General features: G+C 38.0%; 2 protein-coding genes and 1 pseudogene across 5 annotated transcripts; all 3 read right to left on the bottom strand.

Moving 5' to 3' along the window:
* Positions 1 to 11861: 11861 nt before the first annotated feature.
* On the bottom strand, positions 11862 to 12439 carry LOC148843561 (putative invertase inhibitor pseudogene; annotated as a pseudogene).
* A 28021-nt stretch (positions 12440 to 40460) lies between these two features.
* On the bottom strand, positions 40461 to 45425 carry LOC148843560 (pyruvate dehydrogenase E1 component subunit beta-3, chloroplastic-like). 2 transcript variants are annotated; one of them, XM_088957825.1, is made up of 4 exons: positions 44820 to 45425; positions 44558 to 44661; positions 44408 to 44448; positions 40461 to 41606 (listed from the first exon to the last, which is right to left on the bottom strand). In XM_088957825.1, the coding sequence occupies exons 1-4, from the start codon at positions 44920 to 44922 to the stop codon at positions 40634 to 40636; spliced, it is 1221 nt and encodes a 406-aa protein (XP_088813951.1). In that variant the 5' UTR covers positions 44923 to 45425; the 3' UTR covers positions 40461 to 40633. The 2 variants fall into 2 exon arrangements, with proteins under 2 accessions (XP_088813951.1, XP_088813950.1); XM_088957824.1 differs by having other exon boundaries at positions 44558 to 44667; positions 44820 to 45254.
* A 2140-nt stretch (positions 45426 to 47565) lies between these two features.
* SDG4 (SET domain group 4) lies at positions 47566 to 119274 on the bottom strand. 3 transcript variants are annotated; one of them, XR_016103842.1, is made up of 12 exons: positions 118625 to 119274; positions 107328 to 107474; positions 105701 to 105865; positions 93463 to 93489; positions 93050 to 93167; positions 92798 to 92891; positions 74949 to 75042; positions 74665 to 74743; positions 69357 to 69528; positions 68528 to 68608; positions 60594 to 60789; positions 47566 to 47957 (listed from the first exon to the last, which is right to left on the bottom strand). XR_016103842.1 is itself a non-coding variant. In XM_088960010.1 (12 exons), exons 1-11 carry the CDS (start codon positions 119024 to 119026, stop codon positions 60762 to 60764), a joined length of 1407 nt encoding a protein of 468 aa, XP_088816136.1. In that variant the 5' UTR covers positions 119027 to 119274; the 3' UTR covers positions 47566 to 47957; positions 60716 to 60761. The 3 variants fall into 3 exon arrangements, 2 of the variants coding, with proteins under 2 accessions (XP_088816136.1, XP_088816135.1); XM_088960010.1 differs by having other exon boundaries at positions 60716 to 60789; XM_088960009.1 differs by lacking the exon at positions 60594 to 60789 and having other exon boundaries at positions 118625 to 119028; positions 119100 to 119229.
* Positions 119275 to 126790: the final 7516 nt, after the last annotated feature.

Genomic DNA, 126790 nt, shown 5'->3' with positions numbered 1-126790 from the left:
ATGAAGTTATGGTTAAAGATACTCGTCTAAAAAGTAAGACAATAAAGCACTACTTAGAAAAAAAGAAAATAATACATGGCGCATCTATGATGTGTATTTCCCACAACCCAAACTAAAGAAGTTGACTTAAGAATTTCAGGAAATGTTAGTTAGACATCATAAAGAGATGGCAAGCAAGGACTTAAGGCTCCATTTGGAAGGAGTACAAATACAAATATGTATAGTGTAAATACACATGTATATATTTGTATGTGTATTTATACTGTACATATTTGTATTTGTACTTCTTTCAAATGGAGCCTTAAGCTGTGTTTAGAAACGATGCAAATAAGTGTGAATGCAAATATGTAGAGTGTAAAACAGTTCATATAAATTGTAAAATTTGGTTAGTTTTGCATTGACAAAATTATTTTCTTACTAAATAGATATTTATTTGTAATGGATGCAAACATGAATTCTAATAAAGATTACACTTTTTTTTTTTATCAAAACCCCACTTGAATGCAAATTTACTTCTTTTTTATTGATGTACTTTTACATCTTATTATCAATGTAAATATGCATTGATCTGTCATTTGTCAATGCATAAATTTAATGTTGCCAAAAATAGGCAAAAGTGAACCAGAGTAATTTACCTTGAACCAGGATTTACACTCCATTTGCATCGTTTCCAAACACAGCCTTAGGGATAATTAACCCCGGCTTAAATGAAGATAACCGTTAGAAAGACCTCTTTCAGTTTCCAGGTGAGCAGCTAGTTATCAAAATTCAAGAACTAAGGCCCCATTTGGTTCACAAGAATAGGGGTCGGGAATCAGAATCGGAATGGGCTATTCCGATTCCAATTGTTTGGTTGGGTGGAATTAAAATTCCAATACCATTCCCCCATTTAAAAGGGAATGGCCTTTCCCTGCCCCTCCCTTGGGAATGAAATCTTATTCTTGTTGATTAAAATTTTCATTCTCATTCCTGTTTGAACCAAACAGACTATGTGAATAGACCATTCTGATTCCAATTCTGAAGGATTTTGATTCCAACTGTGAACCAAATGGATCCTAATTTTCTTTAGAAAAAAATTGTTTCATTTAAAGAACTGAGGAAAGATTAAAATAAATAAACAAAAGATTATACCTAAGGCTCTGTTTGGTTTACAGGAATAGGGGTTTGAAATCGAAATCATAATGGGCTATTCTAATTCCAACTGTTTGGTTGGGTGGAATCAGAAGCCCATTCCCATTCCAACAGGAATGGAGGAAGACTTTTAAGGGAATATTTGTGGGCCCCGATAATAGAAGGGAGAGTTACGAAGAAGACTTTTAAGGGAATTGGAGATAACATTGATAAAAAGTTATCTGGATGGAAAAAAAAATCACTGTCATGTAGAGCTACCTTTATTAAATCCTCTATAAGTATGATGCCCTAATGTATAATGCGGATGTTTAAGCTCCCAAAAACTATGGTGGAAAGTGTAGAAACAAACCAAAGAGAATTTGTATGGAATCAAAAGGAGAAAAAAACCTTAAACCTTGTGAAATAGAACACAGTCTGTAAACCAAAGAAGAAAGGTGGTTGGGGATTAAAAAAGCTCCATTGGGTAAATATAGTGAATTTAGCTAAATTGGGATGGAAAATTTTAACCTATCCTAATATTCTTTGGGTTCAGGTGATAAAGAGTAAATATTTGCGAAATGAGAACCTATGGGAAGCTAAGTCTAGGAAAAATATCTCATGGGTATGGAGGGAAATCTTAGATAGCAGAGAGATTCTAAAGAAAGTAGTTGGATGGATCGTCAGAAATGGTAAATCAATTCACTTTGGAAGGACATTTGGGTTGGAAATTCCCCCATTAGAAGTAATTTAAAGTTAAAACAATCTCATGGTATGTGAGTTTATAACCAATGAAAATAGGTGGAATGAGGAAAACAAAAGGTATCTCCGACAGTATGGGAAAGGATTAGGGCTAGTCCAATTCCATCGAGGGATGAAGAAGATAATATGATTTGGAAACCTGATAGTTAAGGCCAATAGTCTAATATTAAGTTGGCATATAATATGATGGAGGAAAATACAAGTAATGAGAACATAGAAACTAGGCTAAGAAATGTCTGGAAGCTACAATGCCCTCCAAAGATCCAATTCTTTATGTATTTGACTTTAAAAAATGAAGAATTCTTACTTAGGATAGGCTAATGAAATGGGGAATTCGTAATGACCTAATCTGTGCATTCTGTGGAGAGGATGAGAATATTAATCATCTGTTTATTCATTGTAATGATGCAAAACAAATATGGAATAATATAACTGATATAAGTTTTAAGCCCAACTCTGGGGAGACTCTTGTGGAATGGTGGGATAGAGTGGCAAGAAGTAAGAAATCGGGAAATACATGAACCACTCCAGAGATTGTGAGCATGCTTTGGAATTTATGGAAGAGAAGGAGCTCTAAAGTTTTTCAAAATAAGGTCATCCCAATTCATCTCCTTCTCGAAAAAATAAAATCGGAATTTCATATAGGATTGAATAATCAAACTGTTTTCATAAGCGGAAGCTTGGGCGACCTATGTATGAATGGCAACAGGGCGGGGCGGGGACGGGGAGCCTCTCCATCCCCGTTCCTGCAAAAATCTCCATTCCTGTCCCCGCTAATGGGGACAAGGTTATCCCCATTCCTATCCCCATGAATTTCCATTCCTCATGATTCTTTATAATGTCAATTATTTTATTTTTTATTTTATATTTTATTTAAAAAAATAAAAATAAAATAATTAAAAATTATAATAATATTAAAAAAGATCCAAACATATTCAACTATATTATTTTTAAAAATATCAATATATAGACGCATGTATAGATATATACACATAATCCCTGTCAATGGGGGCGAAAATTTTCCCATCCCCATCCCTGTGGAGAGAAAATTGTTCCCATTCCTGCCCCGTTTGGGGCGAATCCCCACATGGATCGGTGAAATGAGAAAAATTGTCATCCCTAGGCCTATGAGGCCCACAAGGTTGATGCCATGTTCCCTCAAGCAAAACTCTTAATCAAAGGAGATTCCAACATTGTCATCAACTGCCTTTTGAGAGGATTGGAACCCCCATGGAGCATTGCAAGAATCATCAAAGAATGCCAGGAGATTCAAAGAGGCCGCACATGTCATGCGGGAAGTGAACTTTGCAGTAAATCGCCTTTCAACTCAAATATTTTAGATTATAAGTAGACCTGGCAATCGGGTTGGGTGGGTCGATTTCGGGTTGGGTTAAGGTATTTTGGGTTCATTTCAGGTCGGGTTGAATTTCAGGTTGGGTTGTCAAATGCTAGACCCTAACCCTAAATGTTCAGGTTAGGGTTGACCCATGGGTCAATTCGGGTCATCCCAAAAATAATTGAAATTTAAAAAAAATAAAGAAAAATTACATGAAAAATGTCAAAATTAAAAGAATTGACCTTAAAATTCAAAATATAAAATAAAAACTTGAACATTTAACAATTTAAAGATTAAACAATAAAAAGTAAAGACTAAATAGAAAAAATTAAAGAATGAAAACTTCTAACAATGCATAAATAATCTCAATTAAACTTGACAATCAAGTCAGCGGGTTGACCCATGACCCAACCCAACCCAACCCAGATTTTTTTCGAATTAAGTTGAATTGGGTCATTTTCACATTCGAGTTGCTAAATATGAAACCCTAACCCTATTTTTTTTGGATTGGATTGGATCGGGTTCGCGGGTTGAGTCAGCTTTTTGCCAGGTATAATTATAAGCTCTCTTATGTTTTTTTTCGATGCTTGACCTTGCCCTACCAAGCGTCACAGAACATGAATTTGATTAAATGTCGAACACCCTTCCTTTTGGTTTATCTTTACTTATCATGGCCATTACAAGGAAATGATTTGCAATGATTATAATTAGTGATCATAACGGCAATGATCTCCGTTCTCTCTCATCAACGCAAACAGCCTTCAGGAGTGCCTATGGCTTTTACATAAATACCCATGCCAGTCTCGTACACGTGAGCAGTAGTAATGGCTGGTGGTAAGCTTCTCATCTCACTAGAAGATCAAGGCTCGTAACACAAGTACACAACCAAATACCCTAAACACTCAGGTGTGTTCTGAAACGCAATATCTGGTGATCAAACTACATTACCTAACACCACCAAAACCCCAATAAACAATATGCTGTTTAAAAACTGATATAGCGCGATCTAACTACTCCTTGCTAGAGGATGATTTGGTTTCCAGTCGGGCAGCGAGTTAGGTGAATCTGCAAGAAAGGATCAGAGAATTCGGGGTGGCTGACCTGACGAGGTCGCTCCAATGCTTAAGTTAGTAAACTGATGCGAGCTGAAAAGCTTTGAGAGCTTAGAGAGCTAGAGAGCTAGAGAGTAGAAAAATCACGCGTACCTTGTGTCATTGGGGTTGGTGCCTTTATATAGTTGAGCCATCGCGGGTTTTGCGGATTGATTCCGGGATCTTCGTCCTAATGGGATCCGTTTCCACTTTAGTTGGGGAGCAACGTTATCAACTAATAAAGATTTCCGAGATCATTACGTGATGGTCTTCCGGGCGGGGAGAAGATAAGGTCTGTCGTTATGCGGCGTGATCCCATAAGGTTCGAAGTTTGTTGGAAAGACTTCCGGGATCGTTACGTGATGGTCTAGATTGGTAGCCCCGAGCTGTTACTTCAGTCTTTTAGTTCTGAATTGGATTGAGTGTCGAGGTGCCTCAATGCTGAGGTGACTATACGTCGGGGTGATCCTGCACCGAGTTGACCCTATGCCGAGGTGAGCCTTGTGCCGAGGTGGCCCTTGTGCTAAGGTGACTATATACCCAAGCTCAACTGTTGCGAACTAATCTTGCCAAGCTGAGCTGTCATCTCTTGGTCAAGTCGTGTCTATGTGCCCCCTTTTTGCTAGGTCGGGCCAAATAACCCTTCATCAATTGCCCCTACTCCCCGAGCTAGGGGTCTCAACTCGGTGCGGAGAGTTCATGACAAATCCAGGTGGATTTGGCACGAGGTCTAGGCGGTTTGACGGGCAAATCATTGGTCGAACCAGTTTGGCCGCTTGGCTCAACTAGGAATAACCTAGGTCGCATCAAGTGTATGCACGGATGTCAAGCCGTTTTATAAACTCCGCGGATGTCAAAACACGCACTAAACCGATTTCAACCTCGGGGGTCATGCAACCAGTTTTCCTAGGAGCCATTGGATCATGACGATCTTGACCGTTGATTCCTAGACACACCGGCTATAATAGGGGGTAAGGGACTCATTTTCTTTGCCACAAGTCCGCTAATCTTCAATCTGAGGTCGCGCTCGAGTCCTTCAGTTCGATGTTGTTTCGAGATCGTCTTCCTTTCTCCGATCTTTCTTTTGGTGAGTCTTCCCTAGCTCTCCTTTTTGATTCTGGGTCTTTCCATTATGTCTAGCTTTAGTTTTGATAGCCTTTTAGATGGGAGCGGTGAATTAGTTGGAGCCAAGGTGGGTACCTTGGCTCAGGTAGTAGATCCCCGTTCTACTAAGGAGGATACTTCGGGTCAGGATGCGGTCCACAGTCCTCCCGAGGTGGACTCACCCCGGGGGAGCGAGAGGCCTCCGGTGACTTGGCTTCCACCTTGCATCGAGGTCAGCAACAAGATAACTTTGGCCCATCAACAATGACGGCGGATAGGCTCCTATCCCTAGTAGCCCGGTACAAACTTCCCAACGAACTCGTGTACAGTATCCCCTTAGGTAATTTCTCTTGGGAGCACGATTACGACGAAATCGTGATCTTCGAGGAACAGCTCGTAGCTGGTCTTCGTCTTCTACTTCACTCTTTAATAGTCAAAGCCATAAAGTTGTTCAAGATCACCGTAGACCAGTTGCAAACGAATTCCATTCATAACGTAGTAGAAACCATTTCCATTTTCCATGACTACAACCTTCCTCTCGACCTCGACATCTTTTCCTCCATTCTTTCAATCAAGAAGAACTCGTCCTGTGTTCTGCCCGAGCACAGGCGAACTTATTACTTGTCACCTCATCCTGGCTTCAAACTCTTGCACGAGCTTCTGAACAAGGTCCCGACCTAGAAGAGGTGTTACTTCGTGGTCCGCAACACTGAGGAGTGGCCTTTCCCAACCCATTGGAGGGCGGCCATCCAGGACCTCGGTGTCCAGTTGGACTTGAAGACAAGGGTGGCGCTCCGATCTTGGGTGGAGCTCAGCTTGAAGTTTGTAGACTTCGTGACTGAGGAGAAGCTTGTGTAGGCTAGTTTGAGTTATGGTAGGTCGCTGTTTATTGTATTTCCTTTGTTTTATTTCGGTATTGTTTCTGATAGTTCGTTCTTGTTGCAGCTATCATGGACATCCCCGCGACCAAACTCTTTGGGAGTATGAAGAAGGGGCAGAAGAAATGATCTTCAAAAAGAGCTCGCGTTAAGTCCTCACCGGCTACCGTCCCAGAGCCTGAGCTGCCATCAACCGCTGAGCAACCTCCAGTGATAGACCTGGTCGAGGAGGAATCAGACAAGCTCTCCCCGCCCTACGCACTTGAGGAGGCTATATCTTCGGAACCCGCCCTGGCAGTTGCCGCTTCTTCAGGTAGCGACGTTGCAGCTTGGAGCATTCTGACTCCGAAATATGGCCTCCTCAAGAGCAAAGGCGCAGTGTATACCGAGGAGGTTGCTAGCTGGGCTGAACTACTGGTTGCTCAACTCGGAGCCCGAGCGGCTACTCATTGCATGGTGGTAAGTTTTCAGGCTTGTCTTCTTTGATCTATCTTGTACTTTGCTTTTTATATGCTGACGCTTGTTTCTTTGGCAGGTGAATTCCGCCATCCATGCCTTGACTTATCAATCCGAGGTGAACTTGAAGCGGGCCCTCGCAGCCGAGGAGTCTTCCTGCAAGGCCCACACCGAGCTGAACTTAGCCCGCAATGATAATAACCAACTGAAGAAGGACGTGTGGGCTAAGAAAAAGTTGACAACGTTGCTAATGTCCAAGAAGAAGGAGTTCGCGGAGCGGGAGGCATCGCTGAAGAGGGAGGTGGAGAACTTCGAGGAGTACAAGACTTCGGCAGAGTACCAGAGGGTGATGGTCGAGGTGGGGACGACGAGCTACCACAAAGGCTTCAAGCTTAGTAGGTGGCTGACCCGACGTGAGTTCCCCTAGCTCGATCTTCGTGTCATAACTACCTCGAGGATCATAAAGGAAATGGCCGCCGAAGTTGCTAAAGATCCGAACTCCGAAGTAGAAAGCGACAACGACCTGTTCGATGACGATGAGATCTGTTCAATATTCAATTTTTAAAACACAAATATTGAATACAAAAGATTGCAAGAAAAAAACTAAAAATCATAGAATAATTAAAAACATATAGATTTAGTATTTATATTAATAATATTAAAAAATGTGTGATAAATAAGAATTATTTTACACATAGAAATATAAAACATGAAAACATATTATTGCCATAATCATCTAAAATTGCCATGTGCAAAGGATACGCACTTTTGCTAGTACTACAAAAAGGAAGTCCCATTACATTTAAAAACAAAATTACTTGCTAATTATCATCTTAACACTAAGGAGAAATAACTTTCCCATCTAGGAAAAAGTTGTCAACACTTGAATGAGACACAAATGCCCCTTTTAGTATTAGATTTTCATGACTAAAATGATCATTGCCTTATTTATATGGGAAATAAAAGAACATGAATAAATGCAAACGGAGCTATGATACGTTATGCTATGATATATATTGGCATATTTACGACTGAAAATCAATCAACGTGTATCATACGTTATGCTATGATATATATTGGTATTTGAAACTTGCCCACCACAACCAATAAAAGAAAATTTATAATAGCAAAAACAATTGTATCTCCAACTAAACTGTGATCATGATTACTAAGGTTCCATTTTTTTACATTGTAAATTTCATTTGTAGTAGTGTAAGTGCAAGGAAACGCAAGTGAGATTAGTGTAAATTCCGGGTCACTTTTTGCCTCGCATTAATTTGGGATAAGTCCTGGGCCATAGGGGCCATGGCTCCCCCGTCTCCCCCTTGGTCCCTGCTTTACCCCTGTTTTTAGTCTTTAGGCGTCCATGTTGTGAGTCCTGTTGGATGGCCTTATTTACTGCTAGTGTGTGTTTTATAGTAGCCGGTGTCTTTCAATTTTCAGTCGTATATTTATTGTTGTTTAGGCTCAATTTGGAAGGAGTACAAATATGAATATATACAGTATAAATACATACAAAATAAAGACAAAATGTAAGATTTTGTACTCTGCATATTTGTATTTTTACTTCTTTCAAACTGATTCTAAATGAATACCATTTCTACAAAAAACAAAACAAAATTGACCTGACCCTATATGATCAAGTTCTCGGCAGGTTTGTTCGGGTGTAGGGTTGGATTAGAATTTTGATGCTTCAACCCGAGTCAGGCTTACATTTTATTATCTTGTCCTTCCGGGCCATGATACACCCACATAGAATTATAGGTTCACCAAGAAAACTGTTTTAAGCCCCTCTTATTTGCTTGTAGGGCCCATTTAGTTAGCAGGAATAGGGGTCTGGACCCTGGAATGGGAGTCGGAATCTTTCTGATTTCAACTGTTTTATTGGAAAGAATTGGAATCCCACTCCCATTCTTGGTATAATGGCATTCCATCATTTGAGGGAATGGTCATTCTCTTCTCTTAGGAATGAAATTCCAATTCCGATTCTAGTTGATTCTAATTCTCATTCTGATTCCTATTTGAATTGAACATATTATGAGAACAGATGATTCCAATTCCGATTCTTTCCGCAAATGAATTGGACCTTTAGTATTCCACACACATAGACCATGATAGGTACAAATAAGAAATTTATCATTTTTATTTCATTTATTCACATCTAATTAGACTTTGTCCTCAATAGCCATTTGTTGCAAGTGTATTTTTTTTTGGCTAAGTGAGATAGAATTTGAAACACCTACATAATGTGGGAACTGGATACTCTACCCCATTCCCACCCCATTCCTAGTGATGGAGCATGTTTGGGGCAGGGCACCAACTCTCCATCGAGATTAGAGAATCCCCAAATGTTTTTTCACTCGAGCCGAAACAACACCTAAAAGTACATCTAATTTGAAAATATTTTTGAAATAGTAACATGGGAATTTGGGGATATTGTAGGAATTGGATTATATTAATTTTAGGGTGTTATGAAAATTTGACAATATTTTAGAAATAGAATTATGGAATACTAGGATTTTAGGAATTTGGAGAAAACATAAAGATGTTTTAAAATGCCGCCAAATTGTCATAATGGGGGGGCGGCGGGACGGGGAAGGGCCCCAGTTTTAGGGGGGAATCGCCACCCACACATGCATAGCACGTGTGCTTTATAATAGTATAGATAATGTGTAAAAGAAAAGAAAAAACGAAAAAAAGTTACAAAAAATGTAATTAGTAAAATGCGATTCGGTTCTGGTTGTTATCGTGTTTATACCTATTGGGTGGGTTTAGAGAATGAATTTTGTCGAGTCGAGTTAGGTCGGGTTTTGATAGATGGGCTAAACGGTCATACGGGTAAGGTAATTTCTTCTTACAGACCCAACTTCATCAGTTCAAGCACATCATTGATTCTTCACTCGGCCCACCAACCTGGCCACTTTTTTTAAGGTTTTAGTTGAATTGGCCCATGAGAAAACATTCTGAAAGGTTGCAAATAGATGTACAAAAACGATTAAAAGGAATGAATCAAATATACACTACATTTAATATTTCATCATTATTATCATACAATTTTTTTTTTGTTAAAATGCCAATAAGAAATGAACAAAAAAGACTCCAATAAATCCCTAATTAAGGCCTAAGCAAAAGGACCAGATTTCAGAGTAACATATCCATCCATGGCCTCTGTCCGTCTTGCCCAACACAGGCACAAAATAAGATGACGGAGAAGCAAACAAAGGATCGCAGCGGCAGCATACACAAAAACCATCAACAGCTCCGAGCGATTCTTCGGCTCATGAAAATAATCAGACACTCTGCTTAATGCTTCAGCATAGGATCCACCATTCTGCATCAACACTCCACCGTCATACTGTGGGAACCAGATGGTCTGAAAGCAGGATCAAAGAAGTCCTCCACGCCAGGAACGATCACATGCCCATCATTTTACAGGTTCCAGTGCGAGATCTTGACGCCGTTGATAGAACCGTGTCCGTTCACCGAAGCGACCACAAGTGGGTGCTCAGGAAGGAGGGTGTCGACCTTGAACCAGTGCAGCTGCAATGTCTCCAAAACCTCTCTGTCTAGCTTTGCCAGTGCAACGTGATATCTGAGGAGGGTCAAGGGAGGTCCTGCGTACTTGAAGCTGGGGGACATGAATGCTTTGTCAGAAGGGCAGAATATGGTGACTGTTTTGATATCTTTGTTGTTGAAGAATTCATGAGTTGGGATCAGGTTGCTAAGAGCTAGTTCAAGAGTCATGGACATGGTGAGGTAATTTGAATCAGAGAGAGCTTTCTTGATCTTCTCAACTGGTAATTCTAGGACATGATGAGCAGCAGTTGGAGTATCATCAGCCGTGGTTGGTATGACAAAGAAACAAGAAAGCAACAGAGGAAGGAAGAGGGAGGAGAACTGCAACATAGAAGCCATTAGGGAGAAACGAATGGAAATTGTAGCAAGTCGTCAGGAGAAACTGATGACTACGTAATGAAAGATCAAGAAGAAGACAGCCGAATGATGAAGGGAGGCAAATGGGTTTGGGAGGTATTTATAGAACATACATGGGTTACGTATAGACTAATCCTAGTTGCTTTTGTAAATAGGGATTTGGGTTGCGATTTACTCGTAACTTAACTGTGGGTTCAGTCTAAAACAAACTCTTATTTTAAGCAAATGGGGTTGAATGCATTCTCTTATTAATTTGGGCTGTCCAATAATGGTTCTAAATATGACTCGAGGTCGATCCACATGGTTGCGTTGGTTGGGTTGTTAAAGTAAGGGCTGTTTTGCAAGTTTTTTTGAGAAGATTTTCTTGTAATTCTGATAGTTAAAAGATGCATCGAGCTTTTGAAATATGATTTAGGCGGCCCGAAGACCATTTGGCAGATGAACATCTTGCATCTTTCTGCATCTTTTTGCGTGAGATTAAAATGTGAAAGACACGAAAAGCTTCATTTGAAGCTTTCTAAAATCAGCCCAAAATGAGCTTTTCACGTCTTTTTGGCATTGTCTTTTGGTGGCTAAACTTTTGCGTACCAAACAGAAATAGATCAAAATTTGGTCTTCCCATCTTGTAAACAACCCAAAGACGGCACAGAATGATGCACCAAACGGATCCTAAATTTCTGCAAGATCAATACAAGACCAGGCCCTACATTTTGAGGGTCCTACAAAAGAATGCAATGCCAGCAGTGATCCCTACCCTGAATAATCTGACCTGGTTTGGGTTGGTTTTTGTTGTTTGAACCGATCAAGACCTGCTTTGGGTTGTCTTAATAGCAGCTCCTAGAGTCAATAATTTACTAATCTAGGGATTTAAGCACACCATCATAACTTCCACCTACTTTCATTTACGGGTCCGACTACGATATGGGAAACGATATCATATGTAAAACCTGTACTAGTGCCACATATATACTAGTTATACGATATACTTAGTAACATATAATTATATTTTTTGTTACCCAATTCCTCTGTTACCCACTCCTGCGCTTGATCATCTTCTTCCAATCTCTGTCTCCTAGTCGAACATAAAAACAACATCCATGAATTCTATTTAGCACCTCCGTCAATAGAAGTAGATAGTTATAATTGAAGTATAGATATAAACTACTACTTGGACACAGATGCACACGACGTAGATCACTTGTCTATAAACACATGACTAAGGATTATTGAGATCACCTGTGAAGCAAATGGAAACACAAAAGGAAGAAAATTGTTGATGACTAGAGCAATCTCACACAACTGAATGAAATTGTCGCTCTCCTTCGTTAATGGAGTCATTACACCTTCTTCCTCAAACCCGGAGTTACATGTTGAAGCTGATTCCCTAACTGCAATTAATGTATACATTAGCATTGTTGTAATCCTCAGACTTGAAGTACCTAATCGAGTTTCGCAGTGTAGAGTTGGCATCATAGTATAGTTCTAAACAGTCATTTAAGCTTGCTATGGTGCATTGATCACCTTCATTCTCCAACAGATTCTTGATCTTTGCAACTATGCTGGTGATGTTTTCTTGGGCCTATTGTAGTGCAATGACTCCAAGTCCTTGAAGATCTGCAATATTGCTCTCAGGGACAGCCTGGAGAGAGGCTACACAGAAGTTGTAGCTCAAGTATGGGGACCGTTCTGCACATGTTCTGCATGTTTGATTGATGTTATGGCTGGAGAGGAGTCAGAAGGGAGAGGGAGAAGATAGAGAATAGAGGATTCATGGTGTTTTCTAATTTCTTTCAAGTATATGTTATTGCTCTTATAGAGAGGATAGGGGACGGCGCATGCAATGGTTATGGCTCCCTTGATGATTCTAACTGATACATAATTTGATTGACCCACTTGGGCCCTTCATCTAAACCATGGCATTGTTTCGTATGAATTTGGCTTGCTCAAATTCCTATTACCAGAGAGTTTTGCCTAACTCTCCAAACATTTTCACTTAGTTCAAAATATAAAACTATGAAGGCTGTGACAAGGCTACTTGAGGACAGCCAAGGTTTTCCTAACCCATTTAGGGGATTGACATATTTTTGTCGATTATCCTTCTTTCTTCTACTTGTTCTTTTTTCTGGGTGTAATTAAGATGGGTTACCAGTATGATCCAAGGAAAATATACGAACATAGGAAATGCATGATATTACCTTGATGGGGTTCGTTGCACCGATCAGAGTTGGAATTTGGAGAGAGAGAGAGAGGAGGGGCCGGAGAGAGAGCACACAGTTAATATATAGCATCTTAATGACCGAAAACCTTAAAGTCTTTCTGTTTTGAAAGAGATACTATTTTCCTTCTTTTCAAATTAGCAATTGGTTGTTTTTGGAACCGGTTACCTTAAATTCTTTCTGTTGTTGATTGGTTATAGTCTTCCCATATGATATTACATTTCCCACATCATATAATTCCCTTTCATTTACTCCATCTTATTGATTGATTTGTAAATTGAATTCAGTTTAGGTTTCACATATTTAAATCATTTCTTATTCCACGTTTGATTCCGTCTTCATAAACTTTAATTTAGAACAAAAGGCATATGTTAACAGACCCGTGAGGCTGTATCTGCTATGCACCTCTAATGATCCCCTTATACCCAAGATAATGGGACTGAACCCAGATTTCCTACTCACTTTTTCTATTCACTCTTTATCCGCCCCAAATTGCAGCCACACATCTCTATAATGAATTGAGAGTGTGGCCGCAATTCAGGGCGATTAGAGAGTGGATAGTAAAAGCGAGTAAGAAATCCTTGTTTGAATGGTAATGTGTATTTCCCACAACCCAAACTAAAGAAGTTGGCTTAACAATTTCAGTCAATGTTTGTTAAACATCATGAAGTGATGGCAAGCAAGGACTTAGGGATAATTAACCCCAGCTTAAATGAAGCCATGTATTCTGAGTTTAGGAATGCGGATAGCGGATATTAGCTTGATGACAGCTGTTAGAAAGTCCATCCAATCGGGGTATCAATGTACGTTTGTGGATTGGACCCTATCGAATCAAAATCAATTGAATGAGTTAGCACAGACTAAATTGAACCAATCAAGACTTTGGTCCAAAGTATTTATTGGATTGAATTGGACCTGATCTGTATGGATTTATATTGAATTGGGTCAGATTGAACCAGTATTGGCTACTGACAGAAGATAAAAGTGTCCAATGCATTCATTGGATTGAACCAGTATTTGGACCAGATTGAACCCAATGTATTCATTAGGTCATATTTAACCAGTATTTGAATTGGACCTAATCTAAATCAAAACTCAATTTGAACAAATAATACAGCCCAGACATTAAATTAGACCAATCCAGAATTGTCCATTATATTCATTGAATTGGATTGGACCTCGTCCATTGTAATGTAATAGACTCATATTGGATCATTAGACAGGCAGTGTTGCAGCGAAGGAGATTCAAAGCTGGTTATTGATTGTCTTGCTAAATGGCAAAAGGTTGCCTCTCCATAGAGATCGAGTATAATAAAAAATTGTCTGAAGATTGCTAGAGAAAGTTCCTTTTAAAATCATAAATGAAGAAAATATAAGCTACTTAGCTAATTGGAACCATCGAACGGAGTCCTAGTGCTACAAAAATATTCTTGCCATTCTTGACATGGCCCACCAACCTGGCCCACTTTCTAGGGTTTTGGTAGAATTGTTCTTACTTCTAAGTGAGTCCAGTGGCCAGAAACGTTTTGTAGTCGGCGGATCGGAACTCTGAGTGAGTACTCCTCACCCAATTTGAATGTGAACCGTTCTGGAATGGACCATGAGAGATCACGTATAAATATATTGCAAATAGAAGTACAAAAACGATTAAATTAACGAATCAAATATAACACAGAATTTACTATTCCAATGCAATTCTGGGTCAACAAGTCAGCATAAAAAAATAGAACAAGAAAGAATCCAAGAAAACCCAAGGGCCTACGCAACAGGATCAGATTCCAGATTCCAGAGGATAGATATATCGATCGACCGGCAGAATACGCAACAGGAACCATCAACCGGCCCGAAATAGTTTTCAGTTCATGAAAAACAAATCAAACACTCTGCTTAATGCTTCGGCATAGGATCTGTCATTCTTGATCGATACTCCGTCGTACTGTGGAAACCATATGGTCTGAAAGGCAGGGTCGAAGAAGTCCTCCACGCCATGAACGATCACATGCCCATCATTGTACAGGTTCCAGTGCGAGATCTTGACGCCGTTGATAGAACCGTGTCCGTTCATCGATGTGACCACAAGTGGATGCCCAGGAAGGAGGGTGTCGACCTTGGACCAGTGCAGCTGCGATGTCTCCAAAACCTCTCTGTCTAGCTTTGCCAGTGCAACGTGATATCTGAGGAGGGTCAAAGGAGGTCCTGCGTACTTGAAGCTGGGGGACATGAATGCTTTGTCAGAAGGGCAGAATATGGTGATTGTTTTGATATCTTTGTTGTTGAAGAATTCATGAGTTGGGATCAGGTTGCTGAGAGCTAGTTCAAGAGTCATGGACATGGTGAGGTAATTTGAATCTGAGAGAGCTTTCTTGATCTTCCCTACTGGTATTTCTAGGGCATAATGAGCAGCAGTTGGAGTATCATCAGCCGTGGTTGGTATGACAAGGAAACAAGAAAGCAACAGAGGAAGGAAGAGGGAGGAGAACTGCAACATGGAAGCCATTAGGGAGAAATGAATGGGAATTGAAGCAAGTCGTCAGGAGAAACTGATGACTATGTACTGAAAGAACAAGAAGAAGACAGCCGAATGATGAAGGGAAGCAAATGGGGTTGGGAGGTATTTATAGAACATGCATGAGTTACGTATAGATCAATCCTAGTTGCTTTTGGAAAGAATTTAGTTCTTCTCAAGATTGGATTAGAAGTTGTGATTTCGCCCAGTCACGGATTTGAGTTGCGATTTACTTGTAAGTTGAGTCGAAAACAAATTCTTGTTTTAAACATGATCAGTGGTCCAACTTCAAGAGGTAGATCTTAACCGTCCATACGTGAATTGTCGGCATTCTATTTGTTAATTTGGGCCGTCCAATAATTGTTTTGTATATAGATGGAAACCCACACGGTTAATAGTCTTACTAAGACGTTCCCTGAATGACTGAGACTCTAGACACATTGAATTAAAATAGAAAAAAAAAAAGAAAATTAAAATCCAGGTCATGATTAGGTTTGCATCTTTCCGTCTTCACGATCTTATCAGCTATATTCTAGTAGGATGAATATGGATATTGAATCTCCTTTATAGATTAAAATGAAATCAATTCCCTTTTTTCATATTACATAATACATTAATACTCATCGCAGGAAGCTAAGGCCTAAGGGGTCGGATACACAGCACGTGCACGTGATAATTAAGATAATTTGAAACAAAGGAAATTATATTCGAGGTTTAAGTTAATTAAATTAATTTAGTAATTAATATAGACATTATAATAATTTTATATAAAATGCAAAGAGTTTTTGTAGGGGTCAAATTATAGGAGAGGTTTAATTAAGTAATTTACCCATATTAATCTAAGTTAATTCTTTTAATTAACAATAACTTCTATTAAATATTATTTTCTTAATAACTTCTATTAATTTTAATGGTAATAATTTTTGTTCATAATTAATAGTAATTATTAAATATTATTAAGAATATTAGAATTGTAATCTAAAGTATGAATGACAACATGGTGGGACACCCTCTGTGTCCCCTCTCCATAGCTAAGATAAACTACCCCTACACCGTTATAGGTGATAGGGTAGGCTTGGGGGAAAGCAGTTGCTCCTTATCGGGGTCGGAGCACTATTCCCTATTTTGGAGTATTTTAGAAATAAAATTATGGGAGAAAGTTAGGAGTATTTTAGAAATTAATATTAAATGTAAGGGTGTTTTATCAATTTACCATTTGGTTTGGGATGGGTTCGAGGAATTATAAACAATTCTCATGCCCACTCGATTCTTAGTTCGGGGAATTGAACTCTCTTTAATTTTTGCTCGATGGCATGAATAACCTTTTATTAACGGCCGGATTCGGTGAAGACGAAGGTAGTTGGCGTGTTTCTCATGCTTCTCAAAGTGACAATATAGATTTCCTTGATTTTGGTGCTTCTGAAGAGTTGATGTAGATTTTTTTTACTCTAGGCCTTGCACTTGATTCACTGTGAAGGATGCTTCTCTAAGAAGATCCCTTTTGTAGTGGCTTGACCTTTTTTGGAGATCTTAAATCTAAGTATATTTTAGAAAATTAAGAAACTTTTCTCTTCTTTCTTCTCTATTGATCTTGAAGTAGTTACAATTTGTAAGAGTTTGTGGTTACTTGCAAGTCTTAAGTGCTGGTGTAGGAGAGTTTCTTGCAATGTGATTGTGAAAAATAACCTCTTCCTCTAGGCAAGGCTATTTGTAGTCCAAGATTAAGGCTGCCACCTCAGCCCACTTTGCCAATCCATCTCATGTAAGTGGGGCGTTAGGTTAGGATTAACTCTTAAGCATGCTCCATTATGCTAGAGGTAGTGGTTTGGCCAATGAGACCATCTTATTAGAATTTGACATTGACTAGATTGGACTTAATACACCTGGATCATTGGGCCACTAAGTCATATTTACGTAGACTTGGTACTTGGGCCCATAAAAGCCCATATTAACTTGGGAGGGTTAACATGTAAATTAATCCCATCAAATAAGAAAATTTACTGTCTACAAATGCCCCTCGAAGACGAGGTGATGGAACTCCTTATGGTGCCCATGTTCTCAACGATATCAATTTTTATGTCAAATGGCTGTTTGACTTGATCATTTGAAAGGACCTTTGCATTGGTCACGAGACTTGAGGAGACAATGCATGTTAGCCGACAGTAATAACTAGAAATTCTGAATTGTAGTGCATGCAAATTCCTTTACAACAACGGTCCACGTTTGCTACATTATGCCACAAGTAATTCTCTTCAAGCATAATTGTATTCTCTAGTAGGCGCCCTAGGTTAAGCATAACAGACGATTTGATGAATTGTATGCTGCGATGGTTAAGAATTTACCTGTTCCCTTTTTAGGTTTGGATAGCTTAGTCATTAAGTCCGTGTTGGTGTCTATCCTTCAAAGAGGGGACTTCGAAGAAGCCTAGACTACTAAGGGATACGAACACTGTCTCTATAAATTCTCCTTCACAATGATACATCTAATTTTGTCAATAATTATTGATTGACCAATAAGCAAACTGGTAAGGGAGTTCGAATCAGATAGGCACGTTATTTTAAACACGTTAAATAAGCATTTTCAATTTTTTTTTTTATATTTATCCCTTGAAATACCCTCAACCTATCCTTAAAAAAAGATCCTGGTACAAGGATGAATGGATGACTTAGAATTGGCTTCAGTCACTAATTATTCACAGTTGTTGCATTATTTCTTAAGCCAATACATTGATCTTTATCGGTTGCCTTGGCTTCATTGGATCCAAGTTTGATCCATTTATTGGTAGCCAAGGTTATTAATCAATTGTATGAAAACTTCAACCAACTGTCAAGGTCTCTCCTAGATGATTCCAAGTCTAAGAGATGGACCTAGGTACAAATACTCACATTTTCTTTTCATGTATGCCCTTGATCCCTTACATGTGTTGGACTTGGTCTTTTGATCTTTTCCCAAAAGTTTGGCTTCTAGCAATGCCTTTGAAGAAGACTTGTCCACACTGCCCTTTGGGTTGAACATGGAATTAGCCGATTGCTGACTATGAGTTAGGTTTGTTCTAGTTAATTTCAATGCCTTATTGGTCATGGTGCATAATACAAGATAGCTTGGAATGAAATCCATAAGAATATTTTCCCCACTGTCAATAGATTTTAATTTATGATTTCCTTATATAAAAATCACCAGAATTCTATATATGAATTCCAGTTAGCTCTTCAACTGGTTAAATGCCTTATAGATTTAGCGTTGGACCATTAGAGAGGCATCCTGCTACCATCGTTGCTTACATCCTTCCAACCTTTCTCGTAGAGTATTTTTCTTTAATTCCCCTTCATTGAATTTCCTTTGTCATGACTTAACTCATTGTATGTTCATAAAATTGCTAAACCATTGATGGGACCGTCTTGATTGACATGAGATTGAGTGTGATTACCTTCTTCTATCATATAATTACTCTAAAGCCTTTGTGATAATCGAGAGTAATTTGAAATTGACCACGACAGAGCATCAAATTCCTTTCTCCCTTTATTTACTTGCTGGCACTTTAAGCATTGATGTTCGTATTACTCCAATGCGACATTTTGTCTCCTCTTGTCAATATTGAATTTTATGGTTGACTTGATAGGTTAGAACTTTACCAATTGGCATACTTGTATGGCTTCTTCACTAGAGAGTCATAGTATGCGAATTTTCATCAACTGTAGGCCCTCATAGACCTTTAGTGGTCTGGGGTCCCTAGGTTCAAAGCTTCATAGACCTTTAGGTTCAAGGTTTTTTGGGTTTAGAGATTAATTTGCACAGAACTTCTTTACCAGAGAACATGATAAACCGAATTTCCTCCTTCACCAGAGAGTCACAACATGTAGAGTTTCATTAGTAGCAAGCCCTTGCAGACCTCTAATGGTCTAGGGTCCCTACATCCAAATCTTCTTAGGCTTTTGGGTCTAATGTCTCTTGGGTTTAGGGATTAGCTTGCATAGGATTTCTTCATTAGAGAGTGCCACATAAAGCTTGCTTCTTCAATTTAAGGTAAAATATTTTTTACAGTACTGACACTCTTATTTTGTTTATGTAACCGATGGCTTTCTCAGGTTCACCTGATCATAATGTCCCTTCATCATCTCCTACATCTTCTCTGCCAAGGAGTTTGCCTCAAGAAGGGTGGGTGATGGAGCACGAGGATCCCGCTTTAAAGGGATAATTCTTTCGTTTTCCTAGCATACTGGTAAAGAGCCATGGGTTGAGGAATGCTCATCACACTGAGCTCGAGCTTGTTGTTGATGAGCCCATGATAGGTCCATATGGTCAACGTGGAGTTGAGCTAGAACTGCTTCTGAGTATGACAAAGATAAATTGGTATCCTAAGACCCATGAAAAAGGGGATCCTATTACTACACCTAAGCAGTCGTGCTTAAGACATCCCTTCTACCATACCGTTACAAATATCTGTCAATTTCCCTATATTGTAGAGAAGATATAACAAGGGTCTGCGAAATGGGTTTCAACATGAACCCAAGAAGGGAGATTCGGTATTTGAGTGGATTTAAGGATTGGGGTCATGAAGTATACAATCATTTTTGAGACACAGGGAATGTGAATGAATTGAGTCAAGCAATTTACATAGCTACTCGTGTGTATAATTGGCCTGACAACATCTATAGAGCTCTCTATGAGGTTTGGTGCTTGACATGAACACCTTCGTGACTAGTCAAGGTGAGATTGAAATATTTCTTTGGGACATTCGACAAATCTCAGGCCTTTCCATTGGTGAAGAATATTAGGTGGAGTTGATCCCTAACCTAAAGGATCATTCCTCGCTTCCTTCTTTCCTTCATTCTTCTCACAAGGACCACTTAGTTGTGGATTCGTGTATTTGGTTATCTGAATCTCAAGTCATGAGCTCGAGTATCCAGTTCTTCAAAGGTAGTAGGCATGTTCCCTTTGAGTTAGTAAACTAACCCCCAGTGCATCCCTTGGACACACGTGTCTATGGAAGATGATTGACTAATTTATTCCTTGCATTGAAGAGCAATGTTTCTCCATCACTCAATGTAGTCAATGACAGACTTGTCCTCTTTGCCTAATAGTAGAGTTTTGGAAGTTCAACAGTTCGATGTGTATAGTAGAACCGAGTGAGGAGTCCTCTCTCAAGCTGGTCCCAACTATCAATGGAACATAGATAAATGTTGGTGTACCAATCAAACACTGTAGACTTAAGGGAGCGAACAAGCTGCTTAATCGTTTAGTCTTTGTTAGTTTTCACGTTGTTACAGGTCTTGATGAGATGGGCTTTGTGCTTCTTCGAATTGCCCTTCTCATCAAACTGTTAGAGCTTAGGAGGTTGGTAGTCGATTGACATGCAAATCTCATCAATGCAACAAGTGTATGGTTTGGCATACACTAGAGAGGTTTATGGGACACCTCCATATTGAGCCATTGTGGTTTCAACGATTATATATTGAAGTTGTTGCACTATTAGAGAAGCGATAGATACTTGGGTGGTGTCTTGCATCATGTTTTGCACGATGACACAATCATGCTCCTCTTGTTGTTGCATCCACTGCTCTTGGAGGTTTGGAGTCATTGGAGGAGTGAATCATGGAGGGTGAGAGGATTCTTAACTGGCTCTGCTTGGCGGTTTTGTATCTCCAATTTGTTCATTAGGAAGGCAATCTTGAGATCTTTCTCAACATTGGATCTCTTGAGGTTGTCGATGGCATCGACCATCTTCTGGAGTCTTTCTTCCATCGTTGTGGCTTCTGTCATCATCACTAGTACGATACCACTGGAAGTAGAGTAGGGGTTGTATGATGGAAAGGAGTAATACTCCATCCTTGATCCAATATTGGATTGGTTATCTAGGAGAAAGTGCCTATTTCTTTCAAATCAGAGTGTGAAGGGTTGAAGAGGCTTTGCTTCTATAGAGTAGTTGCCTTGGTGATTTTCCGTATTGGAAACTCCACTAGAGATGATAACTATGCTTTGTTGGATTTTTCCATGGCACGTGTGGCAGGGTGATTGTAGGAAGAAACAAAAGCATCAGAGACTTGTTGAAGGAAGTTGTAATCTCTTGGTAACCACTAAGTGATTGTTGTAGTTATCAACTCGAAATATGGAGGTAAATTTTGTGTATTTGATTAACACAAAATATGGAGACAAATTACAAAAATGAATTTGTAATAAAGAAAATACAAGAGAATTGAACTCTCTTTGATTTCTACTCGATAACATGAGCAACATCTGATTAGTGGACAAATTCAATGAAGACAAGGGCTACTAGCATGTTTCTCGTGCTTCTTAAAGTGTCAATGTAAATTTCCTTGATTTTTGTGCTTCTGAAGATTGATGTAGATTCTTCACTCTAGGATTCACATTTGATTGGTTGTGAATGATGCTTTTTTAATAATGGTCATTTTGTAGTGATTTGATCTTCTTTGAAGAGCTTGGATCCAAGTGTATTGTATAGAATTAAGAAGCTTATCATTTCTTTCTTCTCTCTTGAACTTGAAGTAGTTAGAGTTTGCAAGAGTTTGTGGTTATTTGCAATCCTCAAGTATTAGTGTGTGAGAGCTTCTTACAACATGATTATGGAAAAGTGCCTCTTTCTCCCTAAGCAAGGCTGTTTATAACCTAGGATTAGGGTTGCCACCTCAACCCACTTTACTAACCCATCCCATGTAATTGAGGTGTTAGGTTAGGGTTAATTCCTATGCATGCTTCATTATGTAGAAATTAGGGGTTTTGTCAATGGGACCACCCTATTAAAATAGGACAAGAGTCAAACTGGACTTAATACACTTGGGTCCTTGGTCAACTAAGTCATATTTATGTAGACTTAGGCCTTTGACCCATGAAAAGTGCAAAAAATGAAATGTCACATGGAAATGGTGAAGTTTTAGTAAATGTCTTGAAAAACAATATGTATTATCACCAAACCAGAATGTATTACTTTTTGTGACATTTAATAATAAACATCGTAAAAAACCTTTGCAGCTGAGAAGACTTCCACCCATATGTTTGTCACGGCCAAATAAAAATAAAGCTTATATCAGCGGTTTTTCAAATCAACTATATACATTCAATTTCAACAAAAATCTTATTTCCGCTCGCTAAATCAGATGTAACCATTCAAAACAAAAGATAATATCATTAACTGAAATTTAGTATTAGATAAGAGGTAATATATGTTTACAATTCTTCACATTTTAGTGCAAATAAAATTAAAAGATTACAAAAAAAAGAAGGAAAATAAAATCATCATCAAAATAATGCCTTTCCCTTACCCTTGAATTTACTCTTCCCCTTATTCCCCTTTCTAGTAGGCAATTGAGATGGCATTGGTCTAGGCTCTTGCATCTCTTACAAAAGACAAAGAAATACATTATTATTTTCACAATTGTTTACATTATATCAACTATTATTTGAATAATGAATCCACTATTTAATTATTAAACTTATTATTGTATGAACTATTGTTGGTTTGCTTCCAACAAAGTCTTGTTAATACTTTCGTCTAATCATTGAGACTTTATTTGGCATTATTTTTGTATTGGATGTTCTTACGCCCGTTTGGTTTGCAAGAATAGTTGTTGGAATCAAAGTTAAAATCAGAATCAGAATGGGCCATTCTGATTCCAACTGTTTGGTTGAGTGCAATCGGAATCCCATTACTATTCTTAGTGAAATGGCATTCCCTCCTAGAGCTGTAAGGTGGGTTGTAGGTGGCACAGCCGACACAACCTGCCATTGTAGAAGATGGACCATATAGGTCGTGTCGGGCTAGGGTTTTCAAGTCCATGGGCCAACATGACACAACACAACAAGGTGGGTCATGCTACATGGCCCGACCCATTTATTTCTCTCTCTCTCTCTCTCTCTCTATCTATCTATCTCTCTATCTATCTCTCTCTCTCTCTCTCTCTCTCTCTCTCTATATATATATATATATATATATATATTATTCTGATTGTAGTGTATTTTTTTAATTTCATTTTATTATATCATATATAAAAAATTGTATACAACAAAATTCATAGAGAATAAAATTTTAACATTTTTTATCTTTTGTTTATTTTGTTAATTTATTTAAAAATTTTCATTATTTTTTCAAATTATAAAAATTGTCTCTCATGGCCTGGCCTGGGCCCACCTCGGCTCGTGCCATGGGCCATGTTAGGCCTGACCTCTGATTTATCATTGAGGAGGCAAGTACGGCCTGACCCAACAGATTCCAATCCCATTCTAATTCCTGTCTGAACCAATTCCTATTACAATCGGAATCATTGATATTCCTTTGTATTTATAGAGTTTCATGAAAACCGCAGGGCCCAATTTATACCTCTATTACCTTCCCCTAATGAAATCTCATTTCTGCAAATTCCAATTCCCTTTCTAACTACTGTCTGAACCAATTCCTAGTCCAAGCGGAATCATGTAGACCCTTTATTTGGATACTTTTGTGTTTGTAGAGTTTCAAGTAATAGTGTGCTCTTATATTTCTTTGGTAGGTATAAACGTTTTACAACATAGGAGCTACATTTATATTTGCTTCTTCTACAACTTTTGCTTCTTGTAGGGTGCGTGAGCAAGTCCTCGGAGAATTAGGATTAAAGAAAGTTAAGGTAATTGTCAACTTTAAGTTGTCTCATGTAATCGAAATCCCATTAACATTCCTAGCTTAAGTATCAACTTTTTTATTATTGAAATGCACTAGGATGAAGAGAATGCAAAGGCTATCTTGTTCTTTGAAGATGTAGTTTGTCTTAATGATTCCATTGAAGACTAAGGCCAACCTTTAGGGAATGTTTTTTGGGGGCATATTTGCGGTGAACATATTTAATCTAGGTTTTGCAAAAGGTAAGTAGTCTTATTTGTAACTCATGGATCAACAAATAAAAAAAAAACCTTATTTATTTATTTTTTTCTTTTTCTTTCATTTTATATTTTTTGTTTTTTAATTCTTGGTTGTCAATGTGGAATTATAATAACGAAAATAATGAATTGATAGTTCTTGAAAGTTTGGTCAATATTGTTTGTATTTTTCAATATTCAGTAATATCTTTAATTTGCAATACATTTGGTTTGATTAATTTGACCCAATTATGCAAATTTGAAAACGAAAAGAACAAATAAGGAAATTTTCACTAAAATATGATTTTTATAATTAGAAAATAACAAAAAAATTATTAACAATTTTGTTAACAGACAAAAATATATATATAAAATAAGGAAAATTTTCTAAAAAATCAGAAAATAACAAAAAATAGAAACTTAATTTTTTAATTGACTGATAAAATAAAAATAAATTTCACTGAAAATAATATAATTTTTTTAACATATTAAAACTAACATTAAATATGAAACATCATAAAGTAACTGAAAAATAAAATTAAGTGAGAATTAAAAGTCACCAATGTACTTTAACATATTAATTAAAATAAATTAATTGTATAAACTTTATACAATTTTAAAATTTAAATTATCAATAAAAAATAGCATAATAAAAATCAATAAAAAATTGTTAATACTTAGCAAAAATTCATTTATTAGTTAAAATTGATTCAAATTAATAAAAACATAATTTGATTAAAATCAAGAAAATACTTTTTAAACTTGGTACCACTTGGTGCAATTGAAATTATCACAAGGCACGTGCCAAAGTTTCTTTTAAATTAGATGGGCCCCACTAATTGTACAATAAAAATTAGATGGGCTAAATTGGCATGCGGGTAAGGTAATTGATTCTTACTGGCCCAACTTCATTAGTTAAGCACACCTTTAATTCTTCACTGGCCCACCAACCGGGCCCACACTTTTTAAGGTTTTCCTTGAATTGGGCCAATCAGATAACACTCTGAAAGGTGAAAAAGAAAAAGCATGTTGCAAATTAGGGATGTCAATTGGATTTAATTTGATTCAATCCGGTCCAGTCTAATGTGATTCCATTACAAATGGACCTGGTCTAATCCATTTCAATAAGTATTTTGGATCATTTTGGACTGGTCTACAGACTGTTCAATCTATTCAAATTCCTGCTAATTTAGATTGGTTTCAATTCAAACCTGATCCATTGACAACTATGCTCTTATCTTCTACCAATGGACTAGATATTGGCTCAATCCAATATAAATTCATTATGGGCAGACCAGGTACAACCCAATATGTCATATTGGTCCATCCAACAAATTCAATATCTTATTGGTCCGTCCAATCCGTCCAACAAATTCAATATGTCTTATTGGTCCGTTCAATCCGTCCAAACGAATCAAATATACCATACAACATTTAATATTTCATCGTTATTATCATACAATCTTCTTGTCAAAATGCCAATAAGAAATGAACAAAAAAGACTCCAATAAAACCCTAATTAAGGCCTAAGCAAAAGGACCAGATTCCAGAGTAACGTATCTATCCATGGCCTCTCTCCGTCTTGCCCAACACAGGCACAAAATAAGATGACGGAGAAGCAAACAAAGGATCGCAGCGGCAGCATACACAAAAACCATCAGCAGCTCGGAGCGATTCTTCGGCTCATGAAAATAATCAAACACTCTGCTTAATGCTTCAGCATAGGATCCATCATTCTGCATCAACACACCACCGTCATACTGTGGGAACCAGATGGTCTGGAAAGCAGGATCAAAGAAGTCCTCCACGCCATGAACAATCACATGCCCATCATTGTACAGATTCCAGTGCGAGATCTTGACGTCGTTGACAGAAGCGTGTCCGTTCACCGAAGTGACCACAAGTGGATGCCCAGGAAGGAGGGTGTCGGCCTTAGACCAGTGCAGCTGCGATGTCTCCAAAACCTCCCTGTCCAGATTTGCGAGTGCAACGTGGTATCTGAGGAGGGTCAAGGGAGGTCCTGCGTACTTGAAGTTGGGGGACATGAATGCTTTGTCAGAAGGGCAGAATATGGTGAGAGTTTTGATATCTTTGTTGTTGAAGAATTCATGAGTTGGGATCAGGTTGCTGAGAGCTAGTTCAAGAGTCATGGACATGGTGAGGTAATTTGAATCAGAGAGAGCTTTCTTGATCTTCTCTACTGGTATTTCGAGGGCATGATGAGCAGCAGTTGGAGTATCATCAGCCGTGGTTGGTAAGACAAAGAAACAAGAAAGCAACAGAGGAAGGAAGAGGGAAGAGAACTGCAACATGGAAGCCATTAGAGAGAAAAAATGGAAAGTGAAGCAGGTCGTCAAGAGAAACTGATGACTACTGAAAGAACAAGAAGAAGACAGCCGAATGATGAAGGGAAGCAAATGGGGTTGGGGGGTATTTATAGAACATACATGGGTTACGTATAGACCAACAATCCTAGTTGCTTTTGGAAAGAGTTAATTTGAGTTAGTTGTGAGTTCGTGAAGACACGGATTTGGGTTGCGGTTTACTTGTAAGTTAAGTCGAAAACAAACTCTTGTTTTAAGCATGATAAGTAGTTCAACAGGTCGATCTTAATCGTCCATACGTGATTAGATGGCATTCTCATGTTAATTAATTTGGGCCGTCAAATGATTGCTCTATATATAGATCGAGGCCTACACGGTTAAGACATTCCCTGCATGACTGAGACACGTCAAAGATTGAATTAAAGACATTGAAATAAAATAAAAAGAAAAAAATAAATTCCAAGCCGATACGAGCACCAATGAGTTACAGTAACAGTCTTGCACGAGCAGAAAAGCCGATACAGATAGGGGATATGAGAGAGATGAATAAGAAAGATAGCTTTGGGAGGAGGAAGGAGAAACGCAGGCACAACAGAGCGCGAGCGGGAAACTTGTGCGAGTTTCCTAAATCTATATTAAATCTCTACCATTGGTTTTAATTGAAATCAGTGATGGAAAATAAATCATATATACGGTGGCGTTTAATGTTTTTGTATCTTATATATATATATATATATATATATAGATAATTAGATATATATAATTATCTAATTATATAAATATATAACAGTTATTATAAATATTGTTAATAATTAGATATCGAATTATTCGAATAGTTTTGATCATTTTTTATTTTATGTTTTCATTTTTTTGTCAGAACGGGCTGATCATTCGTATTGAACCGTTAGGACAGTTTTGACCGTTTTAATTTTTTTATTTTTTTGTCAGAATGGGCCGACCGTTCAGTTCAAACGGTCAGACTATTTGAAACCATGATGTTATGTCATTCAAGCGTGTGATTCATATGACCTGAAAATAGAACTATTTTGGCCACCGATTTTTGGGTCAATAGTTCAACCGTCTGGTTTAAACGGGCGGCCTATTTTGACAACAAAAATTAAAAAAATAAAAAACAACAAAAAACCATTAAACATGTCAACGAGTTGATGGTTCGACCACTCGAGTCAATGGGTTGTTGACCGATTCAATGGTTTTTGACCAGGGACCGGGATTGGGGTAGAACGGAACTGGTTGCCTAGACGGTTCCCAATTAAAAAAATAAAAAACAGAAAAGCCGTTCTGACAACAAAAATTACAAGAAAAAATTGAGTGTGTGAGGTCCATTAAGCAATATTATGTGTGTTATGTTATTTGAGCGTATGACTCAATTAAAAAAATAAAAAAAAAGGCAAAAAACTATTGAACGGATCAATGGGTCGATGATTCAACCACTCAAGTCAATAGATCATTGATCGATTCAACGGTTTTTAATAAAAAACCGAATCAACGGTTCCATCCCAGCCCCTGCGAAGCAGGGTCCTTCCGCCGTTCACTATTTATTAGAAATATGGCTTTCATGCGAGTTGATTAGTGGCGTCTAAGATATAATTTAGCGGCAGTTTAAAATCTGCCGGTTGCATTTTTAAGATACGTCACTAAAGATTTTTATAGGGGCATCTAAAAAATGCCACCATAAAAAACGCCAAAATAACCTGAATTAATTTGTTGTATTGAGGGACTAACGCCCATGGCTGTATTTGGAAGCGATATAAATCAAGATCCATATAAATATTTATGTTAGTTCGATTTTATTGGCATTTGGAAGGAGTATAAATCAAAATCGACATAAAATTCTACTTCGATTTAAATTTATTGGTGTTTGAATAGAGTGAATTTTATGTCATAAATCGATGTAAAACCTCGTCACATGTAAAGTCTTATATCGATTGTCGATGTAAAACTCGATCCTTTTTAAATTCACACTTTTCAGAATAACAGTCACTTTTTTAGGGTTCGGTGTAAAAACTCATTGATGTACTTTTACACCAATGATCATTCTTGGTGCAGCCCAACCCGTAATCCATCCGGCAAAACTGAACCAAGTACAAAATTTGTCGCGTCTGATTTAGAGTTGCATTGCAAACAAATAGAACCTAACTCTTATACATTGCCATCAAGTTCATACTTGCAAATACAGTCCAAGACCATGTGGGTAAGTAAGCCCAAGTTATATAAGCCAGTAAGAAATACTTGCATATAGGTTTTTAAGTAAATCATAGCTAGCATATAGAAAGCATGGATTTGATTACTCAGAGGAAATTATGTATTGATGAAAGAAGCAAGGATTGGTCTATTTGCAAGCATTAACGAGCTATTTATCTTTTTAACATACCACATCAAAGATCTTCTACTTGGATTATAGGGACAGATTAGATCTGTGTTGGATTGTCCTGGCGGTTATTTGTAGGAAGATCTCTACTACCGCCCAAAATTCCTTGGGGTGCATGGTGTTATAGCTAGTATGGTGACTGGTATTGATGTAAGACTTTATGTAACTTTCAAGGCAGTTGTTACTCTTAGGGTCAGAGATGAATTCTTTCTTGGTTTGACTCTCTAGGCATTGACTCAAGATGGTCGATCAATTGACCTTTGGTTGAGATGGCCATCGGCACCAGTGGATCGACCGTTAGGATGTTGATCGCCAACTAGTTGCCTCAAGTTGTGCATCTCATCGAGTAGGATGGTGATCTGTTCCATTAGTGACTAGAATTGCTCTTGGGTGATCTGAGTTTGAGGAGGCAATGAAGAGTTCTGCCTAGAAGGATAGTGGATCTTCGATTTAGAGTTTATACCTATCGATCATTCCCACAAACAACACCAATTGATGTTACTGAATTTGACAATGAGAGTAAATTAGGGACATTGGGAGTTGAGATTGGCCTAATATCCTTAATTAACAATACAAGAAAATGTCAGAAGCCCCAAATAATGGTATCAGGGAAAAATACTCTAACGGTCAAGTTAGCTGAGATAAGAGGCCAAGGTGGGAGCAAAAACAAGAGTGGCAGAGTGCGTAAGAGAGTACTTATCGTTTCTCATCCTTTTTATAGGTGACCTCAATTAAATGTGGTATTAAAGGGGTTTTATAACAGCTCCTTAAGTTGGCTTACAATGACTACATGGTCCAGCGTTACACTGACATTTAGTGATCCCAAGCATTCAACTAAGGTTGTAACGGTCACAAGGATATCACCATTAATATAGGGACCTATCATTTCTTGTCCTATTTATAGGCGAGCCTCTATTAAATGCAGTATTAAATATAAAAAAATATATATATTAAGGGTGATCACCGGTGGTCCAAGCCAGGCCCGGGATGAGCTTGGAACCAATGATAAGGCCTTTAAGGTAGGCCTGAATTTGGCCCAAGCCCGACATACGGTCCCGAGCTGGGTTTAAGAGTTTTTCGGGCCTAACAAGTAATGACTTTGGGCCCATGATATCAAAAAATAAAATTTAATTTTTTTAAAATTTTTTAAATTAAATAATACATAAATTGGACTTGACTAGGCTTTAGGCCTATGGCGCAAAAAATAAGGCATGAGCCTCATTTTATTGTTAGACTTGATTTGATTTGGGCTATCTATTCGTTTATAGATAAAGACAAGGCCTTCATTCCCATTCTTGTGCAATGTAGGATTTGGGACAACACTATATAATTAGTGCAACCATTGAGTCATTGACTATTTTCCTAAGTCCCAAATTGCTTAAGAAATGAGAATGAAGGCTTTGCATTCACCTATATTATCCCTTGCATAGGATAGGACAATTCTCAATCCTGAATTGACTCAAGTGTTGACATATGTATTGGTACGTTTCAACTCATAAATATTTATTTATATATATTGCGGGCCAGGCCGGGCCTAGGTTGGACTAGAAGTATTAGGCCTTGACACTATTATTGTGGTCTCAATTTGTTTGCTTCAGTGCATTTAGGGCCACTAAGAATCTTGTTTCTCCACTTAATCAACTTACCTGATGATACAATTTACCATCTAACGTTTAATACTTTAATTGTCCTTGAATATCTATATCTGGGGGAATGCAACAAAAACGGTAATATCAATATCCATATCACATCTAGGAACCTTAAGAACATACATATTTGTGAACATATATGGTGGTGTTCTGACTCTTCTATGAAAATTGATGCTCCAAATCTGATTATGTTAACATTTGAAAGTGCTTTGCCAAGGGGATAATATAATATTTAGGATGTATCATCTCTCTTGAGAGTAAGATTCGGTCTTGTAGAAGATCTATATCATAAGAAGTGCAACTTTACTGAATTTAAAGTAGGAAAGCTTCTTGGTGAACATCATGTTAAAAGAGCTCACAGTTAGGGGTGTCAATTGGACTGGATTTGGTCCAATCTAGTCCAGTCCAATGTGAATCCATTACAAATGGACCTGGTCCAATCCAGTCCAATGAATATTTTGGACTGGTCTAGAGAGTGTCCAATCTGTTCAAATTCCTGTTAATTAATTTAGATTGGTTTCAACTCAAACCTGGTCCATTGACACTTATGTTTTATTTTCTATCAATGGATCAGATATTGGTTCAATCCAATATAAATTCATTATATATGGACCAGGTCCAATCCAATATATCATATTGGTCCGTCCAATCCATCCAAATTCAATGTCTTATTGATCCGTCTAATCCATCCAAATAGACTTTGATTTGGACAGAATCCAATACAAAACCGGTCCATTGACATCCCTACTCACAGTGGTAGGTAAATGCCTTTAGGTATGGACATCTAGATCTCCTTTTGATTTGTAACTTATTTAATGCATGATGAATGGTTGTTTAAGTAGCCAAAAATTTGACATTTTTCCTAATTATTACTTATATTCACAAGGAATTTGGATGCATAAGTTATTTGGTTTTAAGCAGCACCCCCAAGTTGTTGAAGTGCATTATCCAAAATGAAGTCATTGCCTTAGCTCTACTTTAAATGATTCTCTTGTGAATCAAAATCCATGATGTTATGCAATCATGGCGGCAAGCCAAATTGAATTGTAGTCATTTTTGTTCTATGTCCTCTAAATAAAGAAACCAGTAGTGATCTAAAAGAAGAAAATAAAAGAGTTGCAATTTCTAACTCATAAAGTTTATTCTGTTGTCTTTTCAATATGTTTTTTTTTTCATAGGTTTTCTATATCAGAGAGGTACAGAGTTTGGATCATCTTTCTGCCCTGTTCACTTTTTAGTAAGTTACTTATCTGGGTAAATGCACTTACCAGGTTAAGTCTTTCCTGAGAAACACTTACTCAGGTAAGTGCATTTACCCATGTTCTTTTATTTCCCATATAAATAAGGTAATGATCATTTTAACCACAAAAATCTATTATTAAAAGGGTCATTTTTCTCTCATTCAAATGTTAATAACTTTTCCCCAAATGAGAAAGTTATTTACCCACTTAAGAGATGGGTATCATTTATTCGGGTAAGTGATGCCCAAGAAAATAAACTTTTCTTAATCCCCACATAAATATGAAAAAAAGACATGGAATTCTTGATCAATGAGAATCAAAATCCCATTGACCAACCTAATATCACATTTCTAGAGCTGAAGATATATACCGTTGAAAAATGAGACCTACAATTCCGTACTGGGTACCGGACGGATTCTGATATTATACCGAACCATGATTTCATGAAAGAGAGTACTGGAAGTGGAATTCACAGGAGCTTATTTTCTTTTCCCTTCAGAACATAAGACTATCAAGATAAATAACTGTTTAACATTTGCTAGGGGTCGCATAAAAGCACATAAATTTTGAAACCCTGGATCATAAAGTTGAACTTGTAAGGTTTTTGTTGAGAAGCTGCAAGGTTTTAGAGAGAATTATTATTAGCAAAGGTAATTGTAATGATGTGGATGAGCGCAGATTTGAGCTATTGTTAAAAAAAAGTAACCCGCAACCTTTCGCCAATAAATGGCACACTAAGAAAAGTCAAATAGTCAATTATATTTGTATCTTTGAAAGAGATGCCTCAGAATTGATGACTTATGAAACTTCTAATCATCTTTTGATCAGATACATTTCGAAGTAAAATGGTTAATCTCTCTAACATTTATCCCAAAGACACAAAAGCACCACCAACCGGTGTTGATGATATGGCTAAGGTTGTGTTTGGTAGTATGGCCACTTCTACTTGTAATGTCTTATATTAATGAATATAAATTTTTGAGAAATTGTCTTGTCACATCACATCAAAGAACCACCTTCACTAAAAAAAATATAGTCATTGTATTAGTTATTGACATTTATAGTATAAACACTAAATTTGACATTTCTTCAAGAAGTAACAATAGTATCCAATGTTGTATTGATAACTCAAAGCATTTGTGGTAGAAAAAAAAAATGTTCTCATAAAATTTGTATTGACCAACCTAAAGCGTTGCAAGAGAAAGTGACAATGGATTGTGGGTATCAATCATTTTGGTAAATTTGTTTGAGATCCACTTTAATAAGCATGGAAAACTATTCAGAGGAGTTGTACATATCTTCTTGAACAATCAAGTGTTTGCCAGGTCTCTGATCTTGAGAGGAATTACCATTGCTTTTACCTGCTTTGTGCAGCACCACCATAGGTACCCCCATGTCCTAAGTTGGTCTTATACCTGCTAATGATGCATAGTTCAACTAAATGATAATGTACCTAAAATATGCCAAATTAATGACCAGATAAAATTGATGGTCCCTCATAAGATGTAAAGAGGTTCAAGCTTGGGGACCCAAGGACATTCCACTATCTAAACCAAATAAACTGTTATGAGCAAATGTATGATGCAGGGAGTATTTGGAGACCAGAGATGACATGGATATTTTAAAGAAGAACAAGTACTATGTAGGAAAAGAAATAAAAAATAAAACGAATGATGTCATGATATATTTGAATTAATTATAAAATAAAAAGAAAATTTAAAGTTTCCTAAAAATAAAATCGACTTTTTTTCAAGTCAAATAGGTCAATACATGATGTCATAGTTATATAATTAATACTGAAAAATATATAAAAATAAAAATATTAAAAACAAAAAGTATGTAGTATATTTATCATAGTAAGCAAAAATAGAATATGATAAATAAGAAATATTTTTATTGACAATGAAAATAAAATGCAAAATTTAAATCCACCAACACGTTATGCTTTGATTATTTATCTTTTTTAATGGATTCTGAAGAAAATATAGAAATTATCATTATTATCTGAGATAATTACCGTGTACAACGCATGTACATGTTTATTACTTAAATTTTAAATTTTTAAGTAAAATACCCACTTTCCTCCGTCAACCTGGAGGACTCCATATAACGGATTCAGTATCATGCGAATATGGTTTCTCCCTTTTTCTTTTTTACTTTAAAAATTAAATTTGCCTGCCAAATCCAGGTTTCTTTTTTATGTATTATTTTTCTTGAAGTACATAAGTTCTCTTGACATCTGGCCATTTCCCTGCGTTTTCATTGAACAATTCTGGTCATCCACCCTATTTGAATTTGAGTCGGTTCTGGATTGGGCCATATCGCTTTTGGGGAACAACAAAGTAAAATTTATGTCAATCGCTGTGGCTATAAATATTGTACAAACTAAGGTTTTTAAAACTGAATCGGACAATGAACCGGTTAGGGTCTAGTACTCGGGTCAAATAATCCAATCTTTTGAATCGAATAGACAGTCTATTCTAATGAAAAAATAAAAATTAAAAAAATAATAAAAAATGGTCAAACCGTTGGATGGTTTAAATGGTTTGACTGCCTAGTTAACGGTTTATTGACCAAATCAACGATTTTTTGACAAAATAATGATTCTACGGTAAAATGAAACCTGTCACCGGTTCCCAATTTTTCCGGTCCAACCGTCCAGTCCGATCTAGTTTTAAAAACCATGATACAAACAATTAAAGGAATACAATTTAATTCATGAAAGTTTTATATATCAAAGTTGTACCATACAATTCTTGGAAAAATAATGAAAAAATAATAAATAGATTCCAACAGAACCCCACTGCACAAGGGAAATTAATAGATTCAATAGAAAAATATCCATATAAGTTCTCTATATGTATTGGGCAACACAGTCGCAGAAGAATTTCACAAACCATAAAACAAGTATCCCGGCAGCTGAAAGCACAATGGTCAACATAAGGTCTGAACCATAATTCTGCTCAAGCAAAAGATCAAACGCTTTACTCATAAAGGCCGTGGCATAGGATCTGTCATTCTCGACTGGTACTCCACCATCGTACTGTGGGAACCAGATAGTCTGGAAAGCAGGATCAAAGAAGTCCTCCACGCCATGAACGATCACATGCCCATCATTGTACAGACTCCAGTGCGAGATTTTGACGCCGTTGATAGAACCGTGTCCGTTCACCGATGTGACCACAAGTGGTTGCCCAGGAAGGAGGGTGTCGACCTTGGACCAGTGCAGCTGCGATGTCTCCAAAACCTCTCTGTCTAGCTTTGCCAGTGCAACGTGGTTGAGGAGGGTCAAGGGAGGTCCTGCGTACTTGAAGTTGGGGGACATGAATGCTTTGTCAGAAGGGCAGAATATGGTGAGAGTCTTGATATCTTTGTTGTTGAAGAATTCATAAGTTGGGATCAGGTTGCTGAGAGCTAGTTCAAGAGTCATGGACATGGTGAGGTAATTTGAATCAGAGAGAGCTTTCTTTATCTTCTCTACTGGTATTGCTTGGGCGTCATGAGCAGCAGTTGGAGTATCATCAGCCTTGGTTGGTAAGAGAAAGAAGCATGAAAGCAATAGAAGGAGCAATAAGGAGGAGAATTGAAACTTAGGAGCCATTGGATTAGAGACCAAACAATGGAAATTGAAGATAATCGTCAAGAGAAACTGATCACTACTGAACAACAAGAAGAAGAAAGCCCAATCAAAATCGAAGGAAAGCGAATAGGGTTGGGAGGTATTTATAGGACAAAGGTTGAGAATAGAGTAATCCTAGTTGTATTTGGAAAGAGTTTAAGTTCTTGTCAAAATTCGATTAGCAGTGGTGAGTTCATCCAGACACGGATTTGGGTTCCGATTTACTTGTAACTTCAGTCTAAAACAAACTTTTATTTCTGCAAGATGCTTCCCCACGTTTTGAGTGTCGAGATTTGTTCCTCACAAATGGGCGTCTCACAGGGCACATCAACATCTTGTGAATATTCACTAATAAGTACCGGAAATGTTTCCAAATGCATGATAGGATATGCGTGTAAAGCGCCAGTGAGAAGCAAGGTGTGAGGAACAGATCTGATCTCACGTTTTGAGGGTCGTGTAAAAGAATACCAAGCCAGCAATTGCTACGTGTTGCACTTCTAGAAGAACAGATCAATTAGAAATCGAAGCAGTACATCAATCATGTATGACTTGAAACATGTCAAGATTGAGCTGAAGACGCATTGAATTAAAATAATAATAAAAAAACAGGTCTATTTAATTTTCATATGAGCATTCTGATTAATTTCCTAATTGGGTTTGCATCAGATCTCATCAGTTACGTTCAAAACCGGATTCAGTCGGTGCAAGGTCCGTTCCAACAACAGAATTTGGATATTGAATATCATTGACAAATCAAACCGAAAATCATTAAAATATTGTATTAATATTAATATTTTTATATTACATTACACAGGGAGTTAAAGGGGTGGCGTACAGAGCAAAGTCTATTGACCCTACCATGTCAATTAGGAGCTCAGATCTCAAAGCAAAAACTCTATACACATGGAATCCAGCGGCACATGGATAATATTTCCTGTACGTTTATATATTAAGTTTATAGGGAGATGTTCTCAGTATGCGGCTTGACTCCCATTTTAGAGTATATGCAAGAGTTTTTGGTCGTAGGGAATCCCGTCAGCCCATGGAAGCCTGCAGTTTGGACATATCTCTTCTATATATACCTTAAATTCATAAGGAGATGGTTCCCAATGCATTGTTGGATGCTAGCGCAAACCTAAATGCGAAGGCATGTGGTTTTGATCCTATGCCTCCATACTGGGGTTGAGTGACTATGTTAGGGCTGCAACTTGAGTGCTCCTAATCTCAGTCCAACCGACCCAATTGGAGCTTTTACTAGGCCTCAGGCTGGGTCTGACCTAAATTTGGATTGCACTTGGATTGAGATCTCAAGTAGCTAATCCAAACCTAACTTGATCCATTCTTTTTATTGGTAAGATCAAAGGGGGGAAGGGGGGGGGGTATATACAATAAAACACAAAGGAGGTTTGAGATATAGAAAGGAGGAGCGGGAAAGAGAGCTTGATGCACCATCAAATCTGCAACTTGGTTTACTTCGTAGGGGTAGGAGACACCACATTCCAACAAGTTAGCCAGCCTTGAGCATTCTGAATATGATAGTCTTCAGCTTTCAAGGAATATCAATCTTCTTCTTGAGGCAAGAGATGACAATGAGAGAATCACCTTCAATACATACATGGTAGTTCTTATAATTAAGAGCAATGTTATGGGTTTCCCAAGCCTCTACAAGAAAGCAATCAAACAATCTCCATCGGTCCTCCCTCCTAGAAGAATCAAAATTTATTTTAATAATGCCATCTCTTGGGAATTTCCACATAATTGATTTCCATGTTTTTAGGGCCTTTGCATTGCTAATCTTTGTCAATAGAGGAGAAACTTTCTTATAGGAACTTAAAGTTCTATCAATAATAATTGGTGGGGAATAACTTTTATTATTAAAAGGTTTCTCATTTCTATTTTTCCAGATAGACCAAAGAATGAGATTGCATTTTTCATATCACAAGGGCTTCTCAAGGTTATTCACCTCACTTAGGTTTGCCCACCAATCTTGGATAGATAGACCTCTGAATTTAAGGACCAAAACTTGGTTGGCCATGGTACACTTTCTGAAAAGCTTATGGGTAGTTTTAAGTATTTTACCCTGAGATGTATAATATAGCACTCCACTAAGTAGAAGGTTTCTAGTTCTATTGACGTTTTCTCATACTGGACTATTAAACCATTTTGGATAATGGGTCATAAGTTGGAAAATCCAACCAAGTAATTTGATTACTCGATTCATTTCAAATGAAAAATAGTAAAGATTAACAAATAAAAATAATGGGGAAATTTATGATGCAAAAAAGATATGATACAGGAAGAACTTTGACCAATCATCCCCCTCCTCAAATTTACGTAAGAGTTTAAATTGGATCCCCACATCAATCCTACAGCACATTCCAACTATACATCATGAATATATTTCATACTTGTATGTTGTCATTTATGGGGAGATAGATATTCCCAGCAAAATATTCTATGGAGAGCCAATCCAAATTCACAAGATAACGGTTCATTTTGGTTACAAGTTTTCCCATATCATGTCTTCTCCTTCAAGACAAGGATGCATGACTTAGCAAGGTGCCAATTGGTTGGCTAGCAAGGTCTCAAGCCAATTGTAATGAAGACTTGGGATCAAATCCTGATGGCTTCTGGGTTGGGGGCCAAGGAAGTTTATGGGTTTGGGGAATGAGCTACCGTTGTATCATTGGAGTGAAAAAGAATGCATGACTCTTTATAAAGATAGAACAATCAAACCAACTATGGGTGCAAATGCATCGGATCATGATCCGATCCAATCCGGTCCGATACATATCATATGGATTTATTTATATAAATATATATAATACATTCATATATATATATATATATATATGTTATTTATTATTTATAAATATTTATTTATATTGTATTTTTGTAAATTTGTTATATTATTTATTTTTTTATAAAAAACATGTATATATATGATGAAAATAATTAAAAAGATACTTGTATTTTTTGTTTTTCTTTATTTAAACTATTGTATTTATTTTTCTTTTAATTATTTATTAAGTTTTAAAGAAAACAAATTGGATCAGATTAGATCCAAATATCCGATTTCTCAATCAAATTCGAATTCAGATCCTTGTTTATCAAATTCGATCAGATCTTCAAATCAGATCGGATCTACAATTAACAGTGTCGGATAGAATTCGAATATACACTAATTTGAATCCGATCTGATCCTTTTGCATCCCTAAAACCAACTTTATTGCTAAACACATTAGTTTTAGGGAAGGTTACCAGGAGCCACATTGTAATATTGGGGTAGTGAAACTTAATGGTTTCAAACTTTCATTGCTTGTAATAACAAGGTACCTTTCAAAAATCAATACTCAAGTTATCTAGAACATGTGATGTCAAGTGTACCTTGAAAGATTTAAAAATTCCAAAACTATTGTTTTCTTGTTTCATGAGTCCATTTTCCATCTCTTTCATCAAGTCTCTAAAACCCTAGTTCCTAACCCTTTCTTTCCCATTTTCTTAGGGTTGAACGAACAAAGTTTTAAAGCAACCCAAAAATTTGCACATTAACTAAGTTCTTTTTTGTTATTTTGCAATTTTATTCTCTCGTATTTAAACTGAAAATGGGTCTTTTGGTAAATTTACCACTCACCACAATAAATTGGACTTGAGTGTCGATTTCTAAAAGTCTAAGATATCTCATTGTTGCAAGTAAAAGTTAAGACCCTTAAAGACTGTGTTCGGTTTCCCTACTTTTTCCTTCCTTTCCCTACCTTATATAGGTTTCCCTACCTTTCCCTACATTTTTCCTTCAAACCAAACATAGCCTAAGTATCACTACCCCCAAAGTGCAAGGTACTCCTTATAATTTTCACTTTATGTAGATATAAGCACAAATGTTTGAATGTCATTGGATCGGATTAGGGTACATCAAGATTCCATCAAGTTTTAAAGTAACCGAAATCAAATTGGTTTTGATCAATACTAGGCATGGATTCAGACAAGCATACACCATTTAAATAGGTTAGGCAATTTTTGGCACATTGGTATATCAATATTAGGTATATCAAATCACCTAGAACATGTGATCAATACTAGGTATATCAATTTGGAGACCAAGAGATAACTTAATGTGACAATTTTTGGTACCTTGGTTCAATAATTCATAACAAGGGAGTGATTGAGGAGGATGCCACCCAAAGAATTAGAATAGGTTAGAAAAAATGGAGGGGTGCATCTGGACTTTTGTGTGATAGGAGAATAATAGTTAGATTAAAAGCAAAATCTATAAAAACAATTGTAAGACCAGCTATGTTGTATGGAGTATAGTGTTGGACAATCAAGAAACATGTTCAAAAAATGAGTGTGGCAAAAATGTGAATACTAAGATAAATGAATGAAAAAGCTAGAAAAGATAGGATCAAAATGGAGTCATCCATAAAAAAAAAAAAACTTAAGAATAGCTCGAATAGGTGATAAAATGAGAGAGAGTAGATTAAGAGGGTTTTGTCACATGCATGGAACACCGCCAACACAACAGCTCCAGTTAGAAGAAGTGGTTTGTGACAAGTGGAAGGGAATAGAAGAACTAGGACTAGACCAAAAGGACGTGGGTAGAAGTAATAAAAAATAATTTTAAATACTAATATTTCAAAAATGGATATGACTCTAAATAGAAGAGATTGGTGAAACAGGATTCATGTAGCCAACCCCATAAGGCTTGGATGATGATGATGATGATGATCAAGCAATTAGAACTATTCTGAGATTCGGCCCATCCAGAGGGAGTTCATTGTGGCATGTTTCGGTCAGATCAAGACTTAGAGGCATCCCTACGGATTCAGACCATAATATCATATACAATATTCCCTTCTGGATGATAGAAATAACTATAATATCAACTGTCAAGCATGTGTTTAATTTATCTTTTACACACGAAAGGCTGCAAAGCCATGGTTGTATCTTTTACCATGTAAAGTTGTACCGTTGATGAATTTATCTGATATAAAACAAGTGCAGCAAATTAAAATTGAAGTAAATGGCTTCAACCTAAAAAATAGTAATAGATGACAAACACAAAATCTTTGACAGAACGTCAAACTCACTGAAAACAATGCCATGAAAAAGTTGCAGAAATAGAAAATATCAGTTCAAACATACAAAATCTCCTAAGCCTAAACTTTGCTGCAGCTTAGACTACCGACAGAGTTGTTCAACAGCAGTCACAATCTGGGCAGGCTGAACCACAGTCCACTCCTCCAATGTTCCAGCATATGGGGTTGGTACATCTTGTGATGAGAGGCAAACAACTGGTGCATCCAAGTAATCATGGAAATTCTCGTTGATGGCAGCCGTAAGGCTGGCACCGATACCACCTGTTCGCATGCACTCTTCCACGATCAGTACACGGTGTGTCTTCTTCACTGAATTTCCAATCGTGTATAGATCAAACGGCTTCAATGATCTGATATCAATAACCTCAGGGTCATATCCCTTGTTCACCAGTGTCTTTGCAGCCTGCATCACATGGTACCTCATACGAGAATAAGTAAGCATAGTAACATGTTCACCAGGCCTCACCATCTCAGCTTCCTCCAGAGACAGAACATACTCTTCATCTGGTATTCTCTCCTTGAGATTGTAGAGGAGCACATGTTCAAACAATATCACTGGGTTCTCACTCCGGATAGCTGCCTTCATTAAGCCCTTGGCGTTGTAAGGGGTTGAGCAGGCAACCATCTGGATCCCAGGGATTGACTGGAAATATGACTCTAGTCGTTGAGAGTGCTCTGCCCCAAGCTGACGTCCAACACCTCCAGGCCCACGGATGACAATTGGGATTTTGAACTGACCACCTGAGGTGTAGTGAAGCATGCCACAGTTGTTGGAGATCTGGTTGAATGCCAGGAGAAGGAAGCCCATGTTCATGCCCTCAACAATTGGCCTGAGGCCTGTCATTGCAGCCCCAACAGCCATACCAGTGAATGAGTTCTCAGCAATGGGAGTGTCCAGCACCCTGAGATCCCCATACTTCTTGGCTAGGCCCTTGGTCACCTTATATGAGCCTCCATAGTGACCCACATCCTCCCCCATGACACAGACTCGAGGATCTCTGTCCATCTCTTCTTCCAGACCTTCTCGAAGGGCCTCAAATAGCAAAAGCTCATGCCTGGTGATACAAAAGTGAAATACCATCATGCACAGTTGCAACAGGTAATATCAGACAAGGATAAATAACAAATATAATGCAACATAATATAATTGGGATCATTCCATTAGCCTGGCATACAATATACCAGTGTCTCCTAGTTAAGTTTCTACTAAATCATTGAAGTAGCAACAAAAGTATGAGAAGGAATCATTTAATCACAACGAATACATGCTATGATTCATGTGTAAAAAATGTCCTATTCTTTTTGGTTCTTTCCCCACATACAACACTCACATCATTAGCTGGAGCACCAGGCGGGGAAGGTATATTTTCATAATCTCCTCGAACCTTAAACTTGCTTAATAATCTCTTTTCTTGCCAGAACCCATTGTGGAAAACAAGGTGGCTCATTCCACTCAACCACTTAATCTCCAAAGAGAGAGAGTGCTTCATGTTCCAATCATTAGGTTGATGAACGCACCCATTGGGGGATTACACTAACCATTTCTTTTTCCAACTTTGGATCCTCAATTTCTCAATAACTCGATTTGGACCATTATAGATGGAGTACATGACATGATGCAGATGAAATTTTTTAGATAGCAGATAAAACTATTTCTCTTAAAAATCTTCTTAGGTTTCTCTTATTTTCTTTCTGTTGGAAAAGAAAGGATTAATTTTTGAAAAGTGATGTTGACATCCTTAGACATCTATTTCAAGTTGTCACAAGCATTGATTTGACATCCTTCTGCCTGCAACAAACCTTCTGGGATACAACTTATCCAAACAATTCGAGAACTGAAGTTCAATGATGGCACCATCTCATGGGCTAGAACATAGTTAACTTTTAGATGGCTTGTATAAGAAAGATATTGATTCAAGCATAGAAAGCTGAAGCCTAGTTCTTTTAATGTTATAGTCATTCTTCAATGGGATTGCCTCTATCACGTAGTACATGGCTCAAACAATGTTACAAGAATCTCCAACAATCTTTCTGTTTTGAATTTGCAAATCCACAGCCAACTGGTCTACTGCTCTGGGACCACATACTTCTGCTACATCATTTGATGAGGTCTGAACGGGTAATACTATTGCTGTAACAAACCTTCTGCCTGGATCCAAACACACATAACCAGAACCTTCTTTCTTCTCTTGTATCATGGCTGCACCAAAGTAATCTTCCCAACCTGCAGTTTGAGCTTTGACTGTTCACTAATGATCTTTTTATAGTATTCTGAGAAATTTTATCTTAGAAGTGTTCTTCATAAAGAATGTTCCTCTCTTATGAATTCAAGCGAACCCTACATTTTTTTATCAGTCAAGCGAGTCCTACACTTTTGCTTGCAAGAGTATTTTATTAATAAGAGTATAACTTATAAACTAATGTATCATATGTTTAGCCACATAGTTGGTTCCACTGCCCAGACAATAGGTGCTTTACAACTTTCCAATGGACAACTATAGGCCCATAAGATGTGAAACCCTGCATATAAAAAATCACACACGCTCTCTTCTAAAACTTGTAATAGTCCATAGTACTAGGGTAAAATACTGATACAAGGTGGGCTATAGGATCAACATGGACTGCAGGATTGGACAGGTGACCAATCCAGTGGATGACTTGGACTAGTCACATCATCCATCAACACTAAAAAGGGCAGAATAGGAAAGGTCATATGCATATATAAATATATTCAAACTGGATTTTCTTTTCAAACTACTTTTTTTTTTCTGTTATGTCATCTAAAGGAAATCAATACACCAGAGACAAAATTAAGATACTGAGCATCAAACAGAAGACTCTCTTCATAGGATTAAACAGAAACAATTCCCAGGTTTCAGGTTCAGAAAACAAATATTCAAATTCCAAAATGAGTGACTGTGTTTACAGAATTCCTTGGAAAAAAATCTATCTTCAATTGAGTGTTTTGGGCACAACTGTAATCTGTACCATGTTTATAATTCTGGTGAGACTCTCTTCTGTTGTATAACGTTCCCCTATTATAATGAAATCCTGCTATTGATAAAAAAAAATCCTATGGTGCATTGATTATTTAAATTCCTAATAGTGTTATCAATGTAGTGAGGCAATGACTAGTCGATGAAGAAAAGATACGTTCTATCACAAATATTTAAAATAAGAGCATGAGTATAACTATGTGATTGACTAGGTTGACTAGTTGTTAATTAACTAGTCGGTCTAGTTAATGCATAGTTGTCATAGGTGACCACATTGACTTCTCAATGAACACAAAAGCTATGAATATAGAGAGGGGTGCAATGAAAGACTTGGACTCTACATCCGTTAAACCTTGTATTTTCAAACCCCAATTCATAATCAAAGGATTCTAAAGCAAAAAAAAAAAAAAAAAAAACTTGGACTGATCAACAGAACTATAGATTAGTAACAACCTTTGAAAAGACTGAGTAGCATTGGAGTTTCTGTAACAATATTATGAAGCTAAAACTAGTTGCATCAAAATATAACACAAAGAATAATTCCTTACTTATCAAGAAAAATAAAATAGAAAAGAAAAGGAACAAATCACAATCTCAATAACTCTCTAGTTCTTCACAGGTTAATAAATAAATTCCCTTTTGGACTGGAAAATGCAATGTCAAGTCCTTGTAATATAACGTGACCAACTCTCAACCTTGGCTAACAAACATATCACAGCCAATGCTTATCAATTTAAATAAAATAGACAAATCCCATACCCCCAGTTCATTTGTGGTAAGAAGAATACAGCGTCAAAAAGGAGAAATGAAAAATAAAAAACAATTTTCACAACAAGAAATAGTATAAAAGAATAGTTTACCCTCCAGTCTTAGATGCTGTAGAAGCCGCAGACTTTTCAGCCTTCGCGTAAACAAGAAACAGATTGAAACGTCATCAGTAACAAAGACCCATTTTTTTATAAAAATCCAAAAGAAATAGCTAGGACAATAGATTAGTCGAGATATTTAACTGCAACAGCATTAGCAACCAATCGGCCAGCACTGCGAACTCTGGCATTAGAAACAGGAACCACCTTTGCATCAGATCCGTCAACCAGAAAACCTCCCTTCCGCTCTGAAACTTAGAAAAATGAAATACCCAGATCCGGATTAAAGATGAATAGAAAAAGAAAAAAGGAATTTTCAGGAGATGTTCGAAACGCCCACTTCCATATGGAATGCGAAATCAATAAGTAATTGAGAAAAAAAAAAACAGAGAGAGTGGGATCAAACCTGGAAGAGATTTGAGGGAGGGGAGCTGAATTCCCTTAGGAACGAAATCAGAGGATGATGACAGAACTGAGGTCGCCACTATACCCTTCAAAATCGCTGCCATTTCTGTAACTAGGAAGAGAAGGGATGATTGGAGATCTTGTATACAACAAATGGAAGAAGGAGAAGACAGGAGGGAAGAGCCAACGGTGTTGCTGGCCACCGCTCTCGGCTCTCTTGGTTTTGGGTGACTCTCACTCTCTTACTTGGCTGCTGACCCAAATTAAATGGACTTCCTTCCAACTATCATCTTTGGTTCTATCGCCTCCGCTCCATTAGTCTCTTTCTATATTTTCTTGTTTGGCCTTCTCTCTCTCTCTTCGTGTTTGACCATCATTTTGCCGTTGGCCAGCTATACTTACCATGGAAAAAATTCGGATGTATAATGGCTGTCACAGGGCTCTCCCTGCCTCACACGTTCATCTAATAGTAAAAATTACACTGCACTCCACTTCAAAATTTTAAATTCCATTTTAAACCTAAAAATAATTCAAAATTTTAAATACTCCATCTATAACATTAATATTCGCCTGTGTATTGCCATCAATTTCGAACAGCACCAACCTCAACTGTACAATGAAACTAAGATTTCTTAGAGTGACTGAACAATAAAAATCCCTAGTCTATATATAAAGATGTCAGTGAATCAGGTTAGGTGGTCGATCCACAATGACTCGATTCTAATGGGTTAGGATCGGGTTGGGTTGAACTTAATTGGGTTTTTAGTCAAGTTCAGGTTGAAGCGAACACATGCTGAATCTGGCATTGACATTTACAATGCAACATTGAAACATACAAGTACACTCATTTTTTTCTGATTGAAGTTGCATTGATCGGTTTTTTTTTTATCATTTTGGTATTGCATTGATCGGGTTCAAGTTGGACCAAATCCGAAATTGGCATCCCTATAAATATGTAATAGTAACAGCGCCGCATAATAATATATAATGAAACCAGTTAAAAAATATTTATATTTTTTGCTTTTCTTTATATAAAATGTTAAGGGTTTTTAATAACTAATTAATATTTTTAGAATTTTAATCAGATTGAATCATATTTGGATATCTAACATTCTTAATAAATTTAGATTCAAATCATCATTTATAAGATGTGATTCGATCCATTTGCATCTACATATCAACTGCCGGTGGCTCAATTGATAGAATCTCTAACTCATTATAGCGGATAATCGGGATCAAAATCCCTGTGCTAGTAGGGTTGGGAATGCTGAAAGCATGACTGTATCCATGTCATGGAGAGAGCTCTTAGCTGAAGCTGTCTAACGTGGAACAGTCTTAACCAAATTTATTCACGCACATGAGCTGATGGGCTGACGACTTGACAGACACCACGTGATGATGTGTTTACAATTACAACATTTTTTTAACGAAATTACAAGTATAACTTGATTGGCTCAGTATCCTCCATCTCACATAGGCGGGCGTAGACGAATCTAAAGCTCAGTTAAGGAGTACAAATACAAAATATAACATCTTGTGTTCTACATATTTGTATTTGCACTCCTTCCGAATTATGCTTAACCTTGTATTTTGTAATCTTTTGTATGTATTTGTACTGTATATATTTATATTTGTATTCATAGATATCTAACATAAATCTCTACAATCCTACTCGTAATAAAGGGTCAATCATAATAACCCATTTGTAAAATCTTTACACAAGGCCAACATATTATAATGCTGTGGCGTATAATGATTGGACCAGCATCTACAGTTAATAAAGGATCCGATAAGTTTGATTAGTGTCATGATTCATAGAGAGTGAGACAGTTGGGACAGTTGGAAGGATTCAAATTAGGTTTGTGGACATAATAATAGAAGATTTCATTTTCTGAATTAATGGCCTTGGGACAAGACCCATCCTATTTGATCTTTATTTCGATAGAAACTATATAGCGGACGGTCCATAATGGGGCCTTTATCTTTTTCTATCTTTCCATCCAACCAAATATGATCCACAACTTTGGTGTCCTAATATCAATCATATGATCCTTTTGTCTTTCAAATGTTGGACCATCCCAATCATGTTACTGGTGTACCGGATCAACCCAAAGGTCTAAATTATCAAAGTAATCTCATAAGATTAATGAATTATTAATCCCAACCATCCAACTGATGTACCAAGATTTCAATTCATTTGGGTCATCCAAAAAAAATCAATCCAAGAGCCTATGCTATCAAAGTGATCCTTAAGATTAATGAATTAATTGTGGCCATCTGATTATCCGAGTATCTACGATTAATGCATGAAATTTCAGGAAAGAAACAGAAAGCTATGTAAATGATGTATAAAAGAACATCACATCCAGATGTAAAAGTCTACCCAAATGGGGTATAAAACTAATGTTTCCATATCTTATGTCCCTGCCGCTTCACTTTAGGCAGCTCTACTCTTGTCGGCAGATAGCCCCCGCCTACCATGACAGTTTTCACTTTGTTCCAAGTATCCCTTTCCATGACAATTTTCACCCTGCTCTAGGTAGTCCTCCCAAGTAGTTCTCTCCATGATTTATGATAAGATGTTGAGATGTGGTGGTAGGTTCTGATACCATTTGTTGCATAACTACTACACCAAATGGCTGTCAAGCCAAGCCATTTTAACCTTTTAGGACTGTAAGAGACCAGGCGCACTAGAAAGGAGGTTTTACCAAACATTCTTGAAAAGGAAAAAGATCTTGACAAAACAATTTTGTTGTGTAATGCACCATTTTTAACAGGAAAAAAATGTTCACAAAATTTTTAACAGGAAAATTTTGCATTTGAGGCAATATGAAAAGAAGAAAATCGACAATGACACACAACACTTTTTTATTGGAATTTGCTTGCATTGGCAAACAAGTTGATATAGAACATGAATAACCCAAAATAAACAAATCACATAAAAATTACAAATCACTGATGCATAATTGCCAAATACCTCATTGATGATCTTCTGCGCTTGGAGCCCCAACATAAATCAACTTTATAGATCTTTCTCTTTGTTTCAATGAAGCCTTCAATCTTTCTCTTGGTCCCAAGGAATCCTTGGCAATTTGGAGCACCACAATAGCATTCAACTTTGGGTCCAAAGTGCACAAATCTACAGAAAGAAAACCATGTCATTGTTTATTTTCACTTCCAATTTAAGAAGCTTGAAGCAAAGAAAATCTCATTATTTAGAAGCCCTATCAAACCAAATATATCGAACCAAAGGTGTATATCATTCTCAATAACAGGACTCTGGTCTTTTGAAGATCAAAAGATGAAAAAGGAAATAGTCAAATTAATCCTTGGAAGAGGTGTTCAAAACCACACATACTAGCAAGAGTTAACCCAATTCATCAAGGATTGAAATAGTGGTACCCTAAAAAACTTAAAATATTAAATGAGACGTCAAAAATCAACATTTGATCACTTTCCCTAGAAATCTGCATTCATAATCATTGTATGAAAGCTCTTACATATGAAAAATACTATTGATTTGAATGATCTTCAATATGCTATACATATTAAGACCTGTAGTAAGTCTTGTCCTGAATTAGTGTGAAAAGAGGAGAGAACAAGGAGTAGAGATCACCGGAAATAATGATACCTTTTTTTTGAAATATGAATTACTACTATACCCCAAATGTATCTTTCTATTGAGAGACTAACACTACTCCAATAGTCCCTCTCAAGTGAACACTAAACGGCTTGCCTAGAAATAATGTAATATTGCCGGCAAGATAACCAATTGATCTGCCATAGCTTTTTTCAAACAAAGCAGCTTGAAGATTCTGGCAATGGCAACTAACACTTACACCACGCCCATAGAAATCCAACCAGTTCAATTGCATTCATAGGGGCACTTTTGGCTCTTACCACAAGACAAATCTTTAACTGGTTAGATGGCCTGGACATTACCAACACAGTATTTATAGAGGCCTACATCTCTTACCCAAGACACAACCTATCATCAAATCCACCTCTCAACACATTTTCAACCATAGAACTACACTACCAACTTAATGGAGATTAATTCATAAATACGCCAATAAAAGAAACACTCTACCAAAAAATTCAAATTATCAAAGAAAGAGACCTAATAGATGTTTATCTCCTCATTGGTGTGCTCTCTGTAAGGCTGATGGTGAGTCCGGTTACCACTTATTAATTTCCTGTCAATTTGCAAAATGTATTTAGGAATGGTTCACTTTTTTTTTTTTTCTTTTGGATGCAGTTGGAATTCCCCCTGAATGTGCAAAGCCTATTTACTTCTTCCTCCTTCAGCTGGCTAACAAAAAGAGGAAAGGTTATGTGGAGATGTGTTAGGGCTGCTGTATGCTGGTCTATTTGGGAGGAAAGAAACTTAAGAACTTTTTCTGATAAGAAGAGAATTCTAGAAAGTGGCATAGAAGTGATCCACATAAGGGCAATACACTGGCTGAAATATTTGCAGATGTTCACAGACTTCTCAGTTGATGATCTGTTACAAAATTGGAAGGAAGTTGCTAAGTCAGTCCCATATAAGTTGACTTCAAGTCCATCATGGAATCCTCCCCCTTATGGCTTCATCAAACTGAATTTTTTTGGTAGCAGTTTGGGAAACCCAGGGCCATCTGGCATTGGGGAAGTGTTAAGGAATGAACAAGGGAATATAATAGCCTTGTTTTCTGGTCCAATAGGAGTTGAGACTCCCTTAGGACCAAGGTAATGGTGGTCATGGAAGGTGATTCTAAGATAGTAGTGGGTGGGTTAAAAGAAGACAAGATTGGAGTCTGGAACTACAACAATGAGAAGAGGAAGTTTAAGTGGTTGACTAAGGACGTTGATTTAATGTATTTGGGTAAAGAGAAGTGCCAACTCCTTCGCCAATGGATTATCTAGGCAACAGGTGCATAGGGATGCTACTTTCTGGGCTCATTTGTAACTGGTTTTTCTCTCCTTGATTGTTTATTCTGAAACGTCGGAGAGCTAAGATGTTTTATCTCCCCAAATCTGTATTCTAATCTCTTATTTTAATGAAATGCTTCCTGCTATTGATCAAATACCCCATAGAAACTGAAAGAGGGGTAGACATATAACCCAGTCTAATAACATAAACCTGAAGTGACCCAAGTTCTGAAATAGCAATCAGGGGTCATGTAACAAATCATGAGAGCAGCATGAGCACATATAAATGGCTGACAACTGGACAACTGACTGGCATAGCAACCTCCGAACTTGCACTGATGTGGCATAACTGCCTAACAGATAGAAGATCTGGAGGGAGGGAGGAAAGAGAGAGAGAGAAGCTAGATAAAAGGGACCTTGAAACCTTCCATCCTCTTCCACCAGCTGACTCAAGCCAATCCTCAGGCCTTTCACATCCACTGCCACCATAACCCCCTTTTACAAAGTACAAGAACAACTAAAAGTAAATTGCCTTAAGACAAAAACCTAGAGTCATTTAGGCATTTTATCAAACATGTATGAAGCGCATTGAGTCCTGAAGCGCATTTAAGATAATTCAATGAGTATCTGTAATGCAACATGCATCACCAAAAAGTGTGACCACAAATGAAGAACCACTTCTTGTCATTTAAGATTCAGAAATGAAGCTTCACCTTCCTCCTAAAACCAAATAGAAACTTGAGTACCACTTGAAACAAGAGTACAAGACCAAGCTTAAAACTATGTCTGATTACTATTAATCAAAAAATAAATTAAAAAAAAAAAAAAACTGTCTGATCACTACAAAAGAGTTCATCAATCCCAAACAACTTTATTGAATGACCCTTGATCACCTCTTCACCAAAAAGGCCTAAACAAATGAATCTTGACCTACAATCAAGATATAAGAGGATAACTCCCAACAGGCACCAAAATAGAATGGGAGAAAAAAGAGCTGCTCTTAATTCTTCATAAAATCCAATAAAACATTAATCACTAGATCTAGAAATACTTTAGAAGCCTAGAAAAAAAGTCCTAACACAAGCTACATTCGATTTAGACATAAAAGCACCAGTTTCAAGAAAAGATTCTAGAACTGCTTTCTAGACAACAAAAAAATGCCTCAAAATTCTCCAAAAAACCTTAAAAGCCAGGCAATTCAAAAATGACAGCCAACAGAATATACTATTTAAAGTCTGTTCTTACTATTTATGTTAATTCTAATAATAACTAATTATAGTAATTTCTTTAGATACTATAGCCATCATCATCTAATATCTTTCCAACGTTATGAGTTCAGCTACATGAATCTTGTTCCACCATTCCTTTTGTTCAGTCCCAAACCATTGTTAAAGCCTTTAAATTATATCCCACTACTTAACACATCCTTTTTGGCTTGTCCCTATCTCTTCTAGCCCCTTGTAACAGATCACTTCTTCTGATTGGTTCTCTTCTAGACCCTTAAATCACTTATAGGAACTGATTATTTCTTTTGGATTTACCAAACCTTCTTAGTTGACCTACCCATTTTCACGTACATGAGCCACTCCTAGGTTCCTTCTAATAAAGTCATGCCTGGTTGTATCCTTTCTCAACATTCTTAGTACTACCACACATTTTTTTTTATGTCTTCCTTGACTGCCCAACACTCTGGTCTATACAAATATTGCTGTCCTAAAAACTGTTTTATAAAATTTTCCTTTTAGCCTAAGAAATATTTTCCTATCACATAATACTCTAGATACACCCCCCCCCCCATTTTGCTATTTTCTAGTAAAAACATGACTTGGCATCTATAGTAAATCAGATTTGATAGAAAGAATCACAAGAGGATAAACAGGGATTAGGAAGAGGGAAATCAAACTAGTAGTACTCAAGAGAAATATCAAAATGCCAAAGAATAAACATGAATTGAATGAAAGATAACTAGACCAATAACTAAGAATTGTTGAAGAAGAAATATAGATGCTGGAGAGAACAGATCTGAAATTAACTAACAAATCTGAAGACATCATCATAAATATCTCCATCATTGCCAAAGTCTTCTTGGTGCTCTTAATACCTTCTTGTCATGAATATGAATATGCAAGGAGAGAGAAAAGATAACAATGAGAAGAGTAGAGAAACTCTTCAGAGATGTCACTTTCAGTTGGGCTACTGCCCAACTCAGGTGTTCTTTGAGGGAACACAAATATCTCATTCATTTCTCCCTTCCAAAAGGGTTCCACTATATATAGATTTTATCACAAATCATAACAGCCTCTAATACTCTGATGCAGATCTTAATGGTTTCAGCTGATGTGGAGACGCTTTCTCCTAGCATATACTCGATCATATGATGGCCATGCACTTGGGTTTGTCTGCTGTGGTTCGAATATGATAGATTTGTCTCCATCTGGTAAAATAACACCCTCCAAATGGGCTTTGTCCTCAAGGACAATGGATAAAGCTGTAGTAAGGGTTTATAGGGTTCCCATGTGGCTTCCTCCCTAGATAGCCCGGTCCAAGCTACAAGTGCTTCCTAGACTATCTTCCGCCCTATTTTCAACCAACGGAGATCAAGAATGCTCTATGGCTAGGTAACAACATGGTCATCCTCTGAAAATTCTAGTAAGCAAGACACAACTGCTGAATTGAGACCTACGTATGGTAGAATGGCTGGAGGATCTTTCCCATAAAGAGCCTTGAAAGGAGTCATACCCACGGCTGAGTGAAATGACTGGCGATGATAGGTCTCCAAACACCTATTGAGTACCTTGGTCTGCCCATTTGATTGGGGATGATAGCTAGTGGTATGGTGTAGCCCCATCCACTGCAACCTGAAGTACTTGTTCCAAAACTGTCTGAGGAAGGTAGGATCTTAGTCCAAAATAATAGCTGTAGTACCATGTAATTTAGCAACATCCTTGACATATGCCTCTGCGACTTGGGCCACACTATAAGGGTGTGATAGTGCCACAAAATGAACATATTTTTCATTAGTCGTTCCACCACAACCATAATGACTGATTTTCCAAGAGTAATGGGTAACCCCGAAATGAAATCCATGAATACTTAATCTCATACCAAAGCTGGAATTGGAATGGGCTGAAAAGTGCCTGAGCTTCATACTTCTGTTGTTGGCACACTTGACAAGAAGCAATGTACTCCCGGATTTTGTTCTTCGTTGCTGGCAAGTAGAAGTGAGAAGCCAAATGGTAGTATGCTAGGGATGTATCATGGAATAACCTCAACAATTCTGGAATAAACCAGGATGTCAAAGGTATTACCATTTTGCCTTTGGAGAATAGAATCATATCCTTCACTGAATAATTTGGGTGGGAAGTGGGATCCTGGAGACATTGCATGCAAATCTAGGATAATCCTGGGTCCTCTTGGGCCTCAAGCTGGTCGAGAAGAGGGAAACTAGGCTTCAAGACTCCTATATGGCTCATTTCATGCATGAGAAAGAGAGAGAGAGAGAGAATCTTCCACCTTGTTGCTTGCGCCTAGTTTATATGACATAAACAAAGCCCATCAACTTGGTTAACCATTTCTATTGTCCAGTAGTATGTATGCATTGTTCCAGAAAGTGCTTCAAGATTCATTGGTTGGTTCTAATGGTAAACCATCAGCCTAGTAGATAAGCCTCCACTTTTGGACCACTAGGACGATGGCCATTAATTCTTTTTCATAAATGGACTTGGTTTGAGATTGAGGTGATAGAGCATGCCAAAGAAGGCCAGTCGTTGACCCCCATGCATGAGGACTATGCCCACCCCGCAGCCTGATGCATCACATTCAAGAATAAAATCCTTTGAGAAATCTAACAGTTCCAAGGCTGGTGGAGTACACAAGACCTATTTCAAATCATCAAAGGCCTGTTGGGCCTGTAGGGTCCACTTGAAAAAGTCTTTGTGCAGCAATTTAGTGAGGGGAGCGACTAACAACCCATAGCCTTTTATTAATCTCCAGTAATAACATATAAGGCCCAAAAACCCCCGCATTCCCTTTTGAGTTTTGGGTAGTGGAAAATCAAGCATGCAGGTGATCTTAGCAAGATCGACCATTATCTTTGCATTTGTCATGTTATGGCCCAAGTAGCTTATTCATTTTTGTCCAAAAGTACATTTGGAAGCCTTGACTATATATGAGAATGCCAATCCAGACTATATATACTAAAATAAACCTTCTAAGATAGGGCATGAAGACATCATTCATCACTGCCTAAATTGTGGAGAGGGCATCCATCCAAGAATAAATCTCTGATCGGAATGGAAACCAATCCCTAATGGTGATGTGGTTGAATATGGGTTGTTGTTAGGTTGAATGTGTTTCTTTGCTAATGGCTCAGTTACAATCTTCTCTATCTCCTCTCACTGAAACTGGGGGTATCTATAGGGGTAGACATTAGCTAGGGGCAGACATTAGCTAGGTGGGCCCCAAAGGCTCTTGGCTTGAGGTGGTTCAAGATTGCTCCCTTGGAGATGGTAAGGTTACTCATGAAGTGTGAAGTCCATTGTCATATTATCCCAATCACAAACAACAGTTCCTAGTTGGCACAGCCATTGGACCACTAATACCACATCAGATCCAGAAAATTGAAAGGGATGGAGGTCTACTTTGTATGGACACCCTTGTATTTTTCGAAATCCTTACACAACCCTTCACAGGAGATATTGTGCCCATTAGCAACCCGGACTACAAAGGGTGAAGTATGATAGATTACAAGCCCATGTTACAGGGCAACAGTTAAGGTCACAAAATTAAGGGTACTTCCATTGTCAATTAACACCAAGAGAGTTTAACCCATTAACATTCCCTTAACCCACATAGTCAGATAGTATAGGGAATCTTTTGACAATTTAAGGCTTGAAGAGATCTCAGGTACCCCCATTTGCATCGAATCACTAGCATCTTCATTGTCAAGTTGGCCCTGGACCCAGGGCTGGCTATCTTTAGTATCTAAATCCACACTTTGTGATAGGAAGACTTGTTGGGCCTTGCATTTGTAAACAACCCAAACATGTCATCACAATCATAACAAAGGCCTTTCTCCCTTCAGGCCTACATCTTATCCCACTTTAGACATTTGAAGGGGAGGGTGGGTTAGCTTACCCCCTTGGCAATGGTTGGACGAGGGTTATCTTGTCTTGGGCCAAGGATATTAAGGATGGCTCCAGCTAGTCGAGTGAACTGCTTGGCCTAGTTCAACTTTTCTTCTCGTAGTTTTGCAAGGCCTGCCATATCCATTATAGTGGTTGGCCTCCAAGCTTGAACTTCTAACTTGATTTCTTCCTTCAAGCCCCCTAAGGAGCTCCCTACCAGAGCTTTCTCAAACCAACCTATAACCCTGGTCACAATCTTCTCAAACTTGATTTAATACTTGTAGAGAACACTGAAGTGGGCCCCACAGCTACAGTCCCACTGTGTTCGTAGGGTAGAAGATATTCTAGTCTGCCTAGGGTTAGCTATTGGTCATTTAGTTGTTTCAGTTGTTATTTATTTCAGTCTTTGTTTTACTCTATTTGTTATGTAAAGACTAAGGGCAGATATGTCCTTTCCATGTAATGAGCATAACCTATAAATAATAATTAAGGTGGCGGCAGCAAAACATGAAGCTTCTGCTCCTCCTTTCAACCCTTGTGTTCTACTGTTTCTTCTCCCTCTTTCTCTTCTCTCCTCTTTCTTTCTGCTTATCTTCGATCCTGAGATTCATTAGGGTTCAAGACTGATAACAGTCCTGAACTTCTAGTTGGTATCAGAGTCAAGTTCTCTCATGTGAGTCTAGTCCAGCCGACCACATGAGAACCATCTAAGGCTGGAAGACTGAGAAAGCAGAGTTCGTTGACTGGTTCTTGGAGATCTCCAGAGGATTAGCAGCTGTTTGAAGAAGTATCACAGTTGTAGCAAGTTGGTGATCAGGAAGAATCAGAGAAGGCTAGGGTTCGGGTAACCTTGGTAGGCAGCGAACTGCATTCTACTGTAAGTTTTTTACTTTCTGAGAGAAGTAACATCAGAAAATATAGGTTGGAGAAGGAAGTTGGCAGTTCAGCTCAGTTATTGCAGTCATCATCAGCTCCAGCTACATCGGCCTTTGCACACTCAGGTACTCGAACCTCAGCCTACCATGCTTCCGCTCCAGGTACTACTGAACCGTGTTGGGTAATAGATTCAGGTGCATCTGACCATATGACCAGCTCGTCCTCTCTGTTTACTACTTATCACTTATCTTCTGGTGGGGATAAAATATCTATAGCTGATGGCTCTCTTGTCCCTATTTCTGGCAAGGGTGACATTAAACTGTCAGATACTATATCCTTGTCCTCTGTCCTGCATGTTCCTAAACTGGATACTAACCTCCTTTCCGTCAGTAGCATTACCAAACATTTGAACTGCTCAGTAACTTTCTTTCCTGACCGATGTGTTTTTCAGGACATGGAGACGAAGAAGGTGATTGGGACTGGCTATGAGACGAATGAGATCTATCTGCTCGGGGAGAGTTCTCGTCGGGAAGAGTCAGTGGATAAGAAGTTACTTGTTTCTCAAGTTGTGAGTCCGGTTATGTTGTGGCATAACCGATTGGGTCATTTATCTTTTTGGTCCTTGAAGAGTCTGTTTCCTACTTTGTTTGAGTCTGTTGAGTCATCTCAGTTAAGTGTGAAAGTTGTGAGTTGGCTAAACATTGTAGAAACTCTTATTCATTGAGTAATAAAAGGAGTAATAGTTCTTTTGATATTGTGCATACTGATGTTTGGGGGCCATATCACATTCCTTCTATGGGGGGGTACAGGTATTTTTTGCTATTTGTTGATGACCACACCCGTTTTTCATGGGTTTATCTTATGCGATCACAAGATGAGGTGCCTGTCCTGACCCAAAACTTCCACCAAATGAACCTAACACAATTTGATGCCAGGATAAAAGTACTTAGATCTGATAATGCAAAGGAATACTTTGCTAAGCCATTGGCATCGTACCTCCTTAATCATGGGGTTATCCACCAGAGCACGTGTCCTCATAAAAACCTCAGCAGAATGGGGTTGCAGAGAGGAAGAATAGGCACATCTTGGAGGTGGCTAGAAGTATTATGTTTACCTCCAATGTCCCTATTCACTTCTGGGGTTTTTATTAATCGGCACATCCTTACGGCGGCATATCTTATTAATCGGATTCCTTCTCGGGTTCTTGATATGAAACCTCATTTTTCCCTTCTATACCCCAATGAAGAGTTGTTCACTATTCCCCTCAAGACATTTGGTTGTACCTGTTTTGTTCAGCTTCTTGGTCCCAATCACTCCAAGTTTCAACCCAAAGCCTCCAAATGCATATTTCTTGGTTATGCACAAACTCAAAAGGGTTATTGTTGTTATGATCCTGTCTCAGGGAAGAAGTATGTATCCATGGATGTCACTTTCTTTGAGGAGACACCCTACTATTCTCGGGTCTCTCCTCAGGGGGAGAGTAGTGAGCGTGGAGATTTGGGTTTTTTTCTTCAGGGGGAGGAGGAGTGCAGTGAGGACACGGTTAATACCTTTGGGGCTGTTCCCTTATTCCAGTTGATGATGAGGGCTGTAGTAGCGAGGGTGGTCAAAGGGATCGGGAGTTGAGAGTCTATCATAGGCGATGCAGGCAGATTGATCCTGGTCATCAGCAGTCCCAGCCAGCTACAATCTCTTCTGCGGCTCCAAGTCCAAATATTACAGTCCCAGGGCCCACAGAGACTCCTTCCATTGTTGCTACCTCACCCTCTGCAGATGACCTTGATCTTCCCATTGCCCTCCGTAAAGGAAAACGGCATTGCACCACATCTACAGCCCACTACATCTCCCAGTTTTTGTCCTATGATCGCCTATCTCCCTCCTATAGGTCCTATCTCACCTCTGTTGCTGATGTCCCTATTCCGAGAACAGTGCAAGAAGCCCTATCAGTCCCGGAGTGGAGAGGTGCAATGCAAGTTGAAATGGATGCCATGTTGAAAAATAATACCTGAGAGCTAGTTGACTTTCCCAAAGGAAAGAAACCAGTTGGATGCAGGTGGGTATTTACTGTGAAGCATAATGCGGATGGTTCCATTGAGAGGTACAAAGCTCGGCTAGTTGCAAAGGGATTCACTCAAACTTATGGTATAGATTACTTGGAGACATTTGCCCCGGTAGCCAAGATGACCACCATTCGGGTTCTATTATCTCTTGCAGCAAGCTACACTTGGCTTTGTACCAAATGGATGTTAAGAATGCTTTCCTAAACGGGGACTTGCAGGAAGAGGTCTACATGTTGTTGCCTCCTGGATTCTATGATACAGAGGCAGGTAAGAAAGTTTGTCGGCTCAACAAGGCTTTGTATGGTTTGAAGCAGTCACCTAGAGCTTGGTTCGACAGATTCAGACTAGCCCTTGGGAAGTTCGGTTATGTACAGACCCAGTCAGATCATACATTATTCATCAAGAGGGTGGAGTCGTCACTGACACTACTTGCAGTTTATGTTGATGATATTGTGGTCACAGGAAACGACAACCATAAGATTGAGTCCCTCAAACAGCTTCTTCGTCAAGAGTTTGAGGTGAAAGATCTGGGTACACTACGGTATTTTTTGGGTATTGAGGTTGCTAGATCTAAGCAAGGAATCTTTGTCTCTCAGAGGAAATATGTGTTAGATCTCTTGGCTGAAACTGAAAAGCTAAGTGTCAAACCTACAGATACACCTATTGAACAGAACCACAGGATTAATGCAGAGAGTGGGGAGATGCTTGAAGACAAAGTTATGTTCCAGCGGTTAGTGGGAAAGCTACTATATCTATGCCTTACCCGACCAGACATCAGCTATGCCGTTAGTGTTATCAGTCAGTACATGCATTCTCCTAGAACCACACACCTTCTAGCAGCAGAAAGAATACTAGCATATTTCAAGAGATGCCCGGGTAGAGGTATATTGTTCAAGAACAATGACCACATGAAAGTGGAAGTCTATACAGATGCCGATTGGGCTGGGAGTGTTGATGACAGATGGTCTACTTCTGGATATTGTGCTCTTGTGGGAGGTAATCTGGTTTCTTGGCGGAGTAAGAAACAAAGTGTTGTCTCTCGATCCAGTGCTGAAGCTGAGTATAGGTCAATGGCTAATGGAGTGGCTGAAATTCTTTGGCTAAGATCACTACTTGAGGAGTTGGGTGTTGAGTATGAGAAGCCCCTGATGTTGTATTGTGATAATCAAGCGGCTATTAATATAGCACACAACCCAGTGCAGCATCATAGGACTAAACATATTGAAGTTGATCGACACTTTGTACGAGAGAGGATCTCATCACAAGAAGTATGTCTCCCATACATCACATCCAATATGCAACTGGCAAATATCCTCACTAAAGTTGTATCACAGAAGAAGCTAGAGGCAGATCTATCCAAGTTGGGAATGATAAACATTTATTCCCAACTTGAGGGGGAGTGTCGAGAACACTGGAGTGGGCCCCACAGCTACGGTCCCACTGTGTTCGTAGTGTAGAAGATATTCTAGTCTGCCTAGGGTTAGCTATTGGTCATTTAGTTGTTTCAGTTGTTATTTATTTCAGTCTTTGTTTTACTCTATTTGTTATGTAAAGACTAAGGGCAGATATGTCCTTTCCATATAATGAGCATAACCTATAAATATTAATTAAGGTGGCGGCGGCTGAACATGAAGCTTCTGCTCCTCCTTTCAACCCTTGTGTTCTACTGTTTCTTCTCCCTCTTTCTCTTCTCTCCTCTTTCTTTCTGCTTATCTTCGATCCTGAGATTCATTAGGGTTCAAGACTGATAACAGTCCTGAACTTCTCATCCCTCAATACCTAGGATAAGGGATCCTCACCTAGAAAGTGGGGGAAGTCAAGCTTGGCAAACTGGATTGGAACTCCATTGGTGTGCCTAGATCCTCCATTGCTAGAAGCTCCATTTTCATTTCTCTAACTCCCAACTAATGTGGACTTTTCGATCTACGTCAAGATCACCAATAAAACTGCCATGATCATCTTCAAATCATCTTCGAACCTATGTAGGCCAACCTCCAGTTTATCAACTCTTCCCTCCATGGAAGAGGATCTGGTAGTCAGCATGATGCTCTGATACTAGTTGATGGGTTACTACCCCACTCCGGTGAACTTCTAGGGAAAACAACCTCCTACAAAGAGAGAAGAGGAAGAAAAAGGGAATTAGGGTGAATTAGGGTAAATATCTCATTCATTTCTCCCTTAGGTTCCACTATATATATATAGATGCTTTCTCCAAGCATACACTCGATCATATGATGGCCATGCACGTGGATTTGGCTGTTGTGGTTTGAACATGATAGCTTTGTCTCCATCTAGTAATTAAACCCCATCTGAATGGGCTTCGGCCTCAAGGTTGTGAGCTAAAATTCTAACACTCATTCTTTATATTTATATAAAATTACCCAAAATTACATAAAAGTACTTGAATATAATTTTTCTTCCTAAAAAAAACCCCATTCCTCATACACCTCAAGAATTAATACTACAACATGAATAAAATGCAAGGAGGAGGAGGTGAGACAAAGAGAGAGAGAGAGAGAGAGAGAGAGAGAGAGAGAGATTCACTAAATGAACTAAAAGATTCATAGAAAGGATATAATCACAATCATCACCATTAAATTTGTCCAACCTTTAAGAACTGGGAAAACATTTATATTTCGCCATTCCATTAATTAGTGCAATATGAATTATCCTGAATGCTAGCGAGTTAAACGTACCCTCAATGTCAATTCATTATGAAGAGGTAGAATGATTGAGAAGAGGACATATGCAAGGTTGTCAACCTCCATTGTATAATCAGAAATTACTTTGATAATCACATACCTCAAATTTTGGGTAACGAAAGGAAATTAAAGTGCCAATTACGTAGACACCGCAGTATATGAATTTCAACTGGAAAGTAAAAGATAGGAATGCAACTTGGACAAGCCTAGGTTGGCTTTTACCAAAATTTGAATGGGCCCAGCCCTCAGCTCAAAGCAGTGTAAAATGCTAACTTGGGCCAACTCGAGTTGCAACCCTAGTAAAACAAACAAAAAGCATTGGATAATCGATAAATGTTGATATTAAAAATTTGAACCAAAAAGGGGCTAAATGTTATAGAAAAAAAAAAGAGGGAAGAAAAAAAAGAAAAGAAAGTTCACAGAGCAATAATCTATACTACTTTAAAAAGTATGAATAGCCTAAAAATATTTCTGAAAATTTGTGATGACAAAATTTACCCCTCTATATTTAAATTTATTGATAAAAATGAGGGCAAATAGGGTAATTACTTATTGATATTAAAAGAGTTGGAATTTGAACAGAGTTATTTCTAAGATATTCAATGAATTCAATAATCTCTCATTAATTCCAACATTTAAGGAATTAATTTGCATTCACCTTCATTGAATCATATATTAAGGCTTCTTTGTTTCTTCTCACCATTAAATTCTATAATTAAATACATACATAATAAATTAATAATTTCAATAACATAAAAACTTATACTTTTAAAATCTACCTAGAAAAAATAGTGCTTTCATCTAAGTGGTGGTATGAAATTAAACCATTTGGGTGGAATGGGCTAATCCATGCTGTCAAAATTAAATAATAAAATGAAAAAAAATATAGAAACTAAAAAAATGGGAACGTTTTTAACATCACATATTTGACATATTAAATAATAATAAGTATGATAAACAATGTTTTAAAAACCGACCCGGAGGCCGAAACGCTTTTGCCTTCGGGTCACAGTTCACCATTTCGACTGTCAAGGTCAAACGAGTCAAAATGCATGTTTTATCAATAAATAGTATAATTATGTTTTACATATATCACAACTATGTTTTACATATATTACATATAATATATGTATTATGATACATTTTTTATGTTTTTTAATTCCATATTAAATTCTTTATTCATAAAAAATATTAAAAATTATAATTTAGGGCCAAAAGGGGGTTTTTCACAAAAATAGCAAGACAAGACGCATAATGCCCTTGGGACGTATAGATCTTGAACAATTACTCAAAAAATAAAAAAAAAGACAACTCCAATCAGACATCATAGTGCATAAGTTATGAATTCCAAAAGATTGCACATAATTAAGTGCGTAAACTACGACTTGGTAGTTGGTACTGGGTCGAACGGGTCAATGGTTGAACCACCCAATTTAAACGGTTTTTAACCAAAATGGGGAGTTTCAACAGAACCAAACCTAGAATCAAGGTCGAGTGACGGATTGAACAGTTCGATCGGCCAAGTCAACAACAAGTTGAAAACATTGATGATAAATAAGAAATGTTTTTATTAATGATGGAAATGAAATGTAAAATTTAAAACCAATTAGAAGTAAAACTATTTTCTTATTATCTCTCATTAAATCTCATATCTAAGGTATATTCTCTTATTAAATCCTATATTTAAGGTATATTTTTCTCATCATTAAATTGTACTAATTAAATCCACAACATTAATTTTAATAATATAAAAATAAATATTTTGAAAAATAATTTGAAAACAAAACCATTTTCTTACCTCTCGGTGGTGAGTAAGAAATTCAACCATTTGGGGTCAAATCCATTAATAAATAAATCCATAATTAAATAATAAAAATTTAAAATATATAATACAAAAAAATAAAAAGAATTGGGCATGTCATTAATATTGAATATTCATTATACTGAAAAAAATAAGTATGAAATGTAATAAGTATTTTTGTAAATGATGAAAATGGAATGCCAAAATTAAAATCAACCTAAAAGTGAAATGATGTCATAGTCAAATAATAAAATTTTTAAAAATAATACAAAGAATCACAAAAATAAATATTATACATAAGATATAAAGGAATATATTTATAACAAATAAAATATTGGACATATATATAATATTATACATTCATTATATTGAACAAAAATTAATATTTTACATAAGATATAATTTTATCAATAATGGAAGCGTAATACAAAATTTAATATCAACGTAGAAATCAAACTATTTTTCTTTTGGGGTCATGGGTTAGTGGTTTGGGTCAAATGGATTAATCGATGATATAATAATTAAAATAATAAATATTTAAAAATTAATAAAAAGTACAAGTAATCAAAAGAATATATAAAAAACTATACATTAATTATTTCAAACAAAAATTAAGTGTGATAAGTAAAAATTATGTATATAATGTAGAGGAAATATATAAATTAAAATTGATCTGAAAGCAAAGCTATTTTCTTATTTAAATGGTGGATCAATGATTCACCTTTTCAAAGAAATTCATGGCGTCATAATTGAAAAATAAGTATTTAAAAAAAGATAGAACACAAAAGATAAAAATATAGAGTTTTGTCAATATGACATTTTGGAACATTTCTAATGTTATATAATCATCATATTAAATAAAAATAATTTTTATTAATTTTTATTTAAGACATAAATGAAAAACAAAATTTAATAATAATTGTAGTAGTAATTATAGTAGTAGTAGCAATTATAATAATAATTGTTATTGTAATTTAAAATTTCTACAGGTGCACATTTAGTACAAGTATTTAAGTTTATTTTTAACCATATTGTTACTTTTATTAATTTTCAATTTCTATCCTAGATAAGCATCAAGGCTATGTTTGGTATTGTGGCCATTTATTTAATAAATGTTGTATACTTGATTTATCTTGAAAAAGAAGAAAGTGGTTGATAAACGTTTTTAGGTGTTGTTGCTAGGCGCCATTAAATGCCATTAGGCACTACATAAGCTGAATAGTAAATAAATTGTTGGGTGTTGGGAGAAACATTAATTTAATAAACAGTCTTACCAAATGGTTGGCTTTCGCACAAACTGACAAAACGTTTATTTAATAAACGGTCTTACCAAATAGCATTTTGGAATAAACACCTATGTGGCAATGAGCTGACACCATTTTTCAAATAAACAGCCACAGAAGAAAACTCCTCTTCTCTTTGTCGAAGGAGCTGACCCTGAGTCTAATGAATTACAGGATGTTGGCGGAGAGGGACAAGAATCGGCCATGAGGATGGATGTGGATATTACAGTGTCGAAAACACAGAGAAAGGATTGCCAAGTGGGTAAGTCGTCAGGAAGTGATTCTTTCACTATGTCTACTTCACAACTTTGTCCAAAAAGGGGAAAGGCCTTAAAACCATCTGTCGCCTATCAGCAACTCAATTCCATTGATTCTAGTCCTACCCCCATCCTACTAGGTATGGGTGTCAATTCTTTTTTAGGTACTAACTTTGTCTGCTATGCCTGAAACAGATATTCCAGCTTCCCATCCAGGAGGTTTTGATGCAAGAGAGAGGGTGATAGTGGAAGGAGGAGAGAGGGTGATGGAAGGAAGTAATAAGGGGGAGGCGAACAGAATTTGGGAGTTGATCTGTACAATGATGGAGGAACTAAAAAAAAAAAAGAAGGATTCTTAGAGAGATGTTGTAGCCAAAATAAGTGTGACTAGGGTAAAATTCTTCCTCAGACATTGGCTAGAAAGGATGGAGAAAAGAAAGATGATGATTGTTGTATTAGGAAGGGGGGGTGGGGAAGGAACAAAGAAGAAAAAAAGATCTGAAGTGGAAAGGCTAATCTCAGACATTGAGGGAGATTTAGAATTTAGTGGAAAGGCTAAAATGAGGAGATTATGGCCTTTCATGGGTTTTTTGCTATATTGTCTCAATGAAAATTATTAGCTGGAATGTAAGAGGGTTAGGGAGTGTAAGAAAGAAAAGGTGATCAAAGACCTACTCCGAAGGGAAAAACCCAATATTGTGTTGTTACAAGAATCCAAAATGATGGAATTAGATGGGAGATGGGTGAGGAGTTTTTGGAGGTCTAGAGGTTTAGGTTGGAGCTCGTCTCCTTCTTGGGGAGCCTCGGGGGGGATCGTAACACTGTGGAGGGAGGATGTGGTGGAAGTAGTGGAAGAAGTGATAGGCAGATTTTAATGTCATTAGATTCTCTAATGAACTATATGCAATCAAGGGGTTATGGGATGGCCCTTGGTGCCTGGGCGGGGATTTTAATGTCATTAGATTCTCTGAAGAAACCAATAATCCCCAACAGGTAATTACAACAAGTGAAGGAATGGTGGGATGAGGAGGAGAGGGGGGTAGGATGGAAGGGGATCAAGTTTCATAAGAAATTAAAAAGGTTGAGAGCCAAAATAAAAGAGTGGAATAGTGATCATTTTGGTAGAATTGAGGAGCAAAAATTGTGCCTAATCTCTTGAATAGAAAACTTGGATGTAAAGGAATCTCAAAATGGGTTAACCGAGGAGGATAGAGTGTTAAGGAGACAATTCAAAAAGGATTTGGAAGAGGTGTTACTGAGGGAAGAAATCAGTTGGAGACAAAAATCTAGACACAAGTGGATTAAAAAAGGCGATGGTAACACTAGATTTTTCCATAATTTGGCAAATGGGAGACGAAGAAAGAATCTTGTGACCAAGCTAGAGATAGGAGAGGAGATGCTTACCAAATAGGATGACATAGCCAGAAAATTTGTGGACCACTTCAAATCGATTTATAGAAGACCTTTGAGTGAGAGCAATCGTGGAAGGGGTGGAATGGCCAAGAGGTGATGACGGAGTGGCAAGGTGGCTAGAAAGGGATTTCGAGGAAGAAGAGATTAAGAAAGTTGTCTTTCTAATGGATAGATCCAAGGCTTTAGGTCCAGATGGCTTTACAATGGGTTTTTATCAAGACCGTTGGGAGGTGTTGAAAGAGGATTTAGTTGAAGTCTTTACGGAATTTGCAGACAACAACATTATAAGCCCTAGAATTAAGGCCACCTATTAGTCTGGTGACAAGCACCTATAAAATTCTGGCTAAAGTGCTCTCGTTGAGGATCAAAACAGTCCTCCCCTCTATCATTAGTGAAACCCAGGGGGCTTTCATTCAAGGGCAACAAATAACAGATCAGGTCTTAATTGCCAATGAGTGTGTGGAGGAAATGAAAAGGTCTAGGAAAAGAGGTTTCATTTGTAAATTGGATATTGGAAAGGCCTATGATTTGGTGGACTGGGTGTAGTTGGATTTTTTGGTGTATCAGTACTTGTCACTACTCTATTCTAGTAAATGGTATGGTGAGGGACTTTTTTCCAGCTTGCAAGGGTGTCAGGCAAGGGGATCCACTCTCACCCTTCCTTTTTACCTTGGTAGCTGATGTGATTAGTAGGATAATTACTAAGGCTGACAATGAAGATGCCATTAGGGGTTGGAGAATAGGGAGACACCAAGGACCCGTCACCCACCTTCAGTTTGCAGATGACCTAATGATCTTTTGTGAAGGAGGTTTTAGCAAAAATGTAGCAAACCTAAAGGAGCTAAACAAAGGATTTGAAAGTATTTCTAATTTGAGAATAAATTTGGAAAAGAGTTGCATGGCGAGTATAAATTTGGAGGTAGGGGAGGTCGAGGCTATTGCGGAGTGTCTCGAGTGTTCCACCTCTGCTTGGCCTATGTCATATTTAGGGCTTCCTTTAGGGGCAAATCCTAGGAAGAGTAGATTTTGGACCCCGGTGATAAAAAGGTTTGAGAAGAGATTAGCCTCATAGAAGAAGAATTATGTCTCTTTAGGAAGGAGAATTACCCTAATAAGAGCTACATTGGCTAACTTACCTACCTATTTTTTGTCTGTATTTAGGATACCAGTTAGGGAAGCTAGGAAACTGGAGAAGTTGATGAGAGATTTCTTATGGGAGTCGGGACAAGAAAAAAATGATTACTTGGTTAATTGGGAAAATGTGTGCATAAGTAAAGAAGAGGGGGGTTTGGGACTTGGGAGGGTAACTAGAAAAAAACAAGCTCTATTGGAGAAATGGTTGTGGAGATGGCCACTGGAAAGAGATAGATTGTGGCATGAGGTGGTGGGAAGCATTCATGGGAGGTTAGAGAATGGATGGGATGCTGGTGTATCAAGGCAAACTAACCTAGCAGCATCTTGGAAGGCCATTCACAACACCCTTCCTCAATTCCTCAATTTTATCCGGTATGAAGTTTGTTCTGGCAATACTATTCATTTTTGGGAGGATATTTGGGTAGGAGACACACCTTTAAAGGATCTGTTCCCTTCGCTATTTTTTGTTTCTTTGTACAAAAAAGAGGTGGCCTCAAAACTTGTATCACCTTTGGGAACATCCTTAGATCCTACTTGGAATTTTGGGTTTCATAGAGGACTTAGGGATGATGAAATTGAATCTCTTTCTGTCTTGCTTGGTTGTCTTAATCAAGTTTGTTTGGATCCTTCCAAGCCAGATAAGAGGGTATGGACTCCTAGACCCAATGGAACCTTCACATGTGCTTCTTTCTTCAAGTCCATCTCTCAACTTTCTACTCACCAACCCTTTCCGTCAAAAGAAATTTGGTATAGGCCAGTTCCCCAAAAAATTATGGCGTTTTGTTGGGAAGTATTCCATGGGAAAGTAAACACTCTAGATAACCTACAAAAGAGAAGACCTTTCCTCTATATTTCTCCTAATTGGCGTATCCTCTATAGAGCTCATGGTGAGGATTGTTACCACCAATGAATATCTTGTCCCTTTTCTGCAGACCTTTGGGCTTGGCTACTTTCATTGTTTGAGAGTAGTTGGAGTCTACCAGCAGGAGTTCACATCCTCTTCAACCATTCTACCTTTTATTGGCCTACAAAAATAGGGAGAATTATATGGAGATGTGCTCGTGTTGCCTTGATTTGGAATCTTTGGGAAGAAAGGAATATTAGAATTTTTCAAAAAAAGGAAAGGAGCTGTCAAGAATTGAAAGATTGTGTGTTAACTAGGGCAATACCTTGGCTTAAGACCTTGGAAATCTTTCATCAATTCCCCTTTAATGACCTTTGGAGAAATTGGTCAGCAGTAGCGAGGTGTTCATCCCTAAAGGACAAATCAATTACAAGCTGGTCTCCTCCATCCGAAGGCTCACTGAAGTTGAACTTTAATGGAAGTAGCATGGGTAATCTAGGATTATCCGGAATGGGGGTGCTTTGAGAAATGAGAAGGGAGAGATTTTGTTGCTCACTCAGGTCCCTTGGGAATTGGGGACTCCACCAGGGTAGAACTTTTAGCTGTTGTACAAGGGGTGCAATTTGCAAACCAGCTGGGGATACAACACCTCACAATCGAGGGGGATACCAAAGTGGTGGTGGGTTGGTTGAAAAATCATGAAGAGACTATGTGGCGTTACAAGAATGAAATGAAGAAATTTAGTTGGTTGACAAGGAATATGTTGGTCACTATACAGTGGGTGGGGAGATCAGCAAATACTTTGTCAGATGTGTTAGCTAAGCAAGGGGTAAATAGGGAAGAATTGTTTTGGGCTCAGTTGTGATTCTTGCTTTTCTTTCCTAGTTTACTTGTAAGATTCAAGGAGGGGCTGCAGCTCGCGCCTCTCCCTGGGATGTTGTATGAACTCACTCTAAATTTGCTTCTGAATTAATAAATTTATTATCATTCATCAAAAAAAAATAAACAGCCACAGAACCAAACACCATCCAAATCTAGCACCCACCCTCTTTCTTTGCCATTACCAACATTGATTTGTCAAACTTATAAAAATTGAAAGAACATAAAATAAGACATGTACATATAAGTAAATGGAATGAGAAAAATGAATTTATGAAAGTATAACCTGTAAATAAAAACTTCCATACTTCCTTACATCAGTGCAAGAAAACCAGCACTTGCTAAGTGGACTTTTAATACTAACAGGAACAAAATTTAAATTAAAATAGGAATTGTTCATCAAGAAAGAATAACCATGTATACCTGTAGTCATAAGTAAGTGGTTCACCAACATTTATAGATCGAGCTGCAAACACACCTACACGTGTCTCCCCATCAACTTGCCTATGTGAATGTGAAACAGACATCATAAGGATGGTCATGGTACATATATCACATGGACTTTAAGAAAGAAAGTACTCAAGGGCCATCTTCAATAAATTATATACATGCATGTATTTATACACATGCATACATGCATTATATGTATGTAATATATAAATGCATACATACTTGCATGTGTATGTATGTATGCATCGAAAGAAGGTAAAGTAATTCATTAAAACACCACTATAGGCATGTACATATAAGAGTCTTTTACAGTGAGAAACTATACATATATCGGCTAGGAATGTACACCAGTCACAAAAACACCATGTTCCATCATCTTCAATAAACTCGAAGCCATTTACTGGAAACAATTTCACTGGATTGGGTTGTTTAAATGCTACAGTTACTTCAGTATGATACAGCACAAAACTAGACATTAGGATCTTGACTTCTCAGTATGGAACTAAAACCGGGTTGCAGTAAAATACAAGATCAAATAGTTTTTTTTGTTTTTTCATTTATTTTTTATATTTGGGGGAAAGAGGGCCATAACATTTAGAAAGAAATGGGTTCCAGATAGGCAAGTTGGTTGATGGCATGCCTACATAGAAATCAGTTGTGAAGAGAATGGCTGGCCTTGGATACATTTATACACTCTCTCCCCTTAACTGTTACAGTTTGAGAGAAGCTAATTCTACATGATGTCACCAATTCTGCAATATGCCAAGAAAAAGTAGATCACAAAAAAATCAAATCTACTAACCATTTTTCTAGTTTACAATTGGGATCACAGCTGTGATTTAAGAAACGAGAAGCATTGCCCTTGAAAGTTGCATCAATTGTGAAGTCCTTCCGAATTTCACACATGTAAAAGTTCTGATCACCCCTAAATTTCATATCCCAGAGCCTTTGCTCACACAAAGCATCATTGATGACTGAATGAAAAAAAAAATTAAAAGGTGCAAGCATGAGAAGAACATGTAAAATGAATACAATTCTAAAGACAGTAAATTAAATAATAACCCATATTTGTTTTACATTACTACTTTAGCGGGGAGAGAGGGAGAGAGAGAGAGAGAGAGATTTTAAAAATGATGTATGTCAACAGAGAACTTCTAGATTCTGATTAAACATTTCAATTGAAAGAAATTCAAAAAAGCATCTATTGACAAAGGGAATATTCCAAACCCAAAAAAAGGAATTATGAAGGAAGTTCTTATGATGCAGGTAGTAATATTAGAAATAAGAGAAGAGGTGTGATGATATAGATATCATAGTCTTACTTGTTAGAGCAATAGCGAAGGAAAGGCTGAAATGAACAAATACTACATTATATAAATAACAAAAGAAAAATTCCTCATCTAATAATGTAGCTAAACGAACGTTAGAAATATACATCACATATCCAAGTCATGCTACCCAACTGATGGCGGCTCAGTTGGGTAGGATCTCTGACTCGTTGTAGCAGATAAATGGGAAGTGGGATCAAACACAGCTGCCACCAGGATTTGTGGGGTGAGGGTGGGGTGGGGTGGGGTGGGGGGGCACTGTTAGGGGGATAGGGGAAGGGCTACTCCCCATGGGGTAGCCCCATGAATCAAAAGTCAAGTCATACTTGGAACCACACTTGGTCAAGAACCACTGCAGAAAGGAATGCATCTTAGTCAAGCAGTAACTCAGAGACTCAAATTAGCTTTGACTCTTGATTGAGTCTTGCATGAGCAAAAGCCTCATTAAAAAACCAATTGCGTATTGTCCCAATGTGAAATTGTATGTCACCTCCAAATCATTCAACTCTTTCAGGTTTCAAATCAAACATCTCATGTAATCTCTGCCTCAGCCAAATTATTTCCCAGTAACATGCAAGGCCACAGCCAATGATATTGCTGGCAGACATCATCTTATAGGCAACCATCATCTCTTATATTATGGAGTGGAACTATCCTCCTTCGTGATGATTATAGGAAACCCAGAAGCAATTTTATTATCTATCATTGCCAGATAACTTAACATGCCCAGTATACCTGTAGTTTATTTTAACAATGCTTACACAAAATTATTTTTTGATAACCATGAATTTTATTAATTATGAGCAAGTGTGTACAAAATGTACATCCAGCCAATACAATAGGTGACCCCTACTACCCTTCCCTCATCATTTAATTTACATGTTAGCCTAAAACATTTCATTACTGCCCACTCCTTGTTTTAAGAAGAAAAAGGCTAGAGGTAAGAGCATGACAGCAACATACTGGATACAGTATTTGTATCTTGAGAATGTGTCCCAGATTTTGAGAATAAAGAGCTGTGTATCCTGGTCCTGTATAGTGGTCCACTGCTTTGGGCAATCAGGTTTGGGCCTTCAGGCCGGGCCCATTCAAATTTTGACAAAAATCCAACCTGAGCCCACCCAAATTGCACCCCTAGTCCTATATTTGGGTATCTTGCACCAATAGTATACCAGCATTTTGCTTCGTAAGTATGCCAATATCTTCATTAAAATATTATCCATACACAAGAATTTTTACCATGTATGGATTGCTTATTATAGAGCTATTTGGCCATATGCTTTATTTCTTATTTCTCTTTATATTTATGGGCCTCAGTATGTTGGTTGTTCAAGTGATGATTAGTGCATATCTTGCACCAATAGTATACCAGCATTTTTCTTCGCAAGTATGTCACTATCTTCATTAAAATATTATCCATACACAAGAATTTTTACCATGTATGGATTGCTTATTATAGAGCTATTTGGCCATATGCTTTATTTCTTATTTCTATTTATATTTATGGGCCTCAGTATGTTAGTTGTTTAAGTGATGATTAGTGCAGCTTACAATTAAGGACACTCTTGTAATTGTACATTGTTTCATCAGTAGAACTAATAAAATACAATTTAGGGGCTGGGGTACTGTTTGATTCTCTTCTCCCATACCCTATTTCTCTCTCTCAACTCTTCTCTAGTAACCTAAACCCTTTTCCTTCTCACTTCTGCTCATTATTTCTTGATTAAATAAACAAACCTTATTTTACTTCTTGGTATCAGAGCAGTGATCTATCACTTTCTTTCTCTTTCTTGAATGCGTACACTCTAGAACCAGCAGAGTATATAGAGGGTTAAGTTTCCGATCATCATTGAATGCTGTCACCTAATTGGTAGGAGGTTTTGGAGATCTCACAGTTTGTTTTTGCAGCCTAGAAGATTCCTGAAGATTTCCGCCCAAAACCTGGGCCAATTGGAATAGAATCTAATCCTACCTGAGGTAAGGGTTAAAAGAGGTATTTTGAGACTGGCACTTGGGGCTCTGTAGGAGCCTTTTTGTCTGTTTTAGGGGAACAGTAGCCTTTGGAAAGTGATCCAGGAAGGCTGATAGGAGCAGCTGCAATTTCTCTCTTCCTCCTGAAAGCCAAAGTGGGTGAAACCCTAACTTCAGGTGTGGTATTGACTAGAAATCAGTTGTTTGAACTCAAAGTCAAAAAGTGTGTCTTCCTTAGTTATGCCCCCACACAGAAGGATTATTGTTGCCATGATCTTGTTAGTGGTAGCCGTTTTGTATCTATAGATGCCACATTTACTAAGCCTATTCCTTTTTATCCAACTCCTTCAATGGAGGAGCAATCCTACTTATTTTCTCCTCTTCCAATTCTAGTTCCTTGTATTGACTCCCTTGACTCCCCTATTCCTGTTTCTTGTTCTTGTATCTAATGTGCCACCTACTCTTGTTCCTACTGCATCTCCTGCTCCTACTCCATCTTCAAATCCCAGGGTCACCTCTCCTACTCTTTCTCCATTCACCATCCAATGTACGTAGGTTCACAGAAGATATATACATGCACAGGTTGCTCCCCCTTCATCCTAAGAGCCTCCTATGCAACTAGTTACTGATTATGACATGATGGGTTCTAATCCTTCTACTCCACCTTCAGCCTCTTCCCCTAACTTGGACCTTTCCATTGCTTTACAAGAAGGTAAACATAAGTGTACTGCTCATTGCATTTCTAAGTATCTTTCTTATGGCCTTCTATCTCCTATTATTCCTTTTTAGCTTCTATTTCTTTTTAACCTATCCCACAAATTGTATCAGGGGCATTATCTAAAATAATACATGGCAAATAGTTAATTTGCCTGATGAAAAAGAACTTGTTGGTTGCAGGTGGATGTATACCAACAACTGTCATACTAATGGCACTATTAAAAACAAGGTTCAAAATTTCGATACGCTAATGGGTGTATACCTAAAGTGTTGTTTTTAAGGGTTTTTAAAAAGGGTCTCATTTTAAATGATAAATAACAATTCTATCATCCCCTTTGAAAACATGAAAGCAATGTTTTGAAATGCGGAGGTGTGACGCAAGGCGTTCCACTACCTAGAGGCATGAGGCATAGTTCAGAACGTAAGAGGTGTGTAAGCCACCCGAACACAAGGAGGCACAAGCCTACTTAACAGGAGGAGGGATAAGGAGGAAGGAGGGAGAAGAAGAAGGAGGATCTCATTTTTCTTTATTTTTAATAAAAATCTTTTATATTAAGAAGAAAGAAGAAGCATAGCACTAGTTAAAAGTATTAAAAATGAATTTAGGTTTTGTTGAGATTTGAGAAACGTATGTGTTGAGGATTTTCTATAGATTTATGAGTTAATTTTATTGATTATATGATTAGATAGGTAGTGGGGACCATAGCACACTTGTTGGGACCCTTTGGAGTCTTTTAGAGTGCCTTTTTTAAGTTCTTTATTGAGTTTTTGTGTTCAGCTTCCATATAAGGGCATACTTGTCATTGTACCTGTTTTTAACCTTAAGTATAAATAATAATGAGAGGGAGCGGCTCAAGAACACTTCCTTTCTTCATCTTTTTTTTTTTGATGAATGATCCTTCCTTTCTTCATCTTTTCTACAGGTCTTTCATTTCTGCATATTTCTACTTTGTGTATTTAATTCTTATGGGGCTTTTATTTATTCGGTTGGTTCGGTCTTTGTATTCTTTTTTTTTATTGAGTTCTTGGGCTATTTGTATTGGACCATCCTAGGCCCATCAGCCATCCCCTACTAAGGGAAATCTGATCATTACACCTTTAACTGTAATTAGGTTGACTATAACAAAGATTAGGGTTCTAAGTAGCCACAATTTGACTTCGTCTCAATCCTTATCTTCTCTCTTGTTACAATCCATAAGGATGACTATATGTATCTTGGGTAGTAGATGCAAACAAAGAATTCTATTATTCCCTACTTCCCAAGCACCCTAGCAAAAAGCCAAAGGGATGGACTTCAACAAAGTGCAACCTCAATAAGCAAAACCCGTAGGTGGCCAAAATACAATGGACCTCCTCCGGTGTAGCTGGAGATACCCACCACACGCTAAATAGCAAAGAAAAAGAATCATATTCCATAAGACACATTGAACTCGGGAGCACATGTACTATAATGTGCTCACAAACTAGACAAGTTATACACTATCTAGAAAGAAACCCCTTCTATGTATACAGTTGTTATTGGACAAATATGTCAAGAAAATCTGACTAAAGAAAAGCCCCTACCATGGGTTGAGATCATAACCCCCATAGACAAACCAAATCTTCAACATTCAAGAAGGATCTAAAAAAAAACTATAAGGTGCACAAATTATCCTAAACTACAAAACTATTGACCTGTTCTGTAAGAATGGATGAGACCTTAAAGAATTTTAAAAGGTCCAAGAAGTTAAAAATTGCTGATGTGCTAAGCAAAAAGAATGCCTTGTTTTAAAACTCATGCTTTCTTCTATACTAAAATATTTTTTTACTAAACCTTTGCAGACATAACCTTCCTTGACATAACAACCAATGATGAATAAGAACCTTCAAACAAACAAAAGGAGCATTCTCAGTCAAATAGACAAGTATTCAACTAAATAAATACAAATTCCAAGTGTGCACATGAATCCTTCACCACAAACTAAAGAGATATTAATGCAAATACTTGTGTTGGTGAGAACTCTCTGGTTGGATAAAACATAAACACTTTAACAAGAAAAGGTGTAATAAATAAAAGCCATTATAAGCTGAATGGGTGTGTGTAATCATAGCCACCTTCCCCAATGTATTCGATTACAAAATCCCCTTTCTTAATGAACTCAGCTGCTTCGACTCCCCATCCACAATATTGAGTCTGGAAAGGAAAACAAACTCTTAATTCAAAAAGAAAAGTTATCTATCAAAAAAACTTCAAAAAGAAAAGTTTTACAAATTTAACTAAGATCATGCTAACTTTGAAGTGTACTAATAATTAAGATTAAAGTAAGCTATTTTGTTTCTCTTACAATACAAATTAACATAAATGAAAATAAGAGTATTTGATTCTAGTGTAAGATTACCTTTACAATTTTAATCTTCTTCTCTTTGCGGAATGGTCTATTTGTGCATGCCTCTGAGCAATGACAAGACTTTGAGCAACTTATGCATTGAACCCTATTAGATCACATATTCATGTCATAATTCTAGAACAGTTATAAAGAAACACCTTGAATTCATTTATAGATTATTATCCAAAAGAGAAAATGAAGAGAAGAGAGAAGAGAGAAGGAAGAGGAGAAAAGAGAGATCTGTGAGCAAAACTCAGTGCTGGCGGCGCCAACTTTTTTGGTATTTACATTAGGGCAACCATAACATAATATAAAAGAGAGAAGTCGGTTGCAATATGGTTTTGGGAGATGAGTTGTTCGAACATCACTCCCTTCCCTAATCTTTTCATTAAAAATAATTTGCAAAGTTTTTGTATTTACAAGAAGGCCCTTAATTGGGTGATTAACTTAATTAAACATAAAACATAAAGAAACATAAAGGCCCATTAACAAAAAGGAATAGAAACACAAAGAAATAAGAGCAGCCTATGGGCCATTTGGCCGATTCTCTCTACACTCCCCAAGTTGAGCATAGATGTCAATCATGCCGAGCTTGCTAGTGTCATGTTGTAGTCTAACCTTGGCAATTCCCTTGGTAAGAATGTCAACTAACCGTTCTTCAGATGTAATGAATGGTAGACAAATTTCTCCACAAGCCACTCTTTCTCTGATAAAATGCCTGTCAACTTCAATATGCTTAGTCCTATCATGTTGCACCGAATTGTGGGCAATCTTGATGGCGGCTTGATTATCACAATATAGCATCAATGGCTTATCATACTCAACACGTGGTTCCTCCATCAGGGGTCGAAGCCAAAGTAACTCAGAAAATCCAAGAGCTGTAGATTTAGCAACAATAGATTGTTTCTTGCTTCTCCAAGAAACAATATTACATGCCACCATGCTACAGTATCCCGAAGTTGACCTCCTATCATCAATGTTTCATGCCCAATCAGCATCTGTGTAAGCCTCCAGTTTCATATGACCATGATTAGCAAAAAGAATGTCCTTCCAAGGAGTACTCTTCAAATAACATAAAATTCGTTCTGTTGCTATCATATGAGTGTCCCTAGGAGCATGCATGAACTACCTAATGCAGCTAACAGCATACGCAATGCCAGGCTGAGTCATACAAAGATGTAGAAGTTTCCCTAGTAACCTTTGAAACACTCCCTTCTCCTTCAACAGTTCTCCATCAGAGGCAGAAAGGTTGTGACTCATATCAATAGGAGTAGCCCCTAGTCTTGCACCCATTTTGCCTGTTTCAGTGAGAAAATCTAGCACATACTCGCTGAGAGATAAAGATTCCATCCTTAGACCGAGCCACTTCAATGCCAAGGAAATACCTCAACTCCCCCAGATCTTTGATCTCAAACTTTGTATGAAGGAAAGATTTAAGATCACCAATCCCTATCACATCAGTGCTAGTCACTACAATATCATCAACAGACTATGAGATATGCCATCAATGAACCTCTCCTCTTCAAAAAGAGGGTATGATCAAACAGAGTCTATACATAACCAAAGTTAACAAGAGCAGCCCTAAACCTTTCAAACCACGCCCTAGGCGACTATTTGAGTCCATAGAAAGACTTCTTCAACTTGCACACTTTTCCCTCCATGTTTGTGCCATACATCCCTAGTGAAGAGACATATAAGCTTCCTCATGTAATTCTCCATTCAAGAATGCATTTTTAACATCTAGTTGATAAAGAGACCAATCTGAATGAGCTGCCAAAGATAGCAGAACTCGCACACAACAGTATAAATAATGCTGACTAATTTGTGGTTGCATCGAATTCACTAACCATCCAATAACAGTATAATTCTCTTGCAACCATTTCTCATAAGATGGGTCATCTTCTGATGGTGCTTTCTTGCTCCAGGAGATACACCCCCACTTGCCTCTACTACAAACATGTATTTTTACTGATTCTGACCCATACTAGATAGTTAGTTCCATCGAGATTGATTGTGGTCACAACTAATAATGAGTCTACAGGTGCTCTTGGAACTTGTCCGAACTCCACGCCACACTTATTTTCAACACCAGGGACATCAATCTTCCTCAAACAACTCCAGAACAACTTCAAACAACTTCAAATGATAAACAAGGAAGACAGGAAAAAGCAGACACCAAGTACCAACCTCTATGAAGTCGTATCTACCAGCTAAATCTCACTCGGGATCCGAGAGAAATAGGAAAACAGCAGCCACTCCCTGTAGGCTTCACAGGACTGCACAAGACTTGGATCGGTCTTCAAGATAAAGAAAAAGAACCCCTTCAGTCACTGAGCGCCAAGGTGAAAGCTCCATGTGGGGCCCGCAATCAGAATTCTCTAGTTGATTAGAGTTTTGGGCAAAAATCTCCAAGGACTGCCAGAATAATGACCAAGACAACATCCTTTTCTCCAAAAAACCACTAACAACTAGGCTGAATACTTTCTCCAATCACTAATTCGATTCAACTCTCCATACACACTGTATATGGGAAAAAAAAGGAGAAAAAAGGAAGAAGAAAGGAGCCCGCTATGATACCAATAAGGAAAACAGTCCATAAGAATGAGAGGACTGATTTAAAAAGTGTGAAAAAGGTTAGATATCAGCAGCAAAGAGAGAAGCGAGAAGAAGAAGTCAGATGCAATAGGGTTTTGGAAGATGAGTTGTTCGAACATCACTCCCTTCCCTAATCTTTTCATTAAAAATAATTTACAAAATTTATGTATTTACAAGAAGGCCCTTAATTGGGCGATTAACTTAACTAAACATAAAACATAAAGAAACATAAAGGCCCATTAACAAAAGGAATAGAAGCATAAAGATATAAGAGCATCCTATGGGCCATTCAGCCCATTCTTTCTACAAGGGGGAATTACAATATTACCCCTATAATACTAAACAGAAATAAAATAAAAGAGAAACAACCTATAAACAGCCTTTTAACACTCCCCCTCAAGTTCGGACATAGATGTCAATCATGCCCAACTTGTCACATAGATCATTATACTGCAAGTGATGTAACCCTTTTGTGAAGATATCTGCAAGTTGATCTTCGGACCTAACATAGGGGGTGCACACTTCCCCTTTGACAACCTTTTCTCTGACAAAATGCTTGTCTACCTAAATGTTTATGGCTGCCTTGTTATCACAATATAAAGTGATAGGTCCATCAACTGTAAACCCCAAATCCCAACTCACTCAACAAATTTTTTAGCCACATTATTTCAACCACTCCATGAGACATTGCTCTATATTCAGCTTTAGCACTAGACCTAGCCACCAAATTTTGCTTTTTGCTTCTCCATGTGACTAGGTTTCCTCCCACAAAGGTACAATAGCCGCTGATAGGCTTTCTATTATCCAGTGATCCTACCCAATCTACATTAGTATACACTTTAACCTTCAAATGCCCATGTTTTTGGAACAATAAACTGCACTTGGGAATTTCTTAAGATATCTGAGAATTCTTTCAACTGCTTCAAGGTGGGTGGTCTTAGGGGCATGCATGAATTGACTAAGAACACCCATTGCATAAGCAATGCCTAGCCGAGTTATGGAGAGATATAGCAATCTTCCTACAAGCCTCTGAAATTGCTTCACATCTTTGATGAATTCACCTTCACAATCACTTAATTTGTGATTATGATCAATAGGAGAATCAACGGGTTTCACTCCCAATTTTCTTGTATCCTATAATAGATCTAAGACATACTTTCTCTGAGAAATGAAGATACCCTTTTGTGAGCACACAACTTCAATTCCAAGGAAGCATCTCAAAGGACCTAGATTTTTCACCTCAAAATGAGTAGCAATAAATCCGTTCAATTTTTGAATTTCATCTTTCCAATCACCAGTGATAACTATATCATCAATATACACTATTAGGGCTGCAATTTTCCCTTCCCCTCTTATCACAAACAATGTATGATCAGATTAACATTGCTTGTAGCCTTTTTGTTGTACAATTACCTGGAATATGTTGAACCAAGCTCTTGGTGATTGTTTCAGGCCATATAATGACTTCTTCAACCTACATACCTTTTGTTCATTACCTTAAACCCGAAAACCAGGGGATTGTACCATGTACACTTCTTCTTCAAGATCACCATTTAGAAATGCATTCTTGATATCCAGTTGGTGAAGGTCCCAATAGAAGTTAGCAGCTAAAGAGAAAAGAACCCTAATGGAGCTCATCTTAGCAACTGGTGCAAAAGTTTCTGCATAATCCACCCCATACACTTGAGTGAACCCTTTTACCACTAAGCGAGCTTTATACCGCTCCACTACGCCATCAGCCCTATGTTTTAATATAAATACCCATTTACATCCAACTAGCTCCTTCACCTTAGGAAGATCCACCAATTCCCATGTACAATTTTTATGTAATGCATTAATTTCTTCCTTCATTGCATCTGTCCATTCAGGAACCGAGAGAGCAATAGGAAGGTCAAGATCTCAACACCGGAGGTATCAATAGCAATAGGATTAGAAATATCAATGGGAACTAAGGTACTGGCTAGGTAGGATCCATCCCCGGAGAATTTGATGGCGTTGGTGGTACAACTTCTAAATGCTCCACAACTCTTGAACTTGGTTGGCATTTGTGACGGTGATAGAAAACACAGAAGGGAGGAGGATCGAGAAGAGAAGGGAGATGAATATGAGGCAGAAGAGGAAGATGAACATGTTTTTCCTCATGCGTACACTCCCCCTGAGGAGAAATAGGAAAAAAAGGTTCATTCCCAAAAAAGGAGACATCCATAGAAACATGATATTTTCGAGAGACAGGATCAAAGCACCGGTACCCCTTCTGAGTTGTAGGGTACCCCAAGAAGATGCAAGGAATAACACGAGGATCCAATTTCCCACGAGTGGTTGACAGGTTTTGGACAAAACAATGACTACCAAACACACGAAGAGGAATAGACAAAAGAGGAGCTTTAGGAAACAAAAGTTTATGTGGGGCTTTGTACTCTAGCCATCGAGAGGGCATGTGATTAATGAGATAAGCAGCACAAGGGATAACTCCAAGCCAAAAACGTTTGGGGACATTCATATGAATCAATAATCTCCGAGCCACTTCAAGAAGGTGGCAGTTCTTTCTTTCAGCTACACCATTTTGTTGTGGTGTTCGAACAGCTACGGCGGAGTGATCCGCGTGAAGCAAAAAACTCCGTGAGATCATTATGAAGGTATCTTTGGCATTATTGGATTGGAAGATTTGGATTTTTGGGTTGAAATTGGGTGAAGATCATTCTTTGGAAATCTTGGATAATTTTTAGTAATTCATCCCTAGTTTGCATGGAATACACCCATGTGTACCTAGAGTAGTCATCAATAAAGGTAATAAAATACTTGTAGCCACTTCCAGATGGTACAGTAACTGGGCCCAAAACATCATAGTGAACAATATGGAAAGGAAATTCAGATTTATTATTCTTTGAGGAAAAATGAGTTCTACAATGTTTACTCAACTAACAAGTTTGACATATCAACTCTAACACTGGCACTAACTTAAACAACTCTAGGAACACAATCCTTAAGGAATCAAAGGATAAATAACCAAGACAATTGTGCCATAAATAAGCTTAACTCTTACTAGACTAAATCTTAGACTCTATGACTGCAACACCAGCCTTATTCTCCAACAAGTAGATACCATCCACCATATGTCCTCTACCAATCATCTTCCCTAAGGCCAAATCCTGAATCACACAATAAGAAGGGAAGAAGGTTACTGAACAGTTTAATGAATTGGTGATACTACTAACAGAAAACAAATTAATAGGGAATTATGGAACATGTAAAACATTAGAAAGGGTAGGACCAAAAGGAAGAGAAATGGTTCCTTGACCAGTTTGACATATCAACTCACTGGCACTGACTTAAACAACTCTAGCAATACAATCCTTAAGGAATCAAAGGATAAATAACCAAGACAATTATGCCATAAATAAGCTTAACTCTTACTAGACTGAATCTTAGACTCTATGACTGCAACACCAGCCTTATTCTCCAACAAGTAGACACCATCCACCATGTCCTCTTCCAATCATCTTCCCTAAGGCCAAATCTTGAATCACACAATAAGAAGGGAATAGGTTAGTGAACAGTTTAATGAATTGGTGATACTACTAACAGAAAACAAATTAATAGGGAATTATGGAACATGCAAAACATTAGAAAGGGTAAGACCGAAAGGAAGAGAAATGGTTCCTTGACCAGCAATGGTAGAGAACGAATCATGTTGTACTGGGCAGAATTGTAACTAATTGCCAAAGATTGCAGTTTGTCCCTCTGCAATCTTTATCTATTGTAACTTAATTTCTCTATTTTTAATGAAAGTTTTTTGCTGATAAAAAAAAAGAATGAACCATCAGCCAATCTCACTTTGTCTCTTCCAGAGAAGATGATAGGTCTAAAAGTAAATAGATTTACCAGTCATATGTTTTGACACTCCAGAATCAATTATCCAAGGAGAGTCAGAGGAATGAGACGATACATGAAGAGTTATAGCAGAATTATCTGATGTAGACACATATGAAGTTGATGGAGGAGGAGCATCTATCTGACGAATTGCCCTACCATAAAGTTCTAAATGGTCACAGAAGGAATTAATGATATCCTCCCTAGGGTCAAAACCAGAGGTGTATGTCTGAGTTGTAGTAGTACTCAGTGGCTAGTTCTCTTGAGTAGCCATATTTTTTGTAATGAGCTACCTTGCTGCCCTAACTTCTTATTCAGATCTGAACCCTATTTCTTACTCAATTCCTGAGCCCATTTCAACTTCCCATGAGGGTCCTAACATGTGTCACAAGTGTGTTGAGACTTCTGGCAATGGGTGCAACATGATTTTTCTTTGTCATCCACCCTTTTTTGAGAGTCTCCCTTCTTAAAGGCATTTCCTCCACCTATAACAACACTTCCTTTCGTTGCCGACACAACTGAATCTCCCCTAGAATTATTCATCAGATTTCTTCTAGTTTCCTCTAACTATACTAGAGCATATACCTCTTGGACAGATGGGAGATCCTTGCTTCCAAGAATCTATACTCTAATGGATTCATACATAGGGTTCAAGCCAAAGAGGAAGGCAAAGACTCGCTACTATAAAACAAGAGACTTATACTCTTTGGAATCTTCATCATAATTCCAATCTACACTCTGAAAGTGATCCAACTCCTTCCAGATGAAAAACAAGTCTGAGTAGTACACATAGAGACTCCTCTCCCCCTGTTTACAAATAGAGGACTCTGCCTGTAACTGATAGATTTTTGCATAGTGGCGCAATTCAAAATAGGTTGACTCCTCTCCCCCTGTTTACAACATTACCATGTTGTTTTCCTCGCTCCATCCGTCATGTTCAGCACTCCCAGAATTAGGTTCTTTAAATCTTCCATTTATATATCCTATCTTTTCCCTTGCAGTAATGTATAACCTGATCCCCTTCGACCATTCTAAGAGGTATATGACAGCCATAGGGAAAGATAAATCCATACCCCTACTCAGTCCATTCTGCATTGAGGAAACACCAAATGTAGCAGAATCTTCACTATTCATGATAACTGGTTCAGATCATACTCAAAAGAGTTCCAAAAAAGAACTAGAAAAAAATACAGTCCAACCTGTTTCCCTTTCACACACTGTTATTTCTGGAAAAAAATGCACCAGGAAGCTAGATACAGCCACCTTTTAATTCAAACACAGTCCTTCAATAACCAAAAAAAAATGTTTTACTACTATTACGGCACCTAGAGGCCATCACCGACCTACAAACTAACCATCGTACTGCTGTCACAGCACACAGAGGTCATCTCCGACCTACAAACACACCACAAAGCTGCTGTCATACCACATACAGGTCACCTCCGACCTACAACTACCACAAGGATCACTTGATCCTACAAAAAAGGAAGGCACAGGTGCTGATCACCTCACATCAGTTGATCGATCCCCTTGTTTTGGTTCTGTCCTGATTCACAATCAGGAAAAAAGATAAAAAGAAGAGAGAAGCTTCTAAGGTCAATCCAAAGATCTAACTTGGTTCTTCAGAGAAAAAATTCAGCAGCAAGTGAAGGGAGAAGACAAAAGAGCGCTTTCACAATCTCCTTTCAGATCAAATGGGCCTGCTCTGATACCATATTATCCAGAGGAGAAAGTGAAGAGAAGAGAGAAGAGAGAAGGAAGAGGAGAAAAGAGAGATCTGTGAGCAAAACTCAATGCTGGCGACACCAGCTTTTTTGGTATTTATATTAGGGTGACCATAACATAATATAAAAATACTAAACAGAAATTAAACAAAAGACAAACAGCCTATAAACAGCCTTTTAACATAGATGTTAATATATTTCCTAATATTTCCATGACATATTTTCATTTCCATGGGTACTAACACAAAATATTATTGGAACCAACATATTCAGTATGTAGAATACAAGAGATGGTATTATAAATACCATAAGTTGGCAACAATATTGTAGACATGCATAGTAGCAGTCGAGCAGTATTATTGTCTGCCTAATGGTCATGATTTCCACTTTGATCTAGCTCAAACAAAAACAGAAAAACTATCTATTCCTTACAAACAGAAAACTAAATTCAAAAAATACACTTGGATGTCTGCCTTTAAACATCAGGTGTATTGCCAGCCATGAGTGGATCATCCCCAGAATTTTCCTTAGTACATCTTTTGAGTTCTGAGTTCCTTCAAATATTCAGTTATTTCTTTCACTCCACACTGCCCACTTAACAGCAGCGGGGATGATGCTCCATGCCACCTTTCCAACCTTACTAAGACCTCACAGTCATAGTCTATTAACCATAGTTTCATAGCTTTGCTTTATGATTTCGAAGAATATAATTTAAAACTGGGTACCTATGCTTCAATTATAACTTCGTAAAATATCATTCTATATTTTTGCATATTTTTACAATATGTCATTCATGATGTTTCCACCATATCTATAATTTTTACATTTCCGAGTGACATTTCCAACATGTTTCCTATATTTTTATGACTGATATTTCTACTAACACTGATGTTTCAAACCTTGGTGTCAGATTTGTTTTAAAAACTTAGATATGTATCATGGATTACATCTATATTACATAGACATAGGTAAAAGCATTGACATATGACATGGGTACAACACTCAGATACCTGTACATGCATAACTTATTGGTGTTGTACCTTGTAGAGAGACTAGGCCGAATGGACCCTAGTATCTTTTCTTGTAATATGTTATTTATTTATTTGTTACCAAATGGGCCTATCTTTATGGGCTTGTCATTTCTTTTTTGTAGGTTCTCTTTATGTTACTGCCTAGCTGGTTGCCCACTTAAAGGCATACTTGTAATTAACCTAATAATTGAAGTTTAACAAAAGGATTAGAGAAGGGAGGGAAGAGACATTTCAAACACTTCTTCTTCTTCCTCTTCTTCTCTCCTTCTTCTTCCTTTGTGATGCTGTTCTCTACTTTTCTTCTTCTTCACTAATTTTTACCAAGTTTATATCAGTTTTAGAGGACTGATTCACATCTTGGTATCAGAGCAGGTTTCTTTCTTCCTTTTTTTTCCTTTGTTTTCCTCTTTTCCTTTGATTAAGAGAGTGTATGGAGAGATAGGTTCTCTATAGTTCAGAGGACCTTTTACCTAGTTGGTAGAAGTTTGGAGAGTTGAAAAATCTGGCTGGGAACTACCAAGATGTGATGTTGTACTGTTTCTGCCCAAAATCCTAGCCGATTAGAGATTTTCGAAGTTGAGGTAAAAGTGAAGCTTTGGGTGTGGCGCTCTGTGCTTGGAAGGTGTTTTTTGACTTCTAAAAGAGGGCAGTTCAGTTTTGGAAGAGATTAGGAAGCTCTGGTAGGAGCGGCTACATCTTCTCTCTTTCTCCCCGACAACTGGGCGCAGTGAAACCCTAGTTTTCAAGCATCTGGGTACTGGGTTGACTTTAAGTAAGTTTATAAAAACCAAACTTCTGGTTTTTTGAGCTTCGTTTGATTAATGGAGCAATGTGGAAGTGAGTTCAAGCAGGTTCCGGTTTCCAGGCTTGGCTCGATAGATTCCATTTTGACTAGTGCATAGTTGTCAAGGCAACGCCTAGGCGACAAGGCACTCCTGGGAGCTCGCCTGGCAGTCGCCAAGTAGTTTTGTGCACTAGGTTATAAAATACTTTTATATTTTTAATTTTTGACATTATAAATATAAAATAGACATTATTAAACTAGAATATTCATTTTATGTGTTTATATACTAGTTTCTTTTTATCATTTTCTTATTTTGTTAGCGTTTAATCAACACAAACAACTGTTGTATTGAACCCATGGTTCAAAGTATCGATACACCTCTATGTATTGGCAAAGGTGTATCGGTACTTATAACGATACTCCCCCTATTTTTTTATTTCTTTGGTTTTCAATTTCATTTTTAAATATATATATTATTTAAAAAAATGGGTTCCCAGAAACACCTATAAACAAGTATCGGGACCCCAAAGATACAATACAATACACCCGATACAGGGCATATCGTATTGAAATTTTGATCCTTGATGAAACCTCAAAAATTTCAAAATCCGAACCAATAAGCAAGGGAAGAACTTAAAATTTTGTCTAATCAACACATTTTCTTCTTCCACCTTTTCTTTTCTTCTTTCCTATAACAAAAGTAGGGGTTCAGCCCCTATATTTTTTGAATTTTCTTTCCTTTGTTCTTTTTCTTCTCATAAAATGTTGATTTTCTAGACTTAAACATGAAATTTATACTTTTCTTATGAAAATTATAAATAAAGTGCATGTTTGATTCATGTTGTATGGTATGATTCTGTGTAAGACCCTAAAACTAGACACTTAATGAGACTCGTGTTAGTTTTAAATGTTCACAGCCATTGGATAAGTCTGGGGAGATTTATCCTGCCAAGGTTGATACTGGTGTGCCGCCAAGTGTTGGGATGGCCTGTCTCGGCCACCAGGGTAAGACCCAAGGCACATGCAGTGTGGGATTACTCGAATCCATGAACTGGACCAAATTTCCAGTATTGCCCTGGACCTTAGATATAAATGGGCAAAACTGGAAAGTTACACCTAACCCCTAGACTCGATTATGATACTTCACTGGGTGTTGGATTGGACTGTCTTTAATATGCCAATCAGTGAGAGATCCTTAGCGGGGGTCAAAACTTGGGCATGTTGGGGCAGTCTGAGAATTCATCTAAGTGGGTGATCGTAGTGACAGGATCAGCCCCTTTGTCGGACAAAGGTAATGATCGGGAATGCACTCTCTCTGATGGAAACCAAACTGCCGACAGTTGATTTCAATCGTTGGAGTTTTGTTTTTGCAAAATTTATATATATGATATATATTTAAGTATGGTTTCAAAAATGTTTGCAAATGGTTTTAATTCCTGGGATCCATGTGAGTGGAGAGTGCAGCACTGTTCCTTGCAGTCGAGGGAGAGATCCTCTCTTGTCGGGCAGTGCTTGATCATTATGGGCTGAGAGGTTAAGTGTAAGGCCATTTAAGATAATACCTGATGGGCTAATCTTGCACCTGCCCACAATCACTAGGTTTTTACAAGATGGCTTAGCCCAGGCACCACTTAATGTAAGTGTTGGGCCCATAGGGTCCATATGATGGGCTCAGGGGTTCACTAGGCTTCTCAGTGAATTCAGCTAGGCCTTGTAATAAAAGCTAGGCCGAACCCATGTGGCTGGTGTGTAGATCAATGCTTGGGTCCCACACCATACAAAGAAGCCCAGTTGGGCAGCAGATTGGAAACTAATTAAGCATTGATTATTTAATGGGCCAAAAGCCCATTTCGAACTGAGCCGATATGATCACCCACTTAAGGGGCAGATCTGAGATTAAGGTTAGCAAAAGGATTGGGCCTTTAACCTAATCCACTCTAGGAGACCAAATTCAAATCAGATTTGAATATGATAATCTCCTAATAAGATCAAGAGTTATCTAACCTAATCTGTAGATAGGATTAAGATCATCCCCTATCCAGATGCTGAATTGGATTGGGATAACTCCTAATTAGGAGATTTCTTAATCAAGAAGAAAAGAGGAGAAACCCTAAGAGGAAAACAATAGAATTCGAACCTAGGGTTTTGAGCAAGAAATCATCCTGCGAATTGAGATAGGATCTCATACACATTCCAGAGAGAAGAGAAGCATTCTTTGCCATCTTCATCTCAGGAATTCTCCTCCGACCGCCGCCATTCTTTGAAAAGATTCGATCTTTGAAGAAAAGAAATCAAGAAATCAATTCTTGATATCAAAGAACTGAAAAGGTTCGGTGCTTAGTGTTTCCAGAGGATTTTTGAAATTCGCCCACCCATTCCGCAACCTTTCTGACATCCATACGATGGATCCTACCATTCTTTCTCCTAGGATATATGTTTTTACTTAAAAAAAATCATCGCCTAGGCGACGAAGTGACAAGGCGCCCCCCTGTCGCCTAGCCTCGCCTTGGCACCTTGAAAACTATGGATTGGTGTGACTACAATTAAGCTAGATGGAACCAATTATCTTGCTTGGGCAGAGTCTATAAGGATTTATGTCTGTAGTAGAGAAAAATTACGATATCTCATAGGCAATACGGTAAAACCCGAAGAAACAGACCCAGAATTTAATAAATGGATGCAGGAGAACTATACAGTCATAGAATGGTTTGTCAACTCTATACAACCTCATATAAGTTAGCACTATCTCTAGATGTCCTCGGCCAAGGAGATTTGGGACAATGTCTGAAACCTATTCACAGAAGTTGAATGTGGTTAGAGCCTACAAGATGAAAAGTGATGTGAAGAACCTAAGACAAGGGGAGAAGAGTGTGGCAATCTACTATATGTTAGTAGCTTAACTAAATCCATGAACTGTAGCATAACCTTCTCTCCCACTCGTTGTGTTTTTCAGGACCTGCAATCTCAGATGATGATTGAGAGTGGCCACGAGGTGAATGGAATATACTTGTTGGACACACCTGATAGAGTTCTTGGACCACCTCATGGAGTTGCCTTGGAGTCAGTTTTGTTAGTCTGTTGACAAAGTCATGTTATGTCACTTTCGGTTTGGTCCTTTGTCTTTTTCTACTTTGAGTCATTTGTTTCCAGATATGTTTAAGGGAGTGTCTTTATCAAGTCTTCATTGTGAGTCGTGTGAACTGGCAAAGCATTGTAGACAATCTTATTCAGTAAGCAATAAAATATCTATTACTCCTTTTCATATTGTACACTATGATGTGTGGGGGCCATATAATTTGCCTACTATGGGGGTTATAGGTATTTTATCCTTTTTATTGATAATTATTCTCGTTACACTTGGATTTATCTCATGAAATCCTGGGATGAAGTACAACTATTGTGCAAAAATTTCATGAACTCATTCTTACCCAGTTTAACACCCGGATCAAAATATTCCATTCTGATAATGCTAAGGAGTATTTTGAGAAAACCCTTAGCCTATCATGAAACTTTTGGGGTTATTCATCAAAGTTCTTGTTCCTACACTCCACAACATAATGGAGTGGCAGAAAGGAAGAACAGGCATGTGGTTGAAGTGCCAGATCCCTCCTTTTTGCATCCCATCTTCCTATAAAATTTTGGAGAGATGTTGTCCTTAGTGCTACCTTTTTGATTAACCGTATGCCTTCCCAGGTTCTTGGCTTCAAAACCCCCTTTAGCCTTCTCTTTCTGAATGAGGATCTCTTCTCTCTTCCTCTCTGTATTTTTTGGTGCACTAGCTATGTGCATGTTTACAGCCATCAAAGCCACAAATTTGAACCTAAGGCTCATAAATGTGTTTTTTTGGGATATGCCCTCACGCACAAGGGATATTGTTGTTTTGATCCAGTTAGTGGCACTCGCATTGTATCTCGAGATGTCACATTTGCTGAGTCTACTCCTTTCTTTAGTATTCCTCCTGAGGGGGAGAAATCTAAGGAACCCTTTGCTATGTCTCCAACTGTTCCTCTTCTTGTTCCTTTTGAGTCATCTGATGAGGTGTCCACTTCTCCCACTGGACATACCTCTAGTATTCTTGCTCCTCTATCTCATCCTCCTTTATTTCCTCCTCATCCTGTTCTCCAAAGGTGGTACCATAAGCACAGATTCAAACATGGGCAAGTTGTTTCCACTCCTATAGAAGAGCCTCTTGCTCCTCCCATCATTACTGAGGCAACAAGTCAGCCTTCCTTTAACCCATCTACCTCTTTCCCAAACCTTGATCTTCCTATTGCTCTTCGCAAGGGCAAGCGGAAGTGTACAACCCATTGTATCTCCAAACACCTATCTTATAGCCTCCTATCTCCTACCTACTACTCTTTTCTTGCTTCTATTTCTTCCCATGTGATACTCAGGTCTATACCAGAAGCCCTATCTAAACCTGAATGGAGGAATGCTATGATGGTTGAACTGGATGCTTTGCATAAGAACCATACCTGGGATATTGTTGACTTGTCAGAAGGGAAGGAACCAGTGGATTGTAAATGGGTATTTGCCATTAAATATCATTTTGATGGCTCTATTGAGAGGTTTAAGGCCAGGCTAATTGCTAAAGGCTACACTCAGATGTATGGTATTGACTATCTTGAGACCTTTGCTCCTATGGCTAAGATGAACTCAGTCCAGGTTTTGTTGTCCCTAGTAGCTACTTTTGAATGGCCTCTACACCAGTTTGATGTTAAAAATGCCTTCTTGAATGGAGATCTACATGAAGAGGTCTATATATCTTTGCCTCTGAGAATGTATGGAAAGGAAATGCAAGGGAAGGTGTGTAAACTACAGAAATCCATTTAGTCTCAAACAGTCTCCTCGGGCTTGGTTTGAGAGATTCAAGGCTGCTCTTGTCTCATTTGGTTATACACAAACTCAATATGACCATACCTTGTTCTTGAAAAGAAGTGGCTCTTTGGTGACCTTTTTGATAGTTTATGTTGATGATATTGTGGTCACGAGAGGTCAGTAAACTCAAAAGGTTTCTTAACTCTAAATTTGAGATCAAGGATTTAGGAGATCTCCGATATTTTTTGGGCATTGAAGTTGCCAGATCTAAGGATGGCATCTTCATTTCTCAGCGCAAATATGTCCTTGACCTCCTTGTTGAGACTAGTAAACTTGGTGCTAAACCAGCCTCAGCTCCTACTGATCCCAATCATAAGCTTTCTACTATAGACGGTGAACTTTTATATGATAGGGAAGTGTTTCAGAGTGCTTGGGAAGTTGTTATATCTCCGCATGACTCGGCCGGACATTTCCTATGCAATGAGTGTTATTAGTCAATTTATGCATTCTCGTAGAGATACTCATTTAGTTGCTACAAAAAGAGTTTTGTGTTACTTGAAAGGTACTCCAGGGAAAGGCATTCTATTTGCCAAACATGGACACATGAAACTAGAAGCATACACTAATGCTGATTGGGCAGGTTGTATTGATGATAGGTGTCCACCTCGGGTTATTGTGCTTTGGTGGCAAGGAACATTGTTTCATGGAGGAGTAAGAAATAGTCTATAGTTGCCAGATCCTCTACTGAAGCAAAATACAGGGCAATGGCACATGGTGCGTCAGAATTATTGTGGCTACAATCACTTTTAGAAGAATTGGGGGTTGACTATGAGAAGCCAATGATGCTCTAATGTGACAACCATGCAGCTATCAACATGGTACATAATCTTGTTTGACGTGATAGAACTAAGCACATTGAGGTTGATAGACATTTTATACGGGAAAGAGTTTCCTCGGGAGAAGTTTGCTTGCCATTCATCGCCTCAGAAAAACAATTGACTGATATTTTGACCAAGGGAGTTCCAAGAGGGAAGCTGACACACTATATAAGCAAGTTGGGCATGATTGACATCTATGCTCAGCTTGAGGGGGAGTATAGTGAGACTAGGCCGAATGGGTCCTAGTATCTTTTCTTGTAATATGTCATTTATTTATTTGTTAGCTTATGGGCCTGTTATTTCTTTTTTGTAAGTTCTCTTTATGTTACTGCCAAGCTGGCCGCCCACTTAAGGGCATACTTGTAATTAACCTAATGCTTGAAGTTTAACAAAAGGATTAGAGAAGGGAGGGAAGAGACATTTCGAACTCTTCTTCTTCCTCTTATTTTCTCCTTCTTCTTCCTTTGTGTTGTTGTTCTCTACTTTTCTTCTTCTTTCTTCGCTAATTTTTACCAAGTTTATATCAGTTTTTGAGGACTGATTCACATCTTACCTGATGTAAGCATATTAGATGGGATATTCATTCTCACTTCTAGGACCTTAGGAAATTGAGAGTTGTACCCTAATTCCAATACTTGTGTCCATTTCAGTATCTCTATTTAAGCATCATAAGTCAAACTTTAGAAGACTGAAAATAGGATCTATGCATTCCACAAGAGCAATTTAATTTTTACCTTATGTTTAATAAACATTATGCTTTATATAAATAATGGAGTGATTGTTGAAAAAACTATCAAACATAGATAAAAATATAATATTTATAATAAATGTATTGAGTTATTAAGAATCCTAATTCATTAGCAAATTTTATACTAAGGAGTAGAGGTACTTTAGTCAGGTATGACAATTTGAAAAATTAAAGAATTTCATGAAGTGTCAAGTTGGTAACCAATGTATTTGACATGAGTAAAGGCCACATTTCCATTTCATAGATTACGAAAACAAAAGCATGCAACAACCTTCTCTAAGGTTCAAACAGTAAGAGGAAGGTGACAATCAGTTGTTTATCACAAATAGCATAAGAATAGAATATACAACTATGCAAATAAAGAATAATATAGAAAGAACATATTGGCCAAGAAAAACAACAAATAAGAAAGCAATTGAGAGCCCAATTAGACAGGCAGCATAGAGGAACAAAAAACAGATCAAAATCAGCAATGTAATTTGGACATAGATTGTTTTCATTTAAAATTCTTTTATCAAAAGCTACTAGTTAGATAGTGTCTTAACATGGAATGGCTGAAGAAGGATTTTAGGGTCACTTGGCAGCATAGGTATACTTTAAGACAGATTAAACAGCTGGCTAGAGAGTTAGATGCGACCTGAAGTTGAATTTTTTTTATAAATAAGTGAAAATGTTATTAAGGAAACATCAATAAACATGAGATAGTACATGCAACCCAAGGAAAGGTACAAGATGCACCCCCAAAGGTAATAGCAATGTTTCTGAATCTATTGGGGGCGAACCAATGAATGATGTAATTTAATTGTACAAGAATCCTAAGTTCTATCAACTTAACAGTTACCACTAAAAGAATCCTAAGTTCTATCAACTTCTTCATTACACAAATCATGGTCAAAATATGACTGCAATAATCACATTGGATCAAGTTGAAATGCATGCATTCACATTGTGCAAATACACAAATATTAAGTGTCTCGTTAGGTAATTTACCTTTTAGTGTTTGTGCTTTATAAATTCTTCCTTGTTATTTTAGGTTCTTAGTTTTTCCGATTGAAGGCATCAAAATTCATATATTAAAGCATTGCAAATCTTATAACCTTTTGCAGCAGGACTTATTCATATCTTGCAAGGATAAAAAGGATGCATGTACACACAACTCCATGCCATTAGTTTCTAAACTTACGGCATGCAGTGTTGCTGTTCACTATTAATAATCACCTAAACCATACTAAAAGGTTTCTCCCCAAATGTAACAACTTTTATTTCTTAATTTCAGATTATTTTCTCTATTTCTTTTAACATAACCTAACCCGATAGTTCAGGCTAGTTTCTCAAGACAGTACCTTAAACTGTGTCATCCCTACTACATCATGTTCAAGTAAGACTGATTAAAGAGAACAAACACAAAGGTACCTGCACACACAATCCTCAGAACACATAGTACTGCAATTTGTGCATCCCATATCAGCATCTGCATCATCACGCTTCTTCTTAATTAGGTAGACATCTTTTTACAGTCAAGGATAGTACCACGGTAGAACCATTCAGTCCAAAAGACAAGAAATGAAAACACACTTATTGAAGGAAAAAAGCCTCAGAAACAACAGAATTGAAAAGTTGTAATAGGCTCCAATATCTGTTTTGGTGATTGCACATATAGGATACTACGCCTGATGTGAACATATGGAGTTGGCTCCATTTTATTCTCCATTAAATCCTTCCAAATAGTATCAATTTTGAATTCCTCCTCGACATACGGTAGGGGTAAGCGAGAGAAAATTTCCTAAAGAGATTAAAGAATAACGTTAGCAAGTAGTAGAATGCTACAACTCAAAATAATATGTGCAGTGACTATAATAATTGGGATTGATTATGCTTTATAACATTCATTCCACATGCGCAAGAGTCATAATGTCTAACCATTTAACAGGAAAAAGGGAAAAAAGGTAAGTAAACCGGTAATATTTCTTTTATATATTTTTAATTAGTAGGAAGGACAAAAAACGTTCCAAATGTTCCATAGCATGAGGACCAATTGTATTAAACATTAATTCCAACAGAATCTTGAAAGCTCTGACCTCTATATCATTTGTTGGAACTGCATGCTGCTCATCCATCAAGATACATCAGCCCTGTCAGCCAGCCTAATCAATGAAAAATAAGAATAAAGTACCAAAGCCCTATGAAAAGCTAAATAGAAGCATTACAAGAAGAACATTTTATCAACCTTTGTAGAAACAGTTTAGCTTTCTTATACTTCCAAGTATTAAAGATTTTATGTCCTAACTTGTGCCTAGAAAATATTGTTTTTGGTATTAAACAGGTGACTGGGAAACATGAAAGTCTCCATATGCACATAAATTATGGATAAACACCGCCACAAGTCTACCCCAAGCAAATGATAAATATACCAAAACAGGATATGTAATATAACTCAAAAAAAATGAATTTGTAGAACATATTAATGTCAAAATATGTTATTAAGATTTGGGGTTTAAGTTTCTGGTGGAGCAATCAAAATCTTGATACCCCCATGATTTTGCAAGACCACATTTTAAAATCCAGATTTTAGAACTTAAAGTTTAACACAATCACATGAGATGGGAATGTCTGGGTGCCATAGCCACTCAAGTAACAAGACTAACCATAAGAATAAAGATAATTGCACCCCTGGTGACTTTAGACTTCTATTGGATTCACTGATATATACCATATAGGATTCCATTTGCTCCTCATTCTCAATGTGTTCATCGGAAATCAAGCACAACAGAACCAACCAAGCCCAAGATAGATGATGCTCCAGATAGCTCCTCACCAAGAACCTTGGCTACCTTTTTTTCTTTTTTATAGAAACTATAAAAATAAAATAATAATAATAATAATAATAATATCCAAGAAATGAGATTGAAAGGAGATCAGCCTGCATATAGTGTTTATGTATTCATTATGTTTTATTTTATTTCCTTTTTCTGTTTGGTGCGTCTTTTTATTGCAATAGGATGTAGATAAACTTTCTTGTTATTTGCCCACTAATAAGGGGCATTTATGTAATTTTACATATTTTTGCTCTATTCAATAAAATATGCTCTTTGGGGGTGGGGGCATTCAATTCAATACATCCCCCAACTTCTGTCTTCTTATTTGTTCAACACCATAAACCCTAGAAGGGTGACATGGACCACATGGTATCAAACCGGTGTGGGATCTTTTGTTCACGGGTTACTGTAGCATATTATAGCCAGGGGTCTTTTGTTATTTCCGTTTTCTATGAGGGTCATTTTGTAATTTTGATAGCTTATATTTTGTTTTCTTTTGTTGTTAGTTTGTGGCTTGGGCTGCAAGTTTCTTTCATGTGGCTTACTAGGCAAGCCAGTTAATTATTAGCCTATATAAAGAAAAGAGGCAGATCTGTAAAAGAACTTTTGGCTTATTTTCATTCAATATTATCAAATTGAAAGGCTTGTTACAGCCCTTTCAACCTGTCCCTTCTTCTGATCATCTTCACTCTCTAAATTGATCTCTCCCCCTACTCTCCATACATCAGTTTGGTATCAGAGCAAACTGATCTATTGACATGATTGCAAGAGGAAGAGCTAGTCGCGGAGGCAGACAGCAAAAGCACAGCAAGTTGAGATTTTAGAGATGCAACATATGATCAAACAGTTGTCACACCAAGTGCAAGCACTGCAAAGGCGGTGACATGCAGAGGCCCAAATGGAGGTACCGGAGGGCAACCATGAGACTGCTGGTGTACCGGAAGGTGACCAGGAGGAATATGAAGGGTCTGATTATGGAGAGGATATTAATCCTTTTCATAATCTTCAAGGGAGAGATGAACCAGATTGTGGAAGTTTAAAGGAAAGACTGGTGGAAGAGAGTTGAGGAAGTCCGCTTTCGTCAAAGAAAAGCAAAGATCAGATCGTGGAAGACATGAAGAGAAAGATGTGAAAACAATCCCTGCTTACAGATTTAAGGGATATGTACTACCAGTTCCATGACTTGAAACAAAGGGATTGTAGTGGAAAGGACTATTCTAATGAATTCAATAACTTGTTGGTGTGTATTGGTCTCCAAGAAACTAATGATCAACGTACTGCCCATTATTTATAAGGCCTGAATCTCTCGATTCAAGATGAGATTGGGGTGGTGTGGTTCACAAATCTGGATGATGCCAAACAGCATGCCCTTTGGGCTGAAGCTAGAGTCAGAAGGTTAGGGTCAATGAAGCTCCAGCTGTATGCACAGATGCAGATTCAAATCAGAGGTCTTATGGGGCTGCTAGGAACCAATGTTTTAAAACGCGGAGATGTGACGCAAGGCATTCCACTAGGCATGAGGCATAGTTCAGAGCCTAAGAGGTGTAAGCCTCCAAGCCTCCCAAACACAAGGAGTAAGCCTCCTATAAAGGGGGACGAGGAGGAAGGAGAATCTCATTTTTCTTTATTTTTAATAAAAATATTTTATATTAAGAAAAATAAAGATGCATAGCACTAGATAAACTTTCTGTTTGGTAGTTCTTTTACATGTGGGAAAGGGGACACACCTCTTATGCATGTCCACAGCAAAGAGTTAATCTTGTTGAAGGAGAAGATGAAGAACAACTTGTGGAGCCTGTGTATGATGACTATGAAGATGAAGAGGAAGGGGTGGATGCATTTCCTTCCCTAAGAGTGAAGAAGAGGAGGATTGGTGTCGTCAAAGCATATTCCGTACATGTGTCACTTATGGCAGAGGATGTGCAATCTGATCTTGGATGGAGGGAGCAGTGAAAATATCATCTCCAAGGATGCAGTAGAAAAACTAAAACTGTCTACAGAGAAATATTCACAACCTTACAAGGTTGCTTGGTTCCAAAAGGGTATAGAGTTTCCCAATTCCCATTACTTCACATTGCCCTGTAAGATTTACTTTTGGTGATAAATATGATGATGAAGCATGGTGTGATGTGGCTCCTATGGATGTTTGTCATATACTTTTGGGAATATGATCACAAAATGGTGCATCTTATGGATGCCAATACTTACACCTACCAGAAGGATGGGAAGATCACTTTGCATCCTATAAAGAGGAAGCTACAAATCCTCCAAGGACAGAAAGGTTGCAGATTACCTTTCAGCCCATAAATTTGAGGAACGCAAGAAGTCAGGTGAGTCAAATGCCGTGGCGGCGTGGCTGATGTTTTGAGTCGAAGATCTGTTCTGTTGTCAATTTTGAAGGCATAAATAGTTGGATTTGAAGAATTGAGGACACATACAGCAATGACCCTTTTTCAGCCACATTTGAAGGAATTGGAAGACCAACCAGCAGGAAGGATTCTTCATTTTTTATGGTTGAAGGTTATTTATTTAAAGGAAATCAACTATGCAATCCCAAAGGGTCACCACAGGAACAAATCATAAGAGAATTGCATGGAGGAGGGTTAGGAGGTCATTTCGGTATAGATAAGGCTATGGCTATGATGGCTGATCACTATTTCTGGCCTCATATGTACCGAGACGTGGACAGGTTAGTGAGGCATTGCACAGCTTGTCAATTGGTTAAGAGGCAATCACAAAATACAGGTCTGTACATGCCATTACCAGTGCCAGAATCACCATGGGTGCATCTAGGCACAGATGTTAGGATTACCAAAGATAGCAAGGGGGCATGACTCGTATTTTGTTGTGGTTGATCAATTTTCAAAGATGGCACACTTTATCCCATGTTCTAAGACAACCATGGCAACTCATGTAGCTGATTTGTTCTTCAAAGAAGTTGTGTGATTGCATGGGGTGCCGACATCTATAGTTTCCGACCATAATGTGAAGTTTGTTGGTCATTTTGGAGATCACTTTGGAGGCATTAGGGAACCCAATTGAAATATTCCAGCACATGCCATCCCCAAACTGATGGGCAAACAGAGGTAGTTAACAGAAGTTTGGGTAATATGCAAAGGAGTATTTTGGGAGAACATGTGAAGATATGGGATCAGCTCTTCCACCAAACCGAGTTTGCTTTATAATAACTCAGCTAATCACACCATTAAGATGACACTGTTTGAGGCTGCCTATGGATTTAAACCACAACATGTTTTGGATCGTGTTCAATTACCACAGGGGCTTGGGTGAGTGAAGATGGTGAGGCTTTTGCTGAACACATAAAGAAGATTCACATGCAGGTATGTGAATCCTATAGCATAGCAATGAGCTCTATAAAGAAGCTGCTGACTCTCATAAGTGCTTAAAGGACTTCCAAGAGGGGAATATGGTATTGGTGTATCTAAGAAAAGAAAGATTTCCAAGGGGCAAATACAGAAAATTGAATTCGAAGAAGTTTGGGCCATGCAAAATACTGAAGAAGATAAGCAATAATGCCTATGTTATGGACCTACTATGGCATTCTCGTCCTCCTGACTACTATGGGTTTCTTCCCACCATAGTTTTTGCTCTGTTCTTCTTCAGGCTACATATATTACCAAAAATTATCGAGAAGCCATCTTTGTTCCTTGTTTGAAGGAAGCCATGGATACTGAGATGTGTGCCTTGATTGAAAAATGACACATGGGAGATGGTAACTCTTCCTCCAAATGCTACAGCTTGTTAGTGGTGTTAGTGAAGAGGTATTTCGGTCTTTGTACTTGTTGAGAATGTTGATGTGTACTGTTATGTTAGTTCGAGTGCCTCTTACTTAAAGAAGGGCACTTAAGTCTTTTCCAATAAGTTAATAATATAATAACAGGTATGGCCGAATCTAGGGATTACTTTTTCTCTAATTCAAACCAGCCTTTCTCTCTTTCCTTTCTTTTTTCTCTTCTTCTTCCCTCTCCTACTTCTTGCTGTTTACTTTACTTTACAGTCAACGAACAAGACAGAATTCTAGGGCAGGTCAAACTTCAACATGGTATCAGAGCAAGGTTCAACAAATCAGACTTGCTAGAATTCTGCCTTTTGCACATTCGAATTAGGGTTTCTCTTGGGTTTCTCAACTGTGAGTTGGAGACTAGGAAAAGAGCTGAAAAGGAGTGATCGCCCTCTTCCCTAGGAGGTTCCTATGTCTCCGATTGTGTCGTTGGTGATTGGTTGTTGTGGTTTCTAAGCCCTAGTTAGGGCTGGTACATGTGGTGCAGTGGTGTCTTAGCCCTTCGTGTGGTTGGCCTTCAGGCAATGAGGTAAAGTTTTTTCTTATGCATATTTTCTGTTATGGAATACATGAGAGGTGTAGTACAATTCGCATGATGGGTTTTCAGATTGCAGTATGCTAGGGTTTATGCTAGGGTTTATTCTGGTTTGTGTGTGATTTGAAGGGCAATAGTGTCTACTTAATGGTGAAACTTCCGGTAGTTGTGGATTAGGGTTGGTGGTGTTACAAGTGTGGTTTTCAGCATTTGATATCGCTGAAATCAGTGTGTAGACTTTGGTGAGTAGGGGTTGTGGGTTGCAGTTTTCAGCATTTAATACTGCTGAAATCAGTGTGCAGATTTCGGTGAGTAGGGTTTGTGGTGTTGCAACTCTCAGCATTTATTACTGTTGAAATCAGTGTGCAGATTTCAGTGAAATGTCTGTGTGTAGTGTGCAATGTGTAGTGCTCATAATTCAGTGCTCAGAATTCAGTGATAAGGGAGTTCGGCAATGGCAGATAACAGTGATAGTAAACCTAGTGTCATGATATCTACTGACTACCTGAATGTCCAAATGACCTCCATTAAACTAAATGGAGAGAATTATGTCCCTTGGGCCAAGTCTGTAGAGGTTTTTCTGAAGGCGAAGAAGAAAGTGAAGCATATAAGAGAGGAGAAACCCCCCGCTAATTCTCAGGAGTATGAAGACTGGGAACAGGAAGATGCACAGATCATTACATGGTTGTGGAACAGTATGGAACCCAAAATCAGTGTGAACTTCGTGTTTCTTGACACAGCCAAAGAGGTGTGGGATCATGCTAAGAAACTGTATTCAGGTCAGGATAATACCACTAGGGTATATCAACTGTATCAGGAATACTTCAATCTGCAACAGGGAAATCAGAGCCTTGAGGAGTACTATGCCAGTGTGAGGAATACCCGTAACGAGTTAAATGTCTATCATCCTCTCACTTCTGATGTCAAAGTTCAACAGCAACAACGAGAGCAGCTTGATGTGACATGGTTTCTAGTGGGGCTGAAGCCTGAGTATGAACCAGTACGAGCCCAGATACCAGGGAGATCTGCTCTTCCATCTTTAGAGGAGGTGTTTGCTCGTCTTCGGAGGGCTTCCACTGGATCTATGGATTCTAATGTCTCCGATAAATCAGCATTTGCAGTGTCGAGAGGTCGAGGTGGCAGAAGTGGGGCTCGAGGAGCCCAACCTAGCAAGAGTGGTAGTGGTGGATCTACACATATTTGTGGTGGTGGTCGTACTGGAGGCAGAGATTCAAGGGGAGCTTGTGGTAGAGGACGTGGCTCGGGTCCACGGAAGTGTACTCATTGTGGTTTGGATGAACATACCATTAACTACTGCTATGACTTACATGGTCCTCCCTCGACGTGGGCCAACCATGCCATGACTAGTGACACCAGTTTCAGCTCTAGACAGGAGAACCGGTCAACTGACCCGATGACTTCTACTCCCTCAGACGATCCAGGCAAGGAGATGGTGAGTGTTTCTCAGGATGAGTATGAGAGGTTTGTTCAATCCAAGTCGCAGCAGAATACAGCTTCCTTTGCACACTTAGGTATGGTTTGTTTGGCATCCACACCCAACCCCTGGATTATTAACTCTAGAGCCTCCGATCACATGACGGGAACTCCAGGTGTGTTTTCATCTCTCACTCATTGCTCAACATCACAATTTGTTACCCTTGCTAATGGTTCCACATCATCTATCTGTGGTGTTGGTAACATTGACCTAGACCCTGTATCCCTATCCCCTGTTTTAGATGTACCTAAGCTTCCATTTAATCTTATGTCTATTAGTAAGCTGACCAAGTCCCTTAAGTGCTCCATTTCATTTTACCCTTCTATGTGTGTTTTTCAAAATCTCAAGACGGGGATGAAGATTGGTGGAGGGCATGAAGCCGGTGGACTGTATTATCTTGATGGTGGTGGACGAACGTCAACGGCCCTTCAGTCATCCATTTCTCCTCTCCAGTGGCATTGTAGATTTGGTCATCCTTCGTTGAAAGTGTTGCAGTCCTTAGTCCCTTCATTGAGTCAACTTTCTGTTTTAGATTGTGAGTCACGTCAATTTGGGAAACACCATCGTGTTCCCTTTCGTTCTAGGGTCGATAACCGTGTGTCGAGTCTTTTTTCTTTAATTCATTCAGATGTTTGGAGTCCTTATAAAGTGATGTCATATAATGGATACCGATATTTTGTTATTTTTGTTGATGACTGTTCAAGAATGACGTGGCTCTATTTAATGAAAGAAAGAAATGAATTATTTGCCATCTTCCAGAAATTTTATGCTGAGATCCGCAATCAATTTGGTGTTCACATCAACTTTTTCTGTTCTAATAATGGTCGTGAATACTTGTCTTCATCTTTTCAAGAATACTTGGACCAACATGGCATTATACACCAAACTTCATGTACCTACGCTCCGCAACAAAATGGGGTTGCTGAGAGAAAGAACCGCCATCTTGTAGAAACGGAACGCTCCCTCATGCACCACATGAATGTTCCCAAAACCTTTTGGAGCGATGCAATGCTCACCTCTTGTTTCTTAATTAATCGGATGCCCACGTCTATCCTTGATGGTCATTCTCTTTTTAGTGTCTTATTCCCCAACATGTCTCCATTTCCACTTTCTCCTCAGGTATTTGGGTGTGTCTATTTCGTTCATAATCTGGGTCTCAGGACTAACAAGTTAGATTCACGTTCCCTAAAATGTATCTTCCTTGGCTATTCCCGAACTCAGAAAGGGTACAAGTGTTATCATCCCAGTTCTCGTCGTTCCTTGGTATGTGCTGATGTTACATTCTTCGAGTCTACTACATTCTTCGTGGGGTCTGGTGCTGCTGCTTTCTCCACATTACCACCTCCTCTTCCTCTTCATGTGGCTGATCCACCTCCTCTGGTTCCAATCATGCCTACGTCCTTGCCTCCGGTGCCATCGTCGGTTGACCGTCCACCCATCCGTCACGTGTATACACATCGCCCGCGTGTATCGGCTGCAGCTCCTCCAGCTTCATCATCGTCGACAGATCCAGCTCCAGCCTCCAACCTAGATCTTCCTATTGCCTTCCGGAAAGGTAAATGTACTTGCACCCTTCACCCTATTTCCAATTTTGTTTCACTTACCCACCTCTCCACCTCCCATCGCCAGTTCATATCTTTGTCATCCTCCGTGGTTGTTCCTAAGGATGTCCAGGAAGCCCTTGCCTCTCCAGAGTGGTGTCGTGATATGGAAGAAGAGCTCTCTGCTCTGCATCATAATCACACTTGGGATCTCACCGCTCTTCCTCCTGGGAATCAGGCTGTCGGTTGTAAGTGGGTGTATAGTGTTAAGTACTTGCCAGATGGTCGTGTTGAGCGCCTGAAGGCGCGGCTGGTATGATTGGCCTTGCAGCTATGTATGATTGGCCTCTCCATCAGCTAGATATCAAAAATGCCTTGCAACTATGTATGATTGGCCTCTCCATCAGCTAGATATCAAAAATGCCTTTTTGCATGGTGATTTGCTTGAGGAGGTCAACATGGAGCAACCACCAGGGTTTGTTGCTCAGGGGGAGGATGGTAAGGTATGCAGACTTAAGAAGGCTATTTATGGACTTAAACAATCCCCTCGAGCATGGTTGGTAGGTTCAGTGAGGTGGTCAAGAAGTTTTGTATGAAACAGTGCCAAGTTGATCACTCTGTCTTCAGTTTTGACTCTTCGGCAGGCAAAATAATATTGGTGGTGTATGTGGATGATATCGTTGTGACTGGGAATGATAAAATGGGCATTGACAGATTGAAGGCATTCCCACAGGAACACTTTCAGACAAAGGACCTTGGCAAGTTGAAATACTTTTTGGGCATAGAGGTAGCAAGATCTAAGCATGGCATTAATTTGTGTCAGAGGAAATATGTGCTTGATTTACTGGAAGAAACAGGGTTGTTGGGTACTAAACCGACGACTTGTAGGCAAACTAAACTATCTATCCATTACTCGGCCAGATATTTCATTTGCGGTTAGTGTGGTGAGTCAGTTCATGCAAAAACCTTTGGTCCCACATTGGAATGCGGTGCTAAGGATTGTGAGGTATCTAAAAGGAGCTCCTGGTCATGGTTTGTTGTACAAGAGTGGTGGAAAACTAGTAGTAGAAGGGCACACCAATGCTGATTGAGCAGGTTCTATGTCTAATAGACGATCTACAACAAGCTATTGCACCTTTCTAGGGGGTAACCTGGTAACGTGAAAAAGTAAGAAGCAAACAGTTGTGGCAAGAAGCAGTGCAGAAGCAGAATATAGGGCCATGGCATATACTGCTTGTGAGTTAGTGTGACTAAGGAACCTTCTACAAGAGATAGGATATGACATCAGTACTCCAATGAAGCTCTATTGTGACAATCAGGCAGCGGTTCATATCTCTTCCAATCCGGTGTTTCATGAAAGAACCAAGCACATCGAAGTTGACTGTCATTTTGTGAGAGAGAAGGTGCTGAATGGAGTGATAGAAACTGCATATGTTAGTACGGGAAACCAGTGGGCAGACTTGTTTACAAAAGATTTGAGTCGGGGGAGAGTGGACTACATATGTAACAAGCTGGGATTATATGATATATACTCACCAGCTTGAGGGGAAGTGTTAGTAGTGTTAGTGAAGGGGTATTTCGGTCTTTGTACTTGTTGAGAATGTTGATGTGTACTGTTATGTTAGTTCGAGTGCCTCTTACTTAAATAAGGGCACTTAATTCTTTTCCAATAAGTTAATAATATAATAACAAGTCTGGCCGAATCTAGGGAGAACTTTTTCTCTAATTCGAACCAGACTTTCTCTCTTTTTTTCCTTCTTTCCTCTCTTACTTCTTGCAGTTTACTTTACTTTACAGTCAACGAAGAAGACAGAATTCTAGGGCAGGTCGAACTTCAACAGACCTAAAGGGTATGTTGCAGGAGCTAGCCCATTGAAAGATGATTTAGAGTTTGGTCCCAATGTATTTGTAGCAATAAGCCCTTAAATCTGGACTTAAATTGATAATCTAGCAGATTATGGGAAGGATGGCATTAACTTTGACTGAAGTGTCAACCATCGTTTTGTTCTAGTTTGTTCATTTTCAACTACATTGAGTTATAACAGGTGTTGGGCATCTGGCTTTTCACCTAGAGTTGTTTGGATATGAGAAAAAATCAATCCATAGCCTTGTTAGACTTTAGATTATATTCCCCCTTTTTTATTTTTTTTATCAGTGTTATATTCCCCCTTTTTATTGGTTGTAAGGAACTGAATTACAAGTAGGTGAGAAGAGTTAAGGAGGTGAATGTATATGCTGTTATCTCCAATTGTCAAGTAGGTAACATAGGTGATTACATGATATGCAGAAAATCAGGGGACAAAAAACAAGTGATTAGAAGGTTCAAATACAAGGTGACAAATAAAAGGTATAACCAAGAGGCAACAACAAGCAAGTGACAAATAGTTAATGGAAGTTACTTGCTTACAAGGGAATTTCTTAGTCCAAGTCTATATATACTTGTGTACCATGTTCTTTTGAAGGAAATATAGTGAAACCCTAGTGTCATTAGAGAGATTCCTTCTTCCCCTAGGAGAGATTCCTAGAACCCTAGTGTCATTCGAGATTTTCTTTATTCTTGCTAGTTCTGCTGACTAGAATATCACTAGAGTGATTCCAGTAGATCCACCCTCTCTTTAACCCCCAAAATCAGCATATCCCCATTTCACTTAAAGGTCATGTCTTGCATCACCATTGTAGCTATATTTCAGGAATAAAAAAAAAAAAAAAAACCAAAATAACCTAGTAAATGGCTAAAGATGTCTTCAAACCCAACAGTTGGATCAATACAGAATGTCACATGTGGCATGCTCAGTGGTCTTGAACCTATCTCTACAGTTCTTCAACAATTGGACCAGTAGACTAGAGACACTAAGAGGGTGTATAAAAACACAGGTACCCTGTCTAAATGAGTTCTAAGAAAAGTTAACCTGACTTTTGATCAAGGAACCAAAATAAGCCATCTCCCCCACCCAAGGTTGAAAATTTCAATACGAGACGCCCATATCAGAAACATCATATCGTATCTTACGAATCCTTATGCACTTATTTTCAGGGAGTTGTGAGAAATTTTGATTATTAATAATTAATATATATAGAATAATACAATTCTGTGAAATTTTCAAAAAAAAAAAAAACCTAAAAAAAAGGTAAAAGCAGAAGGACCAAGGTATCCATACACCCCTTCCACCATATCAGAGTGTATAAATATTTTGAACCACCCCCACCATTTGGAGTTTATGGGGCACAGTTGCCTGAATTCGGTAAGCTAGCCAACTTAGGTCTTACTGGTTTACTGTTCTTCTCTTGATTTCACATGGAACACATTTTACAACCTAAGTCCTAAAACGTTGTTTTCTATTATTATGATCAGTCTTTAGAAAAGCACATTCTTAGAAATAGTTTAGGTAGAAAGAATTTTGGGGGTTTATAGAGAGGTTTGAGTACTTAAATGTAGTGTTATTTGTGGCAAAGTGAATAAAAATCATAATAGAGGTTTCTTATTTAAAACTAAATTTTCATGTTTGCTTCCATTAAAGTATACATTCAGTTTATTTTGCCTCTTTTCTTTGCTTACAACTTTCTTATCTTGGTTTATGTTGTTATTTTAGTGTAGTTGGCAAGAACCAATCTACTTGACCTACAAATATTCATAAACTTTATAAAATGAAAAAAAAAATGATACACTACACCACAATATCAGCTTTAAGTTTCAACTGCGAAAGTGTAAATATGAATTATGAAGTACTTTATGTATGTTTTGATATTTCACTTCAAAAAGAAAAATAAATCACGAGATAAATAAAATAATACTAAAATATAGCTATTAAAAGATAAAGCCAAGCAACCTAGAATTATCCCCAAGTAATTTACATTATAACTATTATCACGAAAATGACTGTCTAATAAGAAAATGATTCAACAATAAAATAATAGAGCCAGAAGATGAAGTTACCAAATATTGGAATCACAGACTTACCTTCAGTTTCATGGAGAGGATTAAAGGCATTTTTTTAACTCCAACACATAAAAGGTATATTATCTATGGCATGACTAAAGTCTATAACCAAAACCAACTCCAGTAATTGTAAAAAGACAAACAGGATAAGAGGAAGGAACATTTCTGATGAAGGAAAGAAGAGATTGACCTTCTTTTCAAGCTTCCAATTAGTTGAATGCCTCCAACAAACAGCTCGCCTTTGTTGATTTGCTAGACAGATGACGTTTTCCGGCCAAGGTGCACACTTGGTATGTGATGCAATTGTGCATCGCACACAGCACCAATGACCTTTTTGTTTGCATACGAAGCAAGCCTGCCCATGGAAACATGTTGCACATATAAGACTAAAATCTCAGACAAACAATCCACACAGACAAAGAATAGAAACCAGGATGCATAAAAAACCATAAATATAATTATGTTATATATGTAACCAACAATTCCAAATCATAAGCATCATAAGTTAACAGATTTTGAACAAGAGCAAATCAGTTGCAAATCAAAATACTTGACAAAAGCACCTTATGTAGTTTATACATTCAAACCCCAAATAATTTGCAAAGATCAGTATGAATTTCATCCAATCAGATATGATTTATGAATGCAGGTTTCCAACTACCTTACCCTAAGCATGGAATTTGAGCTACAAACAGATAGGATCAAATCAGATAACCTAGACCCATATCTGATTCATTAATATTCGGATTTGGATCATATCTTATCCTTCAAATTTATATCAGATACAGTCAATAGAATTAATAAAATAAACTAAATTGACCTTCCTGCTGCATATCATTTTTTTGGTAATAAAACAAAATTTATTATAATGAAAAAAAGAAAGTACAAAGGAGAAGAGTGACCAGAAGTCACTTGAGAGAGGAAAGGAACAGCAAACAACACCTAGACCAGAATCCCAAGCCACAACAACCTCAACAATACCAGCAAAACCCAAAACCCAAGATGAACACCAAAAACAAACCCACAAGAAACAAAAACCCAAGCACCTCAAAACAAACTTGACCTCAAAAGATGCACAAACAAAGCACACATCAGCCCCCCAAGAAAACAAACAAAACCTCAACAAAGCACCCCCAAAGATTGCATTCTTTAAAAAAAAAACTCTGACCATTAAAAACTTCTTGAGGCTTTTCTGGATTTCAAAATCTTCATGCTGCATATCATTAACAAACGAGTTGAATATAACCTGCACAAAACTTGAACCTTCGACTCGAGTAAAAATGCAAAAACTGAAATAATTTTACTAATAGATACAATATAAATTTTAGGTTTGTATATCAAATTGGATCAGATAGCAGTAGATCCATTTTTGAGACAATTATTCGGATCACTCTTAACCAGATAAAATTCGAACTAGGACTAATGGATACTGTTTGCAGCCCTACATGGAATTGTAATGCAAATCATCACTATCTTCGCTTTACAAGTTTTTCTCATATTTAGAAACTGTGCAATTCACTCTTTCAATGATATATTATATAATGTGTTACTTTCAAGTTTGGATGTTCAACAACATTAGAAATAGAATTTAGTAACAAAGGATCATGAAGATGTTAGACAAGTAATAATATTACTTTACAAATCATTATGCAAAACATATAGCATTTAGTAACAAAGGATCATGAAGATGTTAGACAAGTAATAATATTACTTTACAAATCATTATGCAAAACATATAGCAACAGTACCCTCTCAGTATAACATGTAATCTCATCTTGTTTCTTACAAACTTGAACCAACATAGGAAAGAAGTTTACATGTTGTGGGCATTTGAAACTTTTTGATGAAGAAAATCCAAGTCTTTCCTTGGCACATTTTAAGTGATAAAATTCTTGGCAACCGCGAACAGAGCAGGATAATTCATCCCCTGGGTAGACAACTTTACAGCAGAGACAGCACTCAACCTAAATAGGATTACGAACAGCATGTAAGCAACTAAGGGCTTCATTCAAAATGCATCAATAGTAACTAAAATATCAACAAAAAATTTAGCTTAAGACAACATGAAGCATTGAAGCGGGAACCCAAAAATGCTTCCTTTCTTTACTATGTCTGACACTAAGTCAGTATTCACTAAAACTAAAATACCAAAACCAGACCCCATACATGCAAACATCTATAGACTATGTACACATCCAGGGGCATATTAAGTACTAGACACATGACAAATTCACTAATTGCCACAACGAAATTTGCAACTTTTGAAAATATTTTTTTTATCAGCAAATAATTTCACTAAAGAAGAATATTAAAGTTAATACAATTGTTGAAGATACAAGCACCCTTTAGTAGCATTTTACTAGTTTGCCCAAAAAAGATTTTTCCTGTCAACTCCCTGTTTAGCTAATACATCTGCTACCCCATTTTCAGGCCTTCTCACCCAGCTGAATTGTGAATTCAATAGCTTTGCAATAACATCAATTCCCCTGAAAGCATGTTTATATTTCCAAGGTGCTGCCTTGGGCTGCTTTGCCCAATCGATCACTAATTGTGAATCACCTTCTACCTCCAAATCTCTAAGGCCAAGCTGCTATGCTTATCTCAAGCCTTGTAACAATGCCAGGCTTCTGCCTTTATTGAATCTCCCATGCCAATTGGTCCTGAATACAAAACCACCATCGAACCTAGATGGTTTCTGATAACTCCCCCAATAACTGCTCTTTCGGGTTGCCCACAGAGCTACCATCAAAGTTCAGTTTCAGTTTATTTACAGTTGGGGACTTCCAGTCCATTCTCACCTCTTCAGTGTGTCTATATGATTGAACCACTTCAGACCAAGCTCCAATAATATCATTAACCGAATAGACTTTGAACATTTCCAAAGTTTTTACCCAGAGAACAGTTCTCACTGAGATAGCTTCTACAATCTCCTCCTTTGACCTGCTTTTCTCGTTGAAAATTCTGTTGTTTCTTTCCTCCCAAATTGGCCAAATCAAGGCAGCTTTTACAGTCCTCCACATGATTTTCCCTCTCTTTTCTTTGGGTCTCAGGAAGTTTGGGTTGAAAAGGTTTACCACTTCTTGGGGGGGTTCTATATGATTGAACCCAACTGTACAGTTGGGGGCATCCATTCCATTCTCACCTCTTCAGTGTGTCTATATGATTGAACCACTTCAGACCAAGCTCTAATAATATCATTAACCAAATAGACTTTGAACATTTCCAAAGTTTTTACCCAGAGAACAGTTCTCACTGAGATGCTTCTACAATCTCCTCCTTTGACCTGCTTTTCTCATTGAAAATTCTGTTGTTTCTTTCCTCCCAAATTGGCCAAATCAAGGCAGCTTTTACAGTCCTCCACATGATTTTCCCTCTCTTTTCTTTGGGTCTCAGGAAGTTTGGGTTGAAAAGGTTTACCACTTCTTGGGGTGGGTGAAGGGGGGGGGGGGGGGGGGGGGGAGAGGGGGTTCCATCTGCAACCAAAGAGAGAACAAAAAATTCCCTAAGACAAACCACAAGAAGACAGGAGATTAATAAATGAGGCAAGGTTTTACCACTAGCCTTACAAAGAACATGAGGAGAACATACTTTAGATTTCTATCAAGAAAACATACTTTAGAGCTGGCAATAGTTATTGCAAAGGCCTTTGTGGACTACTTTAAATCAATCTATAAAAGGCCAACTATGGAGAAATGGAGGCTGGAGGGTTTGGATCACCCATTGTTAAGGAAGCTGGTTTCTCTATAGACCGCTCTAAGGCCCCGGGCCTAGATGGTCACACTATGGCTCTTTACCAAGATTGTTGGGAGTGGCTAAAAAAGACCTCATGGGAGTTTTTGAGGAGTTCTACTACAAAGGGTGTGTCAGTAGGGGAGTAAATGCTACTTTTATTGCTCTGATTCCGATAAAAGCGGATGCGTGCCACCCCAAGGGCTTTAGGCCAATTAGTTTGGTGACAAGTCAATATAAGAATTTAGCCAAAGTCCTATCCCTCCGCTTGAAAAAGGCCCTCCCATCGACTATTTTGCACTTCCAAGGGGATTGTGTGTAAATTGGATCTGGAAAAAGCCTATGATTGTGTGGACTGGAAGATTTTGATGATAGTGATGGAGAAATGTGGGTTTGGAAGAGATGGGGCAAACAGATAAAAGGTTGCTTACAATCTTGCCAATTTTCAATTGTGGCAAATGGGGTAGTCAAAGAGTTTTTTGGGGCTCTAAGGGGTACAAGGCAAGGAGACCCACTGTCACCTTTTCTCTTCAACTTCATTGCTAAGGTTTTAGTAGAATGATTTCAAGAGTTGATGAATGAACCAGAAATTACCATAGGCATGCAAAGGGATACCAAAAACATTTATCCAAACGAAACTTGAATGCCCAAGTTTCTCAGAGCCCCAAATAGAGTGTTCCATCTCCCCAACCTTAATTCTTGGTATCAAAACTGATCTTGTTCACGATTTAGAATGTCAAGAGCTTCTACTTCACAACTAAAAGAAAAAAGAAAGAAGCCAGCATTGAGTCTCCTCACCTGGAAGTGACTACTCGGCTTCCATTCAGATATTGACGAGGTCCACACCTCTCCCACATCTGGTTCCAAATTAACAAATCACAAAATTTATTTACCGCCATGGATGGGTTTTAAACTTGATGAGGAGTTTCACAAAAAACCGGGAGCTTTTACTTCCAGCAATTACTCGGTTTGCCACTGCTTACTTGACATTGCAAAGCATTTATAAACAGAAGCAACCTCTTCAATCAATGTTTGCTTCTAAAAAGTGGAATGGGAGCCATTGGAATAAGCGTCTTGAGGGTGTCAAGGCAAAACAAACTAATGTTTGATAGCAGATTTTGGCCTCAGGTGGCATTTTGTGTAAAGACCACTTTGCCAATTGTTGCAATGTTGAGAAAAGTTGATTCTGAAGTAAGACCCTCAATGCCTTATTTATATGAAATGATAGATTCTGACAAGGAGCAAATTGCATTTGCTTGTGGTGGGATAAAGAGAAAATATATGCCTATTTGGAATAAGATTGATGAAAGATGGACCCCTCAACTTCACGTCCCTCTTCATGCAGGAGGCTATTATTTAAACCCACAGCTACACTATGAGCCAAATTTTTCGAATGATTGTAAAGTAAGAGAGGGATTATTTGAATGCATGAAAAGGACGATTCCTGATAGGCATGAACGTACGCTAGCAGATTGCCAATTGGATATGTATGATAAAGCACTAGGAGATTTTGGTTGTGACATGGCAATTGATACGAGGAAGAGGCGATCTCCTAGTAAGTGGTTTATTTTTTTGATAATTAGTATTCAAGTAATGCATAATTCTTTTTTTGGATATTTTAAGGCTTTACTAATGTCTTGTTAAATGATAACACCAGAGTTAACGAAATTTGCTATTCGAGTTTTGAGTCTTACATGTAGTGCTTCCGGTTGTGTAAGAAACTGGAGCACCTTTGAGCAGGTTATTATTTATTTTCTTATTTACTTTTTAGGTTTTTATGTAATAGTTGTGTTTTGTCAATGTTTTTATTAATATATATTTTGTCTCTGTACTAAATACACACAAAAAAGAGAAACAAATTGGAGCAACAAAGGTTAAATGCTTTAGTTTTATGATGTATAATATGAAGTTGAGGGAAAGAAACATGAAGAGGAGGGAAAGTGCAAGTATTGATCCCATTTTGACACAATATGTTGAGGAGGATGAGTGGATTACTAAAATTGAGGATCCAATTCTTCCAACTAATCCTTCTTGGGTGGCTAATGACTCTTTGGGCATTGAAATTGCCGCAATTGAGGTGGTTGAAGATGCAGATACAAATTTAGTAGAAGCAACAGCCCCTATCAACAGCCCCTACATTATGACATTTATTGTAAATGAATAAAGTACATATTTGATTCATGTTATAGTGGTGTGTTTCTGTGTAATACCCTTAAACTGGACACTTATGAGACTCGTGTTAGTTTAGAATATTCACAGTCGTTGGATAAGTCTGGGGAGATTTATCCTGCTAAGGCTAACACTGATGTGCCGCCAAGTGTTGGGGTGACCTATCTCAGATGCCAGGGTGAGACCCAAGGTACATGCAATGTAGGTTTACTTGAAACCCTGAACCGGACCAGACTTCTAGTATTGCCCTGGACCTTGGTGATTAGTGGGCAAAACTGAAAAGTTACACCTGACCCCTAAACTCGATTATGATACTGCACTAAGTGTCGGATTGGGTTGTCTTTGATATGCCAATCAGTGAGATCCTTAGAGGGGGTCAAAACCTGGGTATATTGGGACAGTCTGAGAATTCATCTGAGTGGGTGATCACAGTGACAGGATCAACCCCTTTATCGAACAAAGGTAATGATCGGGGATGCACTCTCTCTGATGGAAACCAAGACTACCGGCAACCGATTTCAATTGTTGAAATTTGTTTTGCAAAATATATTTATATACAGATATACATATATATTACGGCTTCAAAATGTTTGCAAAAGGTTCTAATTCTCGGGATCCATGTGAGTAGAGAATGCAGCACTGTTCCTTGCAGCCGAGAGAGAGGTCCTCTCTTATCAGGTAGTGTTTAATCATTATGGGCTGAGAGGTTAAGTGTAAGACCATTAAGGGTAATACCTGATGGGCTAATCTTGCATCTACCCAGTCCTTGGGTTTTTATAAGGTGGCTTGGCCCAGGGACCACTAAGTGTAAGTGTTGGGCCCATTAGGAGCCCATGTGATGGGCTTAAGGGGGTTCACTGTCTTTTCAATGAATTCGGCCAGGCCTTGTAACAGAGGTTGGGCTGAACCCATGTGGCTGATGTGTAGATCAATGTTTGGGTCCCACGCCATACAAAGAAGCCCAACTGGGCAACAGTTTGGAAGGTTAATGAGCACTTAGACTTATTGGGCCTAAAGCTCATTTTGAACTGGTTTAGTTGGACTAATTAAAGAGGGGCGGATCTGGGATTGGATTAACAGATAGGATAGGGTCTTACCCTATCCACTCAGAGAGTCCAGATCTGAATTTAGATTTGGAAACCTCCTAATGAGATTAGGAGAGAGCTGATCTAATCTAAAGATAAGATAAGGACTTATCCTTATCACTTAAAGATAGTCCATATTCAAATAAGGATTAGAATCAGGAAACTCCTAATGGGATTAGGAGCTGAACTCTTTAAGTCTATAAAAGGAGGAGGGGGCGAACCATTCAGCCCATCCCAGCATCCAGAGATCAGATCTCAGATCATACAGAGAGAAGAGAGCAACAACGTGACTGCGCCATCTTCTCCCTACATTTTTCCTCCAGTTGCCGCCATAGCCAGTTCGATCTTCATTGTTGTAGAAGCGATCAAGAAGCATTCTTGATATCAGTTTTTGGTGAAAAACTGATTGGGAGTCGTGCTCACCTACCCTCCAGCAAATTCTTGGTGAAGAATTTGGTTCTTTGGAAGAACACTGTTGATTCTGCTCCATCCTGCACTGTGTCATCTTCAGTGGGAGCAGTCTTTATATCCTTCCATTAGAAGATATTATTTCTTCGTATCAAATATATCCCTCTCCTACTGTTATGGTTCAAATCTGGTTCGGTTCTTGATTCAAGATTGATCCTTGAAAAATGCAGTTTTTCTAAAACAAGGAATGTGATTCCCAGATGGGAGAGAGAGATACCTACCTACAAGGTTCGACCATCCATATGATGGATCTCTCATCCCTTCAGAAAGAGGGGCTCAAGTGATAGTGGCAACAAGACATTTGAGCGTAAAAATCAAAAGGCTCAAGCTATAAATCTTAAAGTAAGTAATAATTAGTGTATATTGATTCTATTCTTCTAGTGGTCCAATTAATTTTCTAGTTGAGGATTATTGAGTGAGGTGATAATTGCAATTGGATTTTGTTTGTAGGGACAAGGAAAGGCAAGAGTGTTGAGCTAAATTTGATTGATGAGGATGAAGATGATGAAATAGGAAGAAATGAACCATATGATGTGGATGCAACTCTTGAAGCAGATGATGATGCCTTTGTTATTCTAGAAGAAGATGATTTGATTGAGTTTCAATCCTTAGAGTTTTGTTTTTTTGTGATCTATGTTGCATACTTGAATCAAGAATTGTATTTCACATTTTTACCATGTTATATTGTTAGTTGGAGTTGAAAACTTTAGATTTAGAACTCAAATCTTGATTGAAATTAAGTCACTTTAGTGTTATATATGTTTTTATGCTTAAAATATCTATTTTTTATTAATATACCGACTATAATTATAAAAAAATAGATAGTTGAGGCTTACGCCTCCCTGTGCTCGAGACGCTTACACCTCCCACGTTCTGAACTACGCCTCATGCCTCCAAGTAGTGGAATGCCTCACGTCACGCCACCACATTTTAAAACACTACTTTAAAGCATTCTAAGTTACTAACCAATCAAAAGTTTCTTCAATTGATCTAACAAACACATCTCTCATTTTTCCTACATCATTTTAAGCACCTCTAACAATCTTTACCATTTCTTAGGAGATCCTCCCATGCAGGTCCAGTTCTAGACCCTATCACTTCTCTACCCTCTTAAAATTTCCCTCCTTACCTCACCCTATTTCGATTCTCAATCTTCTCATAGGAGACACCAGTTTCCATTTCCCTCCTCTTTTTTCTTACATTGTATCTCCCCTCCCCCTTCTTTCCTCACATAAGCTTTCAAGTTTGCATTTCCGTATTTGACTTCTTTTGTTCTTTTATCCCTCCTTCAAGAGGGTTTGGTGATTGTTCCTCCAACGGCTTGATTCTCTAGTTCTTTCCCACCCTGAGATATTTTCACAACCTGACCTCCCACCAGTTCCATACTCCCCTCATCTTTTTCCTCAAGAGCAATCAGGGTAGAGAAATTTTCTAAAACCAGCTTCATTATTACCTTCTCTTCCCCCGGCACTAACTTATCCCCTTCCAACCTTTCAGAGACATTCAAATCATTGTTCGTAGCTGAAATATAAGGTACAATTGGATCTACAAAGCCAACATGGAGAAGATTAGGGGAGAAGAAAATAGAGGGATGGATTGTTAGACAGTGTATGCCCTTAGCTCCAATTAGATTGATGTACAAATACATTTATTGTAAATGAATAAAAACAACTTTATTGTTTCATGTTGATATTGGTATGTTTCTATGTAATTACCCCTTAAACTAGACACTTATGAGACTTGTGTAAGTTTAGAAAGTTCTCAGCCTTTGGATAGACTTGGGGAGTTTATCCTGCCAAGGCACTGATGTGCTACCAAAGAAGTTGGGGTAGTTTATATCAACTGTTAGGGTTAAACCCGAAGCACATGCAGTGTGTGTTTGGATGACACACTGAACCCAGACCATTTTCTTGTTATGCCCTGGACCTTGGAGATTGATGGGCAAAATTGAAAAGTCACACATAACCCCTAAAGGCCTAGACTCGACTATGGTATTGTACTAAGTATTGGATTGGGTTGTCTTTGATATGCCAATCAGTGAAATCTATCAAGGGTCAAAACCGGGGTATGTTGGGGCAATATGAGAATTCATTTGAGTGGGTGATCATAGTGATAGGATCGGCCCCTTTGTCGAACAAAGTGATTGATAGGACTTACACTCTCTCTGATGGAAACCTAAACTGTCGATTGTGGATTTCAACTATGTTTGAGATTTGGTTTTGCATAATATATATATTAATGTTTTATGAAAAAAAAAATATTTGCAAAAAGGTTTTAATTCCTGTGATCCATCCCAGTAGAGAATGTAACATTACACCTTGTAGCTAGGGGAGAAGTCCTTCCCTGTCGGATAGTGTTTGATCATTATGGGCCGAGAGGTTAAGTGTAAGAGACCATTACAAGGTTGCTTACCTGATGGGCTTTATCTTACTTAAGTCTATTATCCTTGGGTCTTCATAGGATGGCTAAATTCAATGATCATTTATTGTAAATGTTGGGTCCATATTGAACCCATAGTGATGTGCTCAGGGGTTCACTATGTTTAGCAGTAAATTCGGCCAAGCCTTTTCATAGAGGCTGGGCCAAACCCAATGTGAACTTATGTGAGGTCATTGTGGGGTCCCATGCCATACAAATCAGGCCTAAGTTGGCCATGCAACACCCTTGGATCGTGAGCATTATAGCCGGTGGACCTAAGGCCCATAATTAATATGATTAATTAAGCTGCCACATGACAACGTTGTCATGTGCCATGAGGCGAATCTGTGTTTGGATCTGGGAATGGAGCACCTAATCTTATAAGAAGATAAGGTATATCTCTAATTAGAGTACCAACCTGATTTAGATCTGGATTATCTCCTAATTAGATTAGGAAATAGCTCCATAAGAGATTATAAAAGAGGAGGGGGCAGACCAATAAAAGACAGCTTCATACTTTTGTAGTTTCTAGTTCTCTCTACACCCTTTTTGTCTCCCAGTTCGACATCAGCTTTCAATGACTGATAAAGATCAGTCTTCTTCTGATTTTTGCAAGAAAAATTCAGAGGGATTTCAAGCTCACCTTCCCTAGTTTGACCCAAGCAGTTGGATTGTAGTTTTGCTAAAAACTGTGTTGCTAAACCAGCTTCACCTATACACTACACCATCTTCAGTGGAGGCTGGTTTTAGGACTGATTTGGGGGTGAACGTCCATATTGGGATCTACATTTGTGATATCCATAATAGGTACAAACCTCCGTTGTTTCGTTTCAAATTTGGTCTAGTTTAGTGCAAGACGATCCAGAAAAATGCAAATTTTCAAAACATAATAGGTACAAGCCTCCTTTGAAATTTTCCCCAGCCACCTAGCATGGTTCGGCCATCCATTTGATGGATCCTAACCCTTCCAACATGGGTGAGGATACTCCTTGAGGTTGCGTGACAAATTCCTCCCTAAGATTGAGCTCTGGTGTGGCATACTCCTTTCCAAATTCAACCCGTACAACAAATCAATTTGTTCCTCACGTGTATTTAGATTTGGCTCTTTTTGAATTGTTTCTATGTTCTCTTCTCTTAATAGCACATTCGGATTTCCCCTAAACGAACAAATTCCTTTTCGTTCCTCCATATCATTCAACTCAAGAGTTTCCGTAGCAAAGGTTTCCTCAAAGAGCAACTCCATACCTAACTGGTCAAAGTCGAAATGTTTGCGGCCTTTTGTAGTGTCATACTTCCAATACTTGAAGGTTGCTCAACCTCCTCTTCTTCCGCAAATCTAAGGTCCTCCCAATCCATTTCTTCCTCAGAGTCTGAGTCATCTGGATGTTTCCTATTGTAGCACGGATTAGGCTTCTCTAGGGTGGTTAAGATTTCTACTTGACATTGAACCCACGCAAGGTCCTTACCTTTTGGTTTCAATCTCCTCTTAGACATCGAGAAGAGCTTTGGGATAACCTTAGTACAGGTCTGACCTACTCTATGGAAGATTTCCTTCGTTAGCATCCGCCCAACAACTAAACCAATAGATGGGGACAATGATAGATGGTAAGTATCATCCCTCATCGACAAGTTACAACAAATTCGGCTTTTTTGTAAAAAGTCACGTGACTCTAAGACATCCATCCCTACTTTCGGGTCAGCCCGATTTGGTTCAGTTTGGGTTTAACCCACACCTTTCGATTCCCCCTTCTAATAAAGGACTGACCGCCTTTTGAAGTGCTTTATTATAAGATCAATGTGTAGGGTTGTTTTAAAGTTGTAGGATTGGGTTCAAAATTATTTAAAAATTTATCCTTAAATGGAAGCCCATCCGTCAACATTGTGGTTTCCTTCTTTTCGGACTCCAAATTAGTTTCTCCTTTCTCAAGCCTTCCTTGCACAATCAAATGAGACCCACATGACGTATTACTTTCCAACTCAACACCTTCTTCTTCCTCCATTCCTTCTCACCAGAGTATCGCTTCAACTATTGTTGCTAGCCACACTCTTCTCCATCTTCGCATCTGTGGATATAGAAGGGGACTAGAACATAGATGAAATACAAGAGTTCAAGAAGAAATAGGAAAGATTGAGAACAAATAGAAAAAATATAAAAAAGAATGGTATTTTCCCTTGTTTAGGTTCAAATGACAAATTTCCACCCAAATTTTGGTTCAGTGTTGGGTCAAAGCACCTGACAAAAATTGGTCTTTGTCAGAATAATTAGTAGATTTTTTATATTAGCTTAAGTGGCTGAACTAAATGGCTTAATTCATTATCTTTGAATTGATGAAATAGTTACATAATAAAATATTTATCAATATAATACTCAAATTTTGGTTCAGTGCTGGGTCAAAGCACCTGACAAAAATTGGTCTTTGTCAGAATAATTAGTAGATTTTTTATATTAGCTTAAGTGGCTGAACTAAATGGCTTAATTCATTATCTTTGAATTGATGAAATAGTTACATAATAAAATATTTATCAGTATAATACTCAACCCACATGCAATTCATCCATTAAGGAGCTCACATCCTACTTAATGATTAATTCACTAAAAGACAAGGAAATTACCCATTCAATTCAGCCACTTCAATCATTATAAATGAAACAGATCCAAACATTTCAGAATTTTAAATAATAAAAAAACAAAATTGGGAACGATGCAGAAGTATGTTGGTTCAATCTCTATTTCAATCAAAGTCCATTTCAAGTAGCATGACCTCCAAACAGTAAAATAGCTATTTAGATACTGAAATAGGCATGACCAAAGGGATCATTTTCAGTGCCAAAAACAATTAAAATAAGGTAGGTAGGTATCCATCTGCAAAATCCATCCATGCCTTAAAATGTCCAAATAGGTCCACAAATGTTCAACTTTGGGAGGAGCAAAATTCCGTCATCATAATAAAAAAAATACAAAAAAAAAGGTAAGAGCAAAGAATAAGGAGGGAAATCATAAACAATGGAACGATGGTACCAAGCTAAACTAGAAGCACAGTTTTCAATATAAAAGACTATGCTTGAACAATTGCAATAGATTCCCCATCTTACTACAGAAATTAAAGATAATTCCAGCATAATTGCATCCTGGTTCACGCTGATCAAAAAAAAAATCGCATCCTGATTCACAGAAAATAAAACAGAAGGTCCTAAAGAACCTAAAGAAAACAAAAACCCAAGCAGAAAAGAAAGAAGAGAATCACCATTTTAGTAGCATTGACAAGGAATGGGAGGAAGCATTCCTTTTCAGGAACACCTGATGCAACCTTCTTCTCCGCCCAAGCCTTCACATGATCCTCCAAAGACTTACCCACCACTGGCTTCTTAGTCCGTTCCATTTCCCCTCGAACCAGCCGCTTAGAGTCCCTCCTTACAAACTTAATCCCTAAACCATTCCTTCCAGCAATGCCTTCTTTACTCCCATTTGGGTACCGACGTCTTTGCTCCCAACTGCAACACCACCCATTCTTTTTCTCTAGGGTTTCCGACTGAACTGAACTGGGGTACAAGGAATCACTCGAATCACAGAAATCTGACACTGATAAAAGATTAGGGCAATGAGGGAGTGCCAACGAAGACGAGTTGAAGACATCGAGGTTCGGCATTGCTGAAAAACAAAGAAGACAATTAGGGTTTGCTCATCGTCTCTGTGAGACGCAGAGAGGAATAGATACAGACTTCCTGGAACTTCGACTTCCTGCAGTTATTCTCCGAAAGAGCAGTTTCTGCAGTTACTAGTTTCCATATATGTGAACCAAAGAGAGAAAAGCAATAATAAGAAGAAATCTGAAAATGTTGCTTGGGCGGGAAACCCTGAAATTTAAGGAGCTTGAACAGTTGGGACTGTAAAGGCTCTGCAACTGAGTAAAATTACTGAAACTTTTATTGGTTCATCGAAATTTACAAAACTACCGAAATTCAACTGAAATTAATTAGCCGTTGGAAACTTGGATCCAATGAGTTCGGCTTCATGGTTCTGATTGCAAAGATCAGGATCTGACGCTAAGGAAGAGAGATTAGTCTCAAGGTCTTTAAATCTAGTGGCGTGGAAATGTAGTAATATTGTGATACGAAAGTACGTTACGTAGGACAGTATTCTCCATCCGACAAATCCGCTAAAGAACGAAGCCTGGATAATTTTTCACGTGGTAATGGAGTGGAGCCCACCAACGCAAGTCAAGATAAAAAGTTCGCGTGATGGGATGATTCTAACCATCTGATCTGCAGACTCTCCGACAGAAGTACAGCTTTTCACGGGAGAAAAGCCCGGATTAGCTGCAACTCGATGGCTGTATTAGGGGCCGTTTAACCAATGAAAACATCCCACGTCAGCCATCAAGTATATGGGCCCCACAACCACTCCAATTTCTTACTTCACGTGCATGCTTTAACAGCTTAATATTATAGCCACCTCCGTTGTTCCAGCTCCCAACTTCCAAGGAGTTGCAGACTAACAGCCCATAAAAAGGGAGCAAATCAGCCCCCCACGATATTTGCTCCCTACAACGTCCCACAGTACATTCAAGCCGTGTATTATGAATATCATCATCGGGAGATATTCATAATACCCGGCGGAGATGTGCTGTGGAACGTTGTAGGGGGCAATCTGGTGGTGGGTGATTTGAATTCATAAAAAGGGACGAAAAGGAAGGCTTTAATGGCCAATGGGACTGCCAATAGTTTGGACTTGGACCAGATTGGCCGGAAAAAGCACCTTGGGTGGTTTTGGGTTCAGATAGAGTGGCTGAACGAAAAATTAAAAAAAAAATAAAAGAATCACTTCTTTCTTTGTTTTTGTTGGATAAAATAATTAAAAAATAAGGTATTTCATGGGCATAGTAATCAACCCAGGTACCATTGAAGAGTCATTTATTTTAGCCACTTCAGCTTCAGTTGCTATCAAAATAATCTAAGAGGCAAGCCAAACCTTTGGACCAGATGGTTTAATTGAAAAAAAAAAAAAAACAAAAACAAAAACATTTGGATTTTTAGGTTCCCTGGTTCAATGGTTGTTTTACGTTTCCATCCCATCTTGTGTGGATAAACATGGTAAAGTAACTTTTGACAATATTAATGGATAATGGCTTGGTTTATTAAGGAAATTTTATTATTTGATTCAATAAACCAATGCCTATATATATATATATAAAAGATAGAGAGATAGATAGATAGATAGATAGATATATAATGGAATCGCTTTTCTCATTTATAAAATCTTTGTGAGGGCCATATCTATCTATACTATACCATGTCATATAAGGCAAATAGTTGCACCCCAAATACTATGTATCATGTATGGTTAATACTTACACACCTGCATAACATGTATTCTTACACTAGCGATACTAAAATACTTCATGCATATAAGTCATTTTTCTATGATGGGAAAGGGAAAATAATATATCTTAATATATACACTCAATCTCTTTTAATATGGAAGTTAATGGATAACATTAAAAGGTGAACTAGTTTTGACCAAAAAAAAAAAAAAAAAAGATTACAAACAAGTCATCCTTAAGCTTGGTTCATATCAAACAACCAATTTTGGGTATAGTTCTAGAAAATAGTGGTATTTGGTTTGGTTTCATATTCATACTATTTTTTTAACCACACAATGCAAAAGAGGTTATTCCATTTGTAGTTCATTTTTGAACCATGATATAATAGCATTGATGTCTTCATCTACTTTCACTTACTTTTGATTGTAGGGTCATCATCAAGTAGAAACATCATAGTTAGAGTCATATTGGTGTGTGTGATACACTCATACACCATAGAATTGCCTTATCATGTTTAGATCAGCCAACCATGTTTCCCTATTGAAAAGATCATAAAAGGTTTTGTTTTAAAAAGGGTCATTTTGCTGAATCTAGGATCAGAAATCCAAAATCCAATTTGGTTTTTATAAAATTGTGTCCACACTGTTTTCACAACCCTTTTTAGCGTACATTGAGAACATTTCCTCATAAATAAAGAAATATAAGTACGGAGATATTCCCAATGTATAACTGAAAAGGATCGTGAACACGGTGTGAGCACAATTTTGTGATGACTGAAGAATAAACCAGGGTTCTAAAACCAGTACCACAAATATACAAAGCGCCCAGTTGCCTTCTTAAACAGAAAGAAATATGAAATCAACCACAAATTGAGCACCCCCCCCCAACTCATGGTTTTTTTTTCCAATATTTTGTGAGTTTTATGATGTTGCTGATGATGATGATATGACTGTGATGTTACAAATTTAGATACACCGGTGATATTAAGGGAGCCTTCATCATAATTGTAGTAAGGTGCAATTAAGGGTGCCTTCATCATAAAGTGCAGTAATGTGGGCTCCCTTTTCACCATGTGTCTCACCTAAAAGATCACCTCTTGAAAGAAAAAAGACCAAATTAAATTTTAGTTCACTTTTACTTCATTTACACTACAAATAATAAACGGAAGTAAAATCTATAATAAAAGTAAATCAGAATTTTCATACAATTCATTTGCACTCCCATATATCACATTGCTTTGCAAACAAACTAAACCTAAAGCTGTATTTTTTCCCCTCAGATTGCATGGTTGAACCAAGTTGCTGTTAATACAAAACTACTTGATTTGATTATTAGATAGTCAATGAACTTTACTTCCCGTCTCTTCAGTTCATAATTGTTGTTTATAATTATAACATCTATTTTGACATAGATTTAATATCAAATTGTCAGGATATGTTGCAACAAAAAATCCAAAAAGAAGGGAAGAACAAAATAGGCAAAGATAAATATAATTCGTCTACTTCAAGTCCGTTTTCCTCCAAATCACCTCAAATTCACTTGCATTTGTAATTCACAAATAATCTAGTTTGCAATGCATGCACTTAAAATAATATTCTCAAAAATATAAAAGATAAAAGAAAAAAAAAGAGACAAAAAAACCTTTCTAGAGAGCTTTTCCTCCATAATATCATTCAAAATAATAAGAAGTAAATTAAAAGTATAAACAGACTAAGCAATAAGATAAAGCAAAAAAAGAGAAAAAATAAAAAAGAAACTATGAGATCAATGGAGATGATGCCTGCAAATAAAGCGAGAATGAATACTTATCAAAATGAGTGAATAAAAAGTGAAACAAGCATCTAACAACATAATAGAATTCAGTTTTCCATACGGTTGAAAATGAGCCTCTAATAAACATTGTTTATTAGTGTTGCTGGACGAAATGGGATCCTAAGCCAAGGTGGGGTTGAGTAGTTTAAGGCCCGTGCCGTGCACGGTCTACACCTATCATCAAGACTCGTCTCCCTTATGGTTCATAGATTGACAGTGGTTCCATCCTACAAATGACTAAGTTGCAACCTCACACCTCTAAGTATTATGCCCTCGGCACCTCCAACTAAGGCCGAGGCCAACACGGATTTGTCTCTGCACCAACAAAGAAACAGGATAGGGGGACAAGGTTCCCTCTCGTCCATCTTAGGCACAGAGACCGAAGCCAAGGCCGAGGCCTCCCAGTAGCAAAAGCATCCACAGCACCCCTTGGAGAAGGGAACGAAGATTAAGTCAATGCCACCACAAGCCACGTCATGCTCATCCTCGACAACCCGAGGCCGAGATCCTTATCCAAAAGGTCCAATAGTGCCTCCCAGTACAACTGACACACTCTCTTTGGCCGAAGTTGAGGTCTTCAACTCAGACCTCCACCATGGCATCGAGAGTGGAGGCAAATGATGTAGGCGCATATGGCCTTGCCCAATAGCGCCCCTGCATGCGTTTGGCGGTGGCATTCAGAGCGGACCAAATCAAGGCATGCGTAAAACAGAGCATGGAGGGCATTCTGGGACCAATGGCGTAGAGTCACCCAATGACTCGAATGACCTCGCCCCTCGTGTATGGACCACATTCAAACCGTTTGAGCTCACCTACCTCCAGGCGGCCTCAAGTATAAAGGATTGGAACTTAGACTCAAGAATAGACAGAGAACCCTTAATCTCCTTTGTGGCCTCATCTAAGTGTTCGCACCTCAAGCCTCGTCCACCTTGCACTGCATTCGTACTAACTTGACCATCGGAGTCTCTACCTCGAGTACCAACCTGGGGCCTCTAACGTTCTCCTTTCTTCACTCCTCGTAGGACGGACCTATCAGCCCTGGGACACTTTGGGCCTCAGACTACTTGACCACACCGTCGCTTAGGAGCAAATTGACAGTGTTGCCCTTGGCCCATTTTGGCCAGCAACAATTAGTAATCGTATTACTTGATAAAGGTAGCAATCAAATACAAAAGTTTGTATGCTAAAATTACTCGAGCAAAGTAGGAAATGCAAGCACACCACCACTCACAAGGTCTTATCATGTGTTGTAAATAAAACAAAATATAATTAAAAAAAATAATAAATATTATGAAATCCATGTAATAGAAACACATATATCATACCATTAGGGCTATCAATGGGTCGAGTACTCAAGGAGAAACAAACCACACAAGCCCAATTATATAGGTCAATCATGTTCAAGCATGAGAGCAACCACTTTGTGAAAAAAAAAATGCCAAAAGGTTGGGACCCTATCCAATCTTCCCCTCCTAAGACCCCATGTAAATGAGTCTAGATCTGCTCTTCACAGAGTGCTCCTTACACCAACCTCACATCATGTCCAAGCCACACATCAAAAACATCTCCCACACTTGTATGTTATTATTCATGTGGAGATGTTCTCAATACACGGTGGGATATGGCTGTAAGGTCGATGTGAGGAGCACTTTGTGAGGATTGGATCCTAATTCCATGTAACTGAGACCAACATTGGATATATGGGATTTGGACACTAGCCTATGATGCGTGGACTCCATTTATTTGCCAACTTTCAAGTAGATTGAGATATCTATTCACACCATTGCTTACACATGCATCTAAAATGAGCACACATCCTTGCCAAGGTTGCATGCCTATTCATGGGCTAAAAAACAAGATGGAAAATGATATTAGTTTGCATTGAAATGAAGTCTAATCCAATTAAGACAATTTGTTTAAAATAGGATCAAATATGGATTCATCCCAATCCAATTCAATGTGATATGATATAGTTATGTTAAAATAAATGTGAATCATAGGTTTAAGTTTTATAGGCTAGGATTTATTTTCAAGACATTTTATTCATGACATTATTGTTATTATTGTTGTTGTTGTTATTGTTTTGATAGTAGTAATAGTAGTAGTACATATATTGTATTGACAATTTTATATTTTTTTATTAAGAGAATTCAATGTCCAAATTCAATTCAAGTTGATATTGTTGAGATGGTTTGGGGCAATGGTACTTTTGTCATTTTTGCTCTTTTGTATTTGAGCACCCATATGAGGGTTTACTTGTAATTTCTCTCAAAAATATAACTCTCTCTTCTCCATTTGTAACTCCCTTTCTTCCCATGTCCTCTTCTCACAATCTTCTTCTTTTCTTTCTTAAGAAAACCAAAGATATTACAAGTTGGTACCAGAGCAACTAGAAGGTCTTCAAAGATTCTTTCTCTATTCATTTTTGCTCAGTAAGGGTGGATTCAAGCCGAGCTGAGCCGAATATTTGAGTATTTGAGCTCACCTTGGTATAACATTACAAGGCTTGAGCTCGGGCTTGAGCTTGATTCAAACTGGAAATATAGGCTCGAGTTCGGCTTGAATGAAAAAACCATATGTTCGAGCTCAATTTGGCTCAAGCTCGATAATAAACCAAACCTATTTGAGCTCGAGCTCGAGCTCGAGCTCTAATGGACGATGCGGTGGTCTTTCTGGTTTTGGGATTGATTGTTACCTTTGAATGTTGGACAGCTGGTTACAATCTTACAAAGTAGTTGATGGGAGATTGGGAGCCAATCAGTCCTTCCAACTTTGAACTCTCAAATCTATAGAAAGGACAAAGAAAAACCCAAAATCAGGAAGAAGAAGAAGAAGAAGAAAAAACCAAAATCAAGAATAAGAAGGAAAACCTAAAATCTAAGAGACTAGGACTGTGAGAGGTGAGAGGTAACAATACTGTCGGGCGTTGGTTGTAAGAGACTAAGAGGTTGAGAGCTGAGACTTGACTGAGAGCTATGAGCACTGCCGGTCCCCCGGTGCTGGGCGTCAACTCGACTAAGTTTGAGAGTGAGAGAGCTTGAGGGTGAGGTAGGGTCGCAGGCTCACACACAAGCCACAGCTCACGGTCTCGCAGTCGCAGAGTTCCAGCTTCACAGGGAGAGGGAGGGTTGAAACTAAAAGGGTTTCTGGCTTGTTCGATTGATTTTTTCCCTCTTTCTCTTTGGTTTGGTATTTGGTAATTGATTTCTTTAGAATGTGAACGGGACCACCATACATATGTATCTCCACCAATAAGATTCTTTCCAAAAGCATAATATGTATAATAAGTGTTATGTACACATGAATTTATATATATACTCTTAATAAATATAGGCTCGACTAGGCTCACGAGCTTAATGAGCCGAGCAGCATCTTATTCGAGTTCGACTCGAACCAAGTCAAACTTCGAGCTGAATTTGAGCTTTATACATGGCTCGTATCTTATTCAAGTTGAACTCTTGGTACCCTCCTCTTAGACCCTAGATACTCAGAAACATAACCAGATCAACTTGAAACTTCCCAAAATCCAAAATACCCTCCTCTAACACAATCCACGGGACAAATAAGAACCTTGAGATCAATATCAACATCCGATCAAACATCATCCCTAGACTTTGAAAAGTACAACCTAGTTACACATCAATTTTCATGACTAAACTCCAAAGATCCATTGTTCATCACACCAACTTCTTTTCTAATGGCCCTGATCTATGCAATATCCAAATTCCAACTCCTCCAAAATCAAATCTAACATATCCATCACCCCAAGACCACTAGGAAATAATCAACAAGCAATTTATTATGATGAACCACAAAACATCAAAGTCTCATTCCGATGGCCTTGAATGATTACCAAGATCAACCATATTTTTCTCAAATCAAAACTATCCACTGACTCCTCTCTTTAATCCACGCCTATCCACCAAATTGTAGCTCAAGATTCCCTCATTTAACCCCATCATCAAGTCTAAATCCTATTCCAACAAATCTCATTAATTAAATCCTACCAACCATCATCCCAACTTCACGTGACAAAGCAGACCTTACCTTTGTGTTCATAAACCCAAAAAACCTCACCATGTCAAATCTCACGACCAAACACTTCCGTTTAACTGTTGAAAAAGTAAGATTCCATTTTAAACCCTTTCGTGATTAAAAAATCATAAGCTAAGAGCATGATTTGAACTAAATTAGTCAATCTACACCTCTGATAAAAAATCCATCACTTCCATTAGATTCAGGTTGATCAAAAATGCCAATCCACCAAATTTTATCCCA

The sequence above is a fragment of the Nelumbo lutea genome, chromosome 8 (genome assembly GCF_056320005.1).
Source record: "Nelumbo lutea isolate HS-2025 chromosome 8, American lotus-T2T, whole genome shotgun sequence".
Lineage (NCBI taxonomy): Eukaryota > Viridiplantae > Streptophyta > Magnoliopsida > Proteales > Nelumbonaceae > Nelumbo > Nelumbo lutea.
This window is presented reverse-complemented; position numbering and strand designations above follow the sequence as displayed.

What these genes read in the sequence shown, in the direction of transcription:
- LOC148843560 (XM_088957824.1), bottom strand. Translation starts at nt 44,922, where the DNA reads ATGGCAGCGATTTTGAAGGGTATAGTGGCGACCTCAGTTCTGTCATCA. An exon ending in CTCCCTCAAATCTCTTCCAG is followed by an intron (nt 44,668 to 44,819) that starts GTTTGATCCCAC and finishes CATTTTTCTAAG; the next exon opens with TTTCAGAGCGGAAGGGAGGT. An exon ending in ACAGCATCTAAGACTGGAGG is followed by an intron (nt 41,607 to 44,407) that starts GTAAACTATTCT and finishes TTGTATCACCAG; the next exon opens with GCATGAGCTTTTGCTATTTG.
- SDG4 (XM_088960009.1), bottom strand. Translation starts at nt 119,026, where the DNA reads ATGCCGAACCTCGATGTCTTCAACTCGTCTTCGTTGGCACTCCCTCAT. An exon ending in AATCGAATACATTGGGGAAG is followed by an intron (nt 69,529 to 74,664) that starts GTGGCTATGATT and finishes TTTTTCATTCAG; the next exon opens with TCATCAATGATGCTTTGTGT. An exon ending in AATTGTAAACTAGAAAAATG is followed by an intron (nt 68,609 to 69,356) that starts GTTAGTAGATTT and finishes ACATTCACATAG; the next exon opens with GCAAGTTGATGGGGAGACAC.